This window comes from Melozone crissalis, unplaced genomic scaffold (genome assembly GCF_028551555.1).
Source record: "Melozone crissalis strain CALT ecotype California unplaced genomic scaffold, PUWL_Pcris_2 ptg000004l_1, whole genome shotgun sequence".
NCBI classification, from domain to species: domain Eukaryota; kingdom Metazoa; phylum Chordata; class Aves; order Passeriformes; family Passerellidae; genus Melozone; species Melozone crissalis.
This window is the reverse complement of record NW_026535782.1, coordinates 45,671,122-45,793,017: the sequence shown is the minus strand read 5'-3', so window position 1 is coordinate 45,793,017 and position 121,896 is coordinate 45,671,122. Positions and strand designations below refer to the sequence as shown.

The 121,896-nt window shown below is 38.8% G+C and overlaps 3 protein-coding genes across 4 annotated transcripts; 1 reads left to right on the top strand and 2 right to left on the bottom strand.

The window, feature by feature from the left end:
• Positions 1 to 307: 307 nt before the first annotated feature.
• ALDH1L2 (aldehyde dehydrogenase 1 family member L2) lies at positions 308 to 28,908 on the bottom strand. Its single transcript, XM_054272548.1, has 23 exons — positions 28,737 to 28,908; positions 23,159 to 23,300; positions 21,108 to 21,342; positions 17,367 to 17,532; positions 16,454 to 16,555; positions 15,804 to 15,893; positions 14,908 to 15,042; positions 14,382 to 14,507; positions 12,906 to 12,997; positions 11,944 to 12,091; positions 11,541 to 11,660; positions 9,781 to 9,908; positions 7,181 to 7,331; positions 6,389 to 6,459; positions 6,179 to 6,284; positions 5,734 to 5,821; positions 5,201 to 5,294; positions 4,837 to 4,933; positions 4,245 to 4,343; positions 3,352 to 3,517; positions 2,705 to 2,810; positions 1,532 to 1,731; positions 308 to 633 (listed from the first exon to the last, which is right to left on the bottom strand). The coding sequence occupies exons 1-23, from the start codon at positions 28,785 to 28,787 to the stop codon at positions 578 to 580; spliced, it is 2,769 nt and encodes a 922-aa protein (XP_054128523.1). The 5' UTR covers positions 28,788 to 28,908; the 3' UTR covers positions 308 to 577.
• Positions 28,909 to 36,650: 7,742 nt separating this feature from the next.
• WASHC4 (WASH complex subunit 4) lies at positions 36,651 to 74,832 on the top strand. Of its 2 annotated transcripts, XM_054271083.1 has the most exons (34): positions 36,651 to 36,766; positions 40,652 to 40,791; positions 41,846 to 41,899; positions 42,010 to 42,075; positions 42,247 to 42,292; positions 44,508 to 44,575; positions 46,814 to 46,896; positions 47,872 to 47,914; positions 48,423 to 48,526; positions 49,271 to 49,391; positions 50,854 to 50,977; positions 51,079 to 51,206; positions 51,810 to 51,970; positions 54,103 to 54,229; positions 55,536 to 55,661; positions 56,957 to 57,064; positions 58,300 to 58,446; positions 58,551 to 58,630; positions 60,051 to 60,156; positions 60,872 to 60,988; positions 62,018 to 62,186; positions 62,321 to 62,475; positions 64,008 to 64,082; positions 64,881 to 64,985; positions 66,337 to 66,471; positions 67,171 to 67,279; positions 67,977 to 68,043; positions 68,747 to 68,833; positions 69,341 to 69,488; positions 69,648 to 69,744; positions 70,216 to 70,412; positions 71,401 to 71,500; positions 72,894 to 72,969; positions 74,749 to 74,832. In XM_054271083.1, the coding sequence occupies exons 1-33, from the start codon at positions 36,706 to 36,708 to the stop codon at positions 72,959 to 72,961; spliced, it is 3,522 nt and encodes a 1,173-aa protein (XP_054127058.1). In that variant the 5' UTR covers positions 36,651 to 36,705; the 3' UTR covers positions 72,962 to 72,969; positions 74,749 to 74,832. The 2 variants fall into 2 exon arrangements, with proteins under 2 accessions (XP_054127058.1, XP_054127049.1); XM_054271074.1 differs by lacking the exon at positions 74,749 to 74,832 and having other exon boundaries at positions 72,894 to 74,148.
• A 2,452-nt stretch (positions 74,833 to 77,284) lies between these two features.
• APPL2 (adaptor protein, phosphotyrosine interacting with PH domain and leucine zipper 2) lies at positions 77,285 to 109,606 on the bottom strand. Its single transcript, XM_054271099.1, has 21 exons — positions 109,463 to 109,606; positions 104,673 to 104,771; positions 94,297 to 94,356; positions 93,724 to 93,795; positions 91,808 to 91,895; positions 89,636 to 89,677; positions 89,459 to 89,517; positions 88,346 to 88,492; positions 86,222 to 86,304; positions 83,515 to 83,673; positions 82,321 to 82,509; positions 81,961 to 82,003; positions 81,828 to 81,884; positions 81,626 to 81,714; positions 81,037 to 81,189; positions 80,865 to 80,917; positions 79,916 to 80,090; positions 79,170 to 79,206; positions 78,920 to 79,060; positions 78,218 to 78,265; positions 77,285 to 77,423 (listed from the first exon to the last, which is right to left on the bottom strand). The coding sequence occupies exons 1-21, from the start codon at positions 109,514 to 109,516 to the stop codon at positions 77,295 to 77,297; spliced, it is 1,977 nt and encodes a 658-aa protein (XP_054127074.1). The 5' UTR covers positions 109,517 to 109,606; the 3' UTR covers positions 77,285 to 77,294.
• Between the last annotated feature and the right edge of the window lie 12,290 nt (positions 109,607 to 121,896).

The following is a 121,896-nucleotide window of genomic DNA, read 5'->3' as shown; positions in this document are numbered from 1 at the left end:
TACTATACAAAGATCATAGTAAGTGCACTTCCTTGCATTGATTTACTTCTTATGGCACAAAGATTTTCTGTACTGCTGAAAAGTCACCAGAGCAGAGTGTTTCATTGCTACCATAAAACTTGAACTGGCTTATAGCAAAAATGGCATAATCAGTATATTCTAGTTCAACTTTGGAAGCCTAATGACTAAGGATTTAAAATGATCATGTAAACATTATGTCACAGAAATATGAAGTAGGTGTGTGAGAACTTATTCTTCAGTTCTATTTAAAAAACAGAAACCGAACCATATTCTTGGGGGGGAGGGGGTGGGTTTGGTGGGGGGAGGATGGGGGGAAATTGGGCTACCAACTGTTGCTGCTACATAATTCAAATAACTTCAGGGTGATTTCCAAAAGCCATTGTCTGTCGGACTAAAATCTGGACCTAATTTGTAAAAACTTATCCGTGGAATGAGTACTTGTTTTTTTGGTTGTAGCACTGCAGACAGCATGTCCTAGGTGTGGTATCAAGCGCTTCATGTGGTAATCAAGATTCAAACTCTGCTGAAAGTCTGCTTCCCAAGTGAAGCTGTTACTTTAATATTCTACAGTGATGGCTTTGGTTCTGAGATATTCATGAAGAGCTTCTTCACCTGTACAAGCACAATATTCACCTGTTAGAACAGCAGCTAAATGAATTGTGTGAGACTGTACTTTTTATTAAGAAAAAATTTGAAACACTGTAGCCAATATTTGAGTCCTTAAGGAACAATGAAAACTAATTACCTTCCCACTGTGATTTACAAACCTGGTTTGACAAGGGGCCAGACCCAACAGATTTGGAAGAAAAAGGAACTGGATTTAACAAGCAGTTCCCCAAGAAGTAGCAGTCTTTAGATGGCCATTGGGGACTCATAGCTGTATTTATGAACTTTGCTTCTCCTCTATTAAAGGTCAGAGATAGAGAAGCTGTGTGAAAATCAGTAATTTTTTTTTTCCCTGACATCATCACTCATTTTGGTTTCAGGAAATGTCTTTGAAGATTCCGAAATGAAAAATCTGTTGTGTGAATGAAATTTGATTTTCCTTTTTTCTCTGCCCTGAAGCTTGATCTGTCCAGACTTGCAAAGCTTCTTTCACAGAGTGGACTTCACTTTTCTAGAAAGTTTTTTTGAAAAGAGAGTGTTTTTTAATGCATCTTTTTCTGAGTCTGTTGACAAATTTTGGTGACATTTTAAGCTATAAAAAGTTTCCCATGCTCTTACCTAGACGAGAAACCTAAATTAGCATTCTCTCTGAGGGAAATAATATTTTGGCCAATACCATTGTTACTTGACAACCTTTCGTAGCCTATACAGAGCTCTAAAAGCTGTAATTTATTTGTCTGCTCTCAGAGCAGTTGGAGAGGAATATTCTGTGTTATTTAGCAAATGTACAGGAAATGCTGAATGGGAGGTAATATTTAGGGAGGGAGAGGAATTGGGTTAAGGATTGTAATTCTTTCATTGATTAGGACTCTGAGACAATAAATGAGGGTAGGGGACAACTTACCTAAATCTTTACCAAAGCCAGACAGTTTAAATCCACCAAATGGCGCTGCCACATCAGTTTTGTTGTAAGTGTTAATAAAAACTGTTCCAGCTTCTAGCTTTTCACTGATGTAGAGAGCTTTGTTTATGTCTTTTGTGAAAACTCCTGAAGCTAAGCCATATTCTGTGGCATTTGCCCGTTGCAATACTCCATCGACATCCCTGTGGGGGAAATAAATTATTTAATTGCAACTATGTAAAATAAACAAGTGTTAGCAACCTTCTGCCTTCAGTGTCATTGAAACAACTTTTCCCATGGCCTTTCTTCTCCAGCGAGCTTTTTAAAAGATGACTTATTAAGGACGAATCTGTGTGTCAATCTGACAGATCCATGGCAGTTCACACCCTTGCTTCAAGCTCATGAAGCTCATAACTTCACTTTTCAAAGGTTAATAGCTACACTGAGAAATGCCACAGGAAATGTTGCTACAGTACAGCTTGGGAATTAGAGCAATACAAAAATGCCTGTAAAGCAGATGATGAATCAGTTTGCTCAAATTGTGTCCAGCTTTACAAGTTAATGCAGAATTAAAGCTGGAATTTAAACTGCTATCAAAACATAACTTTTCAGACTATTTCCAGAGTGCTATTTTCTATCTGCATCTCATCTCCATACAGCTTCAAAAATCAATAGTAGTTTAAAACTTTAAAAAATTCAATGCAGTTCATTAAGACTACAGAATTTATGGATGTGAAAGGTTTTCTACATGGCTGGTTCTTAACTTTATTATTAAACTGCAGAAGATGAAACCTGATGGAAATATTTATGTGAAGTTTCTATGTAGTGTTTTAATCTCATCTGTATGCTAAATAATTCTTATGATCCAGTCTGAAAGAGATTAGAAAATACAATTTACAAAATAAATAGAGCAATTTTCATTTGCAACAGTAATGTGCCAGTGTTACACAATACACAACACTGCAGTCTTCTATAACAGGAAAAATAAGTAATTCCACTGGGAAAAATACACATTTTGTAATTTGAGCAAGCTGTTGCAATTACCACACAAACTTCACTAAAACGTTTCACAAAATACTAGGTATTCAGATTGGTCTAACAAGATTTTACGAACTACTGTGTATGCTGTTACTTCTTCACTTTGGGTGAAAATACAGTAACCAGACGAGAACATACCCATTTTTAAATTTAGAGATGACCATCACAGGACCAAAGGATTCTTCCTGGGCAATATACATGTGGTCTTCAACATCTGTGAATACAGTGGGTTCCATGAAGAAACCTAAAGAGAGGATAGAGCATGGTTTTGAGCATGGTAAAAGGGTTTGCTGTTGTCCAGGCCATTTCTGTCCCATGCTTTGAGGTCATAAATAACTTGCAACTTGAAATAGAAAATAATTATGAATGAAGTATGAATGGAAATGCATGCACTTCAAGAAAAATAGCGGACAAAAGAGTAAAAGAACAGCCTGTACAGTGACAACGTGTGCTGCTCCCTGCCCGGCTGGGAGGTCTGCATGCCACAGCCCAGGTCACTTCTTGGGGGAAGACCCCTGTTATCTGACAGCAGGAAGACAAGGTTACAGCAAGCCACAGAGGCCACTGTTCTTGCTACCCAACAAGAAGATGGATTGTAAGATCTAAATAAAGATCTCATACTTTATTTTGTTTCTCATAATATGAGATTTGAAAGCTCTGCGGTATCATGGGCTTACCTGGTACTGTTCCCACGATATTGCAACTCCACAAAATACAGCTGAGACAATCGTGACCGCTCTTGCATAAAGTGTAAAAGTTCTAAATATCTCTGGAAAGCCTTTTACCTGGTCTACGTACTTGTCTTCCTCCATACACTAGAGTGGCTCCTTCTTTTACTCCAGTTTCACAGTATTGCAGCAGCTTTTCCAAATGTGCCTTGTGATTTTGCGGACCATGATCTGTAGATCTGTCAAGTGGATCGCCAATTTTCATCTTTTTTATTTCTTCAACCTATGGGTTACCCAATTAAAATGAAGTTACATAACACAGCAATATTGTTAAAGTGACCAGAAATTAGGAATGCTGTCTTTGGTGCTAGGAAGATGGAATCTAAAAAAATACTGAATTCTTAGATATAATGCTTTTCTCTTTTTGTAATTAGGCTTTGTCTTTTGTTTCATAATCTCTAATTACTTCCAAAAGTTTTTGATGCTTTGTTCATGTGTGTATTACCTTCTACTATTAAGATAGGCATGTAAAATGTTAACTTTTACCAGTGGTAAATGACTTAGGACAGACATTTCCTGTTCTTAAGCAAAATAAATGAATTCTCCAGTGCCACAGCATGGCGACTACTGCATTTTTTAATAGCGACCTTTGTATTATTCTAGCTGTGCTTCCTATATTCCTTTTTTTGACTTTACAGAAGCCTTCTTCAAACATATTGACCTGAGTTCAGTAATTATTTGTAATCTTATTTTCCTAGTCAAATATGAATTTTCACTGAAGGTACAATATCTATTTAACTGCCACTTAGCTGTGTATTACTGGTACAAATATCTCCCTTCAATGCTTCCTTTTAACCATGTAAGAGGACCCTGAGAAGCATCACTGTCTATCATAAGCAATAATGAGAAAATAGGCAATTGAAAATAAGAAACACAAGTGTGTATAAAACTAGTGGATCCTTCTGCCACAGTAAAACATATGCTTAAACTTTAGACCTTGAATATCTTACCACTTTTCTAACAAACTCATCATGAATTGATTCTTCCACAAACAGCCTGCCAGCTGCAATGCAGTTTTCTCCTTTGTTGAAATACACTGCTCCCATACCCTGATCAGGAAAAAAACATAAATATTTATATGCATGTAGTTCAGTAGCCATTCTGCTCCCTTAGGTTGTATGCAGTGTTTGTGACCCCAGATGTTTAATGCTTTATGTTAAAGGATATTACCAATGCAATATCTTATGAACTTTGAACACAATATGGCTAGTAGGGAGGTGAATTATTATGATTGATAATTGATGCATGATTGATTGATTGATTGATCGATTGATGAACTAAAAACTATATGGCAATAGGGAGCTCAATTCTTTGTTTTGTTGTAATTGCTAATGTATATTTCTTGTAGTATTGCCTTTTTGGGGCAGCATGAACAGTTAAATTGTGCTAGCATAAAGAAATATGAGTCTGTTTTCTAACAGATCTCAAGGTTTTTCGTGTAAAGGATCCCTGGTATTTTTTTGTCAAGTCAAGAAGAATACTGCAGTACTGTGAGGATTTGGATAAAGGCTTTGAATAAATTTTACTTCAAAGTAACATTACCATTTTTACAGCTCTGTCAAGTTCACAGTCACTGAATATGATCAATGGTGATTTGCCACCAAGTTCCAGAGAAACTTTCTTCAGGTTAGCAGCTGCACTGTAAAAAATAAAAATAGTAATATAAAACCAAAATAGTAATATATACCAAATTTTTAATATATTTTTCCATTGTTTCCTTTGAATCATAACTAGTGAAAATGTATAAACTCTACTGTCCAGTAGTGATTTAATAGAATTCTACATAGGGGTAAACAACCATATACAGTTATGTTTTTTCGTTACTGCTACATGCACAACATATCTAGTAAGGTACTTCAGAACCAGACTAAGGAGTGTTTATTTATGATCCTTTTGCTGAGAGTACCTCTTCATGATCTGTTTACCAGTTGGCGTTGAACCAGTGAATCCAACTTTGCGAACATCTGGATGCTCAGAGAGGTGCTGTCCCACTAAGCCACCTATCAGAGTGAGGAAAGCAGTGTAACTGGATGGTACATGGACAAGTTTTACTATTCCAGCAGCAGCACTGGAGCTGCTGAGAAGGAGCTTACACCACAAATCAAATACAGTATCACATTTCTATTTATATTTGCAGCTTTATTCCTATGTCTATGAATAAGCTTCATAATTAAGTGAACATGTTTCTCTGTAATACGTTCTTTTCCAGAGTGTTTGTGTCAATTGTGTGAACTTGTAAAGAGTGTAGGCTGACAGCTCCTACCACTAACCAAAGCCAGATTTTTCCAATTCTCTTCTGGAAACATATGAAATCACTACATGAAAAGATGCAAGCCTAGTACCTGTGAACAGACCTATGTAATAGAGCTTCAAAAAGGTGAAGAACTTCACCAGTTTTAGCATGATTTCTCCCAGAAAAATAATGAATTCAAGTTTTACCTGAACCAGGCAGAATATTTATAACACCCTTAGGAAATCCAGCTTTAGCTGAGAGTTCTGCAAACTTCAAGGAAGTCAGAGGTGTGACCTAAGTAGAAACATTTAAATTAGGTCTCCTGTTTTAATCAAATGCATGATACCTTTTACATTCAATACATCTTAGTTTTGATACAATATTCACCTTACAGTATTGGCATATTAGAAGTGATGGCTTCTTATGGAAAATAATTAATTCTTGAAAATGAGATTAGCACCAGAGCAGAATTGGAGTCAATCAATACTTTTTATCACCATGGCAGTTTGTATTATTACAAATGCACTTTCAAATATATGACCCAGTCAACATATGACAGATCAATCTATGAGTGAAATCTACTATATTGCCTAAATCATTCTGCCTTAACAGGGGCATCTGGGCCATCTGTATATTTCTTTTTGCTCTTACCTGAGCTGGTTTGAGTACAAGGGTATTGCCTGCAGCCAAGCATGCTGCGCTCTTCCATGCAAGCATCATCAGTGGGTAATTCCAGGGGATAATAATTGCACAGACACTTCAGGTGGGGAAAAAGGGAGAAAGATTACATATTTGATGGCAGCTTTTCAATGGCTTTTCTGCATGTCAAATCTGTCACTAAGAAGAAAAAGTGACACTCACCCGATTGGCTCTTTCTTGGTGAATGTTAGATTATGGTTTGGCCGGGCCTGGTTAATTGGAATTGTAGCACCCTAAAAGATAAAGGAGGGACAAATCTTCATACTGATTTATAACTTTTATTACAAATATATTTGCCATGTAAGTATGTTTCAGAAAGCTACAGAGTAGGCTTCAAAATCACAAGCATTTTTGCATGAGGGAAAGGGGCACAGATGCTTCTACTGTATGATTTCCTATTGTGAATATTGTAAGGGTCCTGATTGTCAGCTGGGTGAAATAACAGCACAGATTAAAAAAAGTATGGGAGAACATAAATCAAGGGTCTGATGAACAAAAATAAAGCTGGATGATATTCTTGATTGGTCTTAAAGATACTGGAAGAAATGCTCTTGAATGTGTGCCACACGTTCTGCCATCAAGCAAACTCACCAGCCTTGGTCAGACTGCAGCAAAGCACAAGTCTCTGCACTTACCTGCTTAATAAGCACAGTGACATTCTGCTCCATGAATAACCAAGAGCTGACCAAGCAAGTATATTCACTGTGACACCTCAGCTGATTTCTTCACTATTTAGAGCGACATTCTAAATCCATATTCTCCAGATGGAGGTGGACTTTCCTTTTGTATTGACAGGGAAACCCATTCTAGGTAAAATTCTAATTTTGCTTTAGTTTTTGATTCCTCAGTAAATTTTTCCTTTTACTACTTTTTGGCACTGTTTCAGAAGAATAACAACAAAAAAGAAGTGTAGAGAAGCACTGCCATTGATACTTCCTTTACATATTCACTTGCCTGAATTTTGTCACACCATCCAGCAAAGTATCTGAATGTTTGCACAGACATTCCAATATGAGTCTTCAGAGCTAAAGTGTAGACAGCTCCTGAGTCAATAGACTCTATTGTCGCTAACTCCTCTTGATGTTCTTCCATCAGATCTGCAAGTCTTTAATAAAAATGTTAAAAATCCGCATTAAAGGAAATGACATCTAAAATTATATTAGGTGTGGCAAAGAAGCATAATAAAAATAGCATTGCCACTAAATTTGAAGGTGGAGGCACTGCTCCTTAATATCAGCCAAGGATTGAACAATTGCCCATTACTCTGCAAATGCCTTCACATTGGCTGTAGTAGAGACTGAATGAAGACATGAACTGTGCAAACTCACTTAAGGTGTAAGTAAGACCATAATAAGTATTACTAAATTGATAATAACTATCAATGTCTCAAAAATACATCTGCACAGATTGATATCTGTACTTATGAGGCACTACTGTTAGTTTAGTGTCCCCTGTTCAGGTCTATTTGCATCAAAAATTTTCACATTCAGTCCTCCACATTGTCTCACATGCATTAATGTTTTTCTTCAACTTCCCTCTGTGATTTGGTACTCAGATATATAATCAGTGCTCCTACGTGATTTTAAGAGCTTAAGAAAAGTGCATTTTGGATCCTGTAAAGAGTATTCAAAACGGTGTAAAACTTGTGAAATTTTTTCATTATGTAAATTCTGGCAATTTGAACCATTTGCATAGATGTGGGAAAATGCTCTTTTAGTACCTGTTTTAAGTGTACCTTGGAGACCCAGCTACAGGTCACAGCGTTGGCAGTGTTGTATAAGAGAATGGATTTGGGCATGTGAGGGACAAAGGAGAAGGTTCCATTTAAAGTCTGCTTAATATTTTCTATTAATGATTCCTTAAGACAAAGCAGCAGAGCTAGGAGCTTTAATGGCACATACATTCCCTTTGGTTCAGCACGCAAAATCTCCAATTTGAACAGAGGCCTGAGAACAAGGGGTCTTATTTCTCTGGTCCAGAGAGAGCTTTTATCCACTGGGAATGGTTTGCAACATAAATTACTCTGGTGTTTTATCCTAAAGTTCCCTAAGCAAAGCTTTTAATCCAGGGATAACCAGCCCATGGTAAGGGAACTGTATTTTTCTCTACCTAATATAGCTATTCTTGCAAATCTTCCAAGTCTAAAAGAGAGCAGGAGTTTTCACACCTTAAAATTTTCTCTGACTCTCTTTAGGTCAGAGTTAACTTCGTCTCTCAAGTACTCTACATTCCTGATACAAATTAAACACAAGTTTATACATGCCTTGAATATGTGCACACTTATGAAAAACATAAGTATTTAACGTTCAGCTCTGACTTGACCATTTTCTCTTGTGATGACTACTAACTTTGCAAGAGTCCTGCAGGCCTTTTTCCATGGCCTGGTCACATACTTAGTAAGACAAGAATGTTCCGCTTTGCTTTCATTCTTTTTTGCTAAGATTCCTGCAATGTTTTATAAAACATGTGGCATTTTTTCAGGAGAAGCAACCTGAAAAAGTAGCTTCTTTACTCATGTCTGCTCATTCATTTGCATGTTTAGACCTGAAAAAGCATTGAAAGCTTTTCATATAGCCCACAAAAGAGGTTTTCTTTATAGGAAAGCTCTGATGCTTCTAGTCACCTGAAGTTTGTAGGACAGTGTTCTCCCTGTGCTTTGGGAGAAGCATCATACTGCATATGGAGGATCTATAATACTTGGGGTTTTATTAGCTGCCTCCTGTGTCACGCTCACACTATCTAGTCAGCATTGCCATCTTTCTAAGATCACCTCTACCCCTTCAAGAACCAAAGCTCACCATTAAAATAGCATTAATTCAACAAAACCTCTGCTTATCTTCTGAACCAACAGCAACATGGCCAAAAATAAGAACCAGGCATTAACCATACACGGTGAGACAGATAAAAAAAGAGATAAAAGTATCTCAGGTAAATGTTTGAATTAGCTTAGAAAATTCCTGCACAGGACAATTTTTTCTCTGCAGACCATAACACATCTCCTACAGTGGGTCTTTAGCCAGCTGCTGGTATATGATCCTGGAAAAATCTAGCATCAGTTACAGTCTACTTCAAAATTAGTGGCAATGAAGATGTACATTTACTGTATGGAGTGCACATGCAGGCAGTCTTAGCAAGGTCAAATCTCTGCCTACCTAACTCACGTACAGTTCTTAAAGCTTAGCCTCACTTACATGGAAGGATGGGTGTTTACAAGGGAATTCTCAATCTTTGCAATGAAACTCATGTAGATTAAATGAAGACATCAAGTATTTAAAATATATTCTGCTCAAATTCTTTGCTTCCATTCATAAATAATAATGAAAGGTTGGCAGCAGTGAGAGACCACAAGTTCTCTGACACAAGAAAGGTTGGCAGGCTAAGAGCTGAGACTGCTACACTGAAATCAATCAGGGGATGAAAAGATGGCTAGTCTGGATCCTCTGACAGTGGAATTATGAACATCCATCACCTTGAGAAAATGTATACAACAATTCTTCAGAGAAACAAAACAAGATTTGAGGAAATGAAACAAATGCAAGCTGTCTTGTACATACCTGTACATTAGTCGCCCCCTTTCCCTCGCATTCATCCTCCCCCATTCACCATTTTCAAAAGCCTCCTTTGCTGCTGCCACTGCCTTGTCAACATCAGCCACTGAGGCAGAAGATACACTGGCTATTACCTGTGCAAAGGTAGCATTGTGTTAGCTCAAAAAGAAATATTGGGATACAGAATGTTACTCCTTCCTCCCAAGCTTCTAGACTGGGTATAAGCAAATACTTAATATCCTCATCTGTGGCAGTTGTCGTGGGCGAGCCACGTGGGCTGCAAAAAGTTTAGACACAATTGAGGTGGCAGAATTTGGAGGACATTGCAGGGAGACAGATTCTTTAATCTTTCTTTTTCTTCAAAGTAAGGTGCACTGTCCTGTGGCTGCGTTTCTCCTCACAGAGAAAAGCAAGGCGCACCTTCCCAAGGATATTTTCTGGGAATCGTAGTGAGGAACCTCAGAGAAAGAGGAAACAATTCTTATCTCATTTGCTGTGCCTCTGTTTGTGCAAAAGTAGAATGCAATATGGAGATTGTTTACCCAAAGTGATGGGTTTTGGTTTCATTGGCCTATCAGGGCCAAGTGCATTGGACATGCTGACTGTCAGTCAGCAGACAGGGACAAGATTCTGTTCAGTTGAGTTGAGTGCTGGTGCAGATTCAGTTTATATGCAATATAGTGTAAAAAAGTAATTAATTAGCCTTCTGATACCAATGGAGTCCTCCTTGTCATTTCTTCCCTTCATCAGGGTTGCCCTGCTTATACTATATTGTCCCACTGAATCTCACCCTCTCTTTCCATATATAAAACCAATGTGGTATTGGTTTCACACTTCCAACAAAAGCTGGAAGTCTTTTTGTGTGGTATCTCAATCTAATATCTCAACACGCTAAAACAACTCCCACATGTTCCATTTCTAAGGAATGGAGCTTCTGTTATCATAAACCACCATAAACACACAGTATTTTATGATGATTGTGTTCTAAATACACACATTGTAAATCCTAACACAGAATGGTTTTGACTTTCATTCCATTCTATAATGAGTTTCAGGAAAAGTATCAGAGTCTGACTTCTAATGATAGTGAAATTTTTGTCATTGATTTCAGGAGACTTCATTTACTTCAGAATTAAATGGCATCTACATGGATATCAGAATCACTTCTCTTATATATAATTCATAGTTATGATCTGCTCAACCAATATTGGGTAGTTCAACAGTATGTATCAAAGTGCAACAGTATGTATTTTCCTATTGAAAAGTTATTTTTCTTACTGGGAATTTAAAGGGACATTTTAGTGTCAAAATTTTGACATTTTAGTGTCAAAATTACCCTAATGTATCAGACTTACTTAAAAAGTAAAAAAAAAGAAGTTGATTACTGACAGAAATATACCAAATATCCTAAAAGAAACACTTCTTTAGCAAATAAACTCCATCAATTTCTGTTTGCAAAGCTAAACAAGAATGAAATCAAGGCAAAATGTTCAGCTGGGTGTGAAAAGTGATGTAATGATTGAAGTAGAAGTAGGTTATTTTTGCTTTGCAGCTTGACTCAAATGGAAGAAATCGTAGAATACCCCAAATGTAAAGTAAACTGAAATTTGAAATGATTTAAAGAGGTTGTTTAATTTATTATACTTTAAAATACAAGTTTTAAAATTTAAGTTTTAGAATTAGCAATATTCAGGTGATGTTTCAGATTTTTAATAGGCAATACCAATTCAATAAACTGGCATTAATCATATTTAGAAATTACTTACTGATCCATCTGCTGGATTTATAGTGTCATATGTTTTTCCATCATCAGCATCTATAAATTTCCCATTTATGAAACATTGGTATGGCATATTCACAGTCATGTTGTTCATATTTTTTGAAACCTGGATGAAATAAAATCTAAATTATTTTAAAATTATAATAACTAAAATTTTAATGTAGCTTAACAAGCTTTTGATATCTCCAGCCAATATCCAGACACATTTTAGCCTATATATGTGGCTGTTAGAAGTAAAATGTAATGGAAAGCAGATACAAATATATAGAAGTTTGTATAACCAAGTAGTTTGCTTTCCTACTGCATCAAGCAGTCTAATAAAATGCATTGTCTGCCCTCCCATAAAACCCGGGAAAGACTAAGCAACAATGCAAAATTAAAGGCCTTACATAATCAATGACTAACTCTTCTTCTTTGTCTTCTCCTCTGAGTCTTCTGACAGCCATCTGAATAAAGTCTGCAAACTTAGTGGCCATATACACATCTTCATTCTGTAGCTGCAGTCCACAATGTTTCTGTTTGATCTCTTCTAGCATTCTAAAGATTTTGAAGAAGGAGTAAGTTTAATTAAAAATTAAAGAATTCTTCAGATAATTGAATCATTAGAAGGGTAAAAGGGATCAAAACTGGGCCTCACTTTGCATGTATGTGAATATGTGTGTGTGTTTCTCTGAAAAGGGCACAGAAATTATGCACTTTCCTGAAATCTGTTGGTTTAATTGTGGATGCTATGAAAAAGAAAACATCATTTCTGGAATACTCTCAATAAAACTTTTGAAAATCAATTACTAGAAGATATTTATATGCCATTGGAAAATAATATTTGGGACTACTCCAACCAAAATATGGAGGACTTTGAGCTTGGTAGGTATCCAGCACAATAATCAGTTTGTTTAAAAATGCTGGTTTTATATTAGGGTCTGTGCTGCAAAAAGAAGGCAAACGAGGTGACCCAAGCCATGACAAACTCAGTGCATCTTTAAGCATGGGCTCAATTCTTTCTGTGAAAGGTTTCTCTTTCCCTCTGGGAAGGTCTTTGCTCAGGTTCCCAGTCAGTCCCCTGGTCTGGAGATACCTGTGGCTGCACACAGACAGGTTTGAGCATCACCATGCTCCCCTGGGCGTGGTGTTCCTGAAGTTTAGGGGAATTTTCCTTCAGTAGAAAGAGCAGGATTACAGCAATATCTCATAAATTAAGGAGAAGAACTGCTTCCAAGGTAAGAAAGGAAATATTAAGGTTATTGGAAAACATAGAGGGATTAGGTTTTTTAACACCACTGATTTAAATGCACCATGACAACTTTTTTCATTAACTTTGGCTTTGCAATTTCCTTATTTTGAATATTCCTACCTGACAACATGCATAGAGGATGCTCCAGATTTGAAGAAGTCTGTGGAATCCTCAATCACAGCAACATTGCTTAAAATTCTCTTCCAAATAGCCTAATAATACAGAACAATAACAGAGTTAATAATGAATAATCATCTAATAGCAAAAAGTATTTATCCAACTGTATTTTCTATATATTACTACCTAAAACATATATTATTTCAAAGGTTTCTAAAACATGAAGTTATTTTAAGAGGGTCTAGAACAGTCTAGAGACATGATGTCAGACAAGAAATTTTTCAGTACAATTAGATGATCAAAATATAGTATTTTGTCCATGGTAATTTTACCCAATCAGGCAAGAAACCTGAATGGTGTAATGCTAAAACTTTTCAGGCCCATCTTTGAAAGATGTTTTATCCTCCAAATAATAAGTTCCTATTGCATTACAGAATGTGTCATCAGTATAGGCAAGGACAGCCTAGGGCACTTTATGAATGGATTGATGGTATTTCAGGCACCTGGCCAAGGCTGAGAAGTAGTTTAAGCTGCATGCATGAGATGGAGAAATAAACAGTTCAGTAACTGGTAATGTAATATTTCAATTAATTATAACTGAGTTTTGCAGTTAGCAGGCAGTGTCATCAATTGATCAGTTTATAATTCTTTTCATAATTTTCTGTCATTCAATAGCTTCAGGCTGCATTTAGGTTGCTGGCAGCAGGTTCAAGGTAATCTTGAATCAGCAGCTTAAAATATTAGTACATGAAGCTGCCTGACCTGTGCCAAAAGTTATAACCCTGCAGTAGAGTCAGCACAAGGGAAGACATCTATGATTCATTTGCTCCGGCACAAAACTTTAATGATAAATGCAGCTCTCAGCTAAGCCCCTGACACTACAGAGGGATGGATTTCAGGAGAGGGTAGGAAAGTTCCTCTCTGGCTATGAGAGTTTTCTGCTCCAGCTGTTCCCATCCCTCTGGCAGCCAGCCCCTTGTGTGTTGTTGTGGTAGAAGAAGTGCACACAGGTACAGTGAGAAAACTGCTGCCTTTTGCTTTTAGAAAGCTGTTTTGAGACTCCCTGGAGCCTGTCCAACAGGCCCATTCTGAGCACATCTTAGTGATGAACACCACAGTGAAAAAAAGATTCCAAGAACTGTCCGAGTCTGCCAGTGTTGAAAACTTCACTTCTATGAGGTGAAGCTCAGTCTGTTTTTCCTCACCCCACCTTCATCACTTGTAGATATCTACCACTACCTGCACTGACTGTTTTTGTATCACCTGTATCTGAAAGAAAACTTTGTAAAGCGAGACAAATACACCAGTGAATCCCCACCTGAATTAATATCAATAACTAAACCTTCACCCCCAATATACTTTGAGTACATTTTATCAAAAATTTATTTGCATGACTAAACAAAAGATATGCCTTGCCAAAAATAAGTATGTAAAGCTTTTGTCTGAATAATATCCCACTGAAGCAGTTTAGGGAATTACTCTGATATCTTCTGCAATCTTTTTCTCCTCTTCTGTAAGTTCCAGGGCAGCTGTGTCATCAGCAGAGAAGTATTTAGATGCAGGGATCATTTTTCCATCCTCAAACTGCAGATTTCTCACTAATACCTGAAAAATGAGAGGATATGATTTTAAATTGTTTGGGAGGTAGCACATCCTTGGGTAAAGAGTTTTTAGGCATTAATAGAGTGATTGAAATAGTGAAATAAATTGCTTACAGGAAATCTGATATGACGCAGGCAATTTAGCACAGGCCACTCGTACCTGTCTTTTAAATTCTGTCCTAGTAAGAACAGATTTTACTCCATATAGGAAATTACTATGAATTGAGTGAAAAGCACAACGTGAATGTCTTCTCTATAGGATGGTAGAGGATTGATAAAACTCCAAGTGAATCAGCTGTCAGTCGGTAGCACCTGGATTTATCTAGCTTGACAGTTCCGCACTACCTGCCCTTCTTGCGCAAACTATTCCATCCATGCTTATGTTTGCCAGACTGAGCACTTACCATCTTCCCATCATTTCCAAAAACAACTAAACCATTCTTTGTCACAAGTCCTGGTCTTGAAGCACCTTTTATTGTCAGCTCTTGTCCAGCAGGCACTGAAGCATCAAGTAATGATGAGCCATAAAAAGTAACCACCTAAAAAGAAATGTAATTAAACGTGCACAGGTTCTAGGTGCGCTGTAAAGTTTTAACAACTTTATTATACTGTTTTGAAGCTTTAATATAATGGAAATAAAATATAATTACCTATACATGGAAAACATGTTACAACATTTCTAGATCTTTACAACTCCGAACAAGTAAAACTTCGCAAATTGCCTAAACCTGCAAAGCAGCTGAGCTGTAACAATATGCATACTGCAACCAGTGCAGGAAAGGGAGCAGCTTTTGACAGTGCATGCCCAGAGTGAGGGACCATTTCACTCTATAAAATTCCAGAGATTTATTTTTGCAAACTATCTAGGCCCACATCTTCTTAAAATGAAACCCTGTTATTTCAGCAGCCCACAGTGTTTCATTTTGCTGTCCATACTGTGATGTTGGCCACTATACGTGGGCTGTATTATATTGTAATGCATACCTGCTTCCCAAAATGACTGGCACAGTTTGTTCTACTCTTCATACCTTTGTACCATGTCTCTTTTTCTTCATATATTGTACTTATCTTTCTTCAAATTAAATTAATTCTGCTATTAAGACCTCTTAACTACTGTGCTCTGCATATTTCTTTAGGTGCCTGTTCTAGATGCACACAAAACATAAAGTCATCAGACCAGAGCTACTCCAGTGTAATAGCCATTTATATTCACCTGTATGCAGATATCTTTAATTTTATAATAAAAAGGAGTCAAAAAAGGAGTATAGATAAAAATATTTTTCCGGTTTTCAGAGCATACCTGTCCATTTATTGTTGTCCATGCTCCAGGCACTTTATCATGCCCTCGAATCCAATTGTGCAAAGCTGCTGCAGGTTGGTCCCAGGAGATCTAGGAAATCAAGACATGATAGGATGCACCACCACACCTTCCCAAACACAAATAAGATCATATAATGCAGTAGGGATGCTTAGATAAAATAATTCTAATATGGGAATTCAATTAATATTTGTATCTGTTGTTTATATGGCCAGTGTTATTTTTTGGCACTAGAAGGAAAGGCGCCAAAACTTTTTTTTCCTAAAATCAAATGTATTTCTGGTAGAGAATTTCATATGGCCTGTTGGCAAACAAAGAGAGTGACCTTTATTCAATTTTGTATTCACAAGTATGGTGGCTTACTAAGAATCCACTGAAATTGCAGCTGCTTCTTAGCCGCCTGTACATGATCCCGAATAGGACACCAGGTTTCTAAATACATGTAACTACTGAAAGGAAAATGGGACTTAAACAAGGGCTCCATTACATGCATCCTGAGAGGTATTCCAGGAAAAAGAGGTAAGGAAACAACTCAGTTAAAATTCACGTTAACTTCATATTGCTGCTACTGTAATCTGAATTAATAACTTTTCTAGTACTATGCACAAAAAAATGGTGTTACTTCACACTACCTCTGCATTTTCCTTTTTCTGGATCCTTTCATATGTTGCCCCTTCTTCAGGCTGAGGTATACGAGGGGCCTTACCATTAGCAATTAGATGTACAGCTTCCACCTACATGAAAAAGTAGGTTTAATGTTAGCTTGGTTCACCTTTTTCTTCAGTCATACTTCAGAATGACAGCATAAGACTTTCTGCCACAAGGATGAATTGGTTTCGAATTTTTCAAACCTGATATTTCCAAACTCCAAGGGACCAGTGCTGCCCTGAACAAACATGTGTGTTTCCTTGAGTCTCTTTGACAAAAGAAATAGCCTCCAGAATTTCATGGGAGCACCTAGTCACCAAACTCAGAGCAGCTATCTGAATTCTCCAGAACAAAAATGTGCCTCAGTATGATTGCATTGAACTTTTTCCTTTTTCTCTCTCCAAAAAGTTATTTTTCTGCATTTAAATAAAAGGAGAGAAAAAAATCTCTAAGGAGCAATGCTGAGTATTTTTGTGCCTTTTTTTAAATTCACTTTAAAAAATACAAAAAATGACAAGCATAGAAAACCCAAAGGTAATCCACCAGAACTCTGAGCCTCAAACACCATACTGCTGTTTTTTAAAAAAATCTCACACCTAATTTTTTTGCTGTTGCTAAGCCTTTAAAAGATTCGGTCTTGTATGGAAAGAGCCACATTCCAAACAAATTCAACTTCATGCCATCTGTGGAAACAGAATATGCTCTGCCTGCTGTCAGCAGCAAATATTCTGAGGTCATATCCTCAGCTGTTGGGCAGCTGCACAGCTCCAGTGAAATCTAGGATTTGGCTGAGTATCACAACCTCTGCCTTCCCAAATGCATATATCTTGTCTGTTTTTCCTTTACTTTCAAGCCCTTTTCCTCTTAAAAGCTGGTATTTAGTACAGTTAAACATACCATAGCCTTTATTCCTTCTGGGAAGAGAAACCGGTTATACAGGTCATCCACGGTATCATTTTGGCCAACATCACATTCTCGCTGTAGAAGTATCGGTCCAGTGTCTAAACCATCATCAGCCCAAAAAATAGTAAATCCTGCTTTCTTATCTCCTTGAATTAAAGTCCTAGGCATAAAAATACTTACAGTAAATACAGAAAAATTAAAGTAGTTAGGAATATCAACTCGCATGTTACATTCATGTTTGCATTCATTTTCTTCAGGAAGATAGAAAAGAAAATCCTAACAATCTTTGCTATATTTTCACTGCTCACTTCACATCCAGGAACCCACAGTTTTGAAACTGTTGATGTATGGTTCCCACAAAGTGACATAGGAAATGCTGCAAGTGAACCCAGGCTGTCTCACATAGTTCACTGTGATAATTACTTTTAAAGTATTATTAATGGTAAGACACAGAGCAAAAGCTGTGCAACAGTTATGACAGAATTTTAAAGATGGAAGCATCTAACAGAATATTATCTTAATAATTCATGATTGTTTACTGTAATTAGCTAAGCCTCATGGCTCATCTGTAGGTCAAAAAGGAAAGTACATTTGACACACAGCTGAAAAGGAGTTAAACTCAGAGTGGAAAATGATAAATATGCAACTGTTTAAGGAAAAGTTATTAATGGAATTAAGGCTTTCCAGCCAGATTCTGAGCTGCTGTGCATGAACATAGCAATGCTTACATTAGACCTGTGCTGATTTAGCTCAGCTCAGAATCTGCTTCTGCATCCAAAGGGAGCTTCAGCCACCTAAAATTTTACAGCTCTCCTTTGGCATGTGTCTCAGAATAATGGAAAATCAGACTGAAGTTTGCTATAGGGAGCAGCCAGAAATTATGAGAAAAATATTTTCTGCATGTTTTCAGCCATTTGTATGCATGCAAACTTCAATGCTATTTTAAGTAATACATATCTCATGTAAGTATTCCCTCAGCAGCCCATGTTGTAACAGGATTGTCTGAGATCTGGCTTATACACAGGAAGATTCATTATTAATTATAAGCAGTGAAAGCTGCATTACTAAAATGAGTGAAGTACACAAAAGTACATATAGGATGAACAAGGGACAAACTCCAAAGAAAACTGTGGAAGTTGGCAGGTATAACAGAAGTGAAAGCTTACAGAAGTTTGGCTAGCACTTATCAGATCTTTCACATATTTAGCTGCATTTCTTCTGGTTTTTATTTCGTAAAAATTCCAAAAGAGTTCTCTAGTGAGAAATGGATGTCCTCAGCATGGAAAAGAAGGTTTTATAAGCAAATGCCTCTGATGCTGAATAGGTGACAAGGTAAGGACTACTGTGTGTCCCCTCCTCTGTCCGCTAGCTCCCTCCACAAAGGGCTGCTGATAACAGAGTGGCAGCAGCTGGAACAGACTGTAACGGAAGTGAGTGAGGAACCCTCTGCACCCCAGGGCCCTTGTTTGTATCTAGTTATGTTTAGCCATGCCTAATTCTCAAAGGTTTTCTTGGTTATACTGTGGGGATAAAGGATCTGATCAGCACCAGGGCTGTAGCCGCAATATGTGAAAGTAGTGATTAGAGTGAGGGGTGAGAGGGTGAAACACAAGAACAGTCAGTCAAGGCCAAATCCTAGTTTAGTTTAAAGGCCTTGGGACAATGGCCTTTACTTGAGAAGGGCAGGAGAAGATAGATTCCTTTTGCAGAAGGAATATGCAAAATAGAGCAAGACACAGTGATACAACACTGTAATCCATTCCATTTCTGCAAATCTTTGCACTTGCTGAAAGAACTTCCTGAAAGAGTTTGTGTCTACACCTTCCTGTGAAATACATCTTGATGAACTTCTCCTCCATAAAAGCATCCTTTTAGAGCTCTCTATATATGAGGTTGCACAATTTACCAACAAACTGCATGGAATAAAAGGATCTTATTTATTTGGAAAAATTCTACTACTTGATGTCTTTGCTGGCTGCTCCCTGACTTTTGATTAGAATGAGCAAACATTCCTTTTTCATCTTTCCATGTCTTCCATGACTCAGCTAGCGTGTGTCCTTCCCAATGACCTCTTTTCCAGTCTGAAGACTCCATTATTTGTCTCCAGTCATGTGAAAACTGTCCTATACCCTTGACCATCTTTCTTAGCCTTTTCTGAACTTAGCTAGTTCATGTTCCAACTGAGATGCAGACAGTATTTAAGACCACAGAATCACAGAATATTTTGAGTTGGAAGAGACCCACAAGGACCATCGAGTACAACTGTTGAATGAATGGATCCTTACATGGTGAGTAACAATAATCCTTTTCTGAGTAACAACAATTAATTTTAACACTGCTTATATATAGTCATGGGGGTTTCCCCCTTGTGTGCATTGTGTAATGTTTCTTAATTTTGAATTTGACCTCTCATTTTCTTACTCTCACATTATCACATTTACTCATTTGCATGGAAAGTGTATTCCTTATTATTTAAGGAATTTAAATATTTAAATCAGAGTCATTGATCTAAAGTTTCCTGGCTTTTAAAACTGGTATTACTTTTGCTATTTCCCAGTCACCTGCATCAACATAACCTTAAGAAAATGAAATGTTGCACGTCATCTCAAATCTGCAACTTCCAATTTGCTGAAGTCCTGTGGTCCTGACAAAGAGTTTCTTATTCCTTCATCAGTTCACGAAAATGTCTTCTGCTCACAATTCAGCTCAAAAGAATTGTTTTGATTTATTCCACACAAAGAAGGACTGTAGGATAGTAACATCTTAAGCTCCTTTAACTTGAATACCAATACAGATTTCCTACTGGGGTATTCTCTTTGATAAAATACCTTTGTTAAATCCCACATCTCTATCACTTACATACCTCCCACCTTTGAGATATTTGGAGGAACTGTTGGTATTACATTTTGTGCCTTAAAAAGCTGGTTCTTTATTTATTTTCTGGACTGTCTCACTCTCATTTTCTGCTGAGTTGATGCTATTTTACTTTACACACTTGGAGACAACTGACACTTTTTGAAATCTTTACCTCTCTAATAGTCTCCTCAACACCTCTGTTTAAGTATTTCAGCTTAGTACTTTTTCCAGGAAGGATTAAATTTAAACAAAACTAAGTATGCTGTTGCTTTGAATCCACAACACTGTGGATTCAGATAATCGTCATGCTGCCTGTAAGATTCTTTTAAAATTGTTTCTCCATATTTAGATTATTTTTTACTGAATTTAGACACTGTGATAATGTCATTTCTGTAGTCACAAGAGTGCCAGATTTGAGTCTATTGAGGCCATTTTTGCAGTGTAGTTCTTTTAGGGTGATGATTTGAGCCTGTCTTGTGAGATAAAGCTTTTTCTTGTGGGCTCTCTCTTCTCCCTTCCACTCTGTGAAATCTTAGGGTCTGCATCAGACATTCCTGTGATAGTTATCGAGTGTTTGTGGGGATGAGTCACTAGAGCAGTGTTCTGCTTATGGAAACTCCAGATTGTCGATTCATACATGTGAGTAAAATATATGAATGTACAGCTCATACCACTGATCCTCCCAGAGAAACAGCTGAGCTCACATTGGAAATAATAATGAATCCCAGATATGAAGTGCAGTTCATGTACCAAATAGTCAGCTGCTCAAGAGAAGTTCCTTCAGACCACTTGCAAGTCAAGAGAACAGCAGCATTTACAAGAGTAACAGGTGCAGACCAGCACCTTGACAAACACGTGGTTTTGGTGCACAGAACTCACCAGTTGATTGCAGAAGCTCCTCGGTGGCGTGGTAGGATGGATGGATGGTAAATAATAGAGCCATGTTTTGGGCAGTCAATAACATCCATGGGGATAAACTGTGTACAGAATGGAAGGACATTTAACTCTGCTCCAACTGATTTGTAGGCTGCAACTACTTCCTGGATAGGCTTGCCTTTAGCTCTCCATTTGGGGAACTTAAAAACAGGAGTACCGTCCTTCTCTGCTGCCAGTGCTGAGGGACAAGAACAGTATTATTTTTTTTTTTCATTTTGTGTTAAAAATTCAAGTCAGAGACATATGACATGACAACTGAAGTGAATCATCGATTATGTGACCACAGAGTGCTCTTCTGTATGCTGTTTAAAAACCTTTGTGCTTGGATATATTTTATTAATTCTGTCTTTGACTATCTTTCCTATATCTTAGGTAAATCTCAACTTTCAGTTCACTCTTATGACTTTGCTAGTAAGTACCAATGAAACAGAAAAGACAGGTAATCAAACTTTACTTTCTCTTTTTTGTCTGTGAAACTGGATTTTGAGCTTGACCTGAAGCATCTTTAGCCTGTTGATTAAATCTTAGGTAAATTCTTATTTAAATATTATTCCATGCAAGTTAGTGTGTACTGAAGTTACTTTAAGAAAATAAAGACTGTAGCTGACTGAGGGCACAGAAAACTTCAGGAAACACTTGAGACTTAAGCTTTTGAGTCATCTGGAAGTAAAAAGAAGTGAAGTTATTAAGCAATTTAATTTCATTTTTTTCCCCAATCAGGAAAGATTTGACTAAATTAATCCTGTGGTTTTAGTTAAAAATAAACACATTGCAAGATTGGAAGATTTACTCAGTTGCATTTGTTAGTGTAACAACTGTACAAGAATAATTCATATAATGTTAACAAGTTATGCTATATTGTACATAAACTTTTTATACAATGTAATCCAACAAGACTTGGATAGTCAATTTTTCGTTTTCTAAGCTAATAGTTGCCTTCTCTAATTCTTCTAAAGTATGATTAAATCTTTTAATGAGGTAGAGTTGAGAATTACATGCTAGTCTGTGAACACCACAGCACCAGTAAGCAAAACTTATGTTTGATTCTTCCCTCATGAGAGTTCTGTAAAAACGTGTCAGGACCATACAAACAAAAACAAAACCAAAAACAAACAAAAACCAAAACACTAAACAAAAACCAAAACAAAACAAAAACCACCAAAAAAGCCCCCAACCAAACAAAGAGAGAATTGAAACAGCTCATGGAATGTAGTTTTGATTTCAGATTCTCCATAAAGGTACATTCCATTCTGGCACTTTTATTTGCTAATCATATTAACTCACTGTCTTTGAACTTGTGTCACTGAAACAAAAACAAAGAAAAGTGACAATTCAGATGGTTCCAAATTAGCTTCTTTGCCATACTGGGCTCTAAGTAAAATGAGTACAAAACTGAATAAGAAAAATTTCTTTCTTTAGTAAGCCTAGAAAATCCTTATGCACCTTGAGAATGGAAAAAGGGAGAGTAAAGCCTCCTCCAACCTTTTGAATGTGTTTTCCATAGTCCAGATGGAAGAGAAATAGCCTCCGCAGGTACACTGCCACACACAAGCTTGTCAAAAAGGGCAGAAAGCCCGGGATAAACAATCTTGGCCTTGAGTGTCCCAGCCAGCACAAAGAAGCAGGTGACAGACATTTGCACTTGAATACAGGCTCAGCAGCTACTTGCTGTAAGATACAGCTCTAGTTCAGAATGATTACTTCTAGGGTGTACATTCAAATAAGATATCCAAATTAATTTTGGTTTTCCAACACCTTAATATACAGCCCTGCATATTTAGAAACTACTTTAAAAGTTGCTTTTCTAAAGTACTGACAATGGACAAGGTTAAACTGGTTCTGGGACCGGTGTTTGTTAAAGGATAGGTCTTGTACTGGATTTAGTGGATCAAAGGCAATATATGCAAGTCATTCCCATATAGATATAACCTTCTAATGAAAAGGAAAACTATGTACACCTGTAATTTTTACATTTGGATTCAGGTTACACTTACCCAAAGGATCAGCTTGTCCATTCTTGTCAGGCACGGTGAATACACCCACAACCTTATGTCCTTCTTTTCTCAGCTTGTTATAAACTTCTTGTCCAAAAATACTTTGACCTATAAGGGCTAGCTTTAGCTTATGTTGATAAGCCTGGTAAAAAGAATTATAACAAAACATATTATAGAATGCAAAGAAAATATGTTGTTGCTTATATTTCTGTCTTGCTCTTTCTTTGTCAATTTTCAGTTTGATTTAAAATGGAATAGTTTTTCTAACCTAATCATCTTTGAAGGAACAATAATCAAATTTTTAAGATTAATGACAGGTAATATACAATTCAGAGAGAGCATACTTCTCATGAAAGTATCATCTGATACTGTCACTGACGTCTATATGGCTTTTTTAGAATTTTCATTAGACAGAGCAGCCACTGCTTCTTATGAGAGGCTCCATGATCTTATCCATAGTCAGAAATGAAAATACATTTTTTGAAACATACATAAAACACTTTTTGTAGACATAATTTATGTGGTTGGAACATGCCCTCTAAATCCCCGTAATTAAACTGAGGTATATTATTTGTGGTTAACATGTATAGGCTAAAGAAGACAAACTTGCACTGTTCCTGCCAAGTTAAAGGTGATGATCATCCATTTGATACGCCTACTAGCAACAAAAGGTGCTAAAGGTGAGGTTCCCTTGCTGGACTTCTACTGCCTGCTGCATTTGGATCCCAGCACACTGGACTGGGATTTAAGCTTCTTCAGACAGAGTGATTTGAGCTTCTTCAGACAGAGCAAGTAACCACCTCCACTTTTTTTAAAATTTATGATAGTTAAATTTATGATAATTTATGAAATTTATTATAGAATCACAACATCACAATTTTATCAGAATATCAGATATTGCTATGTTTTTCAAGTGATCGCTTCCTGAAAAAACTACTTTTTCCTTCTGAGTCCTTTTAGATTTATGTGCAGTTGTGCTCCTCTCTCACCCTAACTCCAGTCCCTCACCTCCAACACCTCCTTTATCCCAGAACTGGTACTGCTGTAGCTGCAAGAACTGCATTAGGGTACTGAAATGAGCAGGCACTGACATGAAAAATGCAGCTTATTTATAACTGGATCTCTCCACTGGTCTAATTTATAGCACGGCCATGAGTCCTAACATAGGGCCAGAAGGGGAGCAGGAATGAGCATGGAAACATGGCAGAAGGGTGGAACAGTCTCTATATGCACTGCATTCTTAGTCAGCTTTTGGAAAATAAAAACCGGAGACCTTTGAAAAAGAAATGGACTATGACACCTGGTTAAAAAGGAAAGGTCCGCACAGAATAAATAGAAAACTAACTTTCCTCAAAGCTGAATCTGGCACAAACCATACAGATCCCTCCTCTTGGGAGGCCTGATAGAAAGGTAGGAAATAAATCCACACACTCCCCACCACCTTTGTTCTGAACTTCATTTTTCACTACTGGACTTTGCCTTCTTTTTTTCCTTATGACCCATTAGAGGAATCAAAGTGCCCTATGAATGTCTTAACCACTGACGTTTGTTTTCCTTGTAAGCTGACACCTGTATGTTTATCTTCTCCCTCTTCTTCCTTTTCTAGGGTGCTGGGACATGAGTATACTTTGACTGAGTTGACTGGATAACAAATGGTCTGCACTGCCCATCAGATCATATGACAAAGAGAAATGTCCTGAAAAACAGGTTACTTAAAACCACAATTCACTGAAATTCATTTCACAGCTGACATATCATGGATGTATTTTACTGGTTTCAGGTTACATTTTTGTTGTGCAGCTGGCTTTAGAAAAGGGAGTTATAAATTGGTAGGTTCCATTACAGGAATATTGAAGTGTGGGTTTTTTTAAATGTAAAACAATAGGAAATAATTATTTGTACTGGAAACAATATTTTCCCTGAGAATGAAACTGCATAGTAAAGTATCACTGCAGCAGAAACAAGCAGTAAGATGCAAAGATGGACACAACTCAGGCCCTTGCAAAATCAGACTGTTAAAACTGGCCAGCAAAAAACATCTGTGACACTGCTGATAATAACATTACTAACCAACACTGCATTGCTGGCAGCTATACCTCAAATAGTCCACTATTTTGTTCTTAACAAAGACAAGACCTTGTTCTGAATTACAATTTATCCTTGCAATCCTTATCCAGCAAGGCCAAACTGATGCAGGTGGTGCTAATTATCAATGTTTTATGATGGATGTCGTTACCCCAGAAATGTTGCTGCACTACAAAAAACAATTATTAGATTTTCCCACGTATTTTAACTATAGCCAGGCAAATTGGAGAAAGATTAACCTGCTGGATCACTGACCATGTTTAACATGGTATGAAATCCTCTGATTTCTGTACTGTGCTATCTGCTGCCTTTCTGATATTTGGACAATCTTCTTGTAATTTTAAATCCAAATTTATCACCACTTAGAGAGTTACTTTTTCACAAAGAGTTTACCCATGAAGTGTTGATAATATATGCACCTTCTATTCCTACACTTTCACTTCATGTTGCCCTGTGAATAAATCTGATTCTCATATTACATGGAATGGCATAGCAGTTCCAGTACCAAATCATGAGTTGCTGTAAATCAGCATATTTTCAGTAAAGCCACACATTTAATTTGTGCTAGCTGTGGAACTGAATCAACAAATGGTGAGAAGCAAAGAGAGAATGTAGTCCCCAAATGAATAACAAATAAAAAAAACCCACCAAATCCAAACTGAAACTGGCAAGACTGAGAAGATTGCAGTGTGGAAAATTCTGTAGTGCACAAAAACATCACTCTGGCAGTAAATCAGCTTTGCTGCCTCACACTGAGAAGATAGCTCAAATTGACTGGTTTCAATCGCAAGATGATTCTGGTAACCGTGAGCAGTGATTCTTGAGTTCTCTCTCCACTAAATGGTACCCACAAGTCAGCCACGAACAGGTTTTCTACTGAGTTAAAAAAAAGTTATCTGTGTGGATAACGGTGTGTGAAAAAAAATATCTGTGTGGAAGGGCTTGCATGCTCAGACCACAAGTTCAGTTCTTTGTTTTTTGTTTTATTTGAAAAATTACAGTGGAACAAGTGCATGAGATGTTATAGCCATTCATATCTTCTCTTGGAAACTCTTCCTAAGCATTTGTACCTAAAATGGATCAGACCTGTGGAAGTGGGAAAATTCTGTAGAAGAATTTAATGTGGACATAGCACTCAATTAAAATGGAAAGTTCTATAAGATGACACAGAGAAGAAAAAGAGTTTGGTGTTTTCTGTCTTACAGAAATGGCACATTTTGGCTAGAGTGCCACTGCTAGCCTTCATCACAAAACTTTAGAAATTCTGTTAAAGAACAACAAAACAATCTTGGTTTTGAATAATGTGCTAGACAGATACTCCATCATTATCACTAACATACACAGAGACTAAACATTTTATTGTTTTTGACAGTGATGTTAAGAGATATACTAGACTCCTTTTGCAGCTGACCATGAACGTGCAGTGTGCATGAACCATGCCTGTGAAGGTTAATGGTCATGTAGCATCAGAGTGGATCTTTTGCTGCACTTCTGTAAGATTATCCAATTCCTATTTATAGTAAACAATGCAGTTCAAGTGAATTGGGGAGATTTGGCCCTTCTTTTATGATTAATCATAGAATAATATAGTTATTATGACAGAGCTGCCAAATACAATATTTAAGGAAATCAGTTTTCACACTACTGTAATTCTGTTGTTTTCACTGTCTGAACCTTTAATTTCTTCTTTAACTTTATATTTTTTTATAGCACAACACAGATTAACAGTGATTATGTTTCCTTGACTCATGATTTGAATGAAGACAGTAAGATAAAGGTAGAAGCATAAAATCCAATAAGTGTTTGTACAAGCAGTCTTATCTTAAATGCTCAACATGTCTCAAAGTTCACATGTGTTTGACCACCTCAATACAAAAGCACAGATTTAAGTTACCTTCTGTATTTAAAAATTCTATCCATGTGATCTCTTGATACCATAATGGAATATATTTTAAAATAGCTCATTAAAAGTTATACAGTATTTTAATGTTTGATTCCATCCTGGTTCTCTTTTTCTTCCAAAACATTTAAATAGAAATAAAACTAACAAATAGAATTAAGTACTGCATAGATGACAGCCTGACAAATACTGGTAACTATCTTGTCAAGTTCTACTTTCTAGAAAAGGGAGATAAATCCAATATCTACATTTTCTTCTCTAAGAAGAGTCTAAACTTACAAAATCTCTTCAGAGGAGAATTTTTTAAAATAAAAATAATTTTATGTTACTGCCTCTTTTGTATGTGCATCTAAACTTCAATTGGTTATCGCTTCTAAATAAATTTCCTGAAAATTAAGATTTAGTAACCGCTATTCTGGGTACAAACCTTTTAATAAAAAAGATTAAAATATTTTACTTAATTCACATAAGAATTTAGTAAAGCTAAAAAAATTTGAATGTTACATCTTTTTAAAATTATTACAGAGAGATGCTTCTTTTGAAAAGCAGTACTGCAACTTTATTTCCACTGAGATCTCCATACATGTGCTGATTTCCAGTGCCTGCAAATAGAAGCCTATAGTAGAGCCCCGCCCCCATTTACATACACATCCAGGGCAATGTGTTCCCATCGTTCATTCATTTTCTTTTTTTTTTTTGTCACTGCTGGTTGAATTTCCAAAAGGCTTGTGTTAAATCTCCTTATTCTAATGCCTTCCATGCAGATACCTTTGGAGGATTGCTGTCCTCAAAGAAAACTGAGCAGCCAAACAAGAAACAACGAACAATCTCTAGAGAAGAAAGAAATCCCCCGAGCCTTATTCAACTAGCCAGACGTACACATCTGGACAATTTGGACTGGATATGGCTTTCAGGGAGACGTTCCTTGCAGGAGTCCTGCAGTTTATATATGTAACCAGACACAAAGAAAATGGCTTGAAACAAATGCTCAGAGCTGTAAAAGACTAAACCATGGAGTGCAGAGGAATTTAGGCCATCAACTTCAGCCCTGAGCAGCCCATGCCAGAGCAATGAACCGGCTATGAGAAGGTCACAAACGAAACAGGCCAGAGCCGCAGAGCCGCGAGCTTCACTGTGGCGCTGGGAACGAGCACGGTCCCTTCTAATTGAGAAGACAGCCTTCAGCTTCTCGCAGGGCAAATCCAGCCCGAGGAAGGCAGAGAACGGCTGCATCACATTGTTCTTGACACACGATTACGGGGCACTATCACAGCATCGCTGGTACCTGTTCCCCGCAGCTTCCAGGCACATCCCTGCAAGATGCAGCGCCCAGATGACGGCTGCGACCAGGCTCGCCGAAAAGGGCAAGATGCAGCCTTTGCACCCACACCGAGCCCTTTCCCGACCCTGCCGTGCCACAAACGTTTTGCTAAGTCCTCGGCAGAGACAATAGGCATCACATCCTGGAAAACACCCGCTCCCGCCATCCCCCTCCTTGCGGTTGCCCCCCGACCGGTTCTATCGCGGGCTCGGCACAGCACAGCGCAGCACGGGCGGACCCAGGTCCGCGGCCGCCCGCCCCGCGGCACTCACCGCAGCCGTGGTGCAGATGGTCCGCAGCAGCCGGGGTGATGTCCGCAGCATCTTGCGGCCACCCGGCCAACACCGAGCCGGCTCCTCGGCCGCGGCGGAGCGCCTCGTCTGATGCAACACGCGCCGATTCGCTGGCGACGGGCCAGCGCCTGCATCCGCGGCGGCGCCACCCCGCCCGGGCCCGCGGGCACCGAAGGGAGCGGGGCCGGCCCGCACCTGCCGGGAGGGGAGGGGAGGGGAGGGGAGGGGACCACCGCTTCTCCCCGATCCCAGCGCGGCGGTCGAGTTCTCCCGCTGATGCCGCCGGGCACCAGGGCAGGAACCAGCGGGGTGGCGTCCAGCATCCAGTCCAGCCCCCCCGCCAAGGCAGGGTCACCTAGAGCAGGTCACACAGGAACGCGTCCAGGTGAGTTTTGAATGTCTCCATGGAGAGAGACTCCCTGGACAGCCTGTTCAAGTGCTCTGCCACCCTCAATGTACAGTTCTTCCTCATGTTGAGGTGAAAATTCTCGTGTTTTAGTTTATGGCCGTTGCTCCTCGTTGCTGGGCACCACTGGAAAGAGTCCGGCACCACCCTGTAAGCACCATCCTTTGAGGTATTTGTAGGCGTTAATGAGGTCTCCTCTCAGCCCTCTCTAGACCCAGCTTCCACAGCTCTTGCTCAGACCCCTCTTCATCATTGTGGCTCTCCACTGCACCCTCTCCAGCCACTCCTTGTCTTTTGCGTAGTCACGACTACCAATACCACCCGGGTGGCATTTTGCGGCCTGAGATGCGTGCAGTGTCCCCAGCAGAGCTCCAGCCATTTGCAGCTTGAGGGGACAGAGCCCCTCGGCTTCACCTTTGCTCTCTCTACCGAGGCTGTTGGCAAAACATTCCCTTGACTCTCCTGTGGCAGTAAAAGATCATGTGGATTATTACCATTAATTTTTAGTTTATTTCATGCTAGTAATGGGGTTAAAAAACATTAATGACTTACTGGAAATCCATATCACCTCCTTTGCCAAGTATTATTAAAGCAGCTCACTCTACTTAGCTATTTCTTAAAAATCTTGCTCTTGAGTTCTACTACTAAAAGTGTTTCAATTTCAATATTATTTGGAAGTTACAACAAAATCTTCTTGTGAGAGGTATGGAGAAGGTCTTAAAAACACAAATTCAAGGTGCTAAAAAGACCAGAAAGGAAGTGAAAATGACCCCAAAAAGGACAGGAATAGCAAAAGCAAGAGTAGATAGCATGACAGTAATAATTTGCATAATTGCAAATTAGGTCAGGTTTAAACCCCAGCAATACAAAGAACACGAGTGTGTAATAAACTGAAATACATGACGTTCCTGTCAGGAGAACAAGGAAGACAAAAATGGAAAAATATTTCATATAGCCAAGTTGTGAACTATGTCAGAAGCAATGATTTAGCAAAACTTATGATTGCAGTCACCTTGCTACAGTTAAAAACAGAGTAGATATGCAAATATCCATGTCTCAGTGAGATATCACTTTTTTTTTTATGCTTTCCTGCAAAAGAACTGCAGCAGTGATCAGCAGGGTCTTACTCCCAGGCCCCCAGTGTCTTCCTCAGGGTATTTCAAATGCTGAGAAGTACCTTAAGGACAAGAACTGTTGAAGTCTGGCTGTTCCATCCGTGTTCAGGGACCATAGGAAGAAGAGGTGCTGCAAGAGGTAGACTGTGTCAGTCCCCAAGGAAGTTGGGTTGGCACAACACAATCCCCCCACAGAGTAAAGTTACACAAGGGCTTGCATTATGACTCTCATACCATTATTCATTCCCTGATTTAGTCCTGTGTAGCACAATTATATATTGTCCTTTATTCAAGGGTCATAAGTGTAGGTGGCACTGAGTGGAATAAACAGAAATTAAAACCAAAACTTTAAAATTATTATAAACCACTGCACTTCTGTTTTGCAAAGAAAGTTCCACAAAGAAAAATCACTAGTCAGTTCCTATAATTTCTTTTCTATTGGGTGAAAAAGCTACAGGAGTACTTGTCTGCTTCAGTGAAAATCCTTCTTATGATGGTATCATGTGGAGTGTATGGTGATTTATTAGATCATGGAATAATCAGCCAAGGGAGTTGACTTTCTTTGCTCTGAAGTATTAAAAGCTAAACAAGTAAAATTCATCAAAAAGTTCTATTAACAAAGTGGGACAATATGTTTATAGAAGAAGTTCCTTCTCTAGTATCTGTGGCACTGTGGGTTTAAAAAGAATGGTGTACAATAATTCCAGATTTCATTAAGAAAGCTAAAAGATTTTGCTTTGCAGTTTATTCTTAAAATATTGTTATTGCCTACTTTCATGGGTATGCAGCTTCATATCTTCCAATGATATCACAGAAAATCTACAAAATTTCATTGCTACATTTCTTTAAAATATTCTTTCTTTAAATTGTACAATAAAACAATTAAACCTCATAATTTTGTTGGACTAAAATGCATCATTTAACTATTGCAGGAGCCGTTGCTCTGAAATGCCTGTTGTTAATATCTTGTTCTCCTTTTTGAATTGGCAGTTTCTTTCAGAAAGATTAACTGCCCAGTCTGATAGGTCATGTAGCAATACAAGGATTTTACAAGATCATGTGCAGCTCAATTTGCAGCTGAGCAAACCCACAAACAAGTATTGACAGTCCTCACTAAAGGAATTATAACACTACCTCTGTTAGTCGGAGAAATGAATGTGTGGGTAGTATTCCCATGACTTGATGGAAGCTGCACAAATTCCATACAATAAATAGGATGCAATCAACCCCTACTATAAGAGCTGGCATCAATATGGTCCTATAATGCAAAGTTTGGAACTGGATTAAAGCATTGCTGAAGTTCATGGAACTTCAAATCTTGGTTCATGATCCAAAATCCTCTCCAACTTGAACAGTACACTTGGCATTTAACCACTGACACACAAGCTTATGGCAAAATGCCTGGTTTTCCTGGGCAAGCAATTTGTAATAACCTGTGGCTCTATTTCCTGTACACACACAACATAGACAGTTCAACAATGCAAGTGTAAAGCACCAAAGTTTATTTAGTTGGTACACCTTCATCTCCAAACACAATTCTTAATCTAGTGAGAAAATAATAGGCATCCATTTACTTCACAGACTACTAAAATGTTAGGTAACGAAAGGGAAAAATCACAAGAGGAGATATCTGTTGTCACCATATAAGAAGAGCTATATAAATAAGAACTGGGAAGAAAGAGGAGGGATTTATTTTAGATTTATTAACAATAAGAGGGGCAGGGACATGAATGGCCATGAAGGTGTGCTAAAGCACAGACAAAGATGGTATCTTCATACCATCAGCTTCACATTATCATCAGAGTTATGAATTCATACAAATGGGTTTTAATAACCACTTAACAAATTGCCTGTGTAGAATTTCAAGTGCAAATTCTTACAATCAAGATTTTTGGTATCCAGAAAATTATTAGGCTGACCTCTTTGAGATAGGTCTAGTATGACCTAGTAAATATATCATAAATGTTAAATATCGTAACACTTACAGTGCATTCCTCTGGGCTTTATGTTATTGGAAAAAGTGACACAAAGTATTACCCATTAATTTTTGTACCCCAGTCAGAGAAGTACCTTGCAAATTATTAATTTCTTGTTCGTTTGGGGAAAAATATCCTAGCACCAGTGCTTACTTTGTTTGGAGCACATTTTATACATTAAGCTTCATTTTCTGATTTTTTTTTTCCTTTCAGTTCTGATCCCTTTTCATAAAGCCAGAGTTTATAGGGAAAAAAACTGCAAATACCTATAGTAAGCTTTTCAGCATAGGATTTTTCCTTTGTGTCACCAAATTTTAAGGAGATGTAGGTCAGCAAATGGCAAAAACTGATAGAGGGGTATGTTCACCAAAGCTATTCAGGAGTTAAACATGCTTGTACAATAGCAAAAATGTGTTTGCATGTGCAGAAATGTACAGAACAAATATAAGACCTAACATAGCTGAATATTTTAAATACTTTCTGTGAAGCAGAAGCTACAGAGTGTCTTTGAAGACACCATCAAGACTTGGCAAGATCATTAGGAAAGACTGTTCCGCACAGCGTGCACAAATTGTAGTGCTTGAGAAACTGCTTGGAATCCTCCAGGATTTGCTTTCTTTTGAAAATCATGCCCTGGGACTCAGTAATCAACTAAATTAGCTCTGCATAGGCTTTTTGTTGTTGGAAATCAGCCCTGATGGGGCTTTTCATGATGATTAAAGATTTGGTCATAGTTCAGACTCAAATTCCTCAGGAGTACTTTAGAGTTTACCCAGTTTTAAAGACTGAGTAATCAAAAAAAAAAAAAATAAAATAAGGCTTTGTATGGTTGTTAATTGTTAATTAATGGCTAAGTATGTTAATTGCATGACAAGTTTAAACTAAAATTTTACACAATAAAAACATTTCATGTTCATTTCCACTTGCTGAAGCAAAATTTTATGGGAAAGTTACTTTGTCTGTTATCTCTGAAACACTTATCTTTAAAACTTTTATTATTTTTTTCCTCCAGAGGATCTTAATTAGACATTAACCATTTAAAACCTTACACTTGACATTTGATTTTTCCAGACTAACCAAAAGGAGGTATATATTTCATGAGAAAAGGAGATTATTTCACCAATGTAACAAGTAGCAAGAACTATCATGTGCAGATGCCTTACTCATATGGATAAATGGAATTCTCTCAGGTTACATATGACAGATTAGGAACTACATCTGCAAAAGTTGTTGCTGTCTTAGTGGAGTGGAGCTGCAAAGAGCAGCTAGTAAATCTTTTCTGGGAATTCTGCCACAAAAACTTCAAGCAAGATCTTCATTTTATTTAAAATGTTCAGAGCTAAGCATCAAACATTCCACAGACAAGGAACATAGAGAATAGTTGGGTTTTTGCAGATACAGCAAGTCAAATTCTTTCTCCTGTAAGTAAGATCAGGGTGCTTTTCTGCCCCCCCCCCCCTTTTTTTTTTTAGAAAATGGTTTCTGTTTGGATGGTTAAAATATCTGATGGATGGTTTCAAATATCAGAAAAATGCTGTTTAAAATACCAGGCAACTGAATTGTCCATTGTAGTATGATATTTCCAATTGGGATTATTTCAAGGAAAAAGGGTTTTTAATACCTCATGGAATCAGGCTCCCGTTGATTTATGAATCCATAGAAACCTAACCACTTCATAAATGAAACGGTCATAGCACAATATTAATTCTACTATATTGAACTTTATTCTCTCATCTACTTTTTCTAGTACTCAAGTGTAACAAGTAATTTCAGCTGGAACATATTTGTGTTCACATTTTACTCAGTTCCTGTGAAAATGCATTATGAAATTTCATTTCATGACCAATTTGGCTTGACCAAAAGAAATTATTGTTTTATAGATTATGTTTGTGTTCAGTAATGGTCAGCTTAGAAACCACTGTCTATCAAACAAAGTCTAAAGAATTTTCTTACTATACTATTTCCTGAAGATTCTAACAGATATTTGAGCAATTTTAGCAATTCCTGTGAGTTTGTACCACATAAAAGCTTCCTGGTAGAATGGAAGCTGTGTCATCCAACTTGCAGAAATTCCGTTTATAAAATGTCAGTAATTTCACACGAGTGAACAGTATAAAGCCATTCACTGATAAGACAGCCCAGCAAATTTATCAATCAAATCCAAGCCAGTCTCACTGCCAGTGAGCTTCAAGACAAAGTCTAAATCAGATTTTCAGAGAAAACAGAAATTCTAGCAGAATCTCCAAATGACCTAAATAATTTCAGTGTGAGCAACAAAATACTGCCACCTAGGGAGCCAAAGGAAAGGACAATTATCAGTCATTTAAATAAAACCAACCATGAATGGCAGCATAAATTTAACTGGTGTACTTAATTGAGTAGAATTGTGATTTTTTTTTTCAGTTAAGGGGCCTCCTGCTGCCTTTTTTAAAAAACCCATTCTATTTCAATGTATTTTCTTTTGAAGAAATTTTCTTTTTCCATATTTAAAATAAGGGCTACATCACTTATGCTGTGGGGATCACAGTGCACCCTTTGGTTTGGTGTGGCCACTGCACAGGCCACCCACCTGGATTACCTTGCATCCAGTTTTGATGATCTCACAATCTTGCAATAAGCAACCCTGCGATATTTACTTTACAAATTCAGTTTAGATGTGGGAAGTGAGAGCCCTACCAAGTGCCAGTTCTGCAGGTTCCTCCCTTGTACTGTCCTGCAGAACTGAAGGACGCCTTTTTCTGGGACAGAGAGCAAAAGGCCTGATAACTACCTTGTAAGCAGTCTGAAAGCCTCTGTTCATGTGCAGTCTTACACAGCTGAAAGAAACAGTGTTTGTTTCAAAGAAGGTTTGTGAAGAAAACTCTATTTTATTATTTCATTTTTCAGAATTGGAAGACATATGTTGATTTTGAATAAATGTACAGCAACTATACTGACTTCTAATAAAGATGCATGGACAGAAAAAGATCCTTAAAATCTAGCAGACGTTGTATTTTCATTTTGTGTGATAATCATCATCTCCTTAGAGGCACTTGTGTTCACCACCATCTGTCAATGTCCTGCATAATTAAACTTCTGGTTCCATTAAAACTCAGTGTGAACAGTTTGCGTAAGAGCCAAAGAGTGGAGAAGATGTATTGACATATTACATCATGATTATTTGACAACATGCTCCAAATCAGATTTCTGTCCAGTAAAAAAGAACCCAACAAAACAAACAACTTATTCCAAACAGTCTTTATTTCATTTCACACAAAGCTGAATTTGATTTCTTCTTTCCCAGGGTGGCCTCTTAAAATGCACTTTAGGTAAGAAAAATTCATCAATAAATATGATAATTCAACCAACCACATCTTTTATCCCTAGAAACTCTAAAATCAATAGATGTCAAAGGATGGCTTCCTTTGGAAGCAACCAGAAGGTAGGTGCTATTTTCAGAATTGTTGCACTACAAAGTCAGCTTTTATGGATGGTCATGCACTCATTTCAGAATTGTTGCATTACAAAATTAGCTTTTATGGATGGTCCTGATACATCTCTCATCCGGGTTGCTATTTTTCTTGCATTTTCCCCACTGACATTGCTGATGCTTCTCATGATATTTCTTTTGAAAGCCATTTCCTTTTCTGCTGATGCTACTGATTCTGCTGAGCTAATGAAATTGGTGTGGTTGCTGCTAATGGCCCTGAACGGTTACTTCTCTTCTTTTCCCAAGTATTTATATTCTTATTCTGATTCTACACCCCCTAAGGTCCTGGGAAAAAAGAAAAAAAGTGGTACGCCGGTAAGTACCTCACGGCCATTGTGAGGCCGTGACACAAACGACAAGGGGGATGATTAGCGGGAGCTTCGCCACTCTCCCTGAGCTCCAGACCGTCCCAGAGCAGGGGCAATTCCTCGTACCGCTTCCTTCCTCCAGCACCAGAAAGGGGAAGCGCTGGGGCGGCTGCGGGTCTGTCACGCTTTAGGCGGCAGAGCTTTCCCTCATGCCAACAGCCTGGCAGAGCTGCGGAGTCGGTGTCACAGGGACTGGGCTGGGCTGCCGAGCCCCAGCAGAAAACCAGGAAAGCTCCCAAAGCACCCGTGCCTCCGAGGCCAGCCCTGCCTCACCCAGCACGACCGGCTCAAGCTGCCGGGGGTCGGAGGAAAGGGGGGAGCGAACTCCTCGCCCCGCCGCGGGCACCGGGCCATCGCGGCGCGCCCCGCGAGGCCCACCCTGAGCGCTCTCTCAGCCGCGGCAGCGCCGCCCGGCGCCGACCCCAGGGCGCGGCGGGCGGACGGAGGGAAGCAGGGAGGGGCGGCGGAGCGGCGCCAGCGCTGTCCCGCCTCCTCCTGCGGAGCCCCGACTCCCCTCCGCCTCCATTTCCCGGCGTGCGGCGCGGGCGCGGGGCAGGAAGTCCCGTGCGCCTGAGTCAGGGGCGGCTGGGCGGCCGCTGCTTGGATCGGCGGCGATGGCGCTGGAGACCCTGTCTCCGGACTGGGAGTTCGACCGCCTCGACGACGGCTCGCAGAGTGAGCACCCGCGGAGGGCGGGCCAGGCGGGGCCGGGCCGGCGGAGTGCGGCGGGAGCCGCCTCGGAGCCACCTCGGAGCGGGGGGAGGCGCGGGCTGAGCAGAGCCTGCTCCCCCTGAACCGCCCCGCTGCATCTCCGCCGGGAACAGAAGGGAGGGGGGGACGGAGGAGGAAGCAGTCGCGGGAGCTGAGCGGGGTCGCTCTCCCCGCCCCGCGGACTCTGCCCCGCGCCCCCGCCGCCAGCCCAGCGCTGGTCCCCCTGCGGCCCGGCCTGCAGTAGTGAGCGGCCGCCGTGACCTTCTTTGCTCTCACCACCTTCTCCGTAGCTGTCGGGGTTGTTTTAGGGTGGGGGGAGTAGCTTTTACAGCCCTTCATCCTTTGCTCCCCCGGGAGAGTCGTCTGCGGTGCCCCCCCGTGCGGCGGGGAGGGTTAGGCTGCTTTGTGCCGCCCTGTCTTTTCTCGTACTGACGGGGCTTGTCGTGGGAATGGTGTTTCTTTCCTTCCCAGTCATTTCTTGTGGCCCACAAATTTTTGTAGTGGCTTCCTTGGTTATCCAGAGAAGTCACATCAAGATATGTTGTGAGCAGTTAGTTGTACTCAGCTTTCATTGGTAAAGGCTCTCTGTCACGGCAAGTGGGCGGTCATTTGTAGTTTCACCTTTAAAATAGAATTGAATAAGATCTTCAGCGATGCCGAAGTCTTTTGCGGTGGATTCGTATGCCCGTCAAAATACACGTTTTACTCAGCCTGTGGAGGTGACCTAGTTTCTAAACAGGGAACTTATATGGTTGTCACACTGTAATACACGCTGTAAATTGAACTGTGCCAAGTTAATTATACCAGGTGTTGCTGTGGAAATATGTCACTCGTGGACCAACTGTTTCACATATAATGTTATCCCAGGGCATGATACTGTTTATGCCGTGTTCGGATAGTCCGGTTTCAGTGGAAACAGGCTGTCCTGAGCAGAGCTTTTTATCAATTCTCTAGCTGTGGAAAGGAAAATGTAGCTTTTACTCAAAATGCCAGCTCTCCGCTAGGTTGACTAGGACATGAAATGAAACTCCAAAAAATTTACGTGACTTAATATGCCCTGTTATCACCATCTCAAGGGTGAAGAAACAGGCTGATCTTCCATCCAGAACAGCACACAGTGTTCTAGAGAAAAGCCAAAGAATAATCGTGTGGCTTGAAAGGCATTTTTTGTTCTTGTACTTTTGCTTTTCATCGCTAACATTTAGCAATTACAACTTTCTCAACTGAGGACATAAGATAAGTCTAGTTTGTAAGATCTCTGTCCTAGATGTGTGTGGCTATGACGCTTGCAAATCTTACTGCCAGTGACTTCATTGAATATTGATATTGCTGATTTTGGAAGAAGTTAAGATTGAGGCATCTGCTGCTGAGTTGATCTCTTGCACTGTTCCAACTATAATGCTTTAGTTTTATCACCTGAGGGGAAACTAAATCAAACTTTCTTGTAAACACATTAGACCTTATCAAGCATGTATGCTGCTCTGAAGAAAAGGATGATATTTGCTTTCTATGATTTCATTTTCTTCCTCTATGTGAGTCAGTTTATTTAAGAAAAATGTTCTGCATCTTAGAAAGCTTCTCTCATCTCCCAGGTAATTTTTTACCTGTGGAACTGCCTATCTCTGGCTAGTTAAGAGCTTCCACTCTCTTGTCTCACTAAGAAAGTGAGAAATTATTCCTGTGTCTTATTTTATAGGTAGCAAATTGATGGCTGTCAATAATTAAGTATTTGGAAGTATTTAATGAGTGTACTGTTGCTCAAATCCGTCATTTGTCTGCTGGAAGGGTGACAGTCAGTGAATTTCTAGCAGAGTGCTGTTGTGAGATTTTGTTTGAGAAATGCTCAATGTTTTTGTTTCATAGAAACTGATTTGGACAGCAATGCCGATTTCCTACTCTTGTATGACTTTGAAGTTTTTTCTGTTCTTCCTTTAAAGCCCCAGTGCCTGTCTGGTTTTTTGTTCTCAGTTTGTCTTTTGTGTAAAGGGAGGAGATGTGATGGGGAAAGTACCAGAGCATACCTCTTTAATGTCTCCCCTACTCTGGATTTTGTAGCAGTAAAGCACTGAAGCTGACATGATGGCTGGTTAAAATCCATTCAGCGGGGCTGTGGATCTATCAGTGTTTTACTGGTTTGCTGCAACAGAGCCTGCAGAATATGCACTGGAAAGAACCTGAAGGATGAGATGAACTTGATGGAATAGAATTGTACAGTGATACAACTTAAGGGCTACACATCAGTGCTTGGAGTGCTGCTGATGGAGAGTGTTTTACTCACTTCTCCTACGTTACATTCAGTCTCCTGATCTTGTCAATGCCTGTGCTCTGTCTAGGCTGCAGGTACTGCTAGGACTGAACGGCGCTAATGCCATTATTGTGGGAGAGTGTTCTGTGCTCCTTGGGTTGGCTTTGCAGTCTGCATGCCTTTATGGTTGGCATTGCTGCTACTTTCAAAGTACTATCTTAAAATTAATTCAGTCTTCACTGCAGTCATTTCTCCTTCTCAGTCTCAACCTCCCTGCGCGTAGTCCTTTTCATCTTTTCCTTATCAATTTGTCTTTATTCATTCTTCCTTTTCTGGCTGGTGCAGTTTCTCAGTTAGATATTTTCTTTCTGCAAAAAATGTTTCAATGATGATTGATTCAGCAGTGCTCTCCCACTGAAGTAGGCATCAGCTACCATTTGGCTCCGTTCTTTGCAAAGACAATGACTAAGAGGTTGAACATGCAGAATAAAAGAATATATTATTTTTAACTTCTAGGCAAGTCCACTTGCTGAAATGCAAAAAGGGCACCTATAAAGCTACGTGACAGCTGAATTCTTGTGTAAGAAAAGTTCAGTTGTCCAGTTGACCTTCATTCTCTAACTTTTTTTAGATAATCCTATTTTCAATGAATAGCAGATGATCACAAGCTGTTAGATTTGTTATCTAATGATGGGAAAGGCGCTTTAGTTTTCACATGGAAAAGGATTGTGCTTCCTGAGTGTAGGAGCCTTGAACATTTACTCTGTCGTTCAGATTGTGCAGCTAAGTCAGCAATTATGTATAATTTGGGGGAGAGTGTAAATATGGGAAATAAAAAAGATCAGGATAGAGAGCATGAAACTGTTTTGCACCAATTGCCTTTCGATTTACTTTGCTACTTAAGACCACTGTTGCTTTTGTTTGACCAGCTGAATGTTAGCCTTTGAACCTGTTTGTCCCTTTGAACCTACTTGCCCCTGACACTAACAGGATAGCTATGCATTTCAATGCCCAGCAGAAGAAAAATTCTGCCTGAGAAGAGTGAATTTGAAAGTGGGAGGAAATTACTAAAAGCCATAAGCTTTCCATGTAATGCTCAAATAACTCAGTGAGAGATACCAGGGAGAAGTGGAAAGTGGATTGCTAGAAATTCAACTGCCACTCAGGCTGAAATGATTAGACCCATTGCCTCAAAGTTCTTATATAAATGCATTTGTACTGGTTCAGCTGATGGGTAGGGTCACCTGCTGTGCTGCAATTTCCACAGTAGTTTCTTTGCTCAGCACCTTATGTGATTATTAAGGTCTTAGTTTAACAATACACGTACCTTGAAAAAAAATAATTTTCTGCATACTGCTTAGATGTTCGAAACTCTTCAAGTAGTATTTGAATTTCTTTTAAACCAATACTAAGTTATAGGATTGTTTTTAAACAAATAAGAACTTTGCATTAAATCTGCATTTTATTAAAGAAAAATGCCACAGCAAAAAGAAGAATACAGGACTAAAGTTAAATAGCAAGATATTGAATGTTTTTAATAACATTTTTTGAAATTGCAGTTTATTGAATTGTCTGTAAAACTGTATGATGTTATCAATTCTCAGAAATTCATGCTGAAGTGCAGTTGAAGAGCTATGGAAAATTTCTTGAGGAATATACATCTCAGCTGAAAAGAATTGAAGATGCTTTGGATGACTCTGTTGGAGATGTTTGGGACTTCAGTCTTGATCCCATTGCTTTAAAGGTCTTCATATATTTAATATACATTGCATCTGTTACTTTCCTAGTTTGTCCTTTCCTTCAAAACGTCCTAAGTAAAAGCCTGATGCATTTGTGCTCTTAAAATTTTGACTTGTGTCTTTGAGAAAACTATCCAGTACTATTTTAATTATCAAATAATTAATAAATTGGTGCATATCATATGAGAAGAAGCTTTCACATTATTAGTTTCTAGTCTTATGGTTACTACCTGAAGTTGAATGAATTTCTAATTCTTCATGTGTTGGGAAGGCTGGTTGCAGCAGATGTCTTCCCTGTGACTGTTAGTGTTTATCTGGGGGCTGGGGTTCAGGAGAGCTCACTAATAGTTGTAAAACTGCACAGTGAACTCTGTGTGTATTGACCTAATGGCCTTGGTGCAGTATTGGCTGTTTTCTTGGTCTCCTCTTTGGAGCATTAGCTTTTCCTCTTCACTGAATTTGCAGACATAATTTAAAAGCACTTTTGTTGCCATATGAAACTTGTCTGTGCTGAAGACACACTCTCAAGCAGTCATCTGTCTGAATAATTTGAATAAATTATGTGTAGTACTGCACAGTACTGCTTGTTTATGGACTAGTCAAAATCAGGCTGACTTAAGCACAAATTGCCAGTGCCTGCATACAGGTGTACTTTCTGCTTCCTGTTTCCAGCATTTGGAATTATTAAATAATGTTTTAGTTTTCCTGAGCTGTTTTTCTCCTACATATGCCATAATGATTGTGCTTTTGCTTTACAAGTTTTGTAAGTAAATTGTTGAAAATGCTATATAATATACCTTGGTATTTGTCTGTCTGCCTAAAGTGAAAGGAAAGGTATTTCCTTATGAACATGAAGAGTGAAGGGCTCCTCCAGTGCAGGCTGGCAGTCATGTGCAATTGTGCTCTCTTACTACTGACCCTATTTGAGATTAAACTGGAGGGAATACTTGCCTAGTTGGATGAATGTATTTTTGACTAATGTTTATTTAAAGTTGTTGATTTTTTGTTTCTGTTTGGTCGTTTTGTGTTTTTTCGTTTGCTTTTTTTTTTTAATTCTAGCTTTTGCCATATGAACAGTCCTCCCTACTGGAGCTCATAAAGACAGAAAACAAGGTAAGCACTTTATGCTTAAAGGGAAAAAAAGTTATTCAACCTCAGTCCAAGTCGTCTAAATGTGAACTTGTTTGTAATCTGTGTGATTTTTTTCCTCACTTTGAGTCTAGGTTCTAAACAAAGTTATTACAGTGTATGCTGCTCTTTGCTGTGAAATCAAGAAGTTAAAATATGAGGTAAATTCAACTGACTTTTATTATTGTATATGAAAAGTTTTGCAGTTTGGCATGCTGCTGATATATGCATTTATTTTTATCAATAAAGAAACAAGACATGTCTAAATAATTTTGTAGCTTGATTACATATATCCTATTTATTAAAAACCAAATTTCTGCTTTTGTTGTTAGGCAGAAACTAAATTTTATAATGGCCTCCTGTTTTATGGAGAAGGAGGTAAGTAGCTTCTTTTTCTGTAAACATATATAGTTTTATATTATTGCTTCAGGTTATATTAAATGCTACAATTACTGTAATTTTATTATACGGATATATGCTTTCTCTGTGATGCACACCAAATAGAGAACTTTGAGCCTATAGGGATATATGTTAGTGTCTTGTAGCTATCCTGAGTTAGCTTAAGATAAGGTTTCTCTGTAAATCCCTGCAGTATGTGTTGTTACACGAACAGGAAATTTTGTTGCAGCCTTGTTTACATGGGAAGTAGGGAGTGTGAGCTCCCTACATACAGCTTGTCTACTGTAGCAACTATTTTTCAAGGTGTGGCACTGAAAACATGTTTTTCACATGTAAACACATCCTAAATCAACTTACTTCCTTTTGGAGCTACATTTGACATCGGTTGTAGTTAAACAGTAAATCTGTGATTTAACTGAAGTAAAACAATGAAACCATTAATAAATAACTTGGCCCAAGTCCTGGTCTCTTCACTTATGCAATTGGTATTCCAAGACAAGTTGGAGTATGTTGATATCACCTCCCCTTTCAGTGCAGGTAACTCACACTACATGTTCAGACCATGGCATAAGAGGGGGCCCAAGTCATTATAAGTCAGTTCACAAATGGTGAGACTGCTGTAGGTGACAGCTTTTTGCCTTGGAGTTAAAACTGCTAACTCCTGAATGACTAGGGATACTAGTGTGAGAATAAGCACAGATCTTTGTCGTACGAGACATCAGAAATATCAGGGAATGTGAAATCTTTGAGCTCGGGGCTGTTTATAATTCTTTTAAGTGCTATATAAGATAACTGTTGTGCTTAAGGAGCATGGAAAAGTGGGGGATTTGTTAGCTTGTTATGTGGGAGGTTTTTTGGGGGGTGTTTGGTTTTTTTCCCTTTTTTCTTAGTAGACTTACGTGTGTTATCGGATATGGTTTTAAATATTTTAAAGTCATATGCTGCCAAAATGGTACTAGGAGATCCTTCAGAATTTTCCATGTCTCTAGTGTGAAAAGGCCAGAGTATAGCAGATTATTATATTACAGCAGCAATTTGTTCCTGATGGGTATTGTGCAGAGCATGCTTGGAAATGTCAGGAACTGAGAGGTCAGCCTTCTGAGGATTAAGTACGAATGCAGTAATTATGTTCTTTATTTCCATATCCCTACTTGTAGCATTTTCTTTGATAACAGCAAGCTTGCTTACTTTAAACAACTGGCAAAGTTACTTGCTCAAGGATGGCTGAAACTTAAACTAATATTATGCTGGCTTTTTCTATCTATGTAAAGAGAACTGTTTGCCCCATCTTGTCATTGCAGTGGCTAGGACTAGTGTAGGAACTTCAGGTAGTGGGTAGGGTTTTTTGGAACATACACTGAAGAGATTAAAAGTTGCATAAAATGTGGAAATGGGAAGCAAAGCAATGTTTAGTATTCTGTCCCAGAGCTCCATGTTAGAGAAAAATGGAGACTCCTTTAATCTCTGACAGCTGTAAAAGAATATATTTTATGTAGCAAGAAGACCTGCATTTCTTAGGTAAACTTGTAATTTTAAGTGAGCTCTTCTTGCTCAGAGTGACTCAGAAGAAAAATCTCAAGTCTAGAGCATCTATCTGTTGTCGCATTAAAAAGACAGCATTTTGTCAGGTGATGTTCAAACCGCTCCAAATGGCTGAAACACTTTGGCATGGCTGATGTAATTATTGTATTTCTGTGTCATACAGATAATGCTGTGAAGCTGTGGTGGTAAGCCTGTTCTTTTGTGCAGAAGGATATGTAGGGAAAAAAAATATTCTTTCTAGTTAATCATGTAGTATATTCTCTCCATAAAAAACATCTGGATGTTTCTTGCAAGATAAATAACTAGTATTTTCATGCAAATTTCTTAAAAATAGAAACATTTATATGAAGTTACATAATACATATGCCCTTAAAGAATTATGGGGTTTATTTTTTTTTCTTTCAGATGAAGAAGACTTTTCCCAGCTTTGTATCTAATTTATAAACCATGTAGTTTTTAATGAAAGAGAAACTCCAAAAATAAGTCCACCTTAGCAAAGCAAAATTAGGAGGTTTTGAGGCTCCATCAATACACTTATAATAGTGCACTCTACTAGTATGACAAATAAATGGCTTGGAGGGCAAGATTCAGTGTTAGTTTAACAGGTACAACACAGGCTTTAGAAACTGTTGACAAATGTTTCTCTTTTAAGCCACAGATTCCAGCATGGTGGAGGGAGATTGCCAAATACAGATGGGAAGATTTGTTTCTTTCTTGCAGGTAGAGTATGTTTTGATTGTTTGACAGCAATATAATTTTAATTTTACTTGCAAAATGGATTTAACAGTCTGCCATATCCTGTTTGCATTTTGCTGAAAGGCATAGCAGTCATCTGATATGTTGCTATGTTTTGCCTGCAGACCAGCTGATGTATCACATATTGTTTGGGGATTTTTTTATACTTCTCTCTGGAAGTCTAATGAGGGAAGGAATTAGAAATTACTTTAAAATATTTCAGTAGGAGAAGATAAATTGAGGTTGCTTTCATCTGTAGTTAAAGATAGCTGAGTTTAGTTAGCAAGTTCTGGTGTTTATTGAACATTGGAAATGGGTTAATTGTTTTATATATTTGGGTTTTTTTAGCTGGTAGAAAAAAACAAAATCAAAGTATGTACCTGAAAAAAATTGCTCATGTTTCCTTCAAACATTTTTGGAAGATCACTCCTTTCAATGAAAACAGGATCTGTTTTTATTCTGAGGAATACCTGTGCTCTTGGGATTCGGTCTGTTGTGGAGTTTTTTGTCCTTAGTATAACTTAAGCAACTGTCTCATTCCCAAAAATGTTTCTATTTTTATGCAATATTGCTTGTAAGGAGTAGATGTGGTGAAGTAGAGAATATAGAGGAAGCTTCCAGAATATTTAAATAAATTCTGGTTGACCAAGGGTTAAAATTTATGTTCTGATTCTGCAGCATGACACTAATCATTGTCGTGACAAGACAAATGCTGCGTAGGAAGTAATTTCTCAACTTCCTTTACCATGCTGGAGTGCAGTGAATTGTGAGGATCATTCGTGTTTTCTTTCTCATTTTCCAACCTCTTTGTCTTACCAGCTTTGTAGGTTTTATCCTTCATTCTCTGTTTTGCTTATGAAGTTTGTTCTTTTTCAGCAGTTGGATTCTCCTAAATCCGTTCAGTGTTCTACCTCCCTAGATTAGGAAATGCTGTTCTGGTCAGTGTTATAAGCATATCCCCAGAGGTGGTGTGAAAATATGAAGTTAACAAAAAGGTGAAAAGTTGCTTTCATAGAGCTAATCACCATGTATTGGTTTCTTGGCTCTTCTGGGCTTTCTGGATTAGCTAGATGCAGTAGCCTCAAATTTGCTAGGTCAGAAACTTTTTTTAAAGCATTATCAAAATAATGCTCTGAAATATTAGTTTATTACAGTCTTTTTTGTATTATGTAGCTGCTAATATGCGTGTGCTGTTGAATTGGACTTCTTTCCAGAAATTTTAAAATGGCAGCTGGTGCTGCCTCCCCAGGAAACATGATCTCATCTGTCTATTAATCCATTCTTCTGGAATCTGTTGGCTTATTTCAGCTGCATTTGTTAGAGCAGTACAATTTTAAGAAGTAATGTTTTGTGAAAACTGATGACTAATAGAAGGCAGAAGCCCAAATAGGATCTATTTTTGATGGAGAGGAAGACAGAATTCAGCTGCTAGCCAGTCTCCTGGCTGGCTGACTGTTCATCCGGTGTGGGCTGTCTGCTATAAAGCCATCTATGTGCAGATTGGCTAGACTCATCACACACTGATATTTCCCTGATGGGATTTGTAAGGTAAATTAATGAGCAGATATTACTGCAGTTAAGGGAAACTCATATTAATTTATCCTGTTGTTCAAGGAATGCCATGTTAAAATCCATTATAGAAATTAAGATGCTTCTTTACATAGTCAGAGTTGACATGTTCTTACTCATTTTGTGTTACATAACCAAGCCTAAGTTCTGCCTTCGTCAGGCAAACATTTCTAAGACATTGACTTTCTTTGTTTTAAAGCAATTTTCTCTGGCTTATCACTCTTACAGTAAGAGCTCCTATGGTAATTTCTAATTTGAATTTGGCTATTACCAGCATCCAGAGTGTGACTCTTGAATCTAGTGGGGAAAAAGCACAACCTCTGCTGGATCTTGTCCCTGAAAGTACTTGGGATCTGTTGTCAAGTCACTTCTTGTTGTCTTTGATAAATTGAACGAATACTATAAATGGTCAGAGTTGTACTGGAAGCTTGTGTTTGGTAGTTTCTTAGCTTAGTCCCAGATCCTTTTTCAGAGCTGTTAGTAGGATATTTTCCATCCTGCTGTAAATCTGTCCACTGACTTGGGTTAGGGATGTAGTTGGAGCTTTGGCTGCATATTCTGTAGTGTATGTTCAGGGTTTTTTTTTGTGTAATGACAACTTGTCTATGAGGAGGATCTATACATTTATATGCATTTTGTTTTCTTGTATTTCAGGAGCTGTCTTGCTTTGTTACCCGATGTTATGAAGTGGTGGTGAATGTAGTGCATCAGCTGGCTGTTCTGTATACCAGCAACAAGTAATTATTTTCTAAAATGCTGTATTGTTACTATGTAGAGTTAAATGTATAAAACATTAATGTTCTATTTAAGGCATAGTCATTTTTGGAATATTGTTGTCTAGAGATAGAGTGCTTTGCTGTGTAAGTTTCATAAACAGTTATGGAAACGGTTTTGTTTTGCTTTCAGAAAAGATAAGTGCTTGTATATAGTGAGATGCAAGGATGTTCGTGTTTGTCATTTTTAATCTTTATATTTGAGAAATATTGCTGATTTTTCTATCCTTGCTCTGTTTGAGAGGCTCCTCCTGTTTCTTGATACATAGCTTAAAAATCAAATCACTTCTGCAGTCTAATTTGAAAATGTAAATCTTGGCATATATTTTTCACAGAACAGCCATGGTTTTAACATCTGAAGTTTAGCTTGGTAAGGGATGTTTGGTTTAGCTCCTTTGAAAACTGTGAGGAAGGTTTAGTTCTGAACAGGATTGTTGGAGTTAGCTTTGAATACCTCTGCAGGACTCTCAATTGTTTCCCCATCCCCCAATAGGATAGCATCATTCTTCTCAGTTTTATTTGTTGCTTTTATTTTTGGCTTATATCACAGCACAAGGCAGACTTCCTGTGTGATGTTGGATGTGTAGCTTGGACATGGCTTGAGTAAATACAAAGTGGTTTTATTCTCTGGGTGTGTAAAGGCTATTCACATAACTAAAGTGGGAATTGCTGACACACCTGTGCATTGAATACACTTGGTGGTTTCAACCAGTCACATGCTGTCTCTTTAAAAATAAAGTTTTAAATTTGATCAGAGCATACAGATTTCAAACAGTATATACTTTTCATCAGGTTTTGATGTTCTTTTGTTTCCTGAAGTTACTATGTTAATGAAGAAAAATGTACCCAGAACACAGAGAACACACCATGATACAGAACTGATAAATGTGATCTGTTCTAAGGATTAAAAAGGCATTAAAATACTGATTTTATTTACAGGAATGCACCTAAAATTATAGAGACATCTGGAGTTCATTTTCAGGTGGGAATGATTTGGAATCCTTTTGCTTATGTGAATATATATAGGTCTTGATTAATCCTGAGAAAGACAGCATGAAAGTGACTTTAGAGAACAGCTTTCAATTTAAAGATTTTATTTTATTAATCAGCTTTTTCTGACCTTTGTATGGGAAGGCCTGGTGTCTCCATGTCTGTCATATTCTAGATATCTTAACAACAATGTGTTTGCATGCTCCTTTATTGCAATGTGTGCCTTGGCATATAGACTATTTAAAAAATTGGGTCTTCAGTGTCAAGATAGATCAAGGAATTTAATTTGTGTGCAGACATCCCGTTAATATTTCTTGTGTCACTACAAGTCAAATCTTTAAGCTGCTAAGCCACAATTTCTCCTGTTTAACTCTCTAGCTGATATCTTGTTGGCTGAAAATGCATTGAAAGGAACTGAAATTTTATGTGCTCATATGACTGCAGTAAACTTTCTAATAATTAGAGTCCTTTTTTTTCTTTTTTTTTCCCTTCACAAACAGGCAATGTATGAGCATCTAGGAGAGTTGCTCACAATCTTGATAACTCTGGATGAAATAATTGACAATCATGCCACACTGAAAGATCACTGGACCATGTATAAGAGGTGTGTCTCTGATGTGAAAAATACTCCCACAAATTAAGCCATAAAAGCATATGCATCTGTCTGTGTTCCAAGAAAGTCAGTGTGGGAACATGGATTTTGGTAGTCTCTCCAGAAATTTGTGGAAGAGCAGGGCTAAGCTCCCACAGTGTCCTTCTAAAGGCACCAGTAAATATTTTGTCTGTTTGAGTATGAATGTTGCATTTTCAGTGCAGGGTAGGCATCTTGGCAAATAACGTAATAGTTGGTGGGATTTCAAGAATATTCAGTAAGAAATTTAGTTGTGTAAAGAACTGAGCTAAGACTATCCCTGTCCATATTGATCATGGGAATGGGCATAGAGCTTTAAAAAGGGATGGTACCTTAAGTAAAAGCTGAAGAGTCAGCAATTATAAAGGTGGCTGAATTAGTGGAATATTAACTCTGTCCTTGAAAACCCAAGTAGTTACTCAAATGCAAATTGTTTATACAGTCTGAGTGTATTTTTGGGGATTTTTTGGCTTTTTTTTTTTGTTTGATTGGTTGGTTTTTTTATTTGTTGGCTTGATTTTTGTGTGGGGGTTTTTTGTTTGTTTGGTTTGGTTTGGTTTTTTGTTTGTTTTTGTGGTTTTTTTTTTATTTTGGGGTTGCTGCTAAGGGCAGGAGGGGGGAATTAAAACGTCTTATGAAAATAGTGCAGGATATGATAAAACTGTGACTATGTTTTAAGTGTGCTGCATGTGTGTGTTCCACATCTACCCCTTACAGGCTGCTAAAATCTGTCCATCACAACCCTTCTAAGTTTGGGATTCAAGAAGATAAGTTAAAGCCATTTGAAAAACTGCTGTTAAAACTGGAATGCCAGTTACTTGATGGAATGATATTTCAGGTAATGAACTTCATATTCCCCAGTATGATAAAGGAAGCTTACATGAAAGCAAGACTCTTTTCAGAATGGTTGGTTTGTTTGTTTGTATTTTGGTTTTGTTCCAGTCACAGTGATGTGTGAATTTGGCTCTTGGATCTGTGCCTGGGAGAAAAAAGGATCTTACAACAGAGCCTTTCTTGCACTTCTCGTGTGCTTGAACTGTGCCAAGCTTTGAATGATAGCAGTAAATGCTGACTGTTTTGCTGAACACAGACAGCTTGGCATTAGGACTGTGTATTATCAGAATTCTGCTTTGTCCGCATAATAGTGAGCAGATTTACATAGCATAGGTCTTTATTTTAGCTGCAAATTAATTAGTTTCCTCAATAATCTTTAAAATTTAAAATATGTTGAGTGTGACCTGTCATTAGAGACCACTGTGATGGTACATACCCCTGGATCATTCAGCAATACAGGTGGATGAGAAGGATTTCATTACATTTTCTGTGTAGTTAAATTAAACTTTATTAAATTCATACAAGAACCTGTTTCTTTAGAAAAGTGTATGTTACAGACATTGAAATGGGATGTTGTGGCATAGTGGCCAGATGATAATGTTGTTGAACCTGTTCAAAGCAGAGTCAGTTGCATGGGTCGTGCCATTACATCTTAAATGGCATGAGGAAAAAATTGTTTCGACCTTCAAAAGGAAATTGTAGGTAAATAATTACGCACAGTTTGGCTTATTCTTTCAAAGGACAATGCTACCAGCTATCCGTTTTTCATGTTGTATTTCCCTAATGCTGTTTAAGTACAAAGACTTAATTACAGGTTTGAGACATCAATACGATTTGACTGGAATTTATTCAGGAAGTTTCCTCTCCTGTCCTGCAAATGCCTCTTCCTAACAAAAATTCATTGAAAATATTAGATGCAGTTCTAATAAGGACTTTTCTAGTCTCTTTGTAAATTATGGAATGTGTCTCTATATTTTGACTGTTATGAGGTTTTGGGAGCTTTTTTAAACTGCCAGCAGTAGAGTGTGATTTTATGCTGCAAGGCCATGAGCCACATCCTGTAAGTGACTTGTGTGATAATATTGATTAAAGGGCAGTTAGTAACAGCTTGTAATGTAATAATAAAAATATGCAACTAGTTTCTTAGCACTAGCTCATCAAATGGCTTCTTTAAAAATGCTCCTTTAAGGAAATGGGAAAATAAATAAAATGGGGTTTGGAATGTCAAGTGTAAGAGTGTTTTAATATTTTCTGGTTTTATATTTTAAAATGTAAGCATAGTTAAGAATATGTATGTCATAGTTCAGAATATGTATGTCATAAAAGGTTAAGGCTTACTTTAGGTTAGTCTTAAATCGGTGTGCTCTTACAGTATTCTCTTGAAAACCAGTACTCTTTCAAGGTCCAAAACACATGGCATTATCTTGATATATTAATATTTCCCCCCCCGCCCCCTTTTTATTCAGGCCTGTATAGAGCAACAATTTGATTCTTTAAATGGTGGAGTGTCTGTGTCAAAGAACAGCACATTTGCTGAAGAATTTGCTCATATTCTTCGTACATCTTTCTCAAATGTCGAAGCCAAACTTGGTAAGGCAAGCTCATGCTTTTCCAGACAGATAGCTTCACTGTTTCTCAAAGTGTTTATATTGTTTGTGTGGGAGTAAAATTCACAACGGTGTATTTTTCAGGTGAACCTTCAGAAATTGACCAGAGAGATAAATATGTGGGCATCTGTGGCCTGTTTGTATTGCATTTTCAGATTTTTCGGACTGTAGACAAGAAATTTTATAAGTCATTGTTGGATGTCTGTAAGAAGGTAAGTGCTTTATTCTTTTGTCTTTCAGTAATGAAGTAGATAATTTCCTGAGATACATAGTGTAGCACAGTGTTGGGAAAAGAAAGAACTCAAAAACGTCTGAAAACAGAGTTAAAAATTTTCCACTTTTTATAACACCCCCCTGCTATTTTCTTTTAAAGATGGTCTAAAATTGGTGCACTCACATAGCAGCAAGGTAAAATAAACTTTCCATTTCTATTACAATCTTTCTTCTCAAGATTAATATGGCACTGAAGACAAGAATCTCTTTGAGTTATGAATACTCTGGTGCTGAATAAATGCTTTGGGTTTTGACTGTGACTAGAAACATTTGTTTTGGAAGACCTCTAAATGCAAAGTTGAGTGGGATGTTTTCATATTGGATGGTATGAAGAAATTATTAAATTGTCTAATATTGTTTAGAATCACTGAGAGTGGTTATAATTTTGCCCATGGTGTCCTTAGTGAACATCCAGGGAAACTTTTTTAATATCAATGCAATACTCTGTAGAAAACAGTCACACAGAAATAAACTGAACTGTCTTAATTGTGTTTATTGCTACTTGGTAGTATTTCCCCTTCCTTTGTTTTTTTTCTTCCCAGGTACCAGCCATTACATTAACAGCTAACATTATCTGGTTTGCTGACAATTTTCTGATTCAGAAGATTCCAGCTGCTGCCAAACTACTGGACAAGAAAAGTATTCATACAGTTAAAACACAAAGGGAGAACTTTCTACAGCAGAGGGCACAGTCACTTACCAAGTATGCATCCTAATACTGCCACATGATGCTATTTGGCAAATAGTTTTTGAGCACGTGGGCTTTTTCATTCAGTGTAGTAACATGTTCTGTGGTGTCTCTCAGTGGTGTTAGTCACTTGTTCCACTTCACTGCAGCAGTGTGTGTGTGTGTGTTAGGGTTGGTGCAAAAATTTTGGTCAAAACTAAGCTGCATTTCATGTCATGCTTTCAGAAAAATATGTATTATTACACCAAAATAGCAATGTTCCTAGCAGTTCTAAATATTTGTTTCAGTTACTTCTGTTTCCATATTTTCAAATTCCCTTTTGTTTTTTTAAACTAGTGTCTAGTGACCTGGGCTGCTTTGTTTTCTGTTAGGGCTCTCTGCTTTCTATGTATTTATGGAGGTAAGTTGCTAGTAGGCTTATAGTGGAGCTTTCCTCTGCTTGGTGATGATACTTTCTATGCAAGGTTTTCTTTCTTTGTGACTTTTTTATTGCTTGTTTAATGGTCTTTGAAATTATCTGTTTTTGAAGAAAGCCTCCCTTGTTTTGTGTTCTGCATGTAGTGTGCAGCTCACTTCATTGTCTTCTAAAATATGCTTAAAGATGAGATGGAATATGTTTAGCTGTTAGTCTTAAGAACAAGTATCCTGCATAGGAAGATAACAGGGCTAAGGTTGGTATGTTTGAGAACAAAACAAGAAAGTGCAAACTGGGGTCTGTGGAATGGCAATAAAAACTTAGGTTTTGCACTTTGTCTTCCAATAAGCAAGCTGGAAGAACTGAGTTGGAGGCAGAGGAGGGAAGGGGGGAAAAGGCAGCTCTGTGCCTGATTCTCTGACAGATTATTTTCAATTCTGCCCTGCTTTCTTTTTCAACCCACTTTTTCCCAGCCCTGATTCTTTCCTGGGCTTTAATTCCTAGGTAGGGCATAATTGCACTGCTGCTTTGCTTCTGGTCTTGGGCAGTGGTACAACTCTTAAGATTAAGAAGTAGTTCAGAAAAACATCTTGGTATTCACATACATTTCACAGAAACATAGAATCATTTAACTTGGAGAAGGCCTGAAGGATCACCAGTCATAACTCAGCAGTGCCAAGTTCACCACCAAACCATGTCCCCAGGGTCCAGATCTGCACATCTTTTAGATACCTCCAGCAATGGTGATCCAACCCCTTCCCTGGACAGCCTGTTCCAGTGTTTAATAGCCCATTTGGTGAAGAAATTTTCCTAATCTTCAATCTAAACCTCCTCTTGTGCAGTTTTCTCTTGGGCTGTCATTTGTTACTTAGGAGAAGAGACCAGACCCCACCTCACAAAAATCTGCTTTCAGGGAGTTGTAGAGAGCAGTGAGGTCTCCCTGGCTCTCCAGGGAGAACATCCTCAGCAGGCCTTATGCTCCTTCCCCAGTTTTGTTGCCCTACTTTTTACACACAATTTTGAGAATATTTTAATAAAATCCAGGTTTTGCATCTGCTGATTTGAATTGTGCAAATAACTTTTTCTTGCTTGTTTACAAATCCTTGCACTGCCTTTGATAATTGGACTGTTCCCAGCATCAATGACCCAAATACTTTTCTACTACAACTGCTGGAAGAAGTTATGTTACAGTGTCACAATTCTCTAACTCTACTTAACCATTTATTAAAACTAGTGTAATTCACACAGATGAACTTCTGTGGAATTATGTTACTTAAAAACAGTCCAGTCTGGCATTGATGTAATCACAAATTGTATTTGTTTTTGTGTGTGTGTGTGTGTAAGCAACAAAAATTCGAACTGGGGTGAAAAAAAGTAGCACCAGTGTTGGACTTTTCTCTCTAGTGTTTAAAAGCATTTTCTAACAGTTTTATGTAGTCTTTTAATTTAAGGAAGTGTGGTATATGCACTGATAACAGGGCCATGTGTTCTCTTGAAATGTAGATGATTTTTGACTCATTGTATAGACATAATTGGCAGACTAACTAATCCTTACCTGTAGAGAATTTAAATGTAAATGAGTATAGGGTTCTGATACTTTAGGGAAGGTGAGTTATTTTGGGGTCTGAAGGTTTAGAATATTTCCCCTGCAAGGGAAAGGTTTGGAAAGAAAAGGAAAATCTTCATAATCTTCTTACTTGAAGTGAGCAACTTTCTCTGTTTCCTTCCCCAGAGATCTGCAGTCATATTATGTTTTTGTGAGCTCGTGGATGACAAAAATGGAATCTATCTTGTCCAAGGAGCAGCGCACAACAAAGTTTTCTGAAGATCTTTCTAACCGCTGCAATGTCTTCATCCAGGTGTGCAATCTTTTAATGTGGTGATGCAGCAAACTGATGTTTTGGTGCAAGTTGTTGAACATAAAAAGAAATCACAGGAGCTCTGTGATCACTGGTGTGTAATGTCACAGTTTTGGAATTCTTATAAAGTTTTTAATGTCCAGTACTCTTCCAAGAAAATCTGTAAAAGATCTTTTGATAAAGAATGTGGGGAGAGGGAATCTGACTAAATATTCAGTAGCTAGAATTTTGGATTTTTCTCGACACAGGAAATCAAGAAAGCTTAACCTTCTCTGTAGTAAAGGTTTTGGGTTTCTTTCCTTTTGAGTCATGAGGTACTTACAGTGGACTGAACTGGTGTCTATTTAGTTTTATCTAGGACAGTACATACTCCCAGTAAAGGTTTTGTGTTGTTTCATTGTGCTTTGCCTAGTGATGATACATGGTAAGAATCTTACTACCTTCCAAGACAGCTGGGGTATTTTTGCCTACAAACAGCATGTAATCTTAATTATTTCTTAATTTATTTTTTGCTAGTTTTTATAAGTATCTATCTCTCTGACAGAAATTTGATGAGAATAAGGTGTGTGAAAGTGGCATGATCTTGAGTCTCCTTTAGCTAAAGATAGGCATGTACCAGGATCTGTGTTTTTTACATTTGAATTAGTTGCAGTGGACTTAAAAATTTGCTCCATACTGAATTGAGTTTGCCACACCACTTACTGTATTTTCCTAGTCCCTTTTTAGTTTTTTCTTTTTTGTTACTGCTTCTTCTTTGAAGTAAGTTTAATAATTGTTTGTCATGTTGTATATAATCAACATTTTAAAGCTTAGCATATATTGATGTAGAAATTATTGGTATCTTTATTATGGGATGGACATTTCTATTTAGAAAGTGTAAAGCTGTCTAAATACTGTCAGTGTATTTGTTCCACAGAATCTGGAAGGTTTAGATTGTTTTTGTGATGGGATATTTCTTAGGGAGATGGAAATTGTTTGATGGGTTGGTTTACAATAGACTGAAGCTATTAGACCTTTGAGGCTCTGTGATTATTTGACTCACTAAACTGTGTTTAATTGGAATGGCTTTAGAAGATGTTAATCAGATGATCTAATGAGTCATAGGCAGTTTCATGGTGTCTGCTAATAAAAGGGTCTCATTCAGCTTTGGTATCCCAGGCTTGATTAGTGGATTGGTAGACTCTCTGTTGTGCAAAGGCAAAGATTAGCTGTCATGTATGGAATGGAACAGAGGGCACTTACTTTATTGACATATGGAAAAACTGAGTTTTAATTTTTCTTCCCCTTGTATTCATTTTATTTTTAGGGTTTTCTTTATGCATACAGTCTTAGCAACATCATTAAAACAACAATGAATCTTTACATGTCAATGCAAAAACCTATGACCAAAACCTCAGTAAAAGCCTTGTGCAGACTTGTGGAGCTTCTGAAGGTAGGTCACTGGATGAAAATTACTTCTTTCATGTAGGAAATACAGAGAACATTGACCAAACATCCCATATTAAAAAAAACTGTGATGAGAAGTGTTTTTGCATGCATGACCTCTTGTTTGAGAGTGGTTTGGTTAGAGAATAGATTAGGGAGGCTAGGACTGAGTTGGTTTGTTCGTTTGTTTGGTTTTTTTCCATAGCTTCTAACTGACTTCCTTAGTTGATGTCACAGAATGTTTGAGGTTGGAAGGTATCTCTGGAGATCATTGGTCCAGCTATCCCTTCTCAAGCAGAGACATGTAGAGCCAGTTGTCCAGAACTGTGTCCAGATGAATTTTGAATATCTGCAAAGGTGGAGACTCCACAACCTTTCTGGCCAATCAGACTGTGACAGTGCTTGGTTATCCTCATAGTAAGAAAGTGTTTTCTGATGTTCAGAGGGAAACTCCTGTGTTTCAGTTTGTGCTCATTGCCCCTTGTTGTGTCACTGGGCACATCTGACAAGAGCCTGGCTCCATCTTCTTTGCACCCTCCCTCCAGGTATTTATGTACAATGGCAAGATCCCCCTCCAAGTCTTTTCTTCTCTGGCTGAACAGTCCCAGCTCTCCCAGCCTTTCCTCACATTTGAGGTGCTCCAGTCTGTGAATTACCTTCATGGCCCTTGGCTCGACTCTCTCCAGTGTGTCCATGTCTCTCTTGTACTGAGGAGCCAAGAACTGGACCCAGGACTCCAGATGTGGCCTCACGAGTGCTGAACAGGGGGAAGGGTCACCTCCTTCGAGCTGCCAGCAAAGTGTTGTCCAGTGGAGCCAAAGCTACCGTTGGCCTTCTTTGGGACAAGGGCACATTGCTGCCTTGCACTCTACCTGCTGTTCACCAGGACCCCCCAGGTTCTTTCCTTCCAAGCTGCTTTCCAGTTGGGTGATTCCTGGTATATACTCGTGTATGGGAGATTGTTCCTCCCCAGATGTGGCACTTCATGTTTCTCCTGGTAGTTTTTCCAAAAAGAAGATACTCTTTTTCATGATAACTTCAGAAAGCAGTGGTGAACAAAACAGAAAAAAAAATCCAAAACCAAAAAACAAAACTTAAATCAGTCCTGAAACTTTTTAATGCTCATAAATAGTTTTATTTTCTTGGTTTCTAAGGGTTAATTGTAACTGCTAGTAACAGCACGCTACAAAATTGAAGGAGTCTGTATTTGCAGTGTGGGTGAGTCACACAGCATAAAGCCAGATTCCTAAGGCAGCAATTTTGGTAGCTACATGAGCTAATGTGTTTTGGGATTGACTTCAGGCAATAGAATATATGTTTTACCGAAGAAGCATGGTTGTGGCAGACTCTGTGACGCACATCACTCAGCATCTGCAGTATCAGGCTCTTCTCTCTATCTCTGTGGCCAAGGTATGTAATCAAAGTTCTAATAATTAATCTCCCTAAGTATTTTAAAAACTATTAAGTTTAATTTAAAGTGGTTTTTGTATTTTTTCTACATGTGTAGTGTAATGCTCTATCATAATCCAGAGATATATAAGCTTTTCAGTCATTCCAAGCTTTTTCCTAGAGAACTGTACAGCATAGATGATTACCTGTTTTTTGACTAAAAAATGGTTCCCCTCTTCCTCTAAGCTGCTGCATCTCTTGTTATCCTCTTCTTTTGTTCTTTTTAGATTTTATTTCTTGTGAGTTTTCACAAGCTGATGTTTGCTTACATCTTTTCTGATGCACATTGATAAAGCAACCTGTTGCTGGGCTAAGCAAACAGGCTGTTACTTAAATCTTTGTCTTTTTGGCAAAATAGCAGTACGTGATGGCTTACAGCAGCCTACTGTGGGCATAAATTCTGTTTCACTGTGGAATAAAATAATTTCTATTGCTTGTCAAACCTTGAATTTCAGAATTCAGGTCGAAGGGAAAAATGAGACTTTAGTATGCCTGTTCTGATGTATTACTCATTGGTTTTATTCTTCCATCACATTCAGTTGCAGAGTTACAAAGGATATGTGCTATTGTTACTGGTGCAGCTATGAAATTTCCTTTTTATTTGACTGTAATCTCAATTTATGTATCTGGCATCTCTATATTTTCTAGGGTAAGCAAAAAAATAGTTATATCTATAAAAATTTATATACAGATATATAAATTGAACTGAGGAGTTTCCAAACTTCAAAGTCACTAAGAAAAATTGTGTATCTTCAAATGCTTCATGTATATATATATATATCTTTCATAAACATTTCAAATTATAGCTGTAATTACATTGCAATTATTTTTAAATTAAGAAAAATATGTTATAACTTTTGCACTGAAGGATATTAAACACTTGTGTAAACAGGTCTTGATATTTTGACTGCTTATCAGAAAATATGTTAAAAGGCAAATGCTGGTAAATAGAAGGATCCATTAGTATGACTTAACCTATGTTCATGTTGGCTGCGCATATTCCAAGAGTATAGACAGATAATATCACTGAATTGGCAGAGTAAGTGAATTTGGATTCAGTTAACTCTGTTCACAAAATATATTTGCAGAAATACTCAATTTATGACTACTCCACAAGCTTTGGGAAGAAGTAGTAAGCTATTGCCTTTAGGCTTAGGTAACTTTTCTCTGAATTTCTGTGTCTTTTTGTCATCAAGAAAAGGGTGATTTCTGATAGAAAGTACAGTGAGCAGCGCCTGGATGTCCTCTCTGCTTTGGTGTTGGCTGAGAACACCCTCAATGGGCCAAGCACAAAACAGAGGCGACTGATTGTTTCCCTTGCACTGAATGTGGGAACACAGATGGTAAGTGCCATCATTGTGCCAGCCCTTCATTTGTTTGGTGGAGTGTCTTATGAAAAAGTATCAGCTTGTGATCTCATGTGGGTTTTTTTCCTTCATTTCTACAGAAAACATTTAAAGATGAAGAACTTATTCCCCTTCAGTTAGTTCTGAAAAAACTGGACTTGATCAGTGAACTTACAGAGAGGTAAGCAATGACAGCAGTATATAGAAGGTAGCATAGTGTCTTGGGGGAGGTGGATCCTCACTGTGTGAATAGTAAAATCTGGTCTCTGCATGCTGGTGGTGATTTTTGCATATTTTTTAGACCGGGAATGAACAGAAAGAATTACAGAGTTAAGCCAGAAGCTCACGTGTCTTTGTGCAAGTTATATTTCACCTGGTTGTTGATTGTTTAGAAATTCTGTGACTTTCTTGGATGACTTGGTTTTATGATAATCTGAAGTGTTCCCGTTAGCCCAACCCCAAAATTTCTGAGTTAGTATCAGTCTGTTTGGGAGATTGGGCTGCTAGTTTACATGTGAACCATGTTTTACTGCTGCTGTAGTTTCTGTGCGCACTCAAGTTATGTCATGCTGGCCATTTGTAAGCCAGGTGAATATCTGGGTTCCATGCAGTTTCTAGGGGAGAGACAAACACCTTTAGTGGTTTGTAGTAAACCCCACAGGTTTAACAAAGGCACCATGGAGGACTTAACAATAGGAATGCTGACACAGCAGCAGAGAAGTTCCTGACCCTCTGACTCAGAGCCTATCTTTATACCCTTTTAAGGAAAAACCTTGTATTGGTCATTTTATGGTCCCTCTGACCCTTTGCCATTGGTCAAGCTTGGATTCTGGCCAAGGCTATAAAAGTAGCATACTGTACCCCTACTAACTTAGAAGAAGAAGAGCTGAGACCCTTCATGGACTCCCCAAATAAAGCCATCTTCGTGGAATAGCTGGCGTCTTCTTCCTTCTCATCTCTCTCCATCTGCTGGAGCCTCGAGCCAAGGGCAAACTTACCCAGCAGCAAGCTGAAATCTTATGAACTGGCTAATCACTACAAGAGCTGAATCTCACCCTGCTTGCTGGCAGTTTGACCCGCCGCGTCTTGGTCTAAGCGAGCTAGCTTCTGGCACTCTGTGCCCCTGGGGACAGAGATCCCGGGCTCGTGCTCTGCCTGGGATCAGGCCAATACGGGCTCTCTTAGTGGTTGACTTATGAGATACAACCTGTCTGCATTTATCCCAGGAATTTATCAGGAGAGGACTGTTTCTCCTTTGACTTACAGGAGAAATTTAGAAAATATGTTTGATCTCTAGGCTATTAATTGCATGTAGTAAGAAAACAGTTATTTAGGAATTTGCTGTAATGTAAGATTTAAGTCTTTCAGAGACTGAGTTAACTTTTTCTCAAAAGCAAGTACCTTTGATTTATATATAGGCTAGTGGAAAAAAAAAGTTTTTATTAAAGAACTTTCTTCTAATGGTCAGTGCATCTGGAACATTAAAGTAATGGTGTAAAACTTAGGCTTGAAATGCACTTGTCTTTAGTTTCAACACACTCACTGTGTTAGAAGAATGTTTTCTTCCAAATCTGTGTCTAACAATTAAACTTTTATTCCAGAGTTCGAGCACAATGTGACTGTTGTTTCTTATACTGGCATCGAGCTGTCTTTCCAATCTATTTAGATGATGTCTATGAAAATGCAGTGGATTCTGCTAGACTACATGTAAGTAATAATGTTAAAATTGTTGTGACAGATTCAGATGAATAAATGATAAACCTCAGACTGAAGCTCTTAAATGAAGAGCTCAAAAAGCAAATCCGTGACTACTACTGAGTCAGACATTTCTTCTCATCCTGGAGGATATAAAAGCAATATTTGTTCTAAATCTATTAGATTTCTTTAAAAAATCTCGGGTTGCCATTGTTGACTCTGTGTCTGTCTCTTTGTTTCTCTCTTCATTCTAATTTGAAATGAACACCAGCTAGACTTCAACAGTAAAAGTCTTTGTTCCTCTTTGTGGTTACGTATTTCTAAAGCATTTATCACTGTGTTCAGGGGTTCTGTGTTAGATAGTTGTTCTGTAGTTTTTTCCACCCCTCATCTCTTCTCCTCATGTTGAAGTAATGTGTGCTTTCTGCAGATGTGAATCAGGCTTTGGCGTGATAATCCTGATAAAAATCAAATGTCTGTTCCAGGGTTGTATAGTACTGAAATGAATAAAGTGCAAATAATTTCTGATGAAATAGCTAATAATTAGGATCTTCCAGTCAGTAGCAAATAATACCTCAGATTAAGTACAGGACACTTCAGTAGGGTTTATGAAGTCAGTTTTTAATGAAAATGGGAAGACTAGTGGTTCTGATTTTTGATAGCTTTGAACTCTGTTTGAGGTGCTGGTGACATATCTGTCTGTTAATAATATGTGTTTTTTAATAAGTATATGTTTAGTGCACTACGGGACTGTGAACCTGCTATGATGTATGCAAGACACTTGGAATCTTATGAGGTGCTTCTGGAATGCTATGACAAAGAAATCATGGAAGTGCTCAATGAGGTAATTTTTTGTGGTTGGGAATTAAACACACCACTGTGCTTGAAATATCTTTAGCTCAGATTAGCATCTATTGTAGCAAATCTGATATGATCTGTAAAGATAGCACAGAGAACTTTAGTGTGAAGTGTTTTAATAAATAGGAAAGTGTTTGGTTTGACTGACAATTTTGGTTATTTAAGACTCATGTTTAATGGTATCTGTGTTGGCTGGGAACATGAAAATACTGCACTCTAAATTATGTAAATTTACAAAACCTCAGTTATAGATTTGACTGTGCAGACAGAGGAGTGCTTTTTTTCAGATTAGCTTCTGTTTGGATGAATGCCTAAAATCAATGCTACTGTTCTTAGTTTCCATGCATGGCTTTTAGTAGTGAAGGGTCTGCAAATACAGATGCCCTCTTGAGTGAATTATTATCTAGAATTATGAAGGAGATTTGACAAAGAAAATGCAAATTTGGATTTCCCAAGTCTTAGTTTGTAACCTTTGAAATATGCATTTTATTTCACTAGTTCAAGACAAAACATTACATATTATTCAGAAAATCAGACCAAATTTCTTATTGCAAGGCTCTTCCTCACTGAATTTGTTCTTACTATTTAGATAGATAGCCCTAAGCTTAGTTCCCCTTAAAATGAGGAGTGAGAATACTTGAGTTGTGTTAAACTTTCATGTGGAAGTTTTAAGCATGTAAAAAATGACATTAGGTAGGTAAACCTTTATGTTTTCTGAGCTGGGTAGCTTTTTCTTGCTATTTGTACTAGAACAAGAACACAGGAAATCAGTATCTTTCTGATTCCCAAGTATTTATTCACTTTGACTGGTGTGGCCTTACCAAAGCAAAGCTTTCTTCACTAGTTTAATCAGTCTTACACATATCTGTGGAGAGAAATGTTGATTCTTCTAACAGAGCATTGTAAGTGGACACTGAACATGACTTTTTTTGTGTGTGTGTTATTTGTTTGTGTGTTTGTTTGGTGTTTTGGTGGGTTTTCCTTTTGTTTTTGTTTTTTTAACCTTTTTGAATAGCACTTGCTGGACAAATTGTGTAAAGAAATAGAAAAGGACCTGCGCTTATCAGTTCACACTCACCTGAAGCTAGATGACAGAAATCCCTTCAGAGCTGGCATGAAGGACCTGGCTCACTTCTTCTTTCTGAACCCAATACGCTTTTTCAATCGGTTCATTGACATAAAAGGTAAGGAGTTATGCATTTGCTTGGTTCTATTATTTTCATCTAATATACTTTGGCTTTGTATATCTTTTCACTTCTTTACACACTTTCCTAACTAAATAGATAGCATTATTTTAGTTCATCCTTCGTGTTCACAGCTTATGTAACTCATTATTTGGACAAGACCTTCTACAACTTAACAACTGTAGCACTTCACGACTGGGCCACCTACAGTGAGATGAGAAATTTGGCAACCCAGCGCTATGGTTTAAGTATGACTGAGGCTCACCTTCCCAGCCAGACTCTGGAGCAGGTACAGTGCCCACAGGGCAGGAATAGAATTTAAACCACCATTCCACTGTCATAGGACTGAATCACTGAAATGAAAGTATCCAAGAGCAGAGAACTGTTTGGAAAAAGTGACCTTTAATTTCTGGTTGAATTGTGAGGCAGCATCTGTATCTGCCTTTGGAGATCACACTGATATTCATTAATGTTATGTTGGACTTGAATTTTTCATTTTTTTAATGTAATGTAATGAAATGAATTGAGTATGCAAAGCCAGAGACAGTGTTCTTGAAAATTCAGTGTCAGCAGTTTGGCAAACTGCCAAGACAACTGTTACAAGTCTGGAATGACCTTTGAATGATGGGTCTTCCTCCCTGGTTTATTGCTAGCTTTTGCTTAGTGATCATCAAGAGAAATTATTTCACAGGCTGGAGATGGAAGACTTTGGGACACCTGTGAATTAGATTCTAGGAGAGTGATTTAGAGCCTCCTAAAAGCTGCTAAACATGGTGACATTCAGAATAAAGTTGTGGAGTCATCAAGTTAGTGGTGAAGATATTCGCTGTTACAGGGTCTACATATTGCATAGTTCTGGAGACTTTCCTTCTGGAGTTATAATATCTTGGACATTTTTGACAGTTTGCTTCTTTCCCTCATTTAAGTTAGCACATTGGTGAAGGCTCTTAGAAACACAGCCCCTTTTTTTCTAATGTTCATAATGGCTGTGTCTTCCTAAGTTGAAAGACTGCATAGAACTAAGAACTTCAGCTGTTTTTTTGGCACAGAAGTGCTGTAGATCAGTTTCTGTTTCCAGCTTTGGTTTTCTCTTGGCCATATTTGATCAGCACATTGTTACAAAGAACTAAACAATTTAACAAATTGGTTTCATAACATTGATTCTGGTATGAACTTTACTTCACAACAAAGACACCTCACACTTCAAAAACCCCCAGCCTCAAAAGCATGACGAAATCCCTGGCACAACTGGAAATAGGGTATATAAATTAAATAGCATCATCTCTAGGCACAATGATAATTAAAGGACTCCTTAGGGGAAATAGTGTAAACAGTTGTAAAATTTATACTGTTAAATAGCAAACTTCAGTATTTTTTACAGGTTGGGTCAACAGTACTGATAATTAGCTAGTTGCTTATTTCTCTGTAGACATCTATATGTCTGTAGAAATCTCTAAGGCAAGATTCTATATTTTAGAATGTGAAAACAGATACATCTCAATTTTTAATTTTTTATTGTTTAATTCCACCTTGTGGAATAGGCTGGAGAATTCCTTACTTTCAGGGGAAGCTGGAAAAAGCCAGGCAGGAGTGCAAATATTAAAACATGGGCTGAGCTGCTTTTTTCTCCTCTAAATGTTATCTTTCAGACACCAAACAGAAATTATTAAGAGGTTCTTAATTTTGCAAAGAAAGACACTGCTTTCTAAAATACCTTCAAATAACTGCATAAATAGTATTTCTGCACCTTAGTGTTTAGGTGTGTCAGGAGGTCTTGAGAAGTCTTATCATAGTAATTCTCAATAAATAATATTGTTTCAGGGTCTGGATGTTTTGGAAATCATGAGAAATATTCATGTTTTTGTATCCCGCTACCTCTACAATCTGAATAATCAGGTAAGGTATATCCCATACTTTTCCTGGCATTTGGCTCCAATTTGAAGGGATTGTGAAATGCAGAGTGTAGTACGCATTAAAAAAACCCAGGCTGAACATGCATAGTGAGAGGCTATAAAATGGTATTGGTGCTTGAGAAAAACATCTTGGGGGATGCTATGGCTTGGTTTTGGAGAATGTTGTGTAGCATATTTTAAAAATGTGTTGCCAGTAGGATCACTGCATGTCAATTTTCCAGGGAAGCCAGATGACAGCAAGGATAATTGGCTGCTCTATAAGAACATACTAAGTATGGTATGATTTTTGAGCTTGAAAAATGTGTATCTGAAAATGGCTTATTGGAGAGATGAAGCGGTGAATGACATGGAGAACATGGACAGGGAACAAACCTTTGGGGTTTCTCACAGTGTGAGAATGAGGTGCCCATTACAAAAATGAGCAACTTCCTGAAAGAAAATAAGTACCTTTTTTCATAGCTTAAAATTCAGTAGTGGAACTCATTGCTCTGGTATATATGGGGTCAAAAGTGCAAACAGGTGCCAAAAGAATTTAGACCACTTATAATCTCAGATATGGGAGTCTTTAGTGCAACATCTGCCTTAGAATTGTTGAATCAATGCTGTGTTGAAGTTGGAAGAATTGACTAAATAAAGTTCATTGTATCCATGCTGGATTTTCTTGGTTCTTTCCCTAATCACCAGTTATCAGCTGCTCTCAGGATATGGGCTATTTTGATCAATAATTTATCACAGAACCAATTTTGAGTACTTAACTTTATTTTCCCTCCCTGCCTCCCAGATCTTCATTGAAAAAACAAGTAATAACAAACACTTGAACACCATCAATATCCGACACATCGCTAACTCAATTCGAACTCACGGAACAGGAATCATGAACACAACAGTGAGTATCTTTTGCTCCGCTGCTGTTGGGTTATTTGTTTGTGATTGTGCACAAAAACCTCCTCCTTGCATCTCCTAATAGTTTATTTGGTTATGCAGTTTTAATAATGCAGTAATAATGTTCTCCATGAATTAATAAAACAAATGAGTTCTTGGATATGGCACAAATCACAATGTTTTGAGTGCTATCACTTCCAGTTACCTATATGTTAAGGAAGCAATCTAAAACCACATCAAAGGAGAAATAGATGTGCCGGTTGGACTGTTCTAGACAGTATGGTCTGATTTTCTCCTTATTGACACTTAACTGCAGCAAAAGTATCTCTCTATTAAAGCAAATCTTGAAAAAATGCAATGTTGATTTTTGAAGTTCTTCTTGTAATTGTTATACTTAAGAAATACTAGCTTTTCAATTTGCAAAATAAAGCTGCAGACCTCTGATCACTTGTTGGAAAAATGGGTTCCTATTACAAAGCTTTAAATGATGTCTGAGGTGTAGGTGGCCATTTTAACCAGCCAAAGGTATTTGCCTCTTTGCAAGGTAAATACAAAGAGGTGCATTGTGTCTGCTACAGCAGGAATTTGTCATTGGAATTCTCAAATTTGGATACAGTGACAAAGGTGTTTTCAGGTCAGTGCTTTTCAGTCTGCTGCTTCAGTTCTACCTTGTTGCTGTTTCCTTTTATCTATTCTTCTGGCTCTATCAAATAAGGAAAAAAAAAAAAGAAAATGAATTTGTTGAAATATTGAACCCATTCTCAAGTCATTATTTCAGAAGTGGAAATTACTAAAAGTTTTGATGATTTCTTTCACTTTTCTTCTGAGAGTGGGACTGTGGGGACTGTCTCAAAAAATGCTGCTACAAACATTATTTTTTGGTGATGTAGATTTACTCACTTGTGATGGTGAGTTAAGTTGTTTTGGCAGACATGAGAAGTATTGAGGTAAGAAAGTACTTTAGAAAACTTTTTGAGGAAGTAAAAAAGTTGTGTCAGGAGGTTATGAAGATTCTACAGACTGAGGAAGTTGATCGTGTCTGCCTGTTTCCACTTGATCTTTGTATTGTTTCAAAAGGGCAGTTACAGGGTATTCCAGATAAACTAATGGCTGTGTAGGGCAGGGGATCAACTGAAATACTGACCTTGTTCCTTGGTCCTTTCCTGAAAGAGAGTAGGCCTTCCAGGAGAATGTTTATTCATTTTTTCTTATTCTTTTAAAACAGTGAAATTAAAGTAAGTTGAGAACTTGCATTAGAAGTTACTCAGGCATGTGGTGAAAACAGGGTGTTAGATGCCTTTGTTTTACTTTGTTAACTTTTTTGATTTGACATTTTTTTTCTTCTTGCCTTCAAGGTAAATTTCACTTACCAGTTCTTGAGGAAAAAGTTTTACATTTTTAGCCAGTTCATGTATGATGAACATATCAAATCCAGACTTATCAAAGACATCAGATTCTTCAGAGAAGTCAAAGATCAAAGTGATCACAAGGTATAGTAGTTTTTGAAGGCTCAAGAGTATTTTTCTAAAAGAAGTGCTACTGTCATGTGACCAAACCATAACCCAGCTATTATTCAAATGTGTTTCCCCAGACAAAGGGACAGCTTTTCTCCTGGCAAAATGCAGTGTTACCAATGTCTGTATTCAGGAGGGCTTTGTTTCATTCTGTCTGCTGTGTAAATCTGGAGTTGGCTAAAATCATTCTCTTCAGTGGCTTAAGGATGATTTGATGGAGTTGTAGTCTGTTGAAGGTTGCTTCCTGTTCAAGTCATGCATAATAGTTTTCAGTTTTGAATAATGAGCTTACTTGAATGGAATCCAAATACTAGCACTCATTCTAGTATGTCAGGATTTGGGAATGAGGTTTTCCATCCTAGAAGATTGTCTTAAAAATGAGAGAGACAATGTATTTCGTAAATTAGACTGCTAGCTTCTTTACATGTCCAGTGCTTATTTGTTTAAGAATACTTTCTTTTTCAAAGTAAAACTATTTAACTTGTCAACTTGCAGAAGTGACTTAGTAAAATGACTCTTGGGAACTAATACAGACAAGCAGGTCTATAATTTATAAAAAAAAAGCTGTAAATGTGACGTAGAACTACATTTCGAATAGAACTTTATTGATATGATGAAAAGCTTTTTTTCTAACGGTAGGTAATTATTACAAATAATTTAAAATTTTTTTTCTAGTATCCCTTTGAAAGAGCAGATAAATTCAACCGTGGCATCAGAAAACTTGGAATAACTCCAGATGGCCAGAGCTATCTTGACCAGTTCAGACAACTCATAAGTCAAATTGGTACGAAATGCTATCTAATGTTTTATAAATGTTATTAAATGTAAGAGATCTTCATCACCTAGTAACTGACCTTTTAGCTGAGGCTAAAGCTAGATTTATTTGCACTCAGATGGAAAATAGTTCACTTGTATCCCATGCTAAGAACGTGCTCTCACCTATTTACACAGAAATGGCCTTTACATGTCTTAATCTAAAACACAGTTATAGCTTGCATAGATTCCTGTTCCCTTTTTAGTTCTTTTCTTTGTTATGGAACTGACTTTTACCCATGTTGAGTGTATTTCCTAGTAAAAACCTATCAGTGCTTAGTTTCGTGTATTTCAAAAATGAGCCCTATATCCAGCTGAAGTATCCTCCTTGAGTGGTGCATGATGTGACAATGATATTTTCAGCCACTGATGCTGTAAATGTGCAGAACTGATCTGAACTTACAACTGTTTAATGTGCCCACTGGAAAGAGTTTGTACCGAAGTGGACAAAACCTTGCTTGATGATGCATTTTTGTTTTATTTCTTTACATAGACTTTTGATAGCAGGGTTCAATTTAACTTCTCTTAACTTAGCTTTCAGAGCCAAGTTCTGTGCCAGAACTACATGGCAACTTTAATTTACATTTCAGAGCCTATAGGAGCTATGCAGAGTGTATGTGTGTTTAAGTAATTATAAATTGCTTCTTTGTTTTTTCTTGTTTTTAAAGGCAACGCTTTGGGTTATGTACGAATGATAAGATCTGGTGGACTTCACTGCTGCAGTAGTGCCATTAGGTATTTCTACAAATAGTTCATTTTTCTCTTAGCTCCTTCTCTTCCCCTTGCTCTCTATTCTTGCTGATATTCCCTAAACCCTTACCTATTCCCCATCAATTTTGAAAAGCTCCATTTATATGCTTTTATTTAAGTGTAATTCTTGAAGACAGTGCTGGGATTCAGCACTGTATAGTCATGGACATAAATCACTAAAAATAAAACAATTTCTATCAAAGCATGCAAAAACGTGGCAAAAGAGTTAATAGAATGTACACATTAGTAAGATATTAGTCCATAAGCCAGCAACTTGTGATGTTAAATAATTTCAAGGATGTGTTAAGGAAAAATAATACAAACATTGAAGAACTTGGAAAACACATTCCTTTCATACCTTTTTCTGTACAGATTTTGTCTGTGTTTATGAAAAGTCATTAAAACATAGTAACTTTTACTTAATAAGGAATAGTTCGTTTTCTTGCAAACAGTAGGAAACATAGAGTTACCAAGAGTATCCAGTGCTAGAGGGAGGAGTAAAAACAGAAGTACAACTGATGATGTGTCTGTGTTTAGAAATGAGGTTAATAATGCTTGGATGAGAATGTATGACAGATATGACATAACTTGAACTAAGTAGTTCAAGCCCAGAAGGTTAAATTAAGTAAATTATAAATTAGGGTAGATACTTCAATGAGCATAATCCTAGCAAACAGTAAATTTTCAGGTTTGTTCCTGACCTGGAAGATATTGTTAACTTTGAAGAGCTGGTGAAAGAAGAAGGTCTCTCAGAAGAAACACAAAAAGCAGCAAGGTACACTAACATCATTTGAGGTCTGGAGCAGGGGTGGGATGAGAAAATTGACATTATATGTTACTAAATGCAGCTATTAGTTGTTTGTGTGTGTATGTGTTAAAAGTTCTGCTGCCTTTATGCAAAAATATTTGTTTCTAAGCAAAGCAAATAGAAGCAGTTGTTTTGAAAATGTGAAGTAGCATTGATAGTAATAGACCTAGAACCTGATTTCGTGAAGAAATCCTTGTTCAAAAGTTAACAAGCTTTCCTCTCTGTGTGCCCGAGCTCTACTTTTAAAATTTTCAGGGTCTTAGGTAAAAAAGATGCAAGTGTTCTATTCACAGGCCTTTTTTTGAGGCAATGAAATCAAAAACCAATATTCAAATGGGCTGTAGAGGGAGGGTACTCTCCCAGATCCTGGATTGTGGACATTGGCAAAGGGCAAAGAGATGGTTGTTTTCCAAGAGGTGGGTAAGCAAAGGGATTTTCAGCAGAACTAGGTAACTCATTGCTCATCCCTTGCAGGCAGCTGGACTCTGTGCTGAGTGACCTGACCCGGAACTTTGCAGAGGGAACAGAGTACTTCAAAATGCTGGTGGATGTGTTTGCCCCCGAGTTCCGCAGCACGAAGAACATGCACTTGCGGAACTTCTACATCATTGTTCCCCCCCTGGTGAGTGTCTGCATTGCACCAGGGCTTGCTTCAAAAAGGTCTTGTCAGATCAAGGCTGTGTTTAAATGTTCTGTATTAGACTGTAGTAGCATGTATGACAGTGCTTTGTGACATTTGTGAGTTTCTTTGTGATTCCAAGACAGCCTTTCATTCTTTCAGACCCTCAATTTTGTGGAGCATTCAATCAGTTGCAAGGAGAAGTTGAATAAGAAGAACAAAAGTGGAGCAGCTTTCACTGATGATGGGTTTGCCATGGGTAAGTTTCAGCATTCTCACTAACCTTTGGGTAAGCCAACATAATGGACATTTGCAAGAAAAGTTTTGTTTATACTTTGTTCCCATAATTAAAAATTCCATAATTTATTTGGATTTCTCTTTGCTTCAGCACAAGGGATTTGAGGGTTATGGTTGTGGTCAGAATTTCCTAACCATGGAATAGGTGTGTATGGGAGCAGACAGTTTTAACACATTGGTGTTTCCAAATTTCTTTCCAAGCTTGTGGTTCTCATCCAGATGAGAAGGAATGCAAGTATTTGGAGAAGTGAGGTTTTAAAAAAATTTAAGCTTGTTCTTTATTGTGATTTTTCCTGATAGATGAATTGTAAGTTAATAGCAATTTAAATTATATTTGCATGGAAATATTAACTTAGGTTCATCCACTGAAGACATTCACAAAATGTTTTGCTAATTGCATGTTGACTTCAATACATGGTTTGTTAATGACTAGGTGTGGCTTACATTCTGAAGCTTTTGGATCAGTACCAGGAGTTTGATTCTCTGCACTGGTTCCAGTCTGTTAGAGAGAAGTATGTGAAGGAAATAAGAGCAGTAGCTAAGCAACAGAACGTACAGTCCACTAATCAAGATGAAAAACTACTACAGACTATGAACCTTACCCACAAGCGACTGGAAGTTTGTTTACAGGTACAGCACGAGCCTGGTTACGTGTTCTGGTAACAATTTCTGTTCTGTATTGAGTTCAGCACTTACTCATTACAAATCATGTAACTGTTCTAATGGAACACATTGAGAGCAAAATCCTGAACACTGACTACAGCAACAGTGCAGAAAGAGCATAAAGACTTGGTGTATGACCTGGAGGGGATGCCATTGGTTTTTGTGATATTTGAAGACCTGTTTCATTGGAATTCTTTGTCCCATGGAATTTGAAGGCTAATGCAACTAAACCATAAATGCTTAAATAGGAGAAAATATCTTTTGGTTAAACTTCTTATAACAAGGATTGCACACAAGGATTAACACTGTGAACCCTCAGAGCTGTGTGTTAATTCTGAGCTGCATGATGCATAATGAATGATGCATTACCTATCAAATAGAGGAAAGGTGCATTTGAATTTTTGAGCACAGCAGCTCAGGTTTCATCTATGGTGTGGTGCTTTCTCTCTCTTGATTGGAGAAGCCTATGGGACAAATCTGTCAATGGCTATTTTTACAACCCATGATTACATTCTGTAATGTCTTGTTGGAATAGATAAAGCCCTGTATGCCCTCATGGTTCCCAGGAGTGTGCACTGTTTGGTCCTCTGTTAAAAAAACACATCGCTGAGCCTTGTTCATACAGGCTTGTGGTTGTTTAAACTATTGGTTGCATGAGTTTCCATGGGCAAGTTGCTCTGTTCTCACTGCTGTTACAAACCTCATTTTCAGCCTCAGTAGATCAGTGACAGATGTATTGCAGTGATGCTGCTTTGCTTAGGTTGCCCTTTAATGTAATTTGACGTTTGCTTTGTAAAATGTGTGTGAATAAGGAATGAAAGGAGGAAGATTTTCAAGAGCATTTAAGTGATTTAGATACCGAAATCTAGGAGCCTAAGATACTAATGAAAAATCCCATTGATATTTGTCTACATATTTGTGATACACTGATGCTCCTCTTTATCTTTTCCCTTAGGAATTTGAACTCCTCTATTTCTCGCTAAGTAGTGCAAGAATTTTTTTCAGAGCAGATAAAACTGCAGCAGAAGAAAGCCAGGAAAAGAAAGAAAAAGAAGGTGAGTGAATCCTATATATAGATCATTTTGGCTAATGAGATTGTGTGCCTTAATAGAGTTTTTTTTTAATATCTGCTTTCTTGCTCATAGGTTAATGAGAGAGGTTTATGTGGTCATGGGTGATTTAGACTCAGCAAGAACAGCTCAAGAAGTCCTTCTTTGGAATATGTGAATTCCAAGCTGGGCTTCTGGAGTGTGGGGAAAAAAAAAAAAAACGCCACCACAGAAGACCCAGCTGACAAAAAAATGGGCTGTAAAGCCTGGTACAGGGAGAATTGCATACTTGCAGTAATATTAAATTCAGTAACTTCAGCATCCTTACCTCTTCAGTTACCAATGTTGACAATGACAGCCTTAGGTGGTGGTTTTCACCTTTTGTACTGGCTGGCTTTCAACTTACATAGCAGATGATGCAGTTACTATAGATATTTAGATGTTTGATATGCTTGTTCTCCCATTGAATTCTATATTCAAATGATAAGATCTTAATTTGTGGTGTGGTCTCTTGACTAGGTAACACTGGTATTTTGCATTTCTATTCCTGGTTGTATATTCTCCCTCATGAATTCTGAAAGATTCTCTTGGGAAAATTCTTTCCAAAGAAATGAGAATGCTCCTAAGGATTAAGATACAGAAATGAAGTTTGGTCACAAGTTACTTAGAAACTCAGGGAACAGTAGTATTTTAAAATTGAATTGGTAAATAATTCTCCACTGTACTTCTGACAAAGGCACGAGTGACCTGTGAGATTATAATCACTGGAGAAAAAGATTAGTTTTCTTCTGCACTAGAAAAACAGTTTGTAAACAAAAATTCTTTTAGCATTAATTTATATTTGATCATATTCAGTGAAGTTGCTCAGATAAATATTCAGTGCAAGAAAAAAAAATAAACAAATTCAAAGAACTCCAAGAATTGTGGGAAGAATAGACATGCTGCTCTGGAGTTTGTAGGAGACCATTCTGGAGAACATCAACTAATTATATTTTAGGTTAAATATTCTCTGTTATGATACTGGTTCAGTTCCCCAGGCAATGTATTTTGCAGGGAGAAAAACTGGAAATGTATACCAGGGTGGAGAGTTTTCAACATGGTAATAATATCTATGCCCTCTACCATGATCTTTGGACTTGGACTCTGAAAAATGTGTGAGCATTGTATATGTAATTTTTAGACAAGTACTGCTGATTGAAGAACCTTTCACCCCAGATAGGAATTTCTTCAAAGGTCTTGTGCTGTGAGATCAGGTTGGATATGCTCACTGTGAAATAGTACATAAGGTGTTCCTGTGGACATCAGCATCGTACATATATATACGCTAGAATTTGAGGGGTTTTGTTTCAAATAGTGTTAAACATGATCCATGTTTTTTTTTTTTTTTTTGTCTTTGTAGAAGAATCTGGTAAAGCAAGCAATGGAGATCTTTCCAACTCTGCACCTGCAGAGCCTGTTGTGAAATGATGTGGCTGGTATGGGTGAAGATTACTTACTCAAATAACTCATGTCCTTGTCTTCATCAGTAACACTCTGTAGGGGCTAAAGCTCTAGATTTGACTTACTTGCTCTGTTAAATCCAAGAGAAGCATACTAGCATCCACTGGGGCTAGGTCTGTGTTTGTCTGTATTTTCTGTAGAAACTCCTATTTTTCAGGAGTTTGCATTATTTACAGCACTTTCTTTAGATTGAAAATAATTTAATAAAATGTTGACCTTGGAGGTATTTTAAAGTACCGATGTGCAGATAAAAAAATCCTTATTAATTTCTAGATGCATTCTCGCATCTCTATCATAGCATTTTAAAAAAACCCAAACTCATAGGCTGTTGGTCCAAGGTTTGAACTGGCATCTTTTCAACCCAAAAAAACCCCTGAATCCAGATATTGGCTGTATCTATTGTCCAAAAAATAATTGAGGCATGTCATTGTGCAGTCCTGTTGCATTTAATGCAGTCACAGATTACACTGTGGGTGTAATGGTATGTTGTGAATATATGTTAAATCTGTTACACAAAATGGAAATGCTTATTACTGTTTTATTCCAAACTCCCTTGTTATTACTATAGACAGTATTTGTACTGTGGGAACTTAGGATCCCATCAAACATTTATTTCCCCCTGTTTTTGCCCCCTTATCAAAGAATGGGGAAACAAGAAAAGTGAATGTTAACAAATTCTCATTTCATACCGATTTGCATCCACAGAAGTAAGGAAATCCAGAGCCAAGACAGAACCACAATCAGCTCTTTCTTTCACGACCAGGCACTGTGATGAGTGTCTGTAACTATTAAGTGATCTCACAGTTCATGAACATGTTGTGCCTAATTGCAAGTTTCAGCCTCAATTCTGTATTTCCTAGCCTTTGTAGGTCTGTTGTACTGGGTGTTGTTCATATAGTCTTACATGCCTGATTATTAACAATAATTGCACTGCAGGCTCAGAAGCTGCTGAACACTGTGAGAGCTCTTATTTAACATCTGTCCATGCCTGCAAGTAGAGGTTCTAGATAGTGCAAGAATTACTCAGATTCCTAACTTAAGTAGCTAGAGTTAAAAGAAAACACCACCTTTATTAAAATATACAGGTGTGTTTTAATCTCCCAGAACATTAACACCCTTCTAGTTCTTACCAACCAGAATACTACTACTACTCCAGTCAGTCCAGCTGAGAGAACTACCCTTGCTGGGGGGTTTTCTGGCACTCTTAAACTGTATTTTTAGACCAAACTTTCTTTAATGTTTGTTTTAATGGTTCAAATTGTTCCACCCACTCTTGGGTCATTGGTTTAAACAATTCCTGACGTACTTTGATTCGCCCTTTCCTGCCAGTCACTTCAACATTCAGACAGCAAGGATCAATGTTTTGTCGCAATTGGAAAGACCAGACTGATATACGAATGTTCCATTTATTGGTTCTGAGAACATGACACACAAGCTTCGTGGACTGTTAAAATCAGCTGGGCTCATTAAAGTTTTTTAGTTCATTGTAACTGCCCTAAAAAATGCTGCATTACTTGATTTATATTTTTGCTTTTTTACTTTGATACAGTTTGTTTTTTTTTAATTTGTGTACACTTTTTTGACCAAACTGTGCCCACACTGAATGCTCAGTAGCATTGCTGAGATCAGCATTCTTGCTGCTGCTTCCCATCCTGCTGCAGTTGCTGTGCACATCCTTCCACAATCCCATCTCTGCTGAAGTCACCCAAGTTTGTGGAGTGGAAGGTTAAGTGCTGCATTTCCTTCTTCCACAGCAACGGCAGAATCACCCACGCATGATGTTCGTTTCCCCAGGATGGCCTTGCTAGGGAGCTGTGTGCAGTCAATACACAGCTCACACTCTAGTCTGCACTTGTATTTTCCCTTCTCCATTTTTTCTTTTGGAGACATTATCTTGCTAAGGTAAGACTTTGCAGTTGAACATAACATGAACTGAGCATTGCCTTCGTGTACAGTAGTTAACAAATTCATGTGGTTCTGGTGATGGAAATTCTAGAGGAAAGACATAGCCTATTTTTATAGATGCCTGTTTAATCTGGGAGAACTGAATGTATACTCTATGTGGCAAAAATATATACATACGTAAACATGTACAGTGATAATAGAGTTATTCTTGCTAATACAGGACTGTAGTTTGTATTTCCTTCTTTCTCTTTGTCATGTAGCAGCATAGACATGCAGAAAGATTTTTCTCATCTGAAATCCAAGGTGGGTCCTGGGTTTAGATGTCATGTGACTGAGTTGCATTAAGTCTTTTTTCTCCCCACAAGGATATGGAAGGGGGGCAAAATTCATGCTGTGGTGCTACAACTCTTTCTGTTGCTTTTGACCTCCTGTCGCAATTACAGGAACCAAATGGACCCTAAATTTTTGTCTGGAGAGGAGAATGGAGCTAAAACAAAAAAATCCCCTAAACTAAACCAAACATGCTCATTCAGAAATTCCCAGGGGTGATAGAAGGGATGATGAATTTTCTGCAGGGATATAAAACATGTCTAGGGTTTTTTTTCCTTCAGAGCAGGGTTGGAACAGGCTAAAGACCAGCCTCTCACCCCCACCAGGCAGCTGTCAGCACTGCCCTCAGGTGTTCAGCCTTGTGCCAAGGCTGCTGGAAGTGCAGCAGCTGCTCTCTGAGGGGTTGTGGACACCCAGCTCTCTGCCAGCCCTGCCACCAAGGGTTTGCATGGCCCCAGCAGCTGCAAACTCCTGGTGCTGAAGGGCACACCCTGCAGATCCTAATGCAGCCTTGAACCAGAAAAACATTTGAGTTGCATCAGACATCCATCAACAGCTGTTTTCAGCTTCTCAGGTACAAAGGACCAAATGTAATACTTAATGTTTCCTAACTCATTGTACAAAAGGGTATTTTGTTACTCCAGTCTCTTTGGTTTGGGAGTAGAGAACGTTATGTATATAAAACTGTGTTAATAAATACAATTTGAGAACCTCATTCCCAGTGTTTTCAATAACACAAGTTCAGTAGGTGTTAATTTTTTTAATAAGATAGCTTCAGCTTTTATTTATGATGAAGTTTTTTTCCACAGTACTTTTAAACATTCAATGACCAGTTAGACTTATTCCACATCAAACACTTCCAATCTGGGATCTTTCAGATACTGTTGCACAGATTCTGCTTATGGAAAATCTAGTTTCTTGGTGACTGAAAAGAGTTAAATTAAGTTTCAGGAATTTCAGGCGTGTTTTCTAGGTACCTTATCTTGATTAATATAAACTATACTACAGCTTACACCCCCGCCCCCACTAACAGCTCTTTATTTTGTCTATTTTGTTTGTTCTTGCAAAGTGATGTTGCTGATGTTTTCAGGATGGAAAAATGTAAACTTATTAGCCAAACCTCTCTAGCGTCTAATCTCAGGAATGTACTGTGAGACTTTTCAGTACCTTGTAGACTGGTAATCTAACATTTTATTGCTCAGTTTCTTAAAATCAAAGGTTGCTGTCAGACTCAGCTGTTGCATGTTACGTAAGAATTCTTACTTCTTCATATAGTAAGAAGTGGCAAGAAACCTAACCACAGAAAAACTGCACACAGCTGCCTGCTTCTGAGGTTTGCATGTCAGTGGTACTTAGAATAATAATCAAGGAAGTACAATTTGTCTATTAATTACAGAATGTGAGAGTACAGTCCCCTGGAAGGTAAGAGTAGGCACTTAAATTTGTTTTGCAAGCTTTTTCTAGATGCAATATAAAAATAGATTATATTAATAGGAAAAATTTAGTGTTTAACAAATTGTTTTGTAAATAGGCTAACACAAAAGGTAAATCTTGTTACACATAAACTAGACTAAAAATAACTTCATCTGAAATAAAGTAGATAGTGCATTTTTAACCTTCAATCAGATGCACATGATCATGCAAACTATGAACATTGACTGTGGTAGGAAATTTGAGGCCTGATATTTGTCAGAGGAGCTGGCAGCTCACACAAATTTCAGTGGAATGAGAGGCTGCTGGCCCTGTAAATGTAAGAAATGTCATTAACCCTTAGTTGCTGACAGCTGTGCTCTCCTGCCCACCAGCAGCACTAGCCTCCTGCTCAGGACTGTCAGCTCCCCAGACACAGTTCCACCCTACACATTCACAAATGCTAAATGCCTCGAGTCCTGCTGTGCTTCCACTGTAAATCCAGAGGGACTCCACTGCAGACACACCACTGCTCTCCAGCAGGAAAGGGCAGCTGGCCTCAGGTGTGTGCAGGTGACTGAAAACCAGAGATTCTTGCAAAAAGACTCCCTGCTTTTCTGCTCCCACACAGGCTGCAGGAAGTGACAGGAGCTGCTTACGCTTCTGATTCCTCCCCTCCTTCATGCATGGTTCCATCCTCTTCTGACAAGTCATGCAGAAGCATGAACTTCCCATCATTTGTTAATGGCACAGACTTCATTAGCTGAGCTAATGCTTCTGGATCCTGAAGAAAAAGAAGAGAGGTCAGCAAACTGCAGCAGCCTTTGAGGAACACACATTTCCCAGTACTTCTTGCTAAGCTTTTGCAACTTTGGCTATTTTTAACAAGCTTTAGAATAAAGATTTAAAATATAAGTAATACCTTTTTGGGTAAGTAAAGACTCAAGTACAGCTTGAGCATTTAAGAAAAAAAAAGTAATTAATTTTGAGCCTTTATTTTGCTTTAGTTACTGAAAAGCAAGGAAAAAAGTAACTGTCTCAAGAATTTATTATACATGTGCTTAGTGGTTGTGACTAAAAGCTCATTCCCCAACTGGTTCTGAAACCTTAGCAGCAAAAATATACAGCAAATAATAACATCACACCTATATAGATAAAATATATCTACAAGGGACAGGATAATTCTGCCATTCATTTTAATTGGAGAAACACTGATTTTCATGCCTAGGTGAGGAAAGAATGTAAGTTTCTAAAAGTGAAACAGCAGTGTGTGTGATTTACACATCATCCCAAAGAGTGTGTTTGGTTTTTTGAAAACTTTGCTCACAGCTTTCTTTCAGACGTGAACATTTGGATTTGTGTCATTTTGAACTTAGATTGGGGTGGCACATTTTCTCTGAAATCACATTACTGAGAAATCAAACAATTTATTTTTGTTGTGTTAAATAATGCCTGCAAAACTGTCCTTAGGAGAAGTAGCAGTTCATTTTTCTTATGCACACCAGAGGTACCTGGACAGTGCAGGTGAAAACCTGAACAAGATGTATCATACACATGTGGGGAATGAAACAAACTTACCCTCTGTGCCTCAATAATTTCTTTTCCCAAGCTAATGGCATAGCATATCTACAAAGAAGAAATACATGTAAAGTTCCATTCAGTTCTGTTTTGGCTTTTTGTTCCTTGATTAAAAATACACCACACAACTGTCAGTGCAGACTGTGTTTTAAAACCAGGTCTAAAAGCAGAGGTGGAATACCAATTTGCTATGATAACTACTGGTGAAGAAAACTATCTTGGGTTCAGCTTCAAAGCTCACAGGGGCTGGTAAGTCTTTGTCAGTTTTAGTCACCACACTTTATTTCCACACTGTGCATGTAAGTGTTTGTAGGGACAAAAGTTCTCCATCCCACTCCTTATTTCTGTTGCAGCAGGCAGCAAACAGTCAATGGTGTAAGCACACACACCATTGTGAAAGCTTCACAGCTGTACATGTCTCAGCATAGCTGACATTCCTTTTGTTACTGCTGCTGCAGCATTTTCCCATCTCTCTTAATGCTGGGATTAGCAATCCCATCCTTTCCTCCTTATACATGCTGCTTCATTATCTGTCCATTTGGTCCCTTTTAGACATAAGCCAGTAAAGGCTTGCACGTTAACGCATGTTTTCTTGACCAGAAATTGAGCTGCTCGTTTCTACAGCACTGTTTCCCAGATGTGTAAGTCAAGAAGCCACAGACCTATTTCTAAATAAAGAATTTTATTAAATGTTACACAAACCTTTTCCCCTTCTGTGTTGCTCTCAAAAACATATGCACTCATGGATTCTTCTCCCAGAGTACCACTGAGGTGGATCACAAAGCCAATCAGTCTCCTGTTCTCCTGATGGGCAGCAAACTGTGTCACAGTGGTGAGTTCAAACTGGAAAAGTCAAATAAATTATTTATTTGTTTTATTCAACTCAAGTTAGCAGGTTAGCTCAGGTTCATGTAACTGAGTAGTCACTGCTGTGATAGAAAAAGTTACTTACGCTTGCTCGTGTAACTTGGGTTTGAGGGTCTATTAACCTGCAATTACATGTAGGGAAAAAAAGAAAACTATTTTAGAGCGATTCCTGGTAATTTCAAGGGCCTTTATAATACAAAAGCAGTAACTCTAGCAGTTTTACAGATGAGGAAACATATGCATAGAATCAGGTGCTTTAGCTTTGATTGGCAAGATTCGAAACTAGGCTTTGACTCTCAGCTGCGTGACAGGTACAGCAAAAATATACAGCAAATAATAACATCACATCTACATAGATAGATGTGATGTTGTTATTATAGACAGCACCTTTCTGAGTCACTTGGAAAGGATCCTGAGTGCCTGAACTAACACAAATGCAGAGGGACATAAACATACCTCACTGAAAGGGAATGTCTGATATCAGCATATTCTACAGTGACACTACTGTCAAAGGACATTATTAGGAAAGATTTTTGCATTAAAACAATAATAGTTTTGCATCTCTTTTTTGTATCTTTGCAGGGTCTTACAGCTCCCCACTATAAGACTGTCCCTTAGATTTTGATAGGACATTCTTACAACTTGGTCTGGAGGATCATTTCTAGATACCATAGAATAAGAAAAGAGGCATTTCTTTCTAGGTAAAGTGACTCTTGGGATCTTGCTTCCTCAAAGGTTGTGTGTCTTAGAAAAACAAAACCAACAATACATAATAAATCACAAATTGTATGAAGAGAACAGAACATTGACAAGTTAAAGCTTTTACAATACCTCAGGTTCTTGCTGGTGACCATGAGGTGGGATTCAGTCATGCGGAAGATGTTGTGAATGGCCCGAGCAGCCAGCACTTGTCTCATGGCTTCATAAATCACCTCGCACGTCTCATCGGACTGAACAGCCATGGACCCTAAAAACCGAACCACGAACATCTGCTGCAGCAGGGAATCTGCAAGAGAAAAGCCATCCTTCACTATGCTATTTCAATTTCCCAGTAGCTAAAAGTATTGATGGAATTATTTTATTCACTTTAGAAATTCAACAGTAAGCCTGTGGTTGGTGGCCATCATGAGCGGTGGCTTTCTGCCATGAGTCACACAGTGCCCTGACCCAGTTTCAAACTGTGTGAACAGGCAGCAGTGTGGAGGTGGGGAAGGAAGTTTTAAAAGTGTGACTGGTCCTTTATGCTTCATTTGATCATATGCTAGTAAAATTCCCTTGCCTATTTTGCTATTGGGTGCACATAAACTATGATGAATTTATGACTGGGCATAAGCCTTGGCTTCCACTAAGCCTCATACATTCTTCCCTTTCTTCTATGTCCTTCTGACCTTCCATGCAGTTGGGCACAGTAAGGTTTTCACCAAATCGTTCCTTGCTCCTTGACTGTCACTAGAAGATTTAATGACAACTAAGCAGCCATTACGCAGCAAAGCCATCACACTTGATCAGGCTCCCTTTATGGCCAATGGTGAGCAAGGGAAAGCAGGGTGAATATTCAGAGCAGTAGGCACTGCTTTGGTTCTGAGAACACTTTTCTGACAGGGCCATGGGTTCCAGGCACAGAGGAGAACAGCCATGGCCAAGCCCTACACAAGCTAGTACAGGAAGGTCACTTTACTATGGATCTGTTACTTCTGCTCCATGATGTCAGGTGCTTTTCTTAAGAGACACTGGGTAGCTAAAATCATGACTGACTTTTTCTGGATGAAGAAGCACTGACCTTCCTCCTCATCTTTGCTGCTGTCTTCAGATTCCCCAAATGGGTTTGCACGCCTGTGAAATAAGAAAACTTGAATTACAGATTCTGGTCATCACTACTAACAGATGCTGCAATACTTCATCTCGCCTGAAATCATACTGTTACAGTGATGGATCACTGTCTCTGGCCATACCTGCCACCTCTGTTCTGGTCCAGAAATTCCATAGCAGGCAGTACGATATCAAATTGAATTGGTGTTCCAGGAGCAATGAGTTGTATGGAATCTTGAATGCCAGCTGATCCACTGGGAATTACTTCGTCATTTTCCATATTCTTTACAGTCTGGCTGAAGTGCAAATGTAAAAAAAAAAAATTATGTTTCTATCCATCAGTGACATCCTACCTTTGCTCTGGAAGAGAGATAAGATTATTCAAAAGTCCAAAGAGGGACTGAACCACTCTGCAGATATGTAAGGTATTTTCCTATTTACCTATTACTGAGGACTCCAATAAAATCCTTTTTTTAATCTAGCATTATTTAGGACAAAAATAAACATTGGTATATTAAACCTGAATACAGATCAACTCTCAGCGTGGGCTGACTTTCAGCAATAGGTGACCATGTGTCTCCCTGCCCTGTCCATATTCCCAGCTGCATTACCAGCAGAGACCTGGACTTGTGTCTACACTTCCCAGTGACAACCCCAACATCTTAAGATCCCTCAGCCCCAGGATCAATACAACTGCACATGGTCCCTGCTCCACACAAGGGAGAACATTACCTGGGGTGCTGAACTTCATGTTTTTTTCCCAAGCTGGTAATGGGAGTCACTGCTTGCAGGGCTGTCTGATTTAATTTTATTGCAGCTGCCTATGAAAACAAGACAGAACAGTTTTTTTAGACTGTAGCAGCTTACCTTACCACATTGAATAATGGGAGAACAAGTTGAAGGAATGGATTGAAAGATCAAAACAAGCTCCCACCTCTGGATTGTCAGTGAGATAGATCTGTCTGGAGATGTTGTTGATGGCACATATCCACTGGAAGGGAAAATGAAATTGAAGTCTTCAAGCTCACTTATATGCAAGAATAATAACATTAAGAAAATATTTTTACCTCCTCGTATTCTTTCTTGCTTTCTGCTTGAAGGGTTATACCCCTGAAATATAAACACAGTGTATAAGTGCTAACAGTGGACACCAGGACTGTTTGACTGCAGTGCTTACAGTAATATACCAAGCTTTATATCTATTAACTGCCAAAGGAACAAGAATTGTGAATAAGCTGCAACTAAAAGACACCACATGTTCCATTCAGGCACTTGTGGCAGAGGATTGGAAGGAATATGCTTTTAATTTGGAAACATCCTTCTGGAAACCCAGAAAAGCTTACTACTACACCAAGCAAGTTTTACAGGAAAGAGCATCTGAAGGGGTAGGTGTGATTAGCTGTCCCCAAACAAAACCTTTCTCATACACTTTGCCTGTAGGAGTAGTGATCTGAAAGCAGTATCTTCTGTCTTCACAGTCCACAGCCATAACAGAGCAGTTATCCAGGTCCTGAATCAATCCTCCAGCTACTGCTCCCCTTGGCTGACACATCAAGTTGCCACCTTGAGTGAAGAAATAGAGTCTTTCCCAAGTTGTAGTCACCAGACCTGTTTTACTGATGAGAAGATACAGTGATAAAGACTCATTACTGTTTAGAAGTAACAGGTATGAAACTGCAAACACATCCTGATACTAATCAGAACTTCATGTTCACCTGGGCATTTTTTAATGGTCTCTTTTAAGAAGAAAAAGCAGCACCTGTTTCTAGCAGAAACTAATCCATAATGAAAGCTGAAAAATTAAGTTAATTCCAAACATCCAAGTTAAAATTCTTATCTTCTAGCTAAGGAATAAAAGAGTATTGAGTAACTGACATGAAATACTATGAGCAGGTTCAGCACAAAATCATAATATAAAAAAGTATCTGCTGCAGTACTATCTCAGAGTCCATCTCTTGCTTAGCTGTAGAGTCCTATTATAGTGTAATCCAGCTTTTGGACTACTAAGAGAAATTATCAGATGTATACTCACAAAGAAAAAAATTACTAAATAAACAAAATAATAAACTGATATTTAATCAATCACAGAAATAGGGTTATTACATGCCACCGGTATACCTAACTTCTGTGGAAGTTTATGGAAAATTTTATATGTAAAATCTGCAGAGGTAATTCTACATATGATACACATTCAAAGTTACAAACTTGCATTGTCCATAAAGCTTTTATTTATGTAAAAAAGGTCATTCATGAAAACACATGTTAACTACAAAATATAGCTGCTTTTGTAAACACCACGTCTCCTTTAAGATCTGGAAACAATGTGAACCCAGTCTCATTAGCTTCTAATTTTTAGCCACTTGAATGCAGGAAATTTTTCCTGTAGGTACATTCAATCAGAAGCAAAATTCTGTTTTCAGAAAAACAGTCTCAAATGTCTCTAATTTGGTTAAAGCTTCAAAAATACATTTCCAAAGATGGCAGGTGTACTCAGAGGATGAAAAGTAGAGCTACCAAACTGATTTAGGACCCTCAAACATCAATACCTGATGAGTCCTTATGACCCTCCCCCAAAAAATGTAGCCACTAAACAAATCAACAGATAACAACAATCTTCTTACTTTCTAAGATTAAGGTAGCCAGCCTTCTGGATGAGATTTCTATTGATAGCAGGTGAAATTACATCAGAATCTGGGGTGTAAACAGATTCATTAACTGCAATTAAGTCCTGCTGGGATATTCTCATTTTTTCAGCTTCGGCATCCAGCTCTCCTTGTATGCTGGGAAAAAACCAACAACAACACAAAAAGAAACGCAAACCATCATTAGCCATTTATACCAGGATACAGGTAACATCTGTAAGCCAAAATGAACAAAAATACCATCTGAGATTACCTTGGAGGGTAGTGCAAAGATGAAATTTATTTTTCAAATAGACTTTATAGGAAATACTGTTCTGTGATACTGAAATGAGCATGTGAGAACTGTTGAGACATGTTGAGAAAAAAGAGTAAAGTTTATTTTTTGAGAGACAGCTTCTAAAAGTAATGCTTCTATGAATTTACACTGCTGAACACATACAGACATTGCCCTACTATAACAGCATAGTTCAAAGCAGGCTGTACTAGAGGATCTCTTGGCTTTCTTAGAACTGTCTAATGCCGCCAAGGCTGTAACACACAGGAATTCCTGCCTTGACACCACCTATTAACTGGTAATGGATTTTCATTAATTCAGAACAATACAGTAAAAAGACCTATAGCTCAAGTCTCCCTTTAGCTTTAATTCTTTGTTTATAATACTGCATTCTGCTTTGGTGTGATGCAGAAAACATCAGATCTGAATTAAGTTAAACCATATTTTGCAAACTAACGCCTTTTCACTCCATCACTGAATGTCAGAATAAGAATTATTTAAATTCCATTTTTAAATACAATGGAACTATGCTGTCAGTTTTTACCTCAGTGTTATTTCAATCAATCTTTTGATCTGTCATTTTTGTTTCACCACAAAATGCTTTTGACAAAATGTCCCTGGCACCTTCATGGTTTCTGAGGCTATATTCCTCTTTCAAAGATGTGCTTCTCCCATCTCCAAGGCAGGAAGAAAAGTGCTGACAATTCTGAAGTTATATGCATTTGTGGCAATTAGGCCAACTGGTCACTGAGAATGTCTTAGCATAGATATCTCCTGCGTTTTTACACCATTAACAATATTCACTGTATAAATGAAAATGCTTTTAAATTCCACTGAAATTCTGTAGCTGTACAATGGGTCATATCAGTTTGTTGTTCCAAAAGGACAAATATGACAAGTGAAAAGCTTTTAGCTTGACTAGCAAGCAGATCTGACTCACTGAGGCCTTGTGATCCCCAGCACTAAGGAAGGAGAGGAGTGGGCAGCACAGTTTTCTGTGGCTGTGCAAACTGAAGTCATGAAACTCCGTCCTCTGTCAGTAATTCTGTGCAGCACAGTGCCATTCAGAATTTTACAAGCTTCTCTTTTGGTTTTTCCACAGACATCACACTCTTTTACTAGTTACATTTGAGTTGTACTTTCAAGCTTTACTGTGTGACAGACTCTAAACACAAAAACCAGACTCAGGAAAATAACTGAGCAGCCTATTTTTGTTTCCATTTACTACTGTACATTGTCCAGAACTCAAACTCATCTGACTGTGGAAAACAAGGGCTTATTCTACGGTGAGGATCCAAGAGCAAGATCCTCCCTGTGCCTGTAAGACAGAAGTAAGATGCCCTACACTTTTTAAACAAAACTCACAATTTCAATGGCATTTAAAATCTGTCCTCCAGTCAGTACAAATGTTGTGTAGAGGGATTTATTTTACAAGTGAGTGTGCCAAGATATATAATTATATAAGTACAAAAAGTAAAGAATCATTTAGTGAAATAATCCACTGTACAGAGCACTTGTTTGTAGCATGGTTCTCAAATTAACAAATATGCATTATTTAAAGTGCCACCAGAGTGAGAATAAATAATGATGTGGCTACAGCTCGGTATGAAAGGAATGAAGGATTAAGTCAAGGACTCAGTTGGGACTATATTATCTTTATGGTCCATTCCAACCCCTTAACATTTTATCATTCCATGAAGAATATTCTCGCTATTACAATTACAGTTCAAGTGCAAAGTTTGCATTTACAGGAACTTAATTATAATTAAACGCTTCACTACAAGTAGAAGATGTGGAGGGAGGTGTAAGAAAAACAATCACAAAATCAGGAGTACAAAAGCAGTTTACTGAAATTTACAACTTAGTCAAAGTAGGTTGAACTCACTGGACAGCCTACACTGGATGCAATGAATATGTTCCCTACAGTGAGGAGTTTTGTTTGCCTTGTGTAGCTACACCATCAAACACTTTAGGTCCTAAATTTGAGAGGTTAATGAGTTATTGTTGCTGTATTATTACAGAATACCCAGTAAATATAAATACCTATAATTCAGAGAGCACCTTAAGTTATTTTATTAATACTGTTAACCTGTTTCTAGCCCAAATTCCATGCTTTTCTGTTCATGACAAGACACAGGGATGTAAGGAAGCATGTGAACACTTTACAGTATATAGTTTCTGACTATACTGTAAAAATACTCTCTTCAGTGTACAGACAGCATTTTCTTTTCCATGTACAAACATTTCCTTTCTACCTGTTACTTCAACAAAATATGCCCAACAATGCCACATAAGCATAGAAGGAATCTCATTAGAAAGAAAAAGAGGCACTCTCTCGTATGTGCCGAAGGTTAGAGCGCTACAGCTCGGACTCCAATGGAATGACAAAAGCAAACAAAAGCACTAGGTTACCTCTGAACCATGTCTGAAACAGATGACAAAAAGCTGTCCATCCTTTTGGAAAACATCTCTGCTCCTTTCTTAAAGAAGTTGATCTGAAAAATACCAAGAAAAAGGGCACTGAAGGTTCTCTTGGCTTTGGCAGACAAGGAGCAGATTGTGGGAGTGTTAACAGTGCTCCCATTATGACTGAACTTCTGGCGGGTGATCAAACACATGGGCAAAACAGCTGCAGTGCCTTTCTTGCTAGTTCCCACTTTTGCAACTCTACAACCTTTCACACACAGATAAGCTGCTGGCTGCCGACAAGTACGTTTCCAAAGAACTTGCTAAATGACTCAAATAAAGGAACAGGTAGCTTCTCCCACACTAGCACTGAGCAGGGCTGGGGCTCGTGGTGTTAGGAACTGCTGTGTGCAATGCCACCCTATCGAAGGGAAATCGTCCATTAGATTTTGCAGTCCAACCTGAACTACCAACTCCACGATGAAAGTCTTCAAAGTACTGTAATAAAGTCTGTCAGGAAAGTGTAGCTGTGCTTGCAGAAGCTTCCAGAGCAATTGGTTGTATCAACTACAGTTTTACCATTGGTTTTGTTCTACTGAAGGAGCTAAAAAAAAAAGCTACTAGGGCCAAAGTGCACATGATGCGCACAGAAGATTAATTCTCTTAGCTGGTATTGCTCAGCAGGCACACAATAAAGCAAAGCACTTGGTGTAGACTTGACCTTGTACTATCAGTCATCATTAGAGCCTACTGGCAACTGCATGAAACATGGATACAGACAGCATGCGTGTGCAATTAATCAGGATAAACACATAAAAATCAGTGATCTACTCTGGGAAGAGATGTAAAAGCAAATGTTATAGACCACAGCTTCCCTTTACAAAGGAGAGAAAGAATGGCCTCCTAAAGAATGATTTACCTATTCTATTTCTGAAGCCTGCTTCAAGAGGAAAGAGCTCTAAAATCCACTGATGATAAATGCTGGATGGCCAGTTTTCAGTCAAAATGAACCCTCTGTTAGCCACTGCTTCTTCCAAAATTTCCATTTGACCTACTCATTTGTTGGAAATGTGAAACTGGAGACACATGTTTGAGTAAATAATTAAGAAAATACATATTTGTACTGAAAGGCAGTTCACAAAATTTAAGCATCAACTGGCTTCTGGTTATTCAGTCATTCCCATGACAACCCGAGACTTCCCCATATAAAGCACTGAGATAAAGCAGTTTTGCCATATGAAGTATGGGGAAAGTTCTGTTTGGTTTCCAGTAAAGGAAATCAATGCAGTTCTTTCACTTAGGATAGCTACAGCAGAGAAGCAGTGTGATCTCCCGTGGTGGGGAATGTGACTGAATCCTCATTCACTACCTATTTTAAATGAGGCACATGGGCTGCAAAAGACAGGATGATGTAGATGATGATGAGCCACACTACAATCTCAAACAGAGCACCACATCCATTTTTCCTCTTTTCATAGCCTAGTTCTCATTTTCCAAACACTTTCTTTCATCAAAATCAAAGACCCTTAAAATGGGTGATAGTGAGAATCAAGTGCTGTGATAATACTGGTTTGTTGATCCCCCTGATATTCTGACCTGAGGGTCAGACCTGAGGGTCAGACTGTCAGAGTTGAGAAATGCTCTATCAAATTGCTGTTAAAATAAAAACTAGAAAAAGGATCTGCCAGCCTTATGCTCAATCCTCTCTACTATCCTGTCCTTCCAGCTCTCCAGAGGATGCTCTGTTCCTCATCATGCACACTCCTCATTAGTATGCTGAACATTATGTGCCAGGAAGGGAACTGCTACATAGGAGAGTTTGTGCAGACTGGGTAAACAGTGGAAGTAAATGCTACTGCATTTAGCTCAGCTGTGAAAAGACTAACCCTAGGCTGATTTTGCATAGAAGTGTATTGGATTTTCTTTTCATTAGTGTCTTTCCTGAATATCTAAACATTCAACGATCTGCCACAAACAAAATCTGCTGATAGAATCTAGGCAAGCTGAATGCAAATTGTTTCCCCACCACCCTTGTTATAATTTGTCAGGTCTCAAAATAAATCCAGAACGACAATGTTTCACCTTTCCCAGGAACATGTCTAAGTGATACAGACACTTTGCTGTCAATACCTGTCCTCGTGTATATCCTAGCATAGGTTCCATCATAGCCACCCTCTTCCTGTACTGCAGAGCATTCAGGGCACAGTAATATTGCAAGGATGAAAGGTGCTGCTTTCTTCTTGCATTTGCCACTTCTTTTGCAACTTCTGCCTTAAGCTGAACAAAAAATTATAAAGAGGTTGACAAAGTGTTACTGTGTATATGGATGTATTTACTGATCATCTTCAAGTTATTTTTAAATCACTGTCTTTACAGAACTTCTCCAGGTTAAAATGAAGCATGAGAAACAAAGAAAGCAAATCAAAAACTCAAAGCAAGTACTTCAAGCCTTTATCTGTCATGAAACTAAAGCATTTGGAGAGCCCCTGTGACTACAAACTGTGTAACTACTGCCACTAAAAATCTGGATCAGATCTCTGTGCAAGAAATTTATTTGCAGCTGAGATCACAACGTAAGTCTGCAAGTGCAGAATTCAGATGTGAGTAATTCACAGTATGCTATATCACACTGTGCTCTGTAAGGCATTTCCTTTCAAGAACCATCCTGTAGAACAGATTCACTCTCAGGACAGGGCCAGCCATACACTTTTTGACAAAGGGATGTATTTTAGAATAGCAGTCCAGGGGGCAAAGAAGGAGGAATGTAGAACAGTCCTACCAAGAGAGTTATGTGCACTATTAAGTGGAATGACAGGCCATAAAAAGTAATTAAACAGGAAGGTACATGCAAAGAAATGCAATGCTTTAGGAACAGCAGACACAAGGCTTCATGGCAGTTCACAATGAATTGTGCTCAGTGATACTGCATCACCACTTCAGCTGTACAACTCTAGGCCTATACAAAGCTATTTATAGTCACTTGGATTGCTTCTATCTGAAAAGCTCCCATGGATCTGAAAGGCTCTAGTTGAGCACAATATTTCACCACTTGCCTAACTTGGAGAAAACAGGTGTGAGTGCTGAGTTGATGTTTAAAAGCTTTGTGTCTGCTTGGAAACAAAATCACAAGTATTCTTGAGCTACTGTGAATTTAAGCAATGAACTCTCCAAAGTTCATAATGAACAAGGATGCAGACAGAATGGCTGATGAAAACATTCTATTTTCCCTTTCACATTTGTTACCTTTTCATTTTCTTTCCTTTTCGGTAACCTGCTATATTTTGCCATGGACACGTCATGTTCTGTAGACAAGGAATATTATTTTTTTTTAGAAATGTGATATGTGTATGTGCACGGATTCAACATGCCTTCTTTGCTCTAGCAGCTGCACATGAATAGAAACAAAACAGCAACACATACCATTGCTAGCAAGGCCAAAGAGATCCTTCAGTGTGCTTACTTCTGGAAAAGAGAAATCAAATATTCAAAGTAAAACCAGCTGTGAACACTTTGTACAACTTAGACCATTTATGCCATATTTACTGTCCAAGTCACTCCAGCCCTTCCACAGCAGAGACGTATACATTGTGCCTGTCTTGAAAATGCTAAACCAGATCAGCTGCTAGAGAAATGAATAATTAATGGTGGAGTGAGTTTATTTTATTGAGCAAGTTGTCACTCCAAGAAAGATGCCTTATCTGCCAGTGTCATTTGTCCAAAGAAGCACCATTTCAGTATGTTTATTCTGACTAAAGGCCCACCACTATCACACAAGATCAGCAGTTCTGAACAACCTGACAGTGCTTATGTGATACTGGAAATTTAAGACCCACAGATGTATGAAGTAAAGCCTTTTTCCTGTACGTGAATCTCCCTCAGCGTGGAACATTTTTGCTAAGCTGCTCTGTGAAAATAAATCTGTATACAACATACCTGACTGTTGGTGTAGTGATGCTTGCATTACAAATACTGGCCATGAGATTCTGATACAGGTAGAGAGAAGACAGACTAAACAGACAATGTAACTTCACAAGTGTCAGGCACAAGCTACTCTTAGTATCCTCACCAACATATACTGCAACTGGCAAAAACTCTCTCAAAAAGCTACAAAGAAAGCACATTTACAAGAACAGACATTATGCAACTTGGTGAAAATACCAAGGGGAAATTGTAGGATGTCATCATGGTCTCTGATTATTTTTAACATCCTACTCATTAATCCGTTTCACTCCACCTTGTTTTTTTCCCCAGAATGCTTCATTATGACTCAGATGAAGAAAAGACAAAAGATTTTTCCATTTATAACTAACTTGTATTTAGAGGTTTCTACAATATTCAATATAGATTTAACAAGATGAAAAGTAAAAACAATAACACAGTTATTCTTTCTTGCTTCCTTGTTTAATCCCTCTATGAAATTCCAATGCGGCCAGGTCTCTACCAAAAATGCTGTTCTACAAACTGCATCAGAAAAAGTGGATAGAATTTAAAAAAAAAACTGACATCCAAGGAAGTTGAAGAAACTTTTGGTTTTTGTCATGCAGCAGCTGAAGCTGTGGTTGCAGGCTACATATGTGTTTTCATATCTTTTTCAATGAACAAGAGAGAAGAAACCATAAATATGGAAAAAGAATTACTATCTCTGAGGCCACATGAAAGAGGTGAGGAAGTGTTTATCCCATCAACATCTTACCATCCAAATTCTCCTTTATATTTGACAGTATATGATAAACAACATATTGTTAACATAGACACCTAGATGTCCTCACAATTTCCAATCAGATCCTATAATGAACTTAAACCAGTCAATGTTTTCCTGTAGTCATTTTGTCTCACACCAAAATGATGTCTACAAGAAGGACATAAGTGGGACTGCAAAAAGTGAAATAATGAGTGGGAAGGAAGGGTCGGAAAGAGAAGGGGAAGGAAGGGACGAAGAAGAAGGGACGAAGGAGAGGAAGAGAAGGGAAAGGCGAAAGGGGAAGGCGAAAGGGGAAGGCGAAAGGGGAAAGGGAAAGGCAGAAAAGAGAAGAAATGCTGCTGCAAAAAGTCAGATTTCTGTTGCATAAGTAAGACTGCCCTTTACCTTGAATATGAGTTTTTTTCTTCTGTAATTGCATAAAATGTTTGTGTTATTGCCTTGCTGTTTAAGTAATGAAATCCCAAATTTGTGAAATCAGGTAACTTGCATGGAATTACCCTTGCATGACAAGAATTTAAAGAGGACTGATTCCTTAAAAAGGAGGGAATATACTATTCTCTGAAGTTAAAACAACACTCTTGCTTGTGCTTGTCAAACAGCCCCAAACTTCTGAAGTGGAATAAATACTGTTTGCAAGCCCAATTCACTGCTAAATTTCCCTTCTGGCAATTACAACATCAGTGACTTCAGTGCAATTACACTAGTATAAAAACACAGTGACCCAACAAAGAATAAAGCTGTGTATTTTTAAACTTGCACCATATGGCGCATAAAACGTTACATGGTGAACTTGAACTGCTTTTGTCTGAGTAAAGCATTATGTCTCAGTTTGTGATGAAATAAACAAGAAGGAGCATATAAAGAAAACTGAAACTTAGAATAAAATTTACCTGTGAGATCTTTTTCTCGAAATTGTATTATTGGGAGAACCATTGTATCTGCAAGCTGTTTTGCCAGTTCAGAATGAAGAATATTGAGCTGAAACAGAGAATTGTTCTGAGACACAACGTACATAAAAAACCCAAACCACAGAGAACATCAAAACACACCTGCCATTTGTGTCCAGTGGATATAATGTACTTCAATACTTGAAATACACTTCTCATGGTATCTAAGACAGATGGGGATGCTCTCCCTAAATGTTTCATTCCTGCCTGGTATTTCTCAAGGATCCAAGAACTTCTCAGTTCCCACATAACGGATTAGGGCAATTCACTTGACCATTAATTCTAATGCTTAACCCAACAGGATTTAAACTGTAATTATCCTTTATTAACCTGTTTTAGTCAAGTCTCAATGCCATGGAGTTATAGTCCCACTTACCACAACTACACTGTCTTTCCATGAACAAGGACTAACCAGGACACAATCACAACGGGGGGCAACTGCAACGCAAGATCCCATTCAAGTATTTTACCTTGACAGCAGTTGCCCATTGTTGTTTTTGTGTTTCTAAACTTCAGCAAACAGCTGTTTTAAAGCACCCACATGGCACCATTTAGGATGAAGGCAGGCAAGGCTCTCATGTCAACACTGGCCTGCTAGGAATATGAGATGGGAGCAGGTAGGTAGCTATCAGTCACACTGCTGGAGCACCAGGAGGGTGCAACACCTTGTGGTGATATCCTGCCTGTTTGCTCAGTGTCCTGGATACCTCCAGGCAGCCTCATGCAGGTAAGGGTGAACTGAGGATCTCCCATGAGATAATACAATTCAATGCTGATAGAACAGACAACTAAAACAGGCGCAAGGGGAAGCTAACACACAGAAAAGGAGGCCAAGGAATGGAGCGAGTTCTCATGAGGGAAAATGTGACTGACAGAACTGAGCAGCAACTTTCAGCTTTCTGCCCCTAAATGGCACCATTATCTTGAACCTGGGAAGGACAAACTTCTTGTTTTGATCTATTTGGAGGCACATAAGCAATTGCAAGACTTGTGATAACAAATGCTACTTTCAAGCATCCTGAGAACACACATGCTAAAAGAAAAGCCTAAGAAAAAAGTAAACCTTTGGGATTCCTCTCAATACATCCTCAGAGTTATTCATGGGCTCTAAAATTTTTAACTTACTTTTTGTCCCACAACCTTCTCTCCTCTCCCAAACAGCAGACCTCAGTACAGCCTTTTGCCTTCTTAATCAAAGTTGGAAGTAGACCAACAAGAACAGACTTTTCTGATGGCACAGCACTGCTCAAAGCAGAGATAGTGATTTGACGAAACCTAAGCACGAAGGACCTAGATACCAAGGCCATACTGAAATGTTACATGGGCAGGTCTAACAAAAGCACTTACAAATGCTTCCAGTACTTAGCAAAAACCTCCAGGGCATGGGAGTATTCAGTGCACACAGATTCACTGTCTTCACCTCACGGTACTGCAGCCTTCCCCAAACTTCTCTGGATTCTGCATGATCTCATAGCAACTAAACTGCAACTTTACCAATTCACAGCTGCCCTGCATCCATATCTAGCAAGTTTTGGTTCAAACTGCAGTGTTTAAAGCTTAGAAATGTGTCATTTTAATATGGAATTATAGAAAAGATAGCCCTAGCCTAGATGGCACATCCTGTTTTATTCTCTAAGTTCCCCTAGGAAATTCAGCCTCGTTCTGAGGATAGAATATGGGAGGAAGCCACAGAAACAGCTCTAACCATTATGGAAGGGTGGTTTCAAATGTCTTCATCCAAAATTAAACTACTCTAAATCTAGCCTTCAGTGGGAAGGTTCTGAATCAAAATGAGAGACCCAAAGAAAAACCACTAATATTCTGTATTGTAAAAAGAGAATATTAGCAATTCAAATTACCTCATCCACAACTTTTGAAAAATAATGGAGGGTGGATATCACTTCTTCATCTCCTTTACCTAAGGCAAAATGCTGGAAATAGAAAAACCCATTTGGTCCATAACTTTATTTAAAGATGAATATAAAATACAACGCTTGTTTTACTGCAAATCTAATTAATATTTCTACAAAAGGCAACAAATACTAAAAATAAATGTAAAAACAGAAGCTCATTAATATACATAATTTTACTCTGCTCTTCTTGTGTTAAATGAATTAATTTTGGACAACACTTAATTCTTATTATACCCATTTTAAACTCATAGAACTGGAACAAACTGACTTGTATCTTCATAAATTTATTAACTCGGATTTTGTACCTTTTTAGGTTTTTTCTAATCCGGTTCTTTTCTTAACATTCTCAGAAATGACCCAACTCCCTTGAACATCCTGGGGAAATTCACAACTGCCTTCACATGATACCAAGTAAAGCAAATGCCCTGAGCACTTCCAGAAAAGTGCTGGTTTACAGTTTACAGACTTCTTCACAAGTGCTGAGGCAGAAAAGAAATCAAAGTCACGTGCTGAACATACCTGCTTTTCATAGGCAAGGAGCTGCTTCGAAAGCTGTTGTGTGGCAAGACACATTTCATTCTACAAACAAAAATGACATGTTAATAGAAATAATGAAAGGTCCTCAGTGCTGCTGTTACCACTACTTTGTTAGGAACTTCTTGACTGAATCTGAAACTACTTACACCATCATTCAGCTGTGTGCAAACAGCTAGTCCCAAAATACCTGCACAGATGTCCTGCTTTCAGTTAAGACAGAGTTAATTTCTTCTCAGCAGCTGTTACAGTGCTGTGTTTTGGATTCAGATTAATAATAGTGCAGAAAACACACTTATGTTTTGGATTTTTGTGAAGTTGCGTTCATCCTAAGTAAAGGATTTTTTTTTCCTTGTCCCACACTTGGCCAGTGAGAGGGCATGCAAAAGAAACTGGGAGGAAGTACAGCTGGGCCAGACAACCCAAAAGGACCAAAGGGATACTCCACAACACAGAACATCAGGCCCAGTAAATAAACTAGGGTAAGTACCCTAAAGGGAGGCCAGTCGGGGCTCAGGAAGGGAGCTCTGGCATCAGTTAGTGGGAGGTGAACAGCTGCAATGCACATCACAGTTTTTTCCCCTTTTTATTATCATTATTATAAGTTACCATTATTATTGTATTTTACTTTATTTTCCATTATTAAACTTTTTTATCTCAAAATACAAGTTTTACTTTGATTCTCCTCCACATTCCACTGGGGTGAGGCAAAAAGAAATGGGGTTGGGCAAGCTGGTAGAATTTCCAGCTGGGCTTAAACCATGACAACAGAGAAGCAGCAGTAAGAGGGACATACTTCAGATCTACAGTTTTAACTACTTTGAATAGAGCTAATGTTTGGGGGTTTGGTTTCAGGCTTGGGTTTCCCCCATCACAAGAATATAACAAAACTAGAACAACACCAAAGACATAGGCTGCCATACCAGCAAATGAATGTTTCATACTGGTTAATCATCTCTCCCCAAAACCTACATCAATAAAGAAAAACAGAAGGTGTGCCTCACACTGCATTCACACTCAGGGAATGTACCAATGTAATTACAGCACTTTAAGTGGCTACAAGAGCACAAACCAGCACATGTGTCTTTTCCTGAACATACACACACACTTAAGATGTGCTTATGTCAGGTAAGATTTGTAGGGAAGTTGTATAATTTTACTTGACAGCTGGAAAAACCAGACAAGCACTTGGATATGTCAATCTTTAATCAATGTATTCCTAACACTAGCATATCAAGTGCTCTGTCCCTGATTTGTTAACAAGGACTTACAACAAGAATAAAAGAAAAAAGAGAAGGGGGTAACTGACACCCATCTTAATCCCTATCAGATCCTTCTCATCCTCAGAAAGGCAGAGAACTAGTAACTTTAAACTTAATTTTAAACCTTAACAAACTATTCCTGTCTCCAAATATATAAGGCCATAGAGAGTTTGTAAAACTAGGAACAGATCTCTGAACTGCTTTAATAGAGCTCTTTTTACTAGGGCTGATACAGAAAACCATTAAAACTGGGACAGAACTTGCATGCTCTCTTATTGTCCCTTATCATCCTGAGCAAGCAGAGCCCAGCACAGTGAATTATCTGGGCCAGAGACCCTTTGCTTTGGCCTGCTGCCACCTATCACATACTGCATTACAGCCTAGTACTTCTGCTCCACCTCGACACACCAGGAACAGGGGTTCATAGGGCAGCAGGGCCCAACATTCAGTCAGCCTTAAAGTGTGCTCAAGTGCTCAGGGGAAGAATAAAAAAAGCAAAACTAAACCAGCCACAGCCTAGGTACCAGCAGCTGCATATGAACACAGGACAGGAAAAGCTGAATGAGGTAATTTTGACCATCTTAAAACAGCATGGTGATAACACTCCCAGGCAGGAGGAGATGGCACAGCAGAGACTTAAAAGGTATCAACATGTTGTCATCTTATTGTAGGGGTTCCATACTGCTGTCTCCATATCGCAAAAGTTTCATACCTTCTTGGTATTTCTCATGGACAGCTCCTCAGAGCACTGACTCTTCTTCACAAAGCAGCCACTGACTCCAGCTCCCTTCTCAAGGGGCCATCTCGCTCTTTTATAGCACTCTTCTTCTCACTGGTTACAGCTGCAGCCTGTTAAAGTCAGGCCCGTTCCCAATCTTTGATAATTGGCCCAGCTACAACTCCTTAGTGGTAAGATTACTTTCCTCACTATCTTTATTTTCTTATATTCTATCCCCCTACATCAACAGGAGTTCAAAGCTGAGATAATGTGGGCCCATGCTCAGGTCATGCACATCCCATGACAATTCTCACTTCACAGTGATGGATTAGTCTTATTTCTTGTTTCAGCCCAATTAGTAATAAGCACACTTTCAGACAACAATAATGCCAATGGTTCCTCTAAGATTTGCAGGAGTTTTTACAGATTATGTAGTTTTGACAATGAAAAAGCTTTACACAAACACTTGGTATTCAAGTATTTCCCAAGCTACAGGATGAAAAAGGATGTTCTGCCTTACAATAAAAAACAAACCCTGTTAAGGGCTCAGACATGGATAGGAATGAGCCTTAATTATCTGTCCCCAAGCAGTAAGAATACCAGAGACTTTGCCACCTTCCAAGTGGGAGCTAGCAAGCAATGAATTTATGTCAGGGAGGACAGGACTCCCTGCAAGTATACAGAAGCCATTAAAAGGGTTTGTTTGTGTGCATGTAGGAGGAAATTCACATTACAAAAAACAATCAGAAGTTTGCAGACCTGGCATCCATCTTTTTCATAAACACAATCTCAAAGACAGTCTTCTTGCAGTTCCTACCCAGCTCTAAGTCCTCATACAGCAACTGTGATGCCACCTGTAAGTTGTACAGCTGGATCAGGGTGAGAGAAATCTTTGGAAATAAACCAAGTATCAGAAACATGCCTCTTTTTGCCATTTGTTTCAATTTACTTATTCCTGCAAAGTCTGCAGTTTTGTGATCTGCTCTGAATCTGGAAAAGACATGCTTCTGGCCTAAATTTGCTAACACTAAAAGAAGCTTCAGAATAATGGGCTGATACAAACAAACAAAATCCCCAACCCCAAAAAACCCTGGCCAAAGACATCCTGTTCTTTTGTGTTCACCATCCACAAAGCTTCTGCCAGTTTGGTTTTTAGACTCAATCCTCAATTTCCTCACTTGATATTCAAAGGGCATCACTACTCATCTGTGTGGGGCAGTTTGAAGATGGGCAGTGTAAAGAGGTGTGTGGAATAAGCATCTTCCAGGGATCACCGCTCCCCAGGAGTGATCTCCAGTATGTGACAGGATAATGGGAGAACACAGAAACTCTGAGGATCTCAAAGGGGTGCAAACGAACAACGCCTTACCAAGTACACAACCAGGTGACAACAGTTAATTACAGACCCCAAGCAAACATTTGTAGCCTACTACTCCAGATACAGAACAAACTGAGAGGTGTGCCTGACACAAAACTTACTTTGGGATTTTAGGCTGATCTGGGGACAACAGTTCACAACCCACTGCTCACAACCCACTGCTGCCAGCTGGTCACATTTTTCGTTTATTGGCTCAGTTCTTTGTGTCAGAGCAACACAAACTTGTCACTCAATCCCTACCCATGTGGAAAAATTAATCTTGGGTCCTTCATCCTCCCTCCTAACACCTGCCAGACTTAGTTCCCATTAGAGGTATAAAATCATTCATTGTATCATTTGGGGGAAAAAACCCAAACGAAAATCAAAACAAAACAGGCACATGCCCAAAAACTGTAAACAAATCAAATTAAGCTAGCAAGCTGAAACACACTCCATTGCACAAGGAACAAGAAGGAAGCAAAATGCTCTGCTGACCTAGTGGTAATACTGCATTGCTAAACACACTAATCTGGGAAAGTTTAGTTTAATCCTCCTCCCATTTCTTCCTAATCAGCCTTTTCCCCTCCCCCTACCCTGCTGCCATTCAGTTTCAAGACTTAGAAGTTATTTGCATTGCTTCAGTTGATAGATCCACTAAATCCAGGCAAGTTATTTTAACAGGTTTTAATCTATTTCCAAGGCATTTTCCCATGGATACAGCAACACTGATTTCCTTTGTCCTGAAGTGACTGCAATGCAATGTATCACTGCAAAAGAAAAAGAAAAACTACAATACCTTCCTGATTCCACGTCTCCTCCATATTATCTTGACATTTCAGAATTCATCCCACATTTATGGAGTAGGACAGCTATCAATGAGATGATATATCATGCAAAAACTCAAAAAAAAAGTCCTGAACAGAAATTGAAGCCTTCTAAAATGAAGGGAAACATAACTAGTACTGGGCCTTGCAAATAAATTCATTTGCACTAGATGGTTTTGCTTAACAGGTAAGACATCTCTGCAGCATTAATGTAAAAAAAGCATAGCAGAAGGAATAAAAAAACATACATAAATAAGTATCATTAAATCAGCAGTGATTACAGATGTGCTGACTTTTTTTTCCACTTTTCTCTAAACCTGGCTTGCATGATAGCCCTACGAATAAATTTCTCTAAGTCCAGTTCAAATGGATAAGGTAACAAAAGCAGGTCCTGATTCTAGCATTAATCTACCAGAAACGAAAAACAGCTCATGTAAAAAATATTGTTTAATTTTCAAGTTACTTCAATACCTGACCCAGCCTTCAAATAAGTCAGTGAGAAAAAACAAAGTCTGTCTTACTTTCTAAGCTAGTGCCCAGAGTAAAGACATCAGGTTGATTCTACTTTCTTCATTATCACTTGTATTCACTAAGCTGTTCATATCATCAGAAGACACTGATTTTTCTCTAACTTCTGTAATAAAATATCCATGCCATTTACAATTTCCCAGTGAGGCAGCCCATCCATTTTTAGGATGTCTGTATTTTTCCAAAATAAACTCTGAGGACTAATCTGCTGAAATCCAAAGATATTTCTCTAGACAGTTGTCTAACAGACAACAGATTTGAGGGCATGTAAAAGATTAAGTTGACCTATAAATTAACTTCCAAAGACACAGAACTATTCCAGCACATCCAGTTCCAAGAAGCTTTCTGCAAAGCAACTTTACTATTACAGCTACAGTTGGCATTTTTAAAACTACAAGTAATGTAACACAGAACTGCCAAAGGCTGCTTCATATAAACAAGCATATTTATCCATGCACTCTGTATGTCCAGAATAACACATAATAAATTTTGGCTTACATCTGGAAAAACTTAAAGCCTCATCAAAGAGAAAGAAGATCCAGGTATATGATTTAAGTGGAAGACCCAGGAGATAGTTCCAGCCTGTCCACCCCTTCAGAACCAGGCAACACATTTACCTTCAAAATCAGGCACAGCACAGAAAGAACTGGGTCTTGATACAACAGTTTTACACAGCTCCCTTTACATATGCTTATCTTCCTACAAAACAGAATTAGCCAGCAATCTAGGAAATGGCACAGACCCACAGGCTTAGGTTTGCATATTAAATGGCTTGGAAACATGAACCCAGGGCTGCAGAAGCTAAGCATCACCAGGTTGCTCAGGCTGCACAGCATTTTACAAGATCAGGCTAACATATGGCTTGCCCTTGTGGTGATCACAGCATGGCATCCTATCCTAACAAATGGGAACAGTTCAGCAAAGAATCATCCAGTAGCTCCAACAGAAGCAACCAGTCAAAGCTCTGCTGAAAAACACCAAAAGCAGCTACAGGATGGTTAGTTCAGTACAGAAAGAACCTCTTCTGTCAAAACAATTACTATCAGCAGAGCATCTATACATTCATGCTGCCTCAGATCCCCAGATCCTCCTTAGCACAATGTTAACCTGCTTCCAGGCATGGTGACAACTCTGACTTTATAGGCAGCACTAAACCCAACTCCCATGCCTTTGTAATGGCATTACAAATAATTGTAATATTATTAAATGCATTAGTTCTCATGTAGTAATCTTCTGCTTATCTCTGTCAGCAATATATGGTGAATAAGCCTCAGGAAGGTAAGAGGTATGATGCAAACTTGCAAGTATGGAATAATAACACACACAGTATTTCACAGAAGTCAGTGATGACAATTGTAGTTTACTGCAAATGTCTGTCCCATTCTAACACTCTGTTGAAGCTTCTCTATGTCAAATTAGAAGTTTATAAAATGCTAACTTAATTTTTATTCCATCAAAACGTTTTAGGAAAAAAAAGGTCTTATAATTTGAAAAGCCAACACAACTGTTCCCTTAGACATTAAAAGAAAACAATTAAAACAAAAGCTGTATCAGTGCTTACTTGCTAAATAAGCAAGAACTCTCAGCACTTGGGGTTAGCTATGCAACATAATCAATATGAAAGTCCATGCGAAGTCTGAACGGCCTGACACCCAACTACTGAGTTACAGCCTCCTGAAGGCAATACACAGGAAAATCAAACAAGCAGCACTGTTGAAAAATGCAGACATGAGGAATCATGAATTTGCAGAGAGAAGTAACATTTATAAAGCACTACTTTAAAAATAGCTTGGCAGATTCAAGCTGTCCTGACACCCATAACATGGTACCTATAAACCAAGACTGTTCCATAATTGTCAAAAGTCTCTGTAAGAGTCTGGATGTAAAAAGGCAGTGAGCCACAGCAGCTGTTGCTGCTTTGCCTGTGTGCCTCTGGAATCACAAGACAACTGCTCACAGAGACAGAGATGCTGAACAAGATCATGCTTCACAATTCCCATGCTGTTCCCTCTCCAGATATATTGATAAATACAACATTTGTTGCTTTGTACTACTCTTCTGATATCACTGCCCCTGTATCTAGACAGGTCTAGTCAGGACTCGCGAGATGAAATATCTTTACAATGACAAAATACTGCACCTTACTCTCCTCTCACCTGCTCAACTATTTATCACTTCTAATAGTCAGCAGAGACACGAGAGTCTCCTAAGTTTCCTAAAGGCATTTTGTTTCAAGTGAAGATTCCCTGCTCAGCCATTTCTAGAGCATGATGGAGAACTGGAAATGAGAGCAAAGCTCTGAAAACAATTTACTATGACAGTGGTCAGGAAGGTAAACTGGGCACACTTTGCTCATACACTATTGCAAGAACCTCAGCATTGTAAATTCAGCAAATTAAATTTTCTAACAGTCCTTGCTTGCTGCTGCATTATAATATTGCTCAGGTAATACAATATCCAGACTGACAAACACAACATTCAGAGAAATCAGCAGTAATGCCAGATGCAACATCAGGGCTTGCACACAAGAAGGAAGCACTACAAGAATAAACTCTGTAAGGAAGATCTCCTGTATAAGACAACTACTGCGGTAACTATTCCAGAGTACTACAGCACAGCTGGGAGATCTACAGAAGGAAGTATGTACTCACACAGGTGTGGTTTATTTGATGAATATAAAAATGCTTCATGGTTTTTAATCACATTGGTTTGCCAGATCAACAAGCCTTACTCCTCCAGTGCTAATTTTGGGTTCTGTGACTTCTCCTTAATCAGGGCATCAGGGCAACCTCACTCCCCCAGTGCCACTTTTGGGTCCTGTGACTTCTTAATCAGGGCATCGCACACTGCATCTACCTTGTAGCATCACAGCTTCTTTTGCACTAAAGAGTTACCACCTGATCCCATGTGGTGTGGGTGCCCAGGAGGTGAGAGCACTGTCCTCATCCTGCAGGGCAACCAGAGGCTTGTAAAGCACTGAGGGCCTTGCAGCCAAGGCAATCTGCTATCCATGCATCACCCAGCTGCAGCCCAGGCAGCAGAGCCACTGCTACACAGTTGCACATCCCTCCTCACACTCTTTTTAAAGTCCTGCTTGAACACACTTAAGTCTGAAAAGATGTTTAAAAGGATTCCTATTTTCCTAAATGGTTTTTTTTCAAATATGGGCAAGTATTTCTTTTTCACACTCCTTTCAAATGCACAGATCAAAGTGCTTGAAGGTGTTTGAGCTGTCACTTTACAAATTTAGTGTGGCTCTCCACACAGAGCAGTGTTTTGACACAGCTAGAGACAGCATGCAGTTGGTACTAATTGCTACTCCCCTGAGACTCTGCACTGAATCTCTTGAGAGCCATTAATTATTGTTATTTGATCACACCTACAGTGGTTTGAATAACATGAAAATCAGAGTTTTCATCAGAAGAAATGCCAAATTTCTAGTAAGCTAGTCCAAAAAAATGTTGAAAACATGGTTAAAACATCTGGGAAATGTTAAAGTTCAGAAAAAACTATAGAAGAAAACAAAATTCACATTTTGTTTAAACTGTCATAAGTGTTTTGAGGGGGCATAAACCCAGAATTTTCAGTACCGGATACTAGTACAACCCACTGATGCTTTGTCTGACTGCCTTGACTGTGATCCCAGTCATTTTATGGCCATTGCTTTAAAGTAGATCAGTAACTGTAATTCCTACCTTACAGACACGGAAATCAGAGCAGGAGATGACAATGATTTTGCAAAGAGAAAATTTGACTTTGCAGAGTCAAAATTTAAGTCATGAAAATAAAAAGGCAAATTCAGAAAGTGGCTTCTCAATACTCAGCTTTTACAGGGTTGGTAACATCTCTTAATATGCTGCTATTGAGGCCCAGATAACATATCAACAAAAGTGCTTTTTCTCTCAAGTTGTGATTAGGCAGCCAAGAAATACCACATACATTTTTCTTAACTGTCAATAACTAACTTTATATTTAGTAGGCAATTCAGCATTACCCTTCTATTTCTACATCTCAAAACTGCATCAAACTCCAAAGACCTATTTTAAAGAATCAGATTTTATATCAAATAGTCACAAGCGACTGAATAGTTACATCAAACTAAAGTACATCTTACATCTGTTCAGGAAAGAAGTGGCGAAAAAGTGCTGGAAAAATGAAGTAGACTCAGTAGTACTGCAAAATAGTGATGGGTAAATGTACTGAGACAATGAGAAGAAAAAGGAAATATAATTGTGGTGAAATAGAAATGGAGAAGGCTAAAAACCAAGATGAAAAGGAAGAGGCAAAGAAAAGCAGAAAAAGCGCTTTTTTTTTTCTTGAATCACATAGAGCAACCACTTCCTAAAATGCCATCCTAAAATGTCATCAGCAGTGGAAAGGGACATGAAGCCCTCAGGGGGGACATTAGGAATCAGATTTATCTCCTGATTCCCTTCTTCATCCATTTCAATCCTACCCAGTCTTTGCTGTCAGATTCCTACCACACAACATGCCCACACTCGTTGTTACTCTTAAAGCACAGCGACTCTACCAAAATGCCTATCCCCAACTTTTAGTGCTGATTTCATGCCACCTCTCAAGCCCTTGGCCGTGCCCTGCATAATTTCCTATGTACCTAAGCTGTGCTGCAAACCTATGGCTGCTCTGCATTTGCACAACATTCAAGATGTGGAGACTGTGAAGCTCTCCAAAGCTGGATCATCCAGGTGTAGGCAGCCAGATCCTGGGCAACTTGTTCCTCCAGGTCAAACTATCAGTCATCCAAAGAGCAATCCCATCAAATGGACATATACCTTGCTTATAGCAAGACTTACAGCTGAGCTGATTTCTAATAATGTAGAGATCAGGCACTCCTCAGGGAAATTCAAAATACCCCATAGCTCTTAATCTCTCAGTGGGCTCTGATTTACTGGTTTAAGAACAGAAAAGTTGTTTCTAGTGAACTCAGGAATTTAACCTATGTAAATACTTGCAAAACATGTATATATTGCAAAAAATGAGACACTGCGTATGTCTTTAAAGACCCAGATATGGAATTTTGAAGCACCTAATTTTATGCGCACGGGAATCAGCTTCACTGAAAATCACTCAGATTTACATTTTCCAAAGCACTGCATGCAATTTCTCTTACAGGTTTTACTTTCAAAGGGATTTAGTCATCTAGGTCATGTAAACAATCTAGAAAATGTTATTTTTTCTGCTCCTGCTCATTTCTTTCACAACTACTCTAGGTACTTGACTTTAGTATGACCCAAAGTGCACATCTGCTCTGTAATCAATGGACATGGGCAGTTCCCTCCATGAGGTGAAACACAGCATCAAAGTTAGGTGCCTAAAGTCAGTGTGCAGACCTGGGAATCGTGTCTGCATTTTGGCAAGCAATTTTGCCAAGGCTGGCCTCCCAATGTACCATAAGGTAAGGACACAGCACAGTTTCACTCTGATTAATTGTTTGCAGACAAAATAAAGAACTTATTTTTTTTTTTAATGAATACTACTTTTCTGAGCATCAAGGCAGGAAGAGGTTGAGCTATCAGATGAAAAACACCCACAACTCCTCTTAAACCACATAAGAAATATGTACTTAGCAACTCTAATGTAAATAACAGCATCATAATAGCAATTTATCTTCTACTCCAGATAGAACAAAAGAAATACAAATGAAAAATTACCTGGGCACCATAGACTCGTTGCATTGCCTGAAGCAACTGGTTTGTGTATTCTGTAAGGGTTCCTGCATCTTCTTCAAAGACACTGAGCAAAGAACGAGTCTTCAATAAAAGAAAAAAAAGCAAAGCTTTCAGTCCTAAGCAAAAATATTAAAAAGAATCAAACAACTACAAAGAGATGGTAGTAAAAAGTAAAAAACAATCAGAAATTATATGCCCTTGACTTGCATGATTCTGTTTATTCAGAACCTCCAAACATGTAGAAATAGCTTCTTTTATATGGATGTTAAACTGAGGCACAAGGATGCAAACTAATAAAATGCTACAGCCACATCACAACTCCCAGGCTCTTGCTCCTACTAACAGTCCTTCCAATAGTCCATAATCAGGGATGTAAAAAATCCTGAATATCTTCCTGACGACAGTAATTCAAACCCTGTTAAGGACTGGGGGTCAAACACCACTGCTTGCTCATTTTACTTCTCCAGTGTCAGACTGCATTGAAAGCACCCCTTTCCACTGAGATAATTTACACGCTGTTATTCACTCCCCACTGTCCTGAGCAACTCTTAAGGGGCCCTGGCCAAAGCAAGCTGATGTCACTGGACCAAACAACTGAGAGTTCATCTCCAAGAGGCACACAAGGATACACCCACTCAGAGATACCCTGTACTTTCTTCACTCCACTAATTCATCCTAGCCAGCAAGCAGGAAGGGGAAGGAAGAACTTGTGTTATCTTAAAAGACAGAAATTCCCTTGGTTTTTTTTTGATTGAATTGTCAGGAATAAAGAATTATGCTGCTGACACAGCTCCCAAGATAGGATAAAAAAGATATTTCAGAACAATGCTGGGCTCTAAAATTTGCTAGATCTTTACAATAATTAAAGAGGAAAGATTGTCTCTTTAACAAACTCATGATCCATACTTAGTCTTAGCTTTGATAAATCCAATCTACTAGAGGCTAACTGGAAATGTCTCTCCATCTGTACAGCTAAGCCCTATGATATTAATGAGCTTCATCTGCTTACATGAGGGGCACACATAAACTCCAATACTTTCATAAACATGTCAGTCCTGTAAAAGAGCAAGGCCTTTTATCCCCCTCTTACAGGAATCTCTAATGTACCTGATTCAATTTTGGGAAATTTGTTTTCAAAGTTTTAAGATAATCCACTACTTTGATAGAAGGCACGTGCATTTTCCAAGGCATTTTTTCTTCTCTGCAAAACTCTCTGCCCAGACTTTCTTCATCCTGGAAAACTCAACACCAGCATCCTTCAAGAATTCTGGCCTATGATTAACTATGATTTCATCTCTGCTGAGAAGTATCCAAGTCAGAAACTAGTGCTGGTCAGTGGTTAAAATACATGACCTGGGAGTCAGTCTTTGAGTTCTTTTCAGAACCTTCTTCCTGGGAGCAGCTTTAAAAGCTCTCAACAGTTCACTTGGCTGATGTGCTGAGCTGCTACAACACCCCCTACCTGAGAGATGCTGGCAGTTTGGGAAGCTAGTTTGAGATCCTAGCATGTAAGGGAATATGCATTACAAAGTATTGTTCTCAAATTAGGTGAACATAAAAACCAGAGAATGAAGAGAAGTCCAAGTCAATGAAATTTATACCAGGAACCCAAATGTTTAAAGCACCTTTGTACAGAACTTCCCTGTAAGGACAGTGGCACGATTTTGAGAGTTTTCCACATTAACATATTATTTCAGTAACTGCAAACATATTGATTTTTAAAAATATCTGGTTTCAAATGTTTTATCTTCAACGATGTAAAGCAAAATAATGTCAACAAACTATTTTGTATCTATGCAGTACTCAATTTGTGTTACAATAGCACATAAAAAGTACAGGATACAAAGATGGTTAAAAAATAAATCTGGGAAAAGCAAAAATTATAAAACTTGACACAATGTTTGTCAAGCCAAATTGCAAGCCAAAATTCAAAGGTTGTAAAGAAATTGCCTGAAGTAGGCTACAAATCACACACTTCTGTCTGCTGGAAAAGGTTCCTAAATACAGGAATGTCAGCTGCATTTGTAAATTTTACTGAATTTTTGCAGATTCAGATTTTTCATTTGCCTAAATACGGTTTGAGGTAGAACAGCTCCAGGAACCAACTTCTGAAAGTCTTGGCCTCTGTTATTACCACATTGTTCAAAAATAATAAAAACAATAAATTATTCAGACAGTTTGGAAGTTATTCTTGGAAACTTTTACATTTAAGAATACCACATGAAATCACTGCAACAAAATACCAGCATGTATGTATTTTCTTTCTTGCTGTTTTGACAAATATTGGAATAGAAGCTAATTCTGCTGAAATAAATCAGTAATCCAAATATTAAGCTGACATTTAGGAGGCTCCATTATTCACAACATTGTCTCAGCTTCTGCAAGGACTGGAAAAAAGAATTCTAGTTTCATGTAAGTACTTCCCTTGATTTTAGCATGACTGCTGACATAAATTTTTCTGTGTTTTGTAGCCAAACATGTCAAAATTAAGACACTTCTTAATTGTTTAATTAATTGTAATTCTGGCTTGTTTCAGCCAGAGTCTGGAGACAAATCAAGACAAAAGTACTGTACTGATGGGGAGAGATAAATCAAGTTCCAGAAATCTGATGAAGAAATAACTTTGGTTAATTCTCCTTGGTCTTGCATGTAAATCACATACTTCCCACAGATTATGCAAAGTGAGATTATATCCTCATTTCGCCATCCCTTTGCACTCCTGTAACTGCAGAGAGCAGGAGAGAATCAGGCTCCTTCTTGCGGAAGTAACTGATTCTATAAAATGCTATGCTGCTTATTTCTGTGGGATAGAGACTAACTTTTTGCCTTGATTTTGTGAATCTTAAGCTCTCCCCAGTGAAAAAAGTAACAAAAATATAAAAGATTGAAAAAACCCGCTTCTTCTTCCTTGCATGACAATAATATATTTTAGCAACACTGGGCCATTATAAAAATTAAACGTCACCCCCTCCAAAAGCTGTAGAGCTTGAAGAAAAACCAATGACCAAATCAGGGTAAAACATCCTGGCAATACCCAGGTTTATGCATTGCCTGGTATTCCAGTGATTGCAAAGCAGACGTTGACAGCCTTCATTTCAGGACACAGGAAAGATGATGACCTCCAAATTCCGTTCATTGCATTGTTCAGCTGCTTTCAGTCAGTGTTATATTTTTTATCATTGAGAGAAGTGTTGACTGAAGAGGTAAATTAGTTCATTTCTTCTGCATGTCCATTTCTTCAGCTTTAGGACACAGTGGGTAGTTTAACACTAAAAATGTTACTAACTACCCATAATGAATCTGGTACATTCTGGCAAACTGTGGAACATGGAAAAGCTCAGGCTGGTAAGGAACTCTGTAGGTCACCTTGTCCAAACCTCTGCTCCAAGCAGGGCTGACTTTGGTGTAACATCACATTACTCAACACTTCTTCCAGCCCAGAGTTTAAAATTCCTAAGGATGATTACAAATACGCCACATCAAACAGATGATGAAACCCATCCTACTAGAATGAGATTTTGTGAAATTACCAAAAAACCAGGATAAAATGAGGCAATTAAGACCCAAAGCTCACTAAGTCCTGACAAGTGCATTTCCAATCTTTCCTCCAAAATGTCTCATGACAGACTCTGTAACACCTTGCAGCAATCTGCTCTACAGCTTACCCAGTCATTCCTCCTCCTGATCCATCAGCACACGACTTAGGATTACAACACAGGCTTACCTGGGAGCTGCACCCATACTGATCCACCCTGCCCTCATTTGTTTATTCCCTGCTTCACCAACTACTTTTGTATCTCGTTCCACACCATGCTTTGTCCCCAAAACTCCTTCCACATCCCCCAGCGAAATTTCCATTCTTTCCCCTTCCTGTTACTTCTCTCTTCCACTCAACCAGCCCCTGAACACATCAAGACACGGCATGTTCTTCTCGGGGGGGCTTCCACAGTGCCAGGGGTGCCCTGTGCAGCTGCGGCACATCGCGGCTCCCGGCGGCGGGGCACGGGACGCTGGGGCCAAAGGAGGAATATCCTCCCCTGCCCGCACTCGGGAAGGAAAGGGAAGGGCAGCGACCGCCTCTCTTCGTTCCTCACACCCCTTCAAAGGACGTCATCTTCGGTGGTATCCGCCTCACTTATCCTCATGGAAGCTCCTATATGGAAACTGCGGCCCTTGAGGATCAGGCACGCTGGTGGTGACACTCCTCCAGCCTATTCCGCCACCGGGGCAAGGTGACTCACTGCGCACAGGTGTCGTTTTCCCTTCGGGGGAAGCCGGCGCACCGAGCCCACCTGTCCTTCCCCGACACATCTCGGCTGTTCCAGGCAACCTTTATGTCCAGCAAGCGCACACCCAGACGGGACGGTACGAGGAAAAAGCCACAGCAGTTTCACTAAGGGGGGGTGAGGAGAACGGGCGCAGTGTCCCCCTCGCTGGGGGACGCCGAGGAGCAGATTCTGCCTGCTTTTCCCCCGACGAACGCCCCGCAGGACACCAGACTGCCCCCGCGGCCGCACGGCTGCCGCCCGCGCGTCTCAGCGCATCCCCGCTCCCCGACGGCTCCGACCGCCGAGCTCGCCTCGACCACTTCAGCTCGCCCCGACCAATTCCTGACCCGCCGCGCCATCCCCCCGCACCGCCCTCGGCACCCCTCTCCCCGGCTCTCGCCTGCTCTCAGCCCACCCCGGCCCGGCCAGACCCGCCGGCACCGAGCACTCAGGTGCGTCACACCGAAGGACGGACGGACGGGCTGTCCCGGCAGCGGCCGCTACCTGCGGGCTGTCCTGCAGAGCCTCTTCCAGGAGGAGCTTGTCGACGGCGGGCATGTTGGCGCTGCAGCGCGGCGGAGCCCTGGCAGAAGCGGGGTGCGCAGCGCAGGCACGCCCCGGCGGCGGGGCTCGGCTGCGTGCGTCCGTCCGTCTGTCCGTCCCTCCCTCTCCCCCTCCGTCCCGTCCCCGCGGAGGCAGCCGCGGCGCTCTGCAGGCACTGAGCACGCCCGGACGACTCCGCTGGCGGGGCCAGGGCCGCTCACTCCGCCCAGTTCCCGTCCGGCGGAGGAAGCGAGTCACGGGGAGCGCCGGTGGGGGGGAGGCGTCCTGCCGCCCTCAGCTCTGCGGGCCGCGGCACGGTGGGCGCCGATGGAGGGCGGCTCGGGGCGGCCTCCCGCAGCTCCGTGGCGAGAGGAGGGACGCAGCAGCGGCCCCGGATGCCCGCTCAGCTGAGAGAGGCTGTGAGGGCGCGTGGGTGTGATAAAAACCAGGGCAAGATCAGCTCCTCCAGCCTGAGCTCGTGGGGCTTGGGACCCCGAGCTGTTGGTGAGCCCTTGGCTGTGCTCTCCTCAGGTGCGCCGCAGGGACACTTCTGGCATCACACAGCCGCTTGCTTATCAGTGACCCTCCTTTGTGGCGTCTGCGTTTGTTCGTGTGCATGGACAATTCTGCAAGTGAAACTGTGGGACCTTGTGCTCGAGACAGGCAAATCCCCGCACAGCCATAGGCCATATCACCATAACCCCATAACACTCGGGGGGTTGGAAGGGATGCATTTTGAGTTACTAGTCCTTCATTTACTGAGCTATGTTTTTATGGGTCTTAATGCTGTCTTAAATGTGTTGGATAACTTCAGCATTTAGACATTAATTTGGATGCTTAGTTAAACAAAATTAATATTTGCAAAGTAACCACAGCTTGATATTTATTTGATTATGTACATGCCTTTGAAGGGTGTCCATTGCTTTTAGGTGCCTTAGCTTCTCCAAAAGTCCAGGGTTACGGATCTTGCAGGGAAGTTGCTCCATTCTTGTCAGCTGTAGCTTTTGTTGCTCCAGTGTGGCTTTAGATAAAAATGGAGATATGCAAATCCAGAATCTCATTTAAGGAAAAAAAAAACCAAAACCCAAAAACCACCAAACAAACAAAATACAAAACCCCCAAAATAACAACAACAACATCAAAACCAACAAACAAAACAAAACCCAAACAACAAAAACCCACTTCTGAAGACTTCAGGAAGAATCCTGCCAATTAAACAATATGCAAACAACCATACTGGCTGTAAGATGATACCATCTTCGAAGAAATTTCACAATCTTCAGATAACTCATATTGCTGGCCTCTATTAAAAGAAGAAAATGCTAAAAAATGCAGCTTGTGTTGTAAAAGAACTCCAAACATTAATATTGACCAGCTTTTTGCATCTAAATCCCAGTGGATTTTTCCACTTCTGTTGTTCTTAAGCAATAGGAAACATTTTATATGACAAGGTGATTGCTGATAAAGTTTGAGGGTTTTTTTTCCTAATTAAAAGACTTTTTGCAGATTGGCTAGATGATTATTTGCTTAATTATGTATGAGAAAGACCACTGAACCCTGCAATTTCGGCTGCAGTATTTCTGTGTGTTTGACATTGATTAGTATTGCTTCTGAAGCTTGTGACGGGACCTTTAACCCAATGTGCCAAGCCATAACAGTGGGACTGATCCACCAGTCCTGAAGCTGGACTCCCTGTCCCAGGCCTTTGAGTAAGAAGAGAGGTCTCACATTCAGTTCTTTTTCCTGCCTGAATAAAGACACTGAACCATAATAAAAATCCCTAGCTAGTACCAAAAATACCATGGATGACAGTATGTATTTACACAAAGAGAAAATAAAAATAGATACATATTTATCATAATAATGTTTCAGAGAACTTTATAGTGGTGAAAAGAGGCCAGAGATTTTTTTTTTCTACAGAATATGAAATAGGACACCAGTTAGGCATTAGGCTTAAGAATCTGAGATCACATTTGAGCCAATTTTGTCAGTCTCTGTTAAGTCTTATTTTTCTTTCACTAGAGATTTTGAAAGCATTACTTGACATTAATGGAGAACAAGAAAACCATGCTGCATCAGATTTTCTGTATCTGTTAAAGTAGCTTCAGGGCATTTTTTTAACATTTCCCAAATACTTAGTTTTAGTTATAACTCTTGCCTCTTCCTTTCCCCCTCTTGTCTTGAAATAGTTCAGCAACAGCTCTTACCCATTGAGTTGAAGTATTTCCTTCACCAGGAAAGCATTGAGGTGGTTTGTGGTTTTATTTCACATCACTGCAATAACCTGGAAGGTTTTGTGTTCTTCTTTTTGATGTCTTTGTTTAGTCTGAGGTTCAAGAGTGGAAACCTGTTGTCATTCCAAAGTTCAGAATAGTTATTTCCAGAACGGGTTCTACTAGTTTTATTTAAATAAAACAAAAAGCACTTCATTAACTTACTGAAGGGTGATGTTTTTTACTAGGTGTCATTTTTGTTGTATCATTTCCTACACAGCTAAAAACTTGGCAGATTGCTTATTTATAGTGAAAAAATGTTTGTATTGAACTTTACCAATTCAGTCCAGGTGGTTTTGAATTTCAAAAGTTGCCTATTAGGAATTGAAATTAATTTCTCAGTCACTTGGTTTTATTGGGTCTTAAGAATTATTCTTCAGTTTTGGTAACTCCAAATAATGTCTCTAAAAGAATTAAAATAACCCACAGTACCACCACCAGACATTTCAACAATTTATTTATGCAGCATTAGTAGTATTATAAAAAGAATTTAAGGACCGGCAGTCCTTTGGGTAGAGGTGATTCATTCTTTGACACAAGAAAGCACAGTTTCTGGGTTTCCTGAGTTTCCATGTTCTATATCCAGGTACTGAACGCAATATACTCACCTACTACAAAAAGTCACGCTGACGGAAAAGCACTCTTACAGCCATTCTGGGAACATTGAACATAAGGAAAGAGAATAGGGAAACAGTAGGCACAGTACCCAGAATCAGTCACCTGACTGCTCAAAAGACCTGCCACGGAAGTGTGAAGTGAGCTTGAGATCACTTCGGGAAGCAACTCAATTAATTTGCATGTGTGTATTCCATAACCTACAGATGACTCAATCATGTTAAGGAAAATGGCTCCTAGAATGGGAAAACTTTAGGGAAAAAACCTCAGAAAAACTACAATTAAAGTGATCCATACTGCTTACAAAACTAGCAAGAGATCATAGTGTCAAGTAAAATCAATAAATAATTGAGAGTTGAGTATGAAGTAATTTATTACATAAACTAATTATCCTACTTCTAAGAAAAGATGATGCTTCCTTCCAGCAAAAGCCTGACAGTAGCCAAAAAATCTCATAGTTGGAAGAATGATCAATTTTAAAGGAAAGAAGAAAGTTTGAATCCATCTGGAATTTCAAGATTTGTCTTTTTAACAAATCTCTTCGCAAAATGATATAAAATCTTCCAGTATTACTGTAGGTCCACAGAAACTGTTGAATCTTCAAACCGGAAATTGGGGTTTTACACAGGACAGTCTTGTTCCTGTTTGAGGATGGTCAGGAAAATCCCTTGGTAACCAGCCAGTCAAGTCTGGCCATGTTCCAGGACAGGAAGGACCACAGTGTGAGGTGGCAGCTGGGACTGTGCCTTCTGCAGGGCGGAAGGTGTCAGTGCCATGCTTCCAGTCTGCCCAAGTGCTTTCCCCCTAACTGCCCAGCACCAGCTCAGGGCTGGAAGCAGCAGTGCCAGGCCTGGATGGTGCTGTGCCTGAGTTAATAAGCCCTGCCAGCTTTAATTGGACTGTTTGGAAGCAAGGCAGCTGTTGTGCATCCTTAGCCTAATTTATTTCCAAATTTGATAATCCACCCAGTATTAATGGAGAGCTGACTGTAATTATTTTTTTCTGGTTAGACTGGTTACAGAGTAAGTCATAGTGCATTGTGCTCTCTTTCTCATATGTTCCATTATATCTTTAAAGAACTTATTGCATTATGCTTCCTTTTTGGCTTCATACCTTATACTTTACAAGAAATTTCCGAGCAGTGGTGTGGTAGTCACATATTTGCTAAGTCAGTTGAGTATATTTATGCTTTTAACAAAGTGTCTTCTATTCTTCTTTGTGCTCAGTAACAAATCTTTGAACTACAGATGACTTTTAGACATGTAATAATTTACCATAAGTTGTGCAACTTTATATAAATGTATATATAAATACAGAGGATATGTTATATGATAGTAGCAATAAATTGCTTCAAATGAATACAAGTGAAAGATGTGAAAAGGACTCTTAGTACTTTCACTATCAGAAGCATCCCAACGCAATTTTTTTAATAGTATCTGAATAAATTACTGGTTAAATTAATACTAGGACATTTGATGTACTGGACATCTCTCGGATACACAGGAAACTAGTATCTTGTGATTTTGTGTATGACCCATAATACTGAACTGAAATAAAATTCCACTGAAATTATGAATTGCTTTGTAACCAAGAGGTCGTGTTCTTCATTTTAACATAAAACACATGGCTTTGTTTATTTCCATTAAACATGTTAGTAATATGCCAAAATGGACATGCACAGATGGACTGGCTGGTGGGATGAATCTAATTAAAACCTCACTGAAGGTGAAGGGTATAACTACCATCTTTAATTTCATGTAATTTAAGGACAATTAAGTGCCCTCCTGTAACCAAGCACAGCAGCAGTCTCCACCCAGATCCAGAATAAAAATATGGTTTCAAATGCTGGAGTCACTGATGGCAATACCAGTCAGCGGTGTTGCCACCACTTCCTCCATGCCTGCCTCTGCCCTGCGCTGTGTGGGCTCGGATAGTGTTGCCATGACTTTTTGTTTGGGGGCCTGTCTGATGGAGGGCATCTGATTTAACAGTTTGCATTTGCATTGCAAGAAACAGAAGCATGAGATAGCGGGTAGTTCGTTGGAGAATTAGTGGAATATTTTAAACTAAAAGTTTTATGGTTTTGCAGCGCAAATTCAATGCACAGGCTCCTTCCTCCTCCTAGCTGTGCTTTTTGTGGTATATGTTGCTCCCTAACCTGCTTCAGGTGATGGTCCAACAGAGTTCAGGGCTGTGTGAGACGTGGTGAAAAATCTTTGGATGAAATACAAGAAGTGACAGAAAGAATGATACAGGCACTTCATCAAAGAAATGCATGTCTGATATGATTCTGTACATTAATATGAGACCTCTAAGGCCTGACATATGATTATCAAGTGCCAACAAATAACGTGTTAGACATAAAGGTTACCAAAAGTCAGAAAACCACATTCAAGTGCAGGCTGTATCTGCAGAAAAGACTGTCAGTTCAGTGTCAGAGGAAACCTGGTTTTTTAGTCTTTACAACATCAATACAATTTTCAGAAGCAAATGCCCTTACTGTGTCTAAAGCCAGCTCTTGGTCTAATTTTTTTATCATGAGATCACATGAACCAATCAAGCCCTGTACTTTTGTGTTTCTTTCTGAACACAACTGAAAAATTCATGTGGTCTTAATTCTGATTGCTCCCTTTGATTCACTTTTGTTAATTTTTCTACGGCTGGTTAGGCTAAAAAAAGCTGACTGAAAATGTCTTAACATTTATATGTAGCAGAACATACCTTAAGGCCTATTAGAAGTCCACATAAGTTTGCCAGTGTAATTATATCCTTTTTGGTCTTCCTGTTTTCTGTTTGGACTCTTTTTGTTCTCCATACACCATGTAGCACAACAGGGTCTGGGTACATAACTGAGGCTGATGGAGACCACAGAAGCCCCAAACAGCTCTCCTGCCTGCTTCTCCCCTGAGTAGGGCCTGTCTGTGCTGCCCAGGGCAAAGGCAGAGCAGGATGTGGTGGTGCAATAGGATGTCATTTTGTATTTTTAGAGAAACAGCAAAAAAACCCAGAGGATGATACAGAAAGCATTAAGGAAACTCTAGGCAGCACCCAAATAGCACAGATACCACAATCTGTTTGTTTCCTGCTGGGCAGTGACTCCTCCCAGCAGGCTGCGGAGACAATGTCAGGAGCACAAGTACACAACCAAGCACAGTTGTACAAGGAAAATACAATGCTGCATTGCTGCCCAGGCAGCAGGTCTGTGCACCCCCAGTGCAGCTCAGCAGGAACCCTCTCACCCCAGAGCTCTGGGTTCCTCCACAGGGCTCAGATGCTTCCACTGTCACAGGATCAGATGTTTCCAATTCTTCTTCCTGTGGCGGCTGCTTAGAAGTTCTTCTGCTGTCTGGAGAAAGCCAAATACTGGGAACCCTTTCCTGTCATATGACTGGACCTACTGCTGCAAATGAGAGGCTTGCCAGACAGCTGGAATTCTGCAGCATGTGCACTGAGCACTCCATCCAGCATTGCTGCTGGAGGCAGGGCTGTTGCTGTGGCGAGCTGGTGACTTGCTTTAGGAAGGGCCAGTGAGGAGTGTGAGGGGAGCAGAGTTGAATCATTATAGCAGAGGTTGCAAGCTACACATTGTGATTGCCTTTTGCAGCTTTGTAGCTCTTGGAGTGTCTTTTCAGAGGTGTGTTGCCCTTACAGCATGGGTGACAGAGCACAGCCCCTAGGAGGCTGACAGCAGAGCTGTTAGCAAAATAAGTCTTCCAGTTGGCAAGGCTCTCTCAGTATTTTCCTTGGATAAAGGTCACTGTGAGCAAGGTACAAGCAAGGTGAATCTCACCAGGCTATGGCCAGCTCTTTGGGCTATAAAATGCCCGCTATATGTGACTGCTCAAGCACCTGAACTTGTGCAGAATTTGCCTTGCAGCTGAGAAGCTGCCCCACCCTTTTGCTTTCCATCATGTGATTTGCCATGCAGGCGAGCGGTTTGTAACCCTGCAACAATGCCACATGTTACTGTGGACTTGACAGCCCAGCTCCAGTCCTGCAAACTTAGAAACTTGTGTTTAGCCTGTCAGATTCCTGGAAATTATTCAGGCATATAAATGTTGGCTGGATCAGTAAATAGTTTCTCAGTTCTTTCAAGTTCATTTATGATAACATATTGCTTTTCCTTGTTTTTCTTTCACATTTTAAAACCAGAACATTTAGTTCAAGAGTCACATACAGTCATTATCTTTAAATACTCTGTAAACGTAAGTGCTTCCAAGATCCTAGGTCAGCAACTATCTCTCAGTTGAAGCATGAAGCATGCAGACAGCATGTACTGCTGTTAGAGTCAACAGCACCTAGTAATATGCATAGTTTTTTCTCAGAAAGGACCAGTGGTTTCTAATTGTTTTTTCACCCTCTCAAATCACACTTCTGTGAAATAGCAAAAAGAAAAAAAGCCCTCCGAAAAGAGCAGTATCATATCTGTTACTGGGAGAATATGAATAATAATGCAATGGGAAATGTTCTCATCAGTGTTTTAGCTAACTTAAAAGTTCTGAAAGAAATCTGTGACAGAAGAGAAGTTGCCAGAGTTTTTCATCGCTCCCCTGAACAGAACTGCTTGTGCATACAGAATTTCAGAGGTTTTATTAGATTTGATTTACATTGTGTTGTAGCCTTGCCAAATGGAGCAATGCTCAGTACTTTGAAAACTAAATCAAAAAAGAGTGTCTTTGTTTCAAATAAGTGCTCTGGTCATTGTTAGGTTTGAGTCCAGATCTCTTCTTGTTTTTGCTGTTGTACATCTGGACTGTTGCTGCCAGCACCTGTGGTTTTACCATGTCTCAGCCTTCTAGGGCAGGTTTGCTGTGAGGGGCTACCAGGCTGTCAGCCCCCCATCAGACCTTCCATAAGTGACATGTTCTTCTTATTATGAGATGGAAGGGATTTGGGATTGGTTGGAAAGTGGCTGGCCCATCTCATTCTGGAGGAAAGAGAAAAGCAAGTCCTTGAATCCTAAATGCTCACTGTCAGAAATCAAAGAATTAAATCTCCACAGCAATTATTTTAATCTATCAGTTCATTGTTTTCACACAATTCCATGCATTTTAGGAGCCCCAAGTCATGTATTTTGAAATGCCATGCAAATACTAATAAGCAAAATACCAGTGTTTTGGGAGTAATTCCAGGTATATATTAAGGAACAGATGGTTTGGGTGTGCTGCCTCCACTTTGCTGTTAAACCTGGAATAAATGAAACTAGATAAAGTATTTAATGCAGAAATTCCCAAACTGTCAATTTCTTTGTCTGTCTCTACCATTTGCCTCTATTTGTGGACTCCAAAAGCTGAGTCTGTGTTTAACAAGGGTGAATTTCTTAATCTTTATTAATATGAGAGGAGTTTTCACCCTTATATAGATACTGAAAGGATGCCTCCTATGAGAACATCATGTGAGGACCTCATATAACTACTATTGATTGCTTACAGTTGGTTTTATTTCATGGGTACAAATATTCTGCTCTTACAAATATTTGAAATTATGCATACAAGAGCCATCCTTAAATGCTTAAAAATTGCTAGTACTTTATCTGTCAAGAACTTACATTCTGTGTGTTAAAAGTCACCAAAGCACAAGATGTACTCGGTATTTGTGGGTGCCTTTTTCTTTTTAATGACCTAACACACACTGCTTCCATATTGCTAATGGTAAGAACTTCTGTTTACTGTATGCTGAGTATGACAGAAGTTTTGATTAATCAAAATTGTTAGCATCTTCTTGTGTTAAACCCATATTTATATAGAGAGGTGCTGTTTTGATGTACATTTATCTTTTCTTAGTCTGGCTGGTATTTGCTGAAGCAGAATTCTATTATTTCAATTAAATGGCACTTGCAAGTTATGAAAGTCACAGTCCGTGTGAATTATAAATAGCTACTCTAAAAAGACTAGCAAATTTTCCCTAAGTTTTCAAAAGCTAAGACGTTAATTAAGCAGAGGTAGATAAATATACAGCTTTGATGAAGACATTTTTTGTTGTGAGGATGTGTCTGCTGCTTCGATAGTCTTCAGGCACACTGCATACAAAAACAAGGCAGAGACTGTGCTGGTTGGCATCATTACCAATATAGGGCAAAAGCAATTTTTATGTGTGGAAAACTGCAATGGAAATTTATATGAACAACAGAGGAAGAATTGGCATCTGAAAAAGTGCAGGAAAATAAAACATAATAAAGCAGGGATATCATCTTCCCACAGAAGTGCACAAATAACAGCTGTGTGTACAGAGGGGCCTCTTGAAATAAAAGTGTGGGACTTGAAACAAGAGATGTGCCTTTCTCATACACAGTTCTGAGGCAGAGAGAGTTTCCTCTCATGGATCTAAATGCAGTTGTCTTGCACTACTCGAGTACTAATTTAGGCTTTTCAAATGGAGCAAGTGTGTTTGAGGTACACATGTGCCTGAAGTGATGCACACACTGTTTCAAGAAGATGCAGTGCTGCACTGACATCTTCAAGACAGCACAGTATAAAGGTCCTTTCTCTAACATTTTGTCAGTTTTTCATATTTTTATTTTGTAATGCTGTCGTTGGAAAAGCTGATTTAGCTGCATCTTGCAAATTAATTTATGAAGTGAGAGACAGGGAAAGAAATTAATCTGTCTGCATAGTATATTAAAATAAGAGAGTAAGATGCTTTTCTCCTCTGGAATAGAGCTTTGGGAGGCTTTTTGTTGAGATAGTACAATGAAGCTTCAGGCATCTCAGAGGTAAGAAGCAACCTTACTTATCTCCTGTATTTTTCTGAAACCTTTAATAGAAGAATCTCATACATCGTATATATCAACCTTTTGGGCACAGAAAGGATTCCAAACTGTTTCTTAGTATCCGATTTAAGCATTTGGCCATTTTTTATTTTCAAGGGCACCTGAAAATAACTCTTAAAGAGAAATCTTTGCAGGGAGGGAGTAATAGCTGAGCTCAATTCTTCAGGTCTGTGTGCTAAAATCCAGACTTTTTAGGAACAGATATAACACTGATGTGAACACAGTAGCATTGAATTACGACTTATTTCTTCCCTGAACATACCTTTGAATGTTTTAATCTTGAGCTCCATTTCTACTTTGTGAATCAGCTAAGAATCATATGCCCCATAAGCTTTTAAAAACAAAGGGGGTTTCATGACTGTGGACAACAATCACATTCAGAAAGAATTATTGCAAAATTAATTGATATTTATTCTGTCAGAGACCGGGGAGGAGAGGGGTGCAGAAATTTCTGTAAAGCTGGCATATCCACTAATGGAATTTTCACATTTCTTTGGCACTTACTGATTGGCCGATGGGTTCCTTGTTCATTGCTTACTAGATTTTTTAGGAGAAATCATTGATTTTGTCTCAATTCATGTCTGATTTGGCCCAACAGTGAGAATTTTATTAGTGACTTTCATGAGAGCAGGAACAGATAGATAAATTAAAATCTTGACTTAAGAGGAAAGAAAATCCTTCGCATTGGCAAATAGTCTTTTTTTGCTTTAAAGTGAGGTATTTAAATAATATTTTTTAAGTCTGCTTCCACAGACCCTTATAAACATACATGTTCTACCATTTTGTGGTGTTTTTTTAACAGAAGGCGTCATAATTTTAATTTAAAAGAAATATTCAAGACAAACTTTCCACAGTCCCTTCAAGGAGAAAGACAAATTGCTTTTCCCCTTACATTCTTGCAGTTTGATTCTGTTCCTCACTGTGCTGGCATGATAAGTAATGCCACGTGGATCATTTAAGGTTAGATGGTAGCTGGCACATCTGTGGGCTTCTCACTGTGGTGTGAGCTGAAGGTGAGGCAAGACCAGCTCAGAGCTCAGAGGGTGTAGGATGGGTGCTGAAAAACTCCCATGGTGAGTGCAGGGCTGCCAGGCAGCCAGAAAAGGGACTGAGTGGCATGTAAAAAGCCCTCTACCACATTTTCTCATTGCTGACAAGGAATGCAAGGGGGGACACGCTGCGTGGATTACAGTAAGTCTATGAGGGGCTAAGAAATGTGGCTGCTCCCTCCATGCAGGGTCCCTCCCCTGCACAAGTCGTATAAACTTGGTATTACTAGCAGAACCTGGTCTCTAGAATGGGGTTTCTAAACCCTTTCACAGAAAATCTCTTTCAAAGTGTTCTAACTACCTATTGATCAACTGCCAGAAAATGACAACTTGCTATCACTGCTGCTAACTAAAGGTGAAGGAAGGGGATATAGCATATTGATTCTTTGGTGTTTATTCTACTATGAAGAACAAAAAATCAGAAATGTGTGAAGTGAGGAATTGATTATTCAATGTTTATCCTGATATAAGGAACAAACTACCAACAGCTGAAGTGGGCAGGGACCAGGCTCAAAGCACACAAAAGTAGGTTCTTCAATTCAATTCAATGTGGCTGGGAGGTGGAACAGAGGATGCTGTGGGTGCCAGGGTCTTACATGTGTTCAAGGGTTGGTGGAACAAGCTTATAGAAGAGAATGTGTTAAGGGTTGCTAAATACATCTGCCTCAGGCAGACGGTGACCTGTAAATGCTGGATGATGGGAGACTTTGGGGGGCACATACCATATGAGTTTCCTATGTTCTCTTCAGCTGCTGTCAGAGGCAGAATTCTGAATAAGGTTGATCTTTCCTTTGACCTAATATAGATTTTTTTTTTGGTTTTTTTGTTCTTGTTAGGCACATCCATTTTATAAATAGTAATGCTATCTCACTGCTTCCTACTTTGGCTCCTCTATTATCTCATCCATCAGCTATTTCTTGTCTTTCTGACTGCCAGCAAAGATGAACATTCTTGATGTGTCCAGATAGCACCTTGCACTGTTGGGGTCACTTGGTGCGAGCAAGTGCTTGCACAATATGGCCATTATTAGGAAATAGTATAGAAACAGGGGGAATTGTAGGTTTCTTTCCTTTTGTTGCCCTCTGTGTTTTGTTATGACTGTCATTTGGCTTCTGTAACCCAAATCAAATTAGTCAACCCTTTTTGTTAAGAATTAAATGTTCCCAGCAATGTAGAGATCTTCTCAATGTCTCCCTTTGCCATGTAGTAAGCAACTTCAAGGGCTGTGGAATCATGATACCTTTTACTAAGAAGTTCTTGATTTTCCCCCCTTTCTATTAATGTAAATAATTTGGGAGGGTTTTGTTTGGTTTTTTTTTTGAGGGGGGGGTTGGGGTTTTGTTTTGGTTAGGCTGGGGCTTGGACTACAGAATTTTTCAAGAAGAATCATCCTTTCAGGCTTACTGGGAAATTGGGTCGTAACTTTCTGTCATTTACTGGCTAAGTGTTCACAAGCACCATCTATCCTGTATCATAATATTTGAAGAAGTCAGTGAAACCTATAAGCCCAGGTTGCCAGCTATAAAACAACAGTGCTCTAGCAAGACTGTAAAGTTGGACAGGGAGAAATATAATACAAGGTAGCCTGAAAACATGGGAAGTAGAACTTAAAAGCAATGGAATTGAGAATCAACCATAAACAAGGTGGTTGCACTGGCAAACTCTGACCACATATTTGCAGTGCAACTT

What these genes read in the sequence shown, in the direction of transcription:
- WASHC4 (XM_054271083.1), top strand. Translation starts at nt 36,706, where the DNA reads ATGGCGCTGGAGACCCTGTCTCCGGACTGGGAGTTCGACCGCCTCGAC. An exon ending in AAATGTCGAAGCCAAACTTG is followed by an intron (nt 50,978 to 51,078) that starts GTAAGGCAAGCT and finishes TGTATTTTTCAG; the next exon opens with GTGAACCTTCAGAAATTGAC. An exon ending in GCTGCAATGTCTTCATCCAG is followed by an intron (nt 54,230 to 55,535) that starts GTGTGCAATCTT and finishes TTTTATTTTTAG; the next exon opens with GGTTTTCTTTATGCATACAG.
- ALDH1L2 (XM_054272548.1), bottom strand. Translation starts at nt 28,787, where the DNA reads ATGCTGCGGACATCACCCCGGCTGCTGCGGACCATCTGCACCACGGCT. An exon ending in AAGAGTTAGTCATTGATTAT is followed by an intron (nt 11,661 to 11,943) that starts GTAAGGCCTTTA and finishes TATTTCATCCAG; the next exon opens with GTTTCAAAAAATATGAACAA. An exon ending in ACCAAGAAAGAGCCAATCGG is followed by an intron (nt 6,285 to 6,388) that starts GTGAGTGTCACT and finishes CCCCACCTGAAG; the next exon opens with TGTCTGTGCAATTATTATCC.
- APPL2 (XM_054271099.1), bottom strand. Translation starts at nt 109,516, where the DNA reads ATGCCCGCCGTCGACAAGCTCCTCCTGGAAGAGGCTCTGCAGGACAGC. An exon ending in GCAAGAAAGAATACGAGGAG is followed by an intron (nt 81,885 to 81,960) that starts GTAAAAATATTT and finishes TTTCCCTTCCAG; the next exon opens with TGGATATGTGCCATCAACAA. An exon ending in GTCACCAGCAAGAACCTGAG is followed by an intron (nt 79,207 to 79,915) that starts GTATTGTAAAAG and finishes ATGTAATTGCAG; the next exon opens with GTTAATAGACCCTCAAACCC.